The sequence below is a fragment of the Balaenoptera physalus genome (assembly GCF_965194825.1).
Source record: "Balaenoptera physalus genome assembly, chromosome: 5".
Taxonomy (NCBI): Eukaryota; Metazoa; Chordata; class Mammalia; order Artiodactyla; family Balaenopteridae; genus Balaenoptera; species Balaenoptera physalus.
The window spans coordinates 23,679,400-23,823,578 of record NC_138884.1 but is presented as its reverse complement, the minus strand read 5'-3'; the positions used below and the strand labels follow the sequence as shown (position 1 = coordinate 23,823,578).

General features: G+C 37.3%; 3 protein-coding genes and 1 long non-coding RNA gene across 13 annotated transcripts; 3 read left to right on the top strand and 1 right to left on the bottom strand.

The window, feature by feature from the left end:
- The first annotated feature begins 65,332 nt into the window (after nt 1-65,332).
- H2AZ1 (H2A.Z variant histone 1) lies at nt 65,333-67,583 on the top strand. 2 transcript variants are annotated; one of them, XM_082462372.1, is made up of 5 exons: nt 65,333-65,491; nt 65,935-66,012; nt 66,294-66,407; nt 66,757-66,886; nt 67,145-67,583. In XM_082462372.1, the coding sequence occupies exons 1-5, from the start codon at nt 65,489-65,491 to the stop codon at nt 67,204-67,206; spliced, it is 387 nt and encodes a 128-aa protein (XP_082318498.1). In that variant the 5' UTR covers nt 65,333-65,488; the 3' UTR covers nt 67,207-67,583. The 2 variants fall into 2 exon arrangements, with proteins under 2 accessions (XP_082318498.1, XP_082318499.1); XM_082462373.1 differs by lacking the exon at nt 65,935-66,012 and having other exon boundaries at nt 65,335-65,491.
- A 331-nt stretch (nt 67,584-67,914) lies between these two features.
- Nucleotides 67,915-117,151, top strand: DNAJB14 (DnaJ heat shock protein family (Hsp40) member B14). Of its 6 annotated transcripts, XM_082462344.1 has the most exons (8): nt 68,061-69,335; nt 85,294-85,465; nt 91,970-92,115; nt 104,515-104,700; nt 106,251-106,345; nt 107,166-107,275; nt 108,120-108,292; nt 112,115-117,151. In XM_082462344.1, the coding sequence occupies exons 1-8, from the start codon at nt 68,552-68,554 to the stop codon at nt 112,237-112,239; spliced, it is 1,791 nt and encodes a 596-aa protein (XP_082318470.1). In that variant the 5' UTR covers nt 68,061-68,551; the 3' UTR covers nt 112,240-117,151. The 6 variants fall into 6 exon arrangements, with proteins under 6 accessions (XP_082318473.1, XP_082318474.1, XP_082318471.1 ...); XM_082462345.1 differs by lacking the exon at nt 104,515-104,700 and having other exon boundaries at nt 67,943-69,335; XM_082462349.1 differs by lacking the exon at nt 85,294-85,465 and having other exon boundaries at nt 69,102-69,335.
- On the bottom strand, nt 111,524-121,992 carry LOC309661090. Of its 2 annotated transcripts, none has more exons than XR_014263853.1 (2): nt 121,880-121,992; nt 111,524-111,985 (listed from the first exon to the last, which is right to left on the bottom strand). It is a non-coding gene; the product is annotated as an uncharacterized lncRNA (long non-coding RNA). The 2 variants fall into 2 exon arrangements; XR_014263854.1 differs by having other exon boundaries at nt 121,876-121,990.
- A 78-nt stretch (nt 121,993-122,070) lies between these two features.
- Nucleotides 122,071-142,225, top strand: LAMTOR3 (late endosomal/lysosomal adaptor, MAPK and MTOR activator 3). 3 transcript variants are annotated; one of them, XM_082462374.1, is made up of 7 exons: nt 122,071-122,203; nt 122,522-122,567; nt 125,153-125,187; nt 133,780-133,838; nt 135,385-135,518; nt 136,656-136,719; nt 138,425-139,455. In XM_082462374.1, exons 2-7 carry the CDS (start codon nt 122,559-122,561, stop codon nt 138,496-138,498), a joined length of 375 nt encoding a protein of 124 aa, XP_082318500.1. In that variant the 5' UTR covers nt 122,071-122,203; nt 122,522-122,558; the 3' UTR covers nt 138,499-139,455. The 3 variants fall into 3 exon arrangements, with proteins under 3 accessions (XP_082318500.1, XP_082318501.1, XP_082318502.1); XM_082462375.1 differs by lacking the exon at nt 138,425-139,455 and adding an exon at nt 142,038-142,225 and having other exon boundaries at nt 122,073-122,203; XM_082462376.1 differs by lacking the exon at nt 138,425-139,455 and adding an exon at nt 137,455-138,399 and having other exon boundaries at nt 122,076-122,203.
- Nucleotides 142,226-144,179: the final 1,954 nt, after the last annotated feature.

Sequence of the window (144,179 nt, the reverse complement as noted above, 5' to 3'; positions counted from 1 at the left end):
AGCAGATACCACAATCCACGGATGCTCACGTTCCTTATATAAAATGGCCCAGTCGGCCCTCCTTATCAAAGGATGCAGAACCCATGGATACAGAACCCGTGGATGCAGAAGCCGCGGATACAGAGTGCTGACTATTATATTCAGGTTTCTCAGTTTCACGGCGCTTCAGGACTCACAGACAAGGAAAGCCACAAACTGAGGTGTGTTTATCAAGGTCCTTTTGGGCCATTGGGTAGACAATCACAAAGAGGGCCAGATTCAAGTAGTGTGCCCTAGAAGATTGTACAATTTGAGGCCTCCCTTTAGAAAAAGAATTACAAATTTGTGAATACAAAAACGAGTACAAATGTATCAGGGAATAAAAAAAGAAATCACAATGAATAACAAACTAAAAACTGACATATACTATAAACATCCAGAAAAAAATAACATAATGGTATTAACTTCCTGACGTACTTCTATCAGCCTTTTTCCCCTATTTTTTAGACTTCATGCTTTTGGAGCACCTTTTCATATGACAATTACTTCAAAATTTCTATAGCGAGAATAGAAGGACTTCAGTAACTCTGTAAGCAGGGTTTTCAAATTTTATTTTATTGATAATTTAGAAAAACTTTCAGCTTCACAACTCATTGTTGGTAACTTCCTATGAATTTTTAGGGTTATGGTCAATATTGGGAAGGCTTTTACCAAGTTTCTATAATGTGAGCTCTAGGGTTTAGAAGAATTTTCTACCAGTTGCATCTAGTTTAGTCCATATCAAACCATGTCCCCCTCTGCCACGCACATATTTCTGAGGCCAGATACTGTACACACACTCAACAGCTTGACCACACCTCTGGTCTTGCACCCGCACAAATCACAGTGGGCAGCTGAGGTTTTCTAGAAGCCATTCCAACACCAAGATGTCTAGCAGTAACTCAACTATACGTGGAAGTGTGAGTCACATATATCCCAAAAAACCCAAACTAAACATATTCCCAACTCAACTTTCCCACAACTGAAACCCAGAAATGCCTGCATCCCTCCAATGCCAGTTTATGCAAAGGCAAACGTGATAGAGAGGAAGTCAAAATGAGAAGAGAAAGTGACCCTAGCCAACAGCAGTTAAAATACCTTTTCTGAGTACATTTGTGAGGGGTTCCTGCTAGTGAGGCCCTGAGGCTTAGCTTCATTTGCTTCATTGTGAGAACACCTCTGACAGAAAATGACTACTCTCTCACTGTCTCACACCAGACAACTTTTATACCCATCTTCCATTCGACTTATTGCTTCATGCAAAGCATTGTGCTTTGTGGTTTTTAAACATTAGCTCATTTAATCCTCACAATGACACTATGGAGTAGTTATTACTGCACAGCTGAGGAAACATTGACTTTGAAAGGTAAAGCTACATGTTCAAGATTGCAAAACGAGTGCAGTTGTTTCCAAAGCCGGCACACAAACTTGTGTTTCCTTGAGAGAATGGAATGAATTTAGAGTGGAAAAAGAACAAGAGAAGAGCTTACTATGCATACTTCGGCACAAAAATAACATGCATAGATATCAAAGTCTTTTTAAGAATTTAAAATGCGTTAATAGGGACTTCCCTGGTGGTCCAGTGGGTAAGACTCCACGTTCCCAATACAGGGGGCCCAGGTTCGATCTCTGGTCGGGGACCTAGATCCCATATGCATGCCACAACGAAGAGTCCGCATGCCACAACTAAGACCCAGCACAGCCAAAATAAATAAGCAGACTTTCTCAATTCTCTCACCATGTAAATATTTTTAAAAAATAAAAAATAAATAAAATAAAATGCATCAATACCTCTTAGCAGTAAGTTGGATCCTAGCCTAAAATTTTATTCAGATATTAGTACTGCCTTTGCATTACTTGGATGAGCCTTCATCAACAGTTTAACTCAGTTTTTAAGATATGCCAAATAACATTTTCTAATAAAATTAAAAATATATTGTTTCCATTTTTAAATCAAGATTCAATGGACCTTGAAGGAGGAGATATGGGGATATGTGTATATGTATAGCTGATTCACTTTGTTATAAAGCAGAATCTAACACTCCATTGTAAAGCAATTATACTCCAATAAAGATGTCAAAAAAAAAGATTCAATGGACCTTACTAAATAACATATATGGGGCCTGATTTGATATTTCTTACTAGAATAGTATGTATAGATTGTACCCTAGAAGAGTCTGTGTAATAAAGCATAAGTATATTGAAATTATTCCATTTGAATCCAAGGAACTACTAATATAATTTTCTTTGGTTTCCTGGCTAAGTTTATATCCATTATTACCAGAAAAATTTGCAGGGTGACAACCTACCACCAAAACCCTAGCTCTGTTCAGATCATTGAAAGTCACCAATTTACTGTTTAGGTTTGTGCTATTTGTCTATCCTAAATCCCTCTGAGAATGTGGCCACATGGGGAAGTTCACCTCCAGGAAATCATAGACAGGCTCTTTTGGGGATCTTAAATGCATTACATGCTGCATTATGTACCCAACCCCCTTTCACAAACACTTCCAAACAGATGTGCTCCCCATTACTACTCATCAGAGAAATGCAAAGTAAAACTACAATAAGATACCACTCTAACAATGACTAGAAGAGCTTAAATTTTAAAACTGACAAAACCAAGTGTTGGCAAGGATGTGGAGAAACTGGAACTCTCAAAAACTGATGGTGAGAATGTAAAATGGCACAACTTTACAGAAGTATTTGGCAGAACTCACTAAAGCTAAATATATGTATTCTCTATAACCCAGCAATTCCATTCCTGGCTATATATCCAAAAGAAATGAGTGTTTATATCCATAAAAGACATGTACAAGAATGTTCATAGGCACTTTTTTCATAATAGCCAGAAACTGAAAAGAACCTAAATGCCCATCAAAAGTAGAAAGGGTATATTGTGGTATAATTACACAATAGAATACTATACAGAAATGAGAATGAACTAACTGCAGGCAAAACAGGGTAAATCTCACAAATAAGCATGATGAAAGAATGCAGACATAGCACACTGTGTAGTATAATATTTACAACTAAGTTTCCAAACAAATATGACAGCATTCACAAGTAGGCAAAACTAATCTGTAGTTGTAGTTAACAGGATAGTAGTTACCTAGAGGTATTGACTAGGAAGGAATATTGGAAAACTACATCTTCATCTGAGTGGTGGCTAAGCAGGTGATATACATGTAAAATTCATTGATTGTAGACTTAAGATTTGTGTACCATAAATATATACTTTAAAATATTTTTTATATTGACATCAAGGCAGACTGAAACAGCATGTAAAACACTGACCAGCTTAAACTGGTTTTGCCTCCTTAAAATAGGCTGATAGATTAATCAGACTCAATTATTTTACACAGACAGCACCATGCACGTGCAAGACAGGTACCCACGTCTCCAGGATGATCCTGGAACCAAGAATCTTCAGTCTACAGAACTTAAAAAAATGCGACCACTCTTTACAAAGTGAGAAGGCCTTCAGTAAGGAAAATCTGGCTGCCTGCAGCACGAGTAGCTTATATGGACTGATTCAAGACTAGCCAATCAGCTTTCAAGTTTGAAATTTCCCTAACACCTTAAATTTCACCCCAGCCCTGGATCAGGGAGACAGATTTGAGAGTTTTGCCTCCTGTCTCCTTGCCGGTCAATCTCACAAAAGCTCTTTCTTTTCTCCAAAGCTGGTGCCATAGTATTGGCTTCTATGCTCATTGGGCAACAAGCTCTTGCACTGTAACAAGACCTGCCTTGAAAAGAAAAAGGATCAAGATATCAAAACAACTAAACAGGAACCTGGGAACATCTAGAAGGCAGCAAAGAGTCTCAACCGCTGTGATTTGGAAGGAGCATAGAGGAAGAAGGAAGGAGGTCAGCAAAATCTGGGGTATCTCTGAGTAAACAAACAGGTAGAGGTTCTCTCTTTCTCTTCCTCTCTCCCTCTTTACCTCTTGCATTTCCCACTTGACTCTTTCTCCAACTACAGTAAGGAAAGGTAGAAGCATTGCTTTGGCTTCCAGGGATTCCTGATCCTTCTCACTCTCTGGTTTTGCATGAAGGGTTCAGCTTCAACCCTAATGGATTTGCAGGTCATGCCCTATTTAACACTCTAGAATAAAGGTCAAAGTTAAAGGGGTTTTATAGTGAGTCCTTATATAGTCTTTCTAATTGTAGTTACACCTTTTCAATTTGTTCATTACTTTATTTCAGCAGCAATGGACTGTAAAAAGACATTACCTGCACCCTAACGCAAACAAAATCAGTATCAGTTGGAGATGCTTATAGGAGTCACCTGAAAGAATTTTTTAATCATAAATAAATTTTAATAATAAACAAATAAATTTAACACCATTTAGTGATTATTTCTTCGGTATATCTTCACAGTGGCCAGTTTAATTGTCACGATAAGAAGGCTTTGAAATACTACTTTAAAAGTAGAGTGGGTATCATTGTGAAGGTAAAAAATGCACATTTACATGATGGTTGAAATTATTGTCCTAGTATTATCCAAATAGGTATTCATGGCTCAGGATAAAATTTTCAGAGTTATATCTCAAACAACATAGATTGAAATGAAGACTATGTCCTCTGGGAAAATGTAAGGAAAACTTGAAGTGGTTCTAGGGATGACAGAAATACTTACCAAAGGTTCAAGTGAAGAATTTAGTTTATGGATTTTGGATTTTCTACACTGAAGAGTTTTAAAGTGCTTCATAAAATAATGAATCCGGAAAAAAAAAAACCTTTGACCATTTTTACCTACATCCTTTAAAAGCTTATGTGTTCAAGTTTGGACAAAGAGATTGAATCTCAGGCAGTCATCTTGCAAGCGCATATAGTGTAAACTTGACACTTGAACTTAAAAGCGAAACAAGTATCTTATACACAGCTTAGTCATTTTATTGAATTCTAGTTTCACACTTTTGTCATCCTCACATCATGTTTCTGAATTTATAGTCCCAGGAGAAATTGTGCTTTAAGCTAAATGCAATAAATACAGGTAACTATATTTAAGATTAAAAATACCACTTTAAAAGAATAGGAATATATGGCTTGTGCTCAAATAATAATACAGTTAGAAAATGTGCCTGAGTTATTGGGTAAGGTAAGTTCTCACTGTGTACTAGTAATAAACCCGTGTACCTGCTCTCGGAGCGTCTTTGAATTTCTTAGGAAGGAGATAATAATTCGGGGGAGAAATGTTAGTCCAACTAGTTAAGAAGTTTAAACCTATTTTACCACTCATTCTATGACTGCACATATTACTTCTCTACATCTGTTTCCACATCTGTAAAATGGGAATCATAATACTACCCACCTCATAAGGCTTTTATCACAAGTGAATACTAACATACTTGTAAAGCAGTTAGGAAACTACCGTACACGTGGCAGGAGCTCAATAACTGTGAGCTCTTATACTTTAACCTTTTCCCTCCCGTTGACAATATTCACAGCCTTTTTATTTTTCCCCATAAAGGACTTTTTGTAATATAAAAAGTGGACACAATAAAATACCACAGAAACCTAATAGAGCAGAAAATTGAAATGTAGAGAGATGAAAACAAGTTTATTTTAAGCAGAATACCACATGTCATAGATTAGGCTGATGATGAGTTTAGCTCCATCACAGTGGATCTGTAGGTGCCAACTCACACATCCAAGAAACCAAATCGCTGTGTGACAGGTTGCTTCCTTCTTTCCCTCCCACCACTGCATACAATGCTCACTGACTTGAAACTTAGCTGAGGTGAGCAGTCATGCAATCCAAAGAAATTACTCGTCCATCCAGAAGAGATCAAACTCACATCCCAGGAAAACATAGAAGAAACACTTTGCTTTAAAGGACTTGGAACAGCAAATTGAAGCTGCAGCAGCATACAAAACTGTAACTAAAAGCCAACTCTACAGACAAAGCATTGCAAGGCTACAGTGAACGAGTGAGATTCACATGCCCTGTTCCAGAAAGAACATGCAGGACATGCATTAATGTTTATAAAAACTTCCCATTCGTTTAGTTGTCAGGGGCTTGCTTTTAGTCCAAATAACATTCTCCAGAAGTTCCTGGGTTTCTTGTGTCCCCTGTCTCACAGCAACATGAAGGAGCATCTCTATATCCCTAGGAGAGGCAGTTACTTAGCGTAAAGAAAGAGTAAACCGAAAGAACCTGCATGTCCAAGTATTTAGGCTAAGGGCCAGGTTAACACCTGTTTAGGCTCATTCTAAGAAACCGAGGGAAACACATGCCGTTTCATCTGGGTTTCATCATGAGTGTCTTCATAATAAAGTCAAAGCTACCCAAAGAAGCAGTCTTACAACATCAGAATCCAACTGGATACTTTTGCCCTATTTAGAAAAGTTTTTCTAGCCAAGACTCTTAGGTAATGTCTGAGACACCCCTCTCTTGCCAGCAAATTCTACATTTTGGTCTGGGAGTGGTAACTGGAGTGAGGCTCCGTTCAACCTGCTCATAAGTCAGTTGTAAAACTGCCAACCAGCAGTTGTAAAAGAGAACATATTGACTGCACCATTTTGACTCGGCTGCTTCCAACTGGTCATTTCAAAATTTCGTTACCAAGTAACGCATGCAACAAATATCCCTGAGCATTATACCAATTCCCAAGACTCACCCCATCCTTCAGCCTCTCACTGAGACTCCCCCTTTCTGAACCTTGTCTACTCCTCAGCCTGAGGTGGATTAAGGGCCAGAGTTGGGGGGAGAGGTTATACACATGACTTGATAATGGAATATATGTCAGTTACATTACTTAAAACAAGCTGAAAGTTTAACGGTTTATTTGGGGGGGCCCTATCAAAATGTCTCTGACTCCAAATCGCTGCATAAAAATGTCACAGACTATGAACTATTCAAAAACATTAAGAAGAACTTCTCCAGAGAAAATAGTAGTATTTCTCTTGATGACTGCGAGTAATCAAAAGAGGATTAGTCCAATAAACATAAGGAGAATTTGTGCCCCAAAAGAGCTTTCCACCTTATATTCATATATGTTCCATTCTGTTTATAAGAAAATGCTATGAGGCTGTAAAGATGGTACTCCAAGGAGCCTTAGAAATTCACAGGAGACTCTTAGGATCGTGAAATAACCTGGTCTTTCATCTTGGACTCATGGGCTACCTTAAGAACTTATTCCGTGGGCTCTATGCACGTGTATGAATCTTAGATTCCTTTACTTTGTGACTTTTATCATAACTCATAGCCATGTAAGTATAATAGATAAAAAGGCAAGAGTGGGAAGTGAACTATATATAAAATGCTTTTGTCTGTCAATTGCAGGTAATATATGGGGGCAGGTTTAGAAGGAATGACATCTCAGCTGGAAGAGAAAAGATAGCTAATTTCATTGCCCTACTGCCATGGACCCAGTCATGTTTTTCACTTTTCCTACTGCAAGGTTAAAGGAAGCCTGAGGATGGTCCTGCTGGGAGGCTCGTCTGAAAAAGAAAGGAAAAGAAAAGGGGAGTGGAGATGGGTTTGGGGAGGGGTATGCAACAAAAAACAAGGAAACAATCTGTGAAAATGCATCCCCTTAATCAAACCAAAGGCAGTGCCAACACATATATGTAACCATTACTGGAAACCATTACTTCCGTCTTATATATCTGGACAAATGTTAATAAGCCTCTTTCGTTTAAAAATCTTGTCTCTTATTTGAAACAAGTACAGCACTTTTTGAAACACAGATGTAAGAATATTTAAATCACTTATTTGTTCCAAACCCATTCATCAGCTTTTCCAAATATTAGAATAATTACAATCTTCTCTCCAAAATATATAGGAAATCAAAATATAGGAAGGGACTATCTGGGAATGTTAGGAATTCAGTAACATGTGACCTGATCCTTAAGCACTATTTCCAATTGCCGAAATATAAATGTAATATGCCAGTACTTTCCAGTAGAACTTTCTACAAAGATGGAAATGTTCTATGTCTGCACCATCGACTATAGTAGCCATTAGCCACATGTGGCTATTGAATACTTGAAATGTAGATAGTACAACTGAGGAACTGAATTTTTATTTTTAATTCATTTAAATTTAAATGACCACATGTGGCTAGTGGCCATCATATTGGACAGTATAAATTATATAATTGTCTTGTTACTTTGCAGTTCTTTTCATGTTAATTAAAATTAGGGAAAAAAAGTCCAAAATACAAGGGAAATGTACAAAAGTTTACTATCTTTAATGCATAAAAATTTTGAGAGATGAGCAGGAAAATAACAAAATCCAGTGGAAAGTGGGCAGACTACACGAATAGGCCTTTTGCAGGAAAAAAATATTAAAATTACAATAGACATTTAGAAAGGAAAGCTTCACTACTGACAAAAAAGAGAAAAATGTAATGATACACTTTATGTTGTTATTCAAGTTGGCACAGATTAACAAATGATTAAAAACAATATTCATAAGCCGATGAGCATTTATACTAGAGGGAACCCAGACGATTTTTCAGGATAGTTTGGTAATACATATCAAAAACTTTACAAATGAGGATTGTTTGACCTGATAATTCCATTTTTATTTCTTTACCAAAAAAAAAAGAAAAAAATCACTAGTCACATGCGCAAAAAGATGTACATGAAAGGCTCTTCCCAACAGCAGTTAATGGTAGTAAGAAAATAGAAAAAAAGGACTAAAAATAAAATAGTGAAATATTCAAGTAAATTAAGGTATATTATGTACATATTAATTGGAAAAAAGTTTAGAAGAATACTGACCAAAATGTCAAAAGTAGTTTTTACTGTGTTATGGGATACAGGTGATTTTTGGTTTTTTCAATGTTTTCCTCATTAGGCCTAAATTCTTTTGTAAGTCGTAAACCATAAAATATATTTTTTAAATATGCTGGGGGAAATCTTGCCTTTTTAATGCTTTTCCCATACCATTCCTGACAGTGGACTCCATCACTGAAAAATGGAAAGATTTTTCAAATTGGCTTTTAATTGTGTGGTCCCATGTAAGGAAGGTCTGGCTTACAAAATGTTGTTTAGGACAACACTTCTAAAACTTTAATGCACATACTAGTCACCCCAGAATCTTGTTATAATGAAGATTCTGCTTCAGTAGGGCTGGGTTATGACGTCAGATGCTGCATTTCTAACAAGTGCCCACCTAGTGATGCCAGTGGTGTGTGTGTGAGGTCTTAGTCTCAGTAGCAAGGCTTTCAGCCAAATACAGTTAAGCACCAACCACACTTAGCCACTCTAGAACCATGTCATTCCCTTCCTGATTCTCAAAGGTATTTCTTCCGTTGGCAGGTGAACTTGGTCAGAATATCCACTTCAAACTTCGTGTTGAAATGTGTTACTGAAATGGCTTCCTCTGCTGGTTCGTGTTTACTTTAAAAACCAATGCAGACTTCTAGAGTAGCGGTTTGACCTGGCTACACGTTACAGCTACCTGGGGAGCTTTTCTGCACAGTTCAGTCGATCTGGAGCTAGGCATTAGTATGTTTCAAAAGCTCCCCAGGGGACTTAAATATGTAGCCAAGTTTGTCACTCACTATTCTAGTGGGAAGAAAGAAAGCATCTGAGAAGGATGATCTCATCAATACACGGGCAACGGCAAATCCATAGCTGTGCTCACTTCTCTCTCAGATAACCAAACACTTCTCAGGATCATAAGAAACTCTGTACTTTAGCATTACCCTATAGAAATACAGTGCAAGCCATGTGTAATTTTAAATGTCCTGATAGCCACATTAAAAGTTTTCAAAGAAATAAGTAAAATTAACTTAAATAATATGCTTTATTTAACCCTATATATCCACCACATTATCATTCAATGTGTAATCAATATAAAGAATTGTTAGTGAGATATCTTACATTCCTTTCTTCATATGAAATCTTGGAAATCCAGTGTGTATTTTTCAAGTACAGCACACCTCCATTCAGACTAACCACATTTCAAGTGCTCAATGGCCTAGGTGGCTAGTCATTGCCATATTGGACAATATCCCTTTAAAGAGTACTATGGCAAAATTCTACTTTAGGGGGTTTCTACTTTTAAATAAATTGAGACTAGATGAACCCAAAGCCAGTTCTCTATATTAAGAGACTTCGGACCTAACTTGTCCTGATTTTCTCCCACCATCTCCATGTAGAATGGAGTTTCTAACATCTCAGAGCCTATTTATTTCCATCCTCTAACCTTTAGAGTGTCAGGTGGAGTGTTCAAGTGTATGTTTCCAAAGTTATTCTTACTTTCTCAAATTGTAAATATAATATGAAATATTTTTCTTTGAGAACTCATCAGGCCAATGTTATACAATCAGAATTATGAAAGCTGCCTGTGGAAAAATTTGCACACTGGATATGAACAAGTTGAATGAAATTTAGGCCAAAAATGGAATAAACAATAGGTAAGATGTATTTCTACTTTTAAATTTCAAATGAATGTGTCTCTTATGATCAAGAGCTCAAATTTTTAATAAATAGGTAATGCTAATACAGAGCACTGTTAATAAAATTATTGATGTTCTGAATCTTGACCTAGAATGGTACATAGTCTCCAATTTAGCTCCTTTAAAGCTAATCTATTGTTTGCTTACATTGTGTAGACTGTTTTTAAATGTATCAAACACATCACCTCCATCACTACTCTTACTTCACCACCAAGCTGAAAAAGAAGAGATGGTACCAAGACTTTAAGAGAGTTTACCTTATTTTTATTCTAGGGAAAAGGCACCCAAATCATAAGGTTTTGTATTTCCATACTTCCTGAAATGACAGCTCTAGAGTTTTGCTTTTGGTAGGTGTTGTCTTTCTTACCTAAACCAATGCATTGCCATCTCTTCATCCTTCACCACACCAGCTCCCAGGTAAAACCAAAAGGTACCATAGAAAAAAAGGGACTCAGTTAACTGCTTGATGCTAAAATCTTCTATGTACCTAGAGATACATAAATCTAACCAGCAAACCCCTCTCCAACCCTGTCCCCCAGTAGAATAAGCATCAGAGGAACAAAAACATTACCTTTCAGGTATCTCTGGCCAACAATATGCTGAGCACTGGGGTACCCAAAGTGAGCGTAAAGATATGCCACGTGGAAATGGAAGCTCTGGGAATACAGCCAGATGTAAAGCAGAGAGATCATGCTTGCCATTATGACCAGGAGCTAGAAAAAAAAAAAAAAAAGGAACAAGAAAAGAAGTGTGGGGATATATTTCAGATATGGTTCGTATGTGGGAGGAATGAGTATATTGTACGAGAAAGGCATTTCAGAATGAGATGTAATTTACTGTCACTAGTCTTTTGTTTTTAGTCATTCTGAAATGTACTTTTTCTGGGTGATGTAATATAACTGGATTAGGTAATTAACTAGGATTAGATGCTGACCAATAGGATCTTGCTGTTTATAAAAGGGAAAAAATGGAGGCAAAAACAAAAGAGGAAGTAGAAAAGAGAATTAGTATGTGTGCTATTTGGGCAGAAATATCGTGGAGGTGGCTAAGATGGGAGGGAGGTTCCTGCCCGGCTCTGCCACAGTCTGGAGAACCCGCAGCCCTGGTCTGTTTTTCTGACACTTTCGGCTGCTTCTATAGGAGTAAAAGACCTACGGATGGCACTTTCAGCTTCCCCTCTGAAGAGGTCCAGGGGAGCCGGTGGGCCTCCAGAAGATGAAGGAAGATGAGAACTCACAGTTTGCTAGGGCTGCCATAGCAAAATATGACAAACTGGATGGCTTACCCAACAGAAATTAATTTTCTCACAATCTACAGCTAGATTTTCCAGATCAAGGTGTCAGCAGGGTTGGTTTCTTCTAGGCCTTTCTCCTTGACTTATAAATAACTGTCTTCTCCCTGTAACTTCACATCATCTTTCCTTTGTACATCTCTGTGTCCAAATTTCCTCTTCTTATAAGGACACCAGTCATATTGGGTTGGGGCCCACCTTAAAGACCTTATTTTAACTTAATTACCTCTGTTAAGACCCTGACTCCAAATAGTCACATTCTGAGGTACTGGGGGTTAAGACTTTAACATATGAATTTGATGGGGGACAAAATCTAGCCCATACCAGTACCCTAGGCTGACAGTCGGAGGATACTTCCTAAAAAAGCTGGTGGATTAACCGGAGCTTTGACATCAATCTTTTTTTTTTTTTTTCCACCGCGCTTCTTGTGGGATCTCAGTAGTTCCCCAACCAGGGATTGAACCCAGGCCACGGTTCTCGTCAAGAAGCCCTTCTAAGTGAGGTCCTTTCCCATCAGAAGCTTGTACTTCAGCAATGCGTTGATGCCCAAACAAGTTTACGTTGTCCAACAACCGAATCAGAATGGCCATTCCTGTTTCCAGAAATATGGCAAACACCTTCTGAGATGTCAGTTCATGCAGGTGTCAGTGGCAGAGAGGGAACTCAGTCATGTGTGGCAGCCTTGAAATGCAGCAAGACCACAAAGTGCTCCACGAGCACGGACAGCTCAGGGGCCCCAGACCCTTCTCTTGGCTACACTCAGCTGGCTTCTAAGGAGGAGCTCAGACTCTGAAAAAAATACAGTGGGACTGACATCTTCCCCTTCAGGTGTGATTCTACTTCTAGGAGAAGATAAAAATGCAGCTTCAAACCTAAAAACCCAATTCTCAAGTACTGCCATGAAAGGTAAAGATCTATTACTTACCCCAAGACCAAGAACTGCCCTTAAAAATAGACTTTGAGGGTTTCCCTGGTGGCACAGTGGTTAAGAATCCATCTGCCGATGCAGGGGTACATAGGTTCGAGCCCTGGTCCGGGAAGATCCCACAAGCAGTAGAGCAACTAAGCCCATGTGCCACAACTACTGAGCCCATGCACCACAACTACTGAAGACCGCACGCCTAGAGCCTGTGTTTTGCAACAAGAGAAGCCACCGCAATGAGAAGCCCACACACCACAACGAATAGTAGCCCCCGCTCACTGCAACTAGAGAAAGCCCGCGCACAGCAGCAAAGACCCAACGCAGCCAAAAATAAATAAATAAAATAAATTTGTAAAAAAAAAAAATAGACTTTGAAATTCAAGTCTTTTAGACAAACAAATAAGTCGGGGATTGAAAACTTGGAGAACGAGAGAAGGGGTTTTGCAGACTTTCATTCAGAATCATTATAAGCACAAAATAAAGATCATTAAATATTTTTAATGGTCATATTGAAGATACAAGAGAGAAGAAAATAATTATCTTAGCATAATCCAATATAGACAAAACTGTAAGTTATAACTATACTTATAAACATACTTATAAGTCATACATTACTCTAAAAAATTTCCATAATCTGATTTCAGCTTTGACAACATATCTCTTCCCTCATTAGGGAGTTGTTGGTTATTCATAACAATGTATGGCAAAGTTTATGTTTCAATCTTTGGACAAGTGTGTGTGAGTGGGTATGTGTGTGTGATGGTAGTGGTGTTCTTTGTTACTGAAGATTTTGGGGGAGTTGGCGTATATGTTGGGAGATATTTTAATTATTTATCCTCTTTTTAGGGCATTCAAAATCATCTCTATTGATTCTGCTTTGTGAACAGATGATCTTTCACATATTTCTATATGTTACAAGGTTTCACAGAAGATGAATGCCTGTATTGAGACTCCTTCAATCCTTTTTGAAATTATTTCATTTATTCAGTATTTATTTGAATGTGTTTGACACTGCTCTAATCACTGTGGATAAAATAGTGAACAAAAGAAGCAAAATTCACTGGCCTATTGTAGCTTAAATTATAATTGGGGTGGAAAATGAGGGAACAGATAATAAACTAAATAAGTAAAACATGATGTATTGGAAGGTAGTAAGTGTGATAGAGAAAGAACAGAAGGAGGATAGGAAATGATGAGGCAAGAGGTACAAATTTCAAAAGGGTGGATGAAAATGGCGGGCAAAGAAAAGTAGAAAAGGAATGTGTGGTTGTGGCTCTGTTTAATGAAATGAAGCCCAGTGACCGTCACAGGATGCCTGGGAAGATCTGAGAGAGCTGTATCGCAAAAACACTCCCAGGGACAGAGATGGTACAAAATGAAAAGAGGTCATTGGACCTCCAATTTTCTACTTTCAGGAGCAGGCTAAGAAAACTACTCACCTGCAAATACATGCTACCTGTCATGAAGAAAGGAAGGATGAATCAGAGAGTGAAACCAAGAGCTAAGAGGGTGGAGCCAAAAGCCTCAGAGGGTGGAGCCAAAAGCCTCAGAGGGTGGTTCCAAGCAGACCTTGGAACCCAGTCAAGGAACTTCCCATTTTGCCTGGCTGCACCTCAGAACTGCTATGGACTGAGAACTCCTTTGTGACTCCCATTTTCCCCCCTTTTTGAACTAAAATGTCCATGGCAGTTTTCCTGTGTCGGTCCCCCCATTGCATGTTGGGTGTATGGAGTCAGCTGACTTGTCTCTGTAGTCTCACGGGGCACAGGTAGAGAGAAACTATATTCAGGGAGTTGTACTTGAGGAGCAGTATGTCGAGAGCCTCATTCACACCTAGGATTTCCAGAGCCACTGGAAGCTGGGAGAGAAGCATGGAATAGATTCTCCTTCAGAGCCTCCAGAAATAACCAAACCTGCCGATAACTTGATCTCCAGAGCTGTGACAGAATAAGTTTCTGTTGTTTTCAGTCACTCTGTTTGTGGTACTTTGTTACGTAGGAAATAAATACACCCTCCAAAGCAAAGGTTAGGCAGGCTTACTGTCTGTTATAAAAGATCTGAATTCCCCCAAATCTACATTCCCCCAAATCCTCGGCTGTAATGCAACCTGCTGCGTGTGCAGGTGTCACCTGACTCTCCTGACCTCACCTTCTGGGAATTGGGACTCTATAATACTGATACGCTGGCTACTGCTGTTTCTGTAATAAGCGGTCCTTTATCTCTGACCCAGCAGTCTCGTGGCTCTTGCCAGCATCCATGAAACAGTGGCAGACTGATTTGTTAGCTTGTATGCAGGTAAAATCTCAGACTCCATAGTTCTCAACAAGGCTGATAGAACTTACCAATGAATTGGACACGAAGAGTGAGATAAATAGAAGAATCAAGGATAACCTCAAGGCTCATGACCTGAGCAAAAGGGTGAATAGTAGTTCTATTTCCTGAGATGGGACAGACTGTGAAGGAAAGATGCATTTCATTCACTGTATTCTGTGTCCTGATTATACCCTGAACTTACTGAAAGCTCCATATAGTTAAATCAGCACCAGTGGGGCTTCCCTGGTGGCGCAGTGGTTGAGAATCTGCCTGCCAATGCAGGGGACACGGGTTCGAGCCCTGGTCTGGGAAGATCCCACATGCCGCGGAGCAACTAGGCCCGTGAGCCACAACTACTGAGCCTGTGCATCTGGAGCCCGTGCTCCGCAACAAGAGAGGCCACGATAGTGAGAGGCCCGCGCACTGCGATGAAGAGTGGCCCCCGCTTGCCGCAACTAGAGAAAAAGCCCTTGCACAGAAACGAAGACCCAACACAGCCAAAAATAAATAAATAAATAAACTCCAATCTCTTTAAAAAAAATCAGCACCAGTTAAATTAGTTCACTTAACTGTTCTAACACTCAGCTTACATTTCTTTATTTTGTCTTCCAAACATCATGTTTGGACATTTGTTTGTTAAAATTCAAAAACAACTTATCTACATTATACTGATTAATAGCTATATCAAAGCTATTAATTCCATTTAAAAAAACAAGGTTTGTCAGCTGTAATTTTGTTCCAGAGCATTGCTGGCTCATAATGATCACTAATTCCTTGTCCTAAGCATTTACAACTCATGTCTTAATACCCCTCTTTCTGATTACTCTGATCACTAAATATCACAATCAATAAATCAGAAATTCACTTAAACTTGCTGTGGGCAAGTGGCTTTGGCTTTTTTACCTTCTTCAGGGTTGTTAGCTGCCAATGAGTTGTGCTGGTTTGAGATCCAGTAAGGATAGATCATGTTACATTCAAAAACTGGGCTATTAAGACTCCAGCTGTAGGAATTCTGTGAATTATCAAATACCTTGTTGGGATCTCCCTTTCCCCTTCTCATCTTTCCTTCATCTTCCCACCTTTTCTTCCCTGCCCTCCCATCCTTTCCCACCATGGAGAAGTCAGTGAGTCCAGAGTGCAAGCAGGTCCAGGGGTAAGGGGGTAGATACAGAGGACGCTACTGAGTGGTTGGAAAATTGATTGCAATGAGAAAACACTGTAGCATTGAGCACATAGGGAAATATATTAAAGATAATGAAAACTACATTCCTTACTATCCAATAAGGAATTTACAACATATAAAGAGCCTGCTGGAAAGAATTCCAAGGCATAGGATTAAACGGAAAATTTCAACTTGAATTCAAGTTTAAAAACACACACACACACAGAGTTAGTTATAATTGTATGCATGTGTATACACACATGTGTATGTGTGTATACACATAAATTTCTAGCTCTCTTCACTGAAAAGACCTGGATGCAATGACACCTCAGTAGCAACGATCACACTGAGCACCCAAATTTTTATTTCTAGATATTATCGTCCAAAAGAAACCAGAGGTCCTTTAAGAAACGGCTAATTCCAGGGCTGAAATACGGAATGAACAAAATGTGCCTGGAGCATATTGTCACCCCTAAAAGTAATGTTCAGCAAATGATGGGGACATGTCAAAAGGATACAGAAGACAGCTTGAGGGAGCTTCCACTGGCCAAATCTGGGACAATTTCTGCACCATAATAAATAATGAGATTATCAGATTTGAAACAACTAAATAAAATTGGAATCCATGAGTCCATACTGAAACAAACAAACAAAAGGCAGAAAGAATGCTCTTCCTTACATTAGAAGGTCAACTAATAAATGTAAAAGGAATGATGCAAATAAGGAATCACCATTTGGCAGCCCTCAGTATGATGGTTGACTGAGGCAGGAGTTATGAATGAATACTAAGGCTGAGGTGGGAAACTTGATGAGGAACAGGGTATTAGTGTAAAATCTTAGAATCCCTGCATACAAGTGTTAATTGGTTATTAAAGGAAAACTGAGGACATTACAATGGAAATCTGGTAGACACAAACGTAAGATCCAAAGGTGGAACAGATCAATATTGTGTGGCCCTTGATACGAGGCACTAAGAAGAACACATCATCATTTCTGTGATATTCCTGACAAGAAACCATGTCTTGTGTCTGGTCATGAAGGAACATCAGACATACTCAGGTTTAGGGTCATCCTGTAGAATAAAAGTCACATATTCTTTACAACTCAGGGTCTTGAGAGATAGTGCAAGACTAAAACTGTCCCTAGATTGAAGGAATCTGAAGAGACCTGACCACTAAATGTAATGCAATTTCCAGGACAAAATACTGGACCAAAAAGGAAAAAGAAACATTGCTGGGATGGTTGGCAAAATGTGAATGAAGTCCGTGGACTCCCTGGTCATGTTCTATCAATGCTGATTTTCTCATTGGCTGAATTATCTGTTGTTACAGTAGCAGAATATTCCAGTTTGGGGGAGGTATAACTGGAGTATTTAGGGGGTGATGAATTTAGGGGGCATCAATTCAACGGGGGAGAAAGAAAGAGAACAAATGTAGTGAAAAGTTAACTGATCACCCACCCAGATGATGAGAATACAAGAGTTTTCAGTCTATCCTGATGACATTTCTGTAGATCTGAAACTAGTTCAAAAAATATTTTTAACATAAAAAACAGTATCATGACTCTTCATATATATATGGTTTATTAATCTCATCTGTAAGCTTTTTCTGTTCCTAGGTGTGTAATTCATTTGGACCCAAAAGATATATAGGCTAACCTATTAACATCTAGAGGGAGACGCAAGAGGGAAGAGATATGGGAACATATGTATATGTATAACTGATTCACTTTGTTATAAAGCAGAAACTAACACACCATTGTAAAGCAATTATACTCCAATAAAGATGTTTAAAAAAAAAAAAAAAAAAAAAAAGAACATCTAGGCCGGGCTTCCCTGGTGGCGCAGTGGTTGAGAATCTGCCTGCCAATGCAGGGGACACGGGTTCGAGCCCTGGTCTGGGAAGATCCCACATGCCGCGGAGCAACTAGGCCCGTGAGCCACAATTACTGAGCCTGTGAGTCTGGAGCCTGTGCTCCGCAACAAGAGAGGCCGCGATAGTGAGAGGCCCGCGCACCGCGATGAAGAGTGGCCCCCGACTGCCGCAACTAGAGAAAGCCCTCGCACAGAAATGAAGACCTAACACAGCCGAAATAAATTAATTAAAAAAAAAAAACAACATCTAGGCCGTTTCCCATAATCCGCATACCCAAATGACAATACTGATAAAGAAATAAAAGTCAAATTTATCACTGTCATCTGTAATGTTATGCCATCAGCTCAAAGCAGTGAGTCTATGCCTTTCCCCCAAATAAATCTACAACCACCTTTATTCCTTTCCAATTTTAAGGAGCCTCCATTTTCTTCCTGTAGGCACATTAATGTTATTTTCTTATATTTGCCCTTTATTGATTGATGCTTAAATTTTTCACATGCCCTTCTTTTATCTGTGTTCACACGCAGAGGCACTATGTAAATATCAATCTTCTGAGAGAACGCTTTATCTTCTTTCTCTTTTGGATCATTTGTTCGTTAAAAAAAAATGAGCCAGGCACTATGCTAGATATTAGGCAGTGATCAAAACAAAAACAAGAATGAAAACACATATGGCTTAAATGATATGGGAGATAAACACTAACAATAAAATAATAAAATATGCAAGTAAAATTACAACTGTGGTAAGTACTAGAATGCAACCGTATAGTAAGGAGGTTCCGTTCTTCGTTTCTTTGTATCAAAGAGCAAGGGTTAGTTTTGGGAAGATGAAGCTAGAGAAGGAGACAGGGCAAATCATGAAAACTTTTGATCAAAGGGCCATGTTAAGGATTTTGGTCTCCATTTTAAGAGCAATAGGACATCTCTGGAGTGTTCATGTATATGGGGTAAGGGGAGATAATGAGTTGGGGGGAACATGATCATTTTGAGTTTCAAAACTAGGTACTAAATACAGTATATATAAAACTGCAGTGTAGAACTGCAGCTGCCAAAGTGAAGTACACAAGATGTTCCACTGGGGAGCAAGGAAAATATTTGAGCTTATGTTAACATATTATATTAAAAATGTAAGCTCTACTGATATTTAGTCCAGGGATTCGCTTAGTCTATATGTCAGGTGATAATATGTCTTTTGGGGGAGTAGAGACAAGCCAAGGAAAGCAGGACTGTTCCACAGCGTTGCCTGTGGAGCCCTCATTCATTCACGTACTTCCACTCATTGGCTGTGTCTCAGTTCGTGTATGTATGAGTTTATGGACATAATGCTAGTTTAATTGAAATACCTTTCATAAAGTGGACACAATTTTAAAAAGACTCGTGTAAAGAAACCTGGGGTGAAGTGAATGCTAATTGCGAGGCTTAATGACCAAAAACTTGCCCTGGGTTTCTGACTTGCAGTGACTGCTGTCCCTGGAATAAGAGAACCAGGTTAGGATGTGCAGAGGGGAGAGGGGGCAGGGGTGCTTTACTTTTGTTTGGCAAAACAAAATAAAATTTATTTATTTATAAATATATTTATGTATTCATAAATATATTTATAAACACATTTATGTATTTATAAAGTTGGTAATTTAGGTTTTATAGGCTTTAATGAAATCTTACCTTTAAATATCAAAATTTCCATTTTTGAAATTCTCATATCCCTTGTGATCTGTCTTCCCCTGTTGTCAGTATTGAAATTCTATAGTTACTCTGATGTTTTTAAAGTTATCCTTTCTAAAGTTAAGGGCAGATGTTTTCAATCCGGGTTGTTAGAAGAGAATTTCACGGTACTTTTTTTTCACGAGTAAATGTATTAATGACTTTTTACATGGGTACTTGTTTAAAAGAGGCATTTGCAAAGAAAAAAATAAAAGGCATTTGAAATCAGCGGCTTCACTTTTTAAAGTATGAACTTTTTAAACACACAGAAAATAAATTAGATACCCATGCACCCACCAGCCATATTTGGTAAATTTATATTTTGCCATATTCACTCCGGATTTTTTTTAAAGAATTAAAGCATTGTAGAAATAAAAACGCACTCATCCTTATCTCTTCCTAGAGGTGACCACTAAGCCAGCATTAAGGGAGCAACATTCTACTGGATGTTTTCAAGCGAGAATGGGCTGACGTTAGCTACACCAATAGGCATAAATCCTAGAAATCCACATTAAGGAAAAAAAGGAAGTTCCAAGTTATTTCAGTATCTCATAATTGAATGAAAATACTATTTAACGACAATAGCATTGCTAAAACTAACCAAAACATCAGGTTGCTTTACTCTTGGTTGGAATTTTTTTAAGCGATAGGGTGTGTGTTTATATCAACAAGGATCAGAAGCCAGAGATTATTTTTATATTGCGGTTTGCTTGGTGGAAATCTATTAAAACACAAAATTCATTAAGGGAGAAACTAGTTTTAACTGGATCCTTAGTGATGAAAGACTGAAATCAATATTTCAGTCCTCAACTATGGTCATTTCTATAAATTTGAGGACGTAATTTGTGCTACACTCTGTGGTTACGAAGATAAATATATGACCTAGACCTTGCTTTCAAGCATTTCAAAGTTGTGGAGCAGAGATACAAGCGAGTTGCAAAAGAGAACGATAAGCTCTTTTATAAAGATGCAGAATGTACAAAGTTTCAGGGGAGAAGAGAGGATGGTATCTAATTCTGCCTAGTGGATTTCTTCCAAAGGTTGTGTCACTGATATGACCAACATTTTCTGGCCTGGAGAATAGTTAGCACATAAAATTGCAAAGTTCTTCTTTAACTGGTTTTGAGGCACAGAGAAGAGCCCTGTATCGGGTACAGGATGCTCTTGGAGTTCAAAGTAGGGCTTACACATCATCACCTCAGTTTTGTGTTATAGATACACAAGTAGATGAGCCCTCAGGCTTTATGTAAGGGAAGTGAATAATTTTTGTATAGAAATGAGCCCTATCAGGAATGACCACTAAGGCTTATTATTCCTTTATGACTAAAATATATATTTTAGTGTTAATTAAGTATACATCAATTTTATTCTCAAGCCTTAGCTTCAAAATAAATTAGAAACTTTGATATGTGCAGTTGGATATATTTCGTATTAATCACCTAAAACCCTTTTAACTCTCAATCATACAATCCCTACTTGGGTGTATCAGGGCACCCAAGCATCTGATGAACATTTTAAAGAGTATATACAAATTATTAGTGCCCCACACACTGTAGGCCTTGCAAAATAACAATTATTTATTATCTTTATCGTCATACAGCCCTGAAGTATGAGCAAGAAAAACAGGGTCAGGAAAGCCTTCCAGATGAAAGAAATTCACACATAGGATGGAACTGTCAACACACGTAACATGCAGCAGACAGACCTGGATTCTTGTTCTGCTTCTGCCGTTTATTAGATATGTGACTTCGATGAGTTATTTATGCCCTCTGAGCTGCCTTTACTACAGTGATTAAGTGCGGAGGATAGTGTTAGAAACTTAGAGTGTAGATTTGAAAATTAAATGAGATGCCACACAAACCCCTCAGCACAGCGCCTGCCACAGTAATCAACCGCTCCTCCTCGGGGAAACTGTAGAGGAGGAAAAAGGTTTTCTCAACCCTCTCAGAGTCCCTGGCTGGATCTAAAAATTAAACTGACAAAGACAGGTTAACAGGAGGAAAGCATACATATTTATTTAATATACGTTTAAACGCGTGGGAGCCTTCATAAGGAAATGAAGACCCCCAGAAAAAACGCTTAAGCCTGAGTGTTCTTTTTTTTTTTTCACACACACACACACTGTATTTTACTTTTACAAGAGATAAATAAACTGACACCAAGCATTGTAAATGGATGACCACAACAAAAGCAACAATGATTGCAATTACCAAAGCCTGAGTGTTCTTATTGCTAGGTTTGATGACGAGTGGACAGTTGTGGAGAAACATGGTAAGACAAAGGAGTAAGTGGTAGAAACTGAGCAAGGTTTACTGATTCAAATTCTTCTTGGTGTCTCTCCATCTTGGAGATAAGGTTGCTCCTTTCCTGTGGGTAAGGGGAGGCACCTCTCACGCGACGGTCTTATTACCTGCTTCAGGAGAGGAAAGAGAGGGAAGGTCAAAGAAACCTTCCTGCTTCTGCTGTTTCTCAAACTCTTTCAGCTTACAATACTCAATATGCGAAGGTGCCATATTTTAGGGTAGCCTATCCTGAACCCCATCAATGCTAAGTACTCGTTCCTTGAACCCTCTCTTCTCTTGATACATGTGCGATCGTCTTCTCTTGCTGCCCCTAAATGTCCACGCTCCCTCAGATTCCATCAGCAAACCTCCTCTGAAATCCCTTCAACTAGATACTTTCCTCCCATAACCTCAACTCCCACGGCTTCAACTCGTACCTACGTGTGAATGACACCCTAATGTCTATTTCCAGAGCAAACCTCCCTTCTGAGCTCCCGATTCAAGTCCCCACTTAAACATCCCACAGGCAAATAAAATACAACTTGTCCAAAATTGAATTCCCTATCTTCTCCCGCACAACTCACGCCTCGTCACTTCCCTTACATTCAGTCAGTTCCAGGTCCTGTGTGATGACTCCTCGTCTCTTGTATGTCCGCTCTTCTCTTTCCCCAGCTGTCACAGACTCACTTCAGCCACCGCCACCTCACCTGAACCAAGACTGCGCTCCTCTCCAGGCCGAGCCGTGAGCCCTCCAGCCCATTCCGCAGACCACAGCCAGGGGGTGAGAGGGTCCTCCTTTCCTTCCATAGCCACAGGTACCCACCTCTGTTGCAGTATCAGTGATACCTGCCCTCCCACACACAGAAACCCACATTTTATAGGCTCCACAAAGGAAAGGTTGTTTTGTTTATTTTCATTTTTATTTGCATTCCTGCCTCCCGGCTACCTGCCTCATACACTGTAGCTCCTTTAACAGCTGAATGAATGAGTTTGAGTGGAGCAGAACTTGAACTTAATTTATGAAATTTACTGGCTATTTCTAGCTTGTCCTTAGCTTCAACTAAGGAAAACCAGTTGAGGACATTCAAGTATTTATTGAGAAATATGAAAACATAAAATATATTGGTAATTTATGAAATGAAACTTTTTAAAAATACGCACACACACAAAAAGAACCTGAGATAACTGTTTGAATTTGCCTTTACAGTGCCGCAGTGGTTGCTATGTCCAGCTTGACAGTCAGGATCACAAGCCACAAATAGGATTTAGTCTAACAGTATGTTTGCTCCGTTTTATGGAGGGAGATGGGACAGGAAATACAGTAAGTATAGTCTCTGCGTCTCATCCGGGGGCCCAGAAGCCACCCCTCAGCCACAGCTCGTAGGGCTGCCACAGAGCAGGTGTGTGTGGTCACCGGGCCTCAGTGAAGCCGCCCTCAACTTCCCACCTATCTTTTAAACTGTTCCAGTCATGTCAGCCTAAGGTCTGCATCCCAACTCACAGAAGCCCCAACCCAGGGGCAGCTGCACAGACCAAGGGTAAATAAAGAAAAATAGACACAACATTCCACATTTTATCTTCACTCTGAAGTAGCCAAGGAAATAGTACTGTGAGAAGACATTCCTAGGCAGGCCTGGATCAGCCCTAGCTTGCTGTTAACCCTTTACTCATGGCCTACTGCCCTTTCACATCCTCAGCTTTAATAAATAACTGAGCAGCAGGTAAATTGGGAGGGAAAAGATACTCTTGAATTATAAGATAACAAAACCTATGGCTTCTCCAATTAAGTGTGTGTCTCCTTCTCTCATGGCTGCTATGTGTCTCCTACATTATCCAACATATTCATTCTTCCTGCGAGTATTTAACCCAGGAGTAATCGGAGGCGTTCTGCACGTGCTTCCTGAATGACAGATCTGGTGTTCATGTTGGAAGAGGAAAAGCTGGTAGCAGCGCCTGTAATCCACATGTGTGTCTGTGCAGCCAAAAAGACTGCTCCTGGTTCACATCAGAGGAGTGAAATCTTGGGGGAACACATAAGGAATATTGAAAGCCACTGTTAGCTAAAAGAGAACCACAATACAGGAGCATGCATTCTTGAATGCTCCTTGAATCATAATTATCGAGGAAGAAGGCTAAAAAAAAATGAAGTTCAAACTAGGATGAAATTTGGCATTTTCTTTTCTTATCTATAAATTAATTCTAGTGACTGTAGTATTTTTTAAATCAGATCAGTAGTAAAAAGACATGTTTGTATTTTTTCTGTTGGGTGCTTTTATGGCCAAGAGAGTGCCACTGATATTTGGGACCAGTTTAATGTTAGGGACAAGGTAGAAATTTCATTCAAGGGATTTATTTTGGGTTTTTTTCCTCTTCCTTGGGAATTGAAATCATTTCCCTATCCTAAATTTTGTGGATGCATTTCTAGACTATTTAATAGGTATTTAGTCAGGCAGCCTCATAGAAGTTTTCATGTAAGGTAATTTCATATTTGAATAATAAAAAGGATACTCCCATATCAATCACCTGCTTAATCACTGGCCACTAGGGTTCAGCCACTAGTTCTTAGAGAGTAGTTAGTTTCCTGCAAAACTTCAACCCCTTCATAAGCAGGAAACCAATGAGAGACAGAGAGACAGAACAGGAAAACAAAAAGATAGAAGAGAATTAGAGCATCTTTCCAGGAAATCTGACTTCCAAATAATCAGAGTACCACAAAGAAATCAGAAAAAATGAAAAGGAGAAAATTACCAAACAAATGATTCAAGAAAATTTCCCAGAACTGAAGGACAGGAGTTTCCAGACTGAAAGGTCACACCATGATGAAATATGTCCAGCACTATGGGAAGGAAAAAACACCACATAAATGCATACCACTGAGAAAATTCAGAGCACTGGCTATAGAAAAGAGATTCTAAAAGCTTCTGAGGGTGGGGGATGAGAAGAGAAGAGAAGAGAAGAGAAGAGAAGAGAAGAGATGGGAAGGAAGGGAAGACAAGGGAAGAGAAGGGATGGGAAGGGAAGGGAAGGGAAGAGGGAGAAGGAAAGGGGAGGGGAGGGAAGGGAAGGGGAGGGGAGGGAAGAGAAGGGAAAGGAAGGGAAGTCACATACCAAGAAGCATGAATCAGAATACTCCAAATGTCTCAGCCCCAAAGCTGTTATCTGGAAAATAGTAGAACAATCCCTTCCAATTTTAAGAATGAAGCATTTGAAATCTAGAATTCTACACCTAGTCAACCTGTAAAGTAAGTGTGATGGTAAGTAAGAATTAGGACATTTTCCTGTTCAGATACACAAAGGTCTTAAAGTCTACCTCTCATGCAATCTCATAGGCAGCTACTTGAGGATGTACTCCAACAGAACAGGAGAGTAAATCAAGAAGGAGGATGTCTCAGGATCCAAGAATAAGGGATCCAGTTCAGGAGCAAGGCGAAGGGGATTTCCAGCAAGATGTGCTGGGAAATCCCAGGAAGGCCCCTGAGGAGCAGGCGGAGAGAACAAATTTCCAGATTGGAGCAACAGGATGGAAGGTGTGTCTTCAAGACAAAGGGGAAACAGAGATTATCCAAAGTGTTAGAATATATTAAGAGGAAGGTAATACTTTGTAAGGCAACACAAGATGAATTAGAAGTGGGCATATGGAAAATTAAGCCAAAAAAAAAAAAAAGAAATGGAATTATAACTACCCAGAAAACAAAGTTATGGAAGAAAGTAATTATAATCATGGTATTGATGGAGTTCAGAACAGGAGACCCAAAATATGGCACCTTGGCATATTGAATATTTTAAGCTGAAAGAGTTTGAGAAAACAGAAGAAGCAAGAGGGTCTCTTTGACCTACCCCCGTCCTTCTCCCCTGAAGCAGGTCACGAGATCCTTATTCGAGAGATGCCCTCCCTATACCTGTAGGAAAGGAGCGCCCTCATCTCTAAGACCCAGAATCCAAATGAACAGGCCTTGCTAGGTTTTCCCCGGTCATTACACTGACCTCACACCTTTCGTCCTATTATGTTTCTCCATGGCTGTCCACTCTTTATCAGACCTAGCAAAAAAAATTCAGGTTTAACCACTTCTTCAGGTCTTCATTTCCTTATGAAGGTTCCCATGTCAAGTAAAACATGTTAAATAAATGTATATGCTTTTCTCCTATTAATCTGTCTTTGTCAGTTTAATTTTCAGACTCAATCAAAAGGGTCAAGGAAAACTATTTTCCTCCCCTACAATATACTACATGAGTCAGCTGTAAATAATATTTAAATGGTCATAATAATGAAAATTGAATATTGGTTAGCAAAAAGAAAGCTGTAGCTATACTAGAACGAAGAGAGGGTAACTTTGTGTTTGAAGGGCAGGAGGGCAGAGGTTAGAAATAGGAATTTATCAGTTGTATATAAATTGAACAAAATAGCATTACATGAATGTTATTTAGAAAGATGGCAGTAAACACCAGGAAAAAGATCTAAAAGTTGAAAGTGGTTTTTGAGGAGCAATAATCAGGAGAAGGAAGGGGGAGAAGACTGCTCTTTTTAAATGATACGTCTTGTGAAATACTTGACTTTTTAAATTACACCTGTTTATAGCTTTAAAAATAAAATTAATTTAAAAGGTAGAAAAAAATGACTGTTTTATCTTCAAAGACTCAAATTTAATTTATAAGTAATGACAATTGAACATTTCTTCAACCAAGGAAAATAAGCATTGAGCAGGTTCAGACACTTGTGACTTCCTGCTGGCACATACTAAGGGTGTAATGATTCATAACGAGCAATACCATTAGAATACTTTCTGAGATATGACATTCTCATCTTGAACACCATCACTATGTAACTGTTCCTTCAAATTTGAATGATGTTGCTACAGAGTCCTATTTGCACCCAGCGGCCCACCTGTTGTGCTGCTATGTGGACCAATTTAGGTGGAAGCAGGGAATAAAAGAAAGTGTTTCCATCATTTATTGTCATCATAGCTTGTTTGTCACAATCATTCTAATTTAATCTCACACTTATAGCAATGACAACTAACACCGTGCTGGCATTTCGTTAACTCTGCTATAAATAGCAAAACAAAACTTTGGTATTATAAGAACCATGGATATTTTGATGAGGACTTTCTGTTGTACCATCCTGGGAAGTTTTAAATGGTTGCAAATTATAGATATTTTGGTGACATCATCAATTTTGAAGAGCTTAGAACTCAAAAGAGCTATTGCTGAATTATTAATAATTGGTATTTTATACAGACAACATAGTCATATAAATTTATCAGCACTCTACAAAGAGGAAGATGTGTAGCTTCTCCTTGTCTTTTTTTATCAGTGTATTTTCAGGTGGCTGGTAATAACTCACCCAAAGCAGATAAAAAAGCTTGGACATAACAACAAAAAACAGAGTAATCTGTTTCTTTTCACAGTCCGGGCCACCCATATCATTCAACCTATACAAGTAAATCACATTCATTTTACATTTTCATTTGGATTCGGCTGTAATTTCTCAGCAATGAAATAATGAAATAGGGCCCATTAAGGGAGGACTGTTTCCTAAGAGTCACCTATTTATCTCACTGCCAGAGGAAAGAACTCTCTCCCGAGGCAGAATCAGGACTACCCCTGGCATATCCAGCAAGTTCTCAGTTATCTGGACTGATAACAGAATTCGTTTTCAGGTCAGGATCAAAGACTAGAGTTTTGTTGTTTCAAGTCAGTGAAAAACTCAGCTTCTTAAGTTTCAACTAAGGGACAGAAAAGAGAGTTTAAAATCTTCCACATAATGTCTCTGGACAATACACAAGATATTTTAACAGTGGTAGCCTCTAGGGAGGAGAATTTGGTGGGTGGAGGTTAGGAGTGATAGAGTAGGAACTTGTGATAATGGGTTAGGGGGCTTCTTCTTACTACATAATTCTTGAATTTTGCACCATATTTATATGGTGCAAAAGTTTTTTTAAGCTGATTTTTTAAAATGCTATATGTAAGGAGGTATCTATAGTTTTATAATATTCGTATAATTGCTCTAACTCAGACATCAGTATTGCCTAATAGCATAGCAATTACAATAGTTTCTGTTCAAGAATATTCTGTAAAACTGAGTTCTACATTAATATATTCCAACGCTTTTTTTCTTATGAATACATCACAGCTTCTCCCTAACTTCCTTTGGTTTCTGGGGTGTGTGTGTGTGTGTGTGTGTGTGTGTGTGTGTGTGTGTGTGTTTTCACAGCTCAGAGCTGAATTTTTATGCTCCCTAAAGGTCCTTCTAGTTTCATTTCTTTGGGAGAATATCAGGTGTGCAATGTCTATTAGCCATCAACTAAGAGAAAAGAAATGCAGAGAGATAGAGGGGTAGATTTAAATGGAGCTGTAAGGAGTAATACAAACCGAGACCGGCACATTAAAGGGCCTAAAGTTGGATTTCTAGCTGCAATAGATGTCTAAAAATTTGCACGTTTTCATCTATTCATAAATACATTTTCTTTAGTTTGCCATCACAAAACTGCTGGCATTTACCTCTTCCACCACCTCTGCAGCCCCCATCACCTTTATTTACCTGCATTTAAATAATCCACTTTCTAACACCTTAGGGTAAGAGTATGTTAAAATATGAATGGGCTGAGAACACCAATAGCAAGCAGGTTTCCTAGTAGATTTTTATTCTTCTTACACAGACTTTCAATTTTTTAAAAGCTCTAAATGTTTGATACCAAACAAATTTTTAAAAGATAAGATCATTAAATGAAATTGATACTAATCCTCCAATTTTCCAGCTAAGTTTGTATCAATTAAACTGTGTTTATATGATTTCTAGCAGCTGACTAAAAAATGGAAAAAAGCAAAGCTGGCTAGCCAGTATCAAATAATTGACTAAATTTTAATGAGCTTTTGTGTGTGTGTGTGTGTGAGTTCTTTATTTGTTTACTGGTTTTTAAATAAATTAACTGGTTAAGTCAGGAAGTCCAAATTTGTGTGTACATTTCAATTTTGAAATTGTTTTGATGCATGTAATCTTGAATAAATCTATCTTCAATATATTTTCCAAGAAAACAAGTATTCCCTCTATAAGCTCTTAACTCTAGAGCATTGTGGAAAAACACAGTGTGGTCCCTATTTGATGCAACTATGATTTACAATTAACAGCATTTCTCCCTTTTTTCCTGTTGGGTCTCATGTCCTGGAATTGAGCCCTTACCTCCCATGTATTCCATGAATCCAGAGTGTGTGCCTTGTACTTCCGGGGCAGATTGGCTCCCAAGGCATATATGTCACTTGCCTGGGATCTTCTTTTCTGCTTTTGAGGCATCAAAGACTTCATCTTTTTCTTCCCTAGTTGGCGCCTCTGTTCTGTCTGTGTTCACCGGAATGGTTGGTTAGAGGCCTTCGGTTTGTTGTGTTTGGCCCAGTGGACTCTCCAGGGGTCCTTTATTCTTCCCTCCTCCTCCTCTCGATGCCTTTTCCCTTTCATCCTCTCTCCGGCCCAGCTTCACTGGGTAGCTGGTTTTTCTCTTCTGATTTACGCCTGGGGTAAAGCAGCTGTCTTTTAAAGATAAGAAGCAGAGAACAGAGATATCAAACCGACATGAAGAATAACCTAGGAAAGACAAAAAGTCCCTTGCCCTAAAAATAGCTTTGTCATTAGCTCTTTTTTATGCTGAACAGCCAGATTTCTTTCCTCTTGTCACTCTGTTTGAACAAACCAAGTCAATCAAATTACCTCACCTGAAGAAAAATAAAACAGAGAAAAGGCTGTTTTTACCAAAGTAATACAATATAAAAGGTGACTAACTTGAATCTTCTTCATTTTTAGTAACTGTTAAAATTATAGCAGTATAGTAAAAAGCAAGTGGTTTTGCTCAAAAAGAAACTATAGGATGAAAAGACCAATCAGAAGAAAATGAGCTGTAGGAACACCAAGGAAAATGGAAAGCAAAGTAAGGTAAGTTAGAAATCATGAAGCAAATGTAATACATGGTTATATTATATTGATAAAGTTAATCTGTACATCCGGACCCACAAAATGGAGGCCACCCCAGTGGCCAGGCCAACATCACAAATCTAAACCTAAGCCAGATTGCACTTAACGGAAAACCTCTGTCAAGAAAACCTAACATACGCCAATCACCATCTCCCAACTCAGCTTAACTAGCCCACCTTAGAAAACAGGACCCACTGGCCTTACCAGGAAACCCCTGACCTCCTCTTTCCCAGTTGCTTCTTTTAATCTACACATGCCCCAGCTTCCTCATTTATAAAATGGGAATACTAGTACTTACTCCTACCACTGTGGACATACAATGAGGAATACATGCATAGGAATAGCAAATGTCCAATAACTATTAATAAAGACAAGTCATAAAATATGGTTCAGGATTCTGAAATTGAATTCTATGCTCTAGTGCGCACACAATTAAATGTAACTAAAGCTGGGTTTTAATTCTAAATGCTAACTGACTTTTATGACGATTTCCCCAAATGAAATAGTCATTTTAAAACGAGTAATTTCAAAAGGGCCATCCGTACTAATTGCCTAGCTAAGCAACTCACTTTAGTTTTCTGGAAATCGGTTTCCTTATCTGAGCCTAAGAGCCAGCCGTTCAGCTAAGTTCCTTTCTAATTCTAAATTTTTATTTTATGGTATTTACTGTGAAAACTGATACTCTTACTCACTGATTAATTTGGAATGTCACAAATTAGATGGCATGATGGCATAATTTTTAGCCTTTCTAATTTATGAGTATTTTAACTTAAAGGGAAGAGAGAAGAACAAAAAGGGAAGTATGACCAGATTAAGAGGCAAAACCTAAAGGAGGGACTGAGCGGAATCCTGTAGATCTCTGATTTCATTTCTATAAATACAAGATCTCTAAGGCTGCATGCAATTAAATATAAGTCAGAGATTCTAAAACATCATGGTGCATAAAAATCATGTGAGCCTCTGGTATAAAAATACTGATTTCTAGGACCCCATCTCTGGAGACTCTGATTCAGGAAGTCTGAAGGATGAAGCCCTAGAATTTGTATTTATAACAAACACCCCAGAAAATTACTCTGTGGGTAGATCACAATTTGAGAAACAGTGTGCTAGATGATTTTTCTTATGTCAAACACAGCTTGATTATTGCATATTCGATCATATAATATAAACTTATTTTTTACTCACTCACAAATAAATACTCATAAGCATTCCACACTGTTGTAATAGGTAGAACTACTGTCATCTGGGAAATATAAATATGAGTTTCAACTTTGATATAAGTTCTATGTTGGGCATGATAAGCAGCAGTTAAATACTTTAATGTTTATGCTTCTCTTTGTCCTTAATTACAAAATAGGACTGACCTGACACTCTTCTTGTAAGTACTACATGAAATAAGTATTTCAAAAACTCTAAAGTGACTTTAAACAACATGTTGAAGACCATATTTCTTCAGCTCTTGATTCTTTTCAAGTTTAGTTCTTGAGGGCAGGAACTGCATCTTTTATTTTCTTTTAATGGACAGCTATTGCTTCTGCCTGCCTAACATTCCTCCCCTTATTTTGGTAACAGAATCCTGATTTTCCTTTGGGAAACCTCTGTTCTTGCATTCTCAGTCCATGTTGTTAGTGGGGAGGAAAGTGGCTCAAGCCGGGGTCCGGCTGAGTACCTGTGACCCACCTAGCAAGTCACAGCACCCCATTCCTCCCTGCCACTGTGATTGGTTCAGGAATTTGTAAGTGATCCGCGCCCGGCCAATGGGACCCAGCCCCAGAACTTTTGCTGAAACCATTGGGAAAGACCATTCTCTTTTTGAAGCGGCTATACCTCCAGCTAAACACAACCTAGAGCAATGTTCATCATCACAAAAGAAAGCCTGGCTGAAAATGAAACCCATGCAAAAGAAAACAGAGTCAAGTTTGAAAGAGAAAGACACGTCTGATGACATTGTTAATCACACCCAGACTTTTTCCAATATAAGAGGCTCTCCCTCACTCTCTCTCTCATTCCCAGGCAATTATCATACAGTTGGAGGTTTTCGACAAATGTTGACCAATTTGTTTTCTAATGAAATAAAAATCCTTAGTCACAGATGACAAGGCAAGGAGGTTGTTCAAATTCATCATTACAATGTTTTGGCAATTCATTCAAAAACAAGTAGCACATAACATGTATATAATAACTGAGAGGTTTTTCAATTTAATCAGCAGAGCAACTCCAAACATCTTGTATAACTACTAGACAGTAAAATTAGGCACAATCTGTAAATTATCATTCTTCTTTGTACAATTCACCAAATAATTCCCTTACTTGTTACCAAAAACCATTCAGTTTGAAGAATGTCACAACCTGGTTGTCTGGTTCTAGTTTAAAATCTCAGAACTCAGAGCTCTCTGCTCTCTTGCACCTTGTTATTCTTGAGATCTGGAAACCGTCATTTACCCTCAGTTCCTGCAGCTGTAAAAATCAGCTAGAATAAGAGGTTCACTAAGTAGGTAGTTGAGATTTTCCTCTTTGTTCACACAGATTTTTTTAAATTAAAAGGATAGCGTCAAGTGAAGGACTCTTTATTCTTTTAACATGCTGCCATCATGTGGTTGCTTTGCTCATTTACATTCAAATGTTTCAAAGATAACAATGTTTATTGTTATTCAGCAGCATGCAAAGGAGGAAGCCCCAAGTGAGGAGAATACATTCTTCCCATGAGCTTATTGCAGAGAACGGCATAAAATAGGTATAATTTGCCAGAGTTGTGAAATACACATGTAGTTTGCCAAAATACAGGATAGAATATGGTAGGAACCTAAAAAGACAGACTGAGTGCAAAGGAGACTCAGGCGAGAGTCAACTGTCTTAGACTACAGTCTATTTTAAAAACCTTAAGCCTGTATTTTAATAAAGCTATTTAATAAAACTTGACAGTAATTGTTTATACTATTAGTTCCTTGCAACATCTCAGCAATCATCTCTATTTTAATTCTGAGGTGCTTGAGACCCACAAAGAATTTGCCATATGTCTCAGTAACCTAAAAGCAAAAGTTAGGCTGTGCTCATAGCTTGGTATAAAAATACCTTGGACTTGTAGAGCTTTATGCAGTTTATACTACAGTACTGTTTTTTAGTCCTGTGAGATAGATAAGACAGAAGGATTAGAGGAGTTTCCATTAAAATACTTTCTGACTCTAGTACATTTCTTTACTGCATTTTGCTTTAAATACAGGTGCTCAGAAAAAGTTGGTCTCATTTGATTGGATGAATCCATATGAAAATACTCGTGAGTTTTGAGATTTTGTATATGATATCCTATAATCAAAGAAAAATTTAGTAAAATTGGTAAGATTAAGTTCTATTGCAATGTTGTCAAATTGTTTCCAGAATAAGTTTTAGCACCTAAAGCGAATTAGAGAAGTTGTGCTTTTTTAAGTCACACACACAAAAAATGTTTCTAGTGCTGTATATTTAATTGCCTAGATCATGCCCGCGAATTATTCTTTTAAAATATCACTACAGTAGATTGTATACTGAGAGATCTCTCAGGCCTGTCCACATTTGGAAATGCCATTATCTCAGACTCATGACCCTTGGCACTACTTTCTTCCCAAATTAGAAGCCAATGCAGCCAAAAGAGTCTTTTACAGTCTCCTTTCCTCCTCTCCTAAACGCACATTTTTACTAAGATTAGCAACAAGATTGATGTTGGTTGTATCCCTCTCAAAATTCGTATGTTGCCGTCCTCATCTGTAGTACCTCTGAATGTGACCTTATTTGGAGATAGGATCTTTATCGACATAAATACGTTAAAACAAGATCATCTGGATGGGCCCTAATCCAATATGACTGTTGTCCTTGTAAAAATGATAAATTTGGATGCAGAGACACGTACAGAGGAAAGATGATGTGTAGACACCAGGAGATGACAGCCATTTACAAGCCAAGGAGAGAAGCCTGGAACAGATCCTTCCCTCATGGCCTGCAGAAGGAACCAACCCTGCTGACACCTTGGCCTTGGACTTCCAGTCTCCTGGAGTGTGAGACATTCAATTTCTGTTGTTTAAGCCACCTAGTTTGTGGTACTTGGTTACAGCAGCTCTAACAAACTAATGCAATTAGCCTGGGGGAAAGGAATTATATTAACTATTTTTAGGCCATGTGTATCTTCATGGCTAGCTCTAACTTGACTGTTGTAATTCTAGAAAATAGAAAAACAATAAATCGTTATTTTCATCAAGACAATGTTAGTGTGTTAAACCATTTTTGAGGAACTTCCCTGGTGACGCAGTGGTTAAGAATCTGCCTGTCAATGCAGGGCACACGGGTTCGATCTGTGGTCTGGGAAGATCCCATATGCCGCGGAGCAAGTAAGCCCTCGAGCCACAACTACTGAGCCCACTGCGCCACATCTATCGAAGCCTGCGCGCCTAGAGCCTGTGCTCCGCAACAATGAAGCCACCACAATGAGAAGCCCGTGCACCACAATGAAGAGTAGCCCCTGCTTGCTGCTACTAGAGAAAGTCCGCTCACAGCAATGAAGACACAACGTGGCCAAAAAATAAAAATTTTTAAAAAATCAATTTTGAGAAAAAGTAAGCAGATGGAAAGAGACTGTATAATTTTAAAATCAAAGTATTGTAAAGGATTAAAAATTGGTACTTTCAGGCATAAATTTTGGCTTTGCATAAATTTTGGCTTTGGCAGCTATTTCTTCACCTGTATCCTCCTATTTCCTGTCCCAGCCAAACTCTGATCAGGCTATGTGAAGAGAGGACCAATTATTTTCCTCTTTAGTCCTCAATATTTCAGGCCAAGAGAAGAAACAGAGTATTAGTCTGGATTCTCAAGTGGCAGTCTTTTAAAGACCTCTGCCCATGGGACTTCCCTGGCGGTCCAGTGGTTAAGACTCCGCGCTTCCACTGCAGGGGCGCCGGTACAATCCCTGGTCGGGGAACTAAGATCCCACAAGCTGCACGGCATGGCCAAAACAATAAAAAATAAAAAAATAAAGACCTCTGCCCAAAAAAGGAGAAAATTAGTTGAGAACTGCTGATGACAACTGTCAATTGTTTTGGCCATCCAAAATCTAAACACCCTTCCAATTACGGAGCCTCGCCATCTTATGAGCTTGCCTCTGACTACAGAGGATGAACATGCCTGATACTGGCTTCCGTAGCCTCCCTTCAGGTAAGGCATAGACACCACACCCGGGGCACAGACCACACAGAGCCTAGACTAACTAAATCAGATGCTATGGTTCCAAAGGTACAGGGATTGCTCTACATTCATGCTAGAGAAGCCAATATCAGCCACATCCGTTTTCTGGGGTAAAGGAGCAGCTGTAGTTGCAGCAGCCCACGGGGTCTATTATCAGTAGTGATCAAGCCACAAAGGATAACACTCAACAACTGTGATAGATTCATGATTCTATAACATGACTCTGACCACTATTCACAGATGAGTAGCCTAGTTAAATGCCTGCCACAGGTTCTAGAGCTACTCCATCTGTGTTTAAACCATCCATAGTTTCTGCTGCTTCCAACTAAAAACTGACACAAAGACCATTTGAATTTTTTAATTTTGACATTTGTATTTTTAAAATAATTAGAATCATCTAATTATTTTTCTTTTTACACAATAAGGAAAGGCATCACAAAACTGTACTCAGTAAATAGATATACTAAATGTATATTTAAATTCTTATGAATATTTAAGAGAGAGAAGGGACAGAGGTAAATAGGAAAAGGAAGATAGAGAATGAAATGCAGAAGGGAAGATGATCATTAAAAATTTCTTCAAATTTTTCTTTTTAATTATTTTAAGATTAAAAACCTTCTGTCTTGACTTCAGACCATTACTTGGTCTTTCATTTACATAATTCAAAAAAACCTGTGTCAGACTTGTCTTTATGATACCTATATAGAAATATTGATTGGCAACTGATATTAACAGACAATTAATAAAAATGGAAAGACAAATAGTCCTTAAACACATGAAAAGATAGCCAACCTCACTCACAGAGAATGCAGTTTAAAACAACAATGAGATACTGTCTTTCATCTGTCAAATTAGAAACACCCAAAAAGTTTGATAATTCACTGTGCTGGAATGAGTGTAGGGAAACGGGCCCTTTCGTATTGCCCGTGGGAATATAAATTGAGAAAACCGTTTTTTGCGGGGTGAAATTTAGAAGCATCCATCAAGATCACACATACACCTGCCCTTTGTCAAAGTCTCTAGAAATCAGTCCTGTGGATGGATGCATACATGCACAAAACAACAAAGGTAAAACGATATTACTTGCAACTGCAATAGAGAACTAATTAAGTCAATTCTGATACACCCAAACAATGACATACTATGAAGCTGGTTAAATAAACCAGGAAGCTCTCCAAATGCTGCTATGGCAATCAGAGCCAAGACTTATTGGTAAGTGGGGAAAAATGCTTTATTACATAGCATGTTGCCATTAGGGGAAAAGGCAATAATTATAACAATCTTTATATTTATGACTATATTTGTGTGTGTATGCTTGTGTATGGATAAAAGTATCTCTAGAAGTTCTCACTTTAAAAAACTGCTAATATAAATAGTGATTCCTTCTTAAAAGGGAAAATAAATATCCAGGATACAGGGTGGACAGTAGATGAGATGGTATGTATGCATTTTTGTACCTTTTGAATTTTATATTATGTTTCTGTGTTATCTATTTAAAACTATGTAAAAATACTAAAGCATACACATGAATATGTATATAAAAGTTAGTACATCATTTTTACTTAGCTATAAAGAAATGTAAGTATAAAAAGATCTATCAAAACCAAAAAAATACCAAAACTAAGTACTTTATCAAGAATTGGATTCATGCAATAAATATGCATGAGCATGTTTCTGGTTGAATAAAACCAAGTCAGTTGCTTTTTGCTGATACAATGTGGCAGGTAAAGTTCCCTCCATGCATCTTTCCCTCTGACCCTAGATTTCGCCTTAGGACTGGGAATATTTGTTAAAGCAGAAATGGACTCGTCCAAAGTCAAAGAACAAAGATGAAGAAGGCCTGTATGTGTTCAGTGAAGAAAAAGAGATTGGATACAGGTTAGAGAGCAAGAGGAAAGGTCTTGAATCCACGAACCATGGTTACACACTGTGACAGTCCTGGCTGCCTCCAGGACTTGGGGAGAAATGTCTTCCAAATACAGAAAGCAAAGCAAGGATAAAGAGGGCTGCTACAGGCAATGGCAAAGTGGTGCTGGGTGTGCACTGCCAGAGCTACACCGAGAACTGACATTTCAAGCTGAAAGAGACATTAGATATCATATATAATCCACATAACCATTTAATTTTTACACATGAAGAAACTGAAGCCTGAGAAGGCTGTGACTAGCCCAAAGTCACACACTCTGAATGCAGCAGAATTAGGATAATAATCAATGTCCCCTGACTCCAAGTCCAGTGGAATTGTTTCCCTGCCTCCCCGCCTTCATTCATTCCCTGCCTCCCCATAAATGATCCTTTTACACAGTTGCTTCTTCCATTTTCAGTACAAGAAAGAGAAAATATAGAGGAGTATTTTCTTCTATTCTGGCTGTTGTGTAGTCAAGCCTTCCACAATTCTTGATCTTTCAGTTTGAGACAGCTCCAGAGGCTGGCCTCTAGTCCTGCAGACTAAGGATGAGTAAAGTAAGCCCTAGTTGGGTTGATGATGTGTTCTAGCCAAAGGCTGTTTTGAGTGCAAAGACCAGAAACCCACTCACATTAGTTCAAGCACAAGAAAAGCCAATACAATACTGGGGGTACAGGAGCACTGTTCTTGGATTTTACATAGTCTGAGGACAGCAAAGAAGTTAGGACAGGTTTCATATGAAATGGAAGGTTGGGAAACAAAAATGTTTTCTATACTTTCACTTTTGCAACTGACAGGACAAAATCTACAAGGAATAGATTAAATTCCTGCAGTTGAAACTTAAAAAGCAATTATAGGAAAACAGAATGGGGAAACCAGCTATTGTAAAAAAAGGAAGAGAGTCAAGATTTTAACTAAAACTTTAATATGAACTAAGGACATATTAATAGAAGTACAGGGCCTAGAATAAGGAAAGTGATTTTTTTCTGTATTATTCATACCATATCTGGAATACTCTGTTCTGTTCTAGACACCATGAGAAAAATAAAAAAACTAAAAATATCCAGTGAGAAGTGGTCAAACTGGAAAAGATTTTGAAAACCTAGCAAGAGGAATTCACTGCTCTCTTCAGATATTTGAGGAGCAGTTAGTTAGGAATATTCTGTGAGGCTTTGACGGACTAGGATGGATTAGTGGAAACTGTGAAAATGGAAAAGTCTCTGGTGGGTGTCCTTCAGTGTCACAGAGGGGTCATGTGCAAGCTGGGGTGGATAACCATGTGCTTTATTGAGTCCTTTTAGCACATGGCCCAATACAAGGGAAAAAAATCATTGGGTATATTTTTATTTTAAATCTCAAAGTAGCTTTCTTGAATTCCACTGGGGAAATTTTTTACAACTTAGATTACATTCCTTAACAAACAGCAGAATGTTGGGAAATTTTGACACTTCCTTGTAGGCATTAAAATGTTAATAGATGGACATGTTTGCAAAATAGCAAATTTTTAACCCTGGACCCTGGTATAGTGCTTGAGTTCACAAAATGCCCTTACATGAATTATTTTATTTTGGAAACATCTCTGCAAGGTAAATATTACTATCACCAGGAAACAGGCTTAGAGAGACAAAATGACTTGTCAGACATCCTAGCAAATGAGGATAATGTTCAAGCAATACTTAGTTCTTTCCATTCAATGCAAACTTAAATGATCAAGATGAGTCATTAAATGAGACAGAGGTTCACTAAAAGACTCAAACCCAATCATAGGGCTATAGAACACACCCCCTACCCCAACACCTTGCCGCCATATTACTAAAGGTCTTTTTATAGCAATTCCTTTTGCCCAATATATCATGTCCAGCTAAAAAGAAAAGGCATACTAAATGACAAAAAACACTGTTTGAAGAGACAGAGCAAGCATCAGAACCAGACAAAGATATGGCATAGATATTGGAATTATCAGAATTAAAAACTATAATTAATATGCTAAGGACTCTAATAGATAAAATAGACAGTATGCAAGAACAGATGGGCAATGTAAGTAGAGAAATGGAAATTTAAAGAACTGAAAAGAAATGCTAAAGATAAAAAAACACTATAAAAGAAATGAAGAATGCCTCAAATAGGCTTATTAGTAGACTGGACCTGGCTGAGGAAAGAATCTCTGAGCTTGAAGATATCTCAACATAAATCTCCAAAACTGGAAAGCAAAGAGAAAAAAACACTGGGAAACAGAACAGGACACAACATTGTAAATCAATTATACTTCAATTAAAAAAAAAAAAAGAACAGGATATCCAAGAACAACTACAAAATGTGTAACATATATGTAATAAGAATACCAGACAGAGAAGGAAGAGAGAAAGGAACAGAAGAAACAGCAATGACTGAGAATTTCCCTAAGTTGATGTCAGATACCAAACCACAGATCCAGGAACCTCAGAGAACACTAAGAGGGATAAATCCACCGCCCAACCCCGAAAAAGGCATTTAGGCATATCACCTTCAAACTACAGAAAATCAAAGATAAAGGCAAAATCCTGAGAGAAGCCAGAGGGGAAAAAAAGCACTTACTGATAGGAGAGAAAAGATAAGAATTATATCTAACTTTCCCCAGCAACCATGCAAGCAAGAAGAGCGTGGAGTGAAACATTTAAAGGGAAGAGAAAAAAAAAAAATCCCACCAAACAAAAATTCTGTACCCTGCATAATTATTCTTCAAAGTGAAGAAGAAATAAAGATTTCTCAGACAAATAAAAATTGAGGGAATTTGTTGCCATTAAAATTGCTTTGCAAGAAATTTTAATAGAAGTTCTTTAGAGAAAAGGAAAATGATATAGGTTAGAAACTCTTATTTACATGAGGAAAAGAGGAGCATCACAGAAGGAATAAGTCAAGATAAAAACTTTTAGACTTCCCTGGCGGTCCAGTGGTTATGACTCGGTGCTTCCACTGCAGGGTGTGTGGGTTCGATCCCAGTTTGGGGAAATAAGATCCCACATGCTGCCCAGCGTGGCCAAAAAAGATGAAATAAAAACTTTTATTTTTCCTATTCTAACATGATCTAACGGATAAAAGTTTATTTAAAATAATAATAGCAACAACGTATTATATATATATATGCTTATATATGAGTGAAATGACAGCAATGACACAAGGGATGGGAGGGAGGAATTAGGATTATTCTGCTATTATAAGGTATTCACACACACAAAAAGCAGCATAGGGTTGTTCAAAAGTGAACCGAGATCAGTTGTAAATGTATACTGCAAACTCTAGGGTAACCATTCTAAAAAGTTAAAAAACAAGTACAACTGATATGCAAAAAAAGGAGAGAAAATAGAATCATAAAATGCTCAATTAAAACTACAAAAGACAGAAAAGATGGAAGACAAAATTTGTTGTTGCCATGACCCTAGCTTTCTCTGTCCAGCAGGTATCTTTGGTGGGTCCCTCCCAGCCTAAGCTTCCTGCTAGGGATTATCTTTTGCTACCTAACTCTCCCGCATTACCTTAGCCTCCTATTGTCATTATATTTCATAGTATTTATATAATATTATTTGGTTTTGGTGCTCTATCATTGTCGCAGCCCTAAAATATATTTATTATTTTCATTTTTTAACAGAATTTCTAAACTGTGTTTTAAGGATGTAGAAACAAAATGTACACTCAACATACTATTGTGATCTTAATGTTTACAGTTTTAAACTTACTGTAAATAATAATTTTAGGGAACAAAAGTGCTGTTTTTATCATGCCAGATCCAGGTTTTTCCATGGGTAAGTGAAATTTTTGCTATAGATAGGGGTTGTCAAAAGCATTCTATAAAGGGCCAGATAGTACCCTTTAGTACTAGATAAATAGTAAATAGGTAATGGATAGATAGTAAACATTTAAGGTGACATATAGTGTCTGTTGTAACTACTCAACTCTGCCTCTGTAGCCTGTCATAGGCTGAGCTCAAGTAAAACTTTAGTTACGTAAATAGAGAGTGGGTCACAGTTTGCTGAGCCCTGCTATAGACAATAGAACTAATAGAATTTGAAGAACAAAACCCATATATGTAGACTCTACCGAGAAGGGTAGGAAATGGATAAAGTGTATCCTAGGCAGGGAAAACTGAATGTGGGTAAGACACAGGCATAGAGCTGACCATTAGTAGAACCCCAAAGAGGTCTACATGGAGAAAGAATTCACTTAGCGTTGGGGATAATAAAGTTGGAGGATATTTACGTGAATGTTATAAGTTGTGGTGGACAGATTATTAATGGCCCTGATAGTCTGTTTGAAGAAGTTGGATATCACAGGTTATAAAATTCTCATTATGCACTTATTTTATTCTAAGCATTATCAAACAGGCTATGGCACCTGTTTGAAATGTCTCACTGGACAACCTTTAAATCATAACTACATCTCAAGAATTTCAACAGCTTCAGAGATGGGAAGTAGTATATGGAAGTAGAAGCATGCAGTAATTACATGCAACTGCTTTTGCATACATTCTTATTTGATTTTTACAGCATTTTTGTCAGAATTAAACTGTATGAAATCATAGATCATTGTCCCTTTATAAACTCTAAAACATGATAAGAAATAAAATATTTATTTATGGACTATTAAAACAACCCTATGAAGTAGGGCAAGGCTTGTGTTTTAACTCCACTTTACAGACCTGGAAACTGAGACTTGGAGAGATTAATTGACTTTTCCAAGGTCACAAGGCCAGTGGCAGAGCCAGTACTGTTAGAACAGTGTAGTAGAAAGAGAACCAGTTTAGAGGTCAAAAGAGTGAGGTTCCAAAATAACTGTATAGTAATTAGTCATGTGACCTTTGGAAATTAAGTCATTTACCCTTCTGAGTATTAGTCTTTTAATTTGTAAATTGCAGTTGGTAGTAAGAATATGACACTACCTCACAGGAGCTGTGAAAGTAACTTGAGATAATGAATGTGTCCTTGCTCTTCCATGCTCATTTCCTTTCTCCTCTCTCCTTAACCTTTTCAATTTATCTGTATCCAATAATCTGAGCAGACATGTGGGCTGTCACTTTCCAGCTCTACCTCTTGGGATGTCCTGGTTTAAGTCTTTCTTTTTCAATTCCCCTTGTATCTAAATCAGTATTGATATTTTCTAGATCAGCATCCCAAGTGAGGAAATGTGATTTGTCTAAGTCAGCAAAAAATACACCCAAACAAAGTCCTTAAAGCTATGTCCTTGAACAGCCAGACTGAGGAAGTGGACACTAAGAAAGAAGGAGAAATGGGAGTTAGAAGTACTTATAGTGGAAGCACCATACAAATCAAATATTAGTTATTGTTCTGATTTGTAGTCTAGGTGGCTTCTATTGGCCATACATTGGGAACAACAAGCCGCAGTGGGAAATTACCTTCTGGGAAATTCCAACAGCTGATCTCTAATGTAAGTCATGAATGGTAAATTAGTTACTTATGGATTGCATATGCCATTATTCAAATTTTCCACCAGTTGAGAGAAAACAAGATCTTATTCTTAGACTTGTGCGGGTGTTTTGTGAGTGAAGATTTCATTTCTAATCAGTCTCGTTTGCCCCATTGGGCAAGTCCCAACACAAAATAGTTTATCCTTTAATGACTTGTATATACTATAAGCACTTTTTAGGAGATAAAAACTCATTTATTATTCTGCCTTAAGATATAGAATTTTAGAGTTGGCAATTATCTTTGAGTTAATTTGGACCAACTTCCTATTTTATAGCTGAGGAAGCAGAAGGTCCTAAGAGATTCAATGAGTACTCCAAGACCCAGCAGTGGCTGAAGGCAACACGTGTAGGACCTTGAGTTTGGCTTGGCTCTAATACAAACAATAGTACTTTATTTTCCAATGATCCTTATAAATAAAATGGAGTTTTTTCCACACATAAATTTTCCATATAACTAAAACTTAAGCACTAAATAATTGTCAGCCATTTTTTGAAATGTCCTAATGTGTATAGTTTATACTTTCCTGCCTTTAAAGACAAAGTAAATGGAACTTCACTTTGCCTTTCATAGATGACTCATTCAGCATTATGAACATTAATTCCTGGATTCATGGAAATCTTGAGACTATTGAAATATGAAAAGCTTGGTCAATAGTGATTCTCTGTGTCTTAGTAGAAACTCTATAAATATTTGTTAGTGGATTGGTTCTGCACTTTGGCTATCATATTGTTTACTTGTTAGTAAACATTACTTTTCAATGGTTCAACTTTTCCTCATCCCCCCTCCCATCCCTATTTCTTCAGATGTGTAGTCTAGGGCTTCCTAGTCACTAAGCTTGATTGTGCATGAAAATGTTAGTTCCTGTGGCCTGAGGGTGACTTCAATCCTACTTTTTAGAGCAGGGAATTGAAGTTCATGGCAACTATTTTCTTCAGGGGCTTTAAAACAAGATTTGGAGTCTGGTTTAAATTGAAGGCTAATTCCAGATTGGCGTGAATGTTTGTGCCCTTCCAAAATTCTTATGGTGAAATCCTAATCTTCAAGATGATGTTATTAGGAGGTAGAGAATTTGGGAGATGATTAGGTCACAAAGACAGAGTCCTGATCAATGGGATTAGTGCCCTTATAAAAGAAACTCCAAAGAGACCCCCTCGCCCTTTTACCAGGTGGGGAGTACACAGCAAAAAGTCAACAGTCTGCAACCCGGAAGAGGGTCTTCACCAGAACCTGATCCATGGGCACCCTGACCTCAGATTTCTAGCCTCCACAACTGTAAGATAAGTGTTTGTTGTTTATGAGCTACCTAGTCTGTGGCATTTTGTTACAGTAGCCCGAATGGACTAAGCATGGTACCATGACATACATATATTATTTTGGTTTATTAAAAAAAATTGTTCAACTTTCTCTTCTCCATCCTCTTCCTTTTACTTGCCCTTTTCCTTCCAATCCTCTTCCTCTTTCTGAACAATTTAGTCTTAAAGACGCTAGGTGAGCAGATCGAGGCAGGGATCAACATAAAGGAGCCGACTTGCATGAGGTGTCAGAGTTCACGAGGAATAAGGGCATCCACCCAGGGAAAGGGGCCTGGAGGGAGAAGTCAGCTCCCAAGTGAAGTGAGGAAGGCCTCCACACAAGGACGGGTCTCTGGCATGGGGCTTTGGAGCCCAAAAGAGTAAGGATGCCACGCTTGAGTGAGAGTAATCTGGCATCAGGTGTCGAAGCCAGAAACTGGGTGAGGAGGGCTTCCAAATGGGGTGGGATGGAGGGAGGATGTTAGAGCCTGAGCAAGGTAAGGAAGGTATTACACAAGGGCAATATGTGGGGCGGAGCCTGAGTAGAGCAAGGCGGGCGTCAACCTTGGGAGGAGGCCCAGGCAAGGAGCCAGAGCCTGAGGAGGGCATCCATGCATGCGGACAGCTCGGTACAGGGTTTCAAGGCCTGAGGGTGTTGAGGAGGGAGTCCACAGAGGAAGAAGGCCCAGCATGAGGTGTCAGAGTTCAAGAAGGATAAAGAAGCCATCCATGCAGGAAAGGCCCAGTGCAGGGCGTCAGAGCCCAGGAGAGGTGAACAGATTGTCTGTGCAGGGAAAGTGACCCAGCCTGGTGTAGAAGAGCCTGAGTGAGAAAGGTGCATATGCAGTGGGGACGAAGACAGCCCAGTGCAGGGAATCAAAGCCTAAGCATGGGAGTGGGATGGGGGAGGTTCACATGGGTGAGGGGCTGCAGCAGACTGGTCAAATAAACATGAAAAGGGAGAAAACTAAAATGAGTTCTGTGTTGTTTGATAGGAATCAAAAGTATCAATTATACTCATAGATTTAGATACTTATAGATGGATGTGGAAAACTAATGCAGTTGTCAATGTAGGTGTGTTTATATACAAGTGCGTATGTAGGTGTGTGTACATATGTATGTGTACTCACATACATATGTATGTGTACACACACTATATTCCCTACCTATAACCACTGATAAGACCTTGGGGCAGAGACCACCCCACTCCCATCCCTACCCCCAATAGCAATGAGCACACCAAGCACCCAAACCATGGCTTATACGTCAGTCTCCAATGAAAGGAACAAGGGCTCCTTGAAGAAATGACTGATTTCAGGGATAGGACTGACAAAGTACAAGATGAGCCTGAGTATCTTGTGCCCCCCAAACAAGGAAATGCTCCAGAAAGATAGGGGCATGTCAAAAACACACTGGCATCAGCTAGAAAGGGCTCCTACCAGCCAAATGTGGGACCATTAGGCATGACAGTAAATAATGCTAGTAAAAATTATAATGCATTGAATAAAATAGGAAATCATGGATTCAATGAGAGAGATAGATCGATTGATAGATAAAAGTTTTGATGAGAAGTAGGATGAGGAACAACATTTCAAAGTACCTCTCCACTAAATACTTATTACGAAAAGAAAAGTGATAATTTCAGTGGAGAAACCTGGCCGACTATAACTTAATCATGTGATCCAAGTTAATGGCATCAATAATGGGACAGATTGAAATCATGAGCCACTGGAAAGAATGCAATGAGAAGAACAGAGCATCATTTCTATGATATTCCTATTAAAGATGCAAAATCTGAATGTAATCATGACGAAACAACTGACAAATTCAAACTGAGAGGCAATTTATAAAATAAGTGGTCTATAATCTTAAAAAGTGTTAAGGTCATGAAATTCAAAGAAAGGCTGATGGATTATTACAGACTGAGCATGAAAAACACAAGGCAACTAAATGCAATCCAACGTTCTGAACTGTATCCTTTTACAATAAAGGATATTTTTGAGGCAAATGAAGGAACATGAATGGGGTCTGTGGACTTGATATGGATTCGAGGGTAGTACTGTAGGAAGGGTAATGTCCTGATTTTCATGGTTATGCTTTGATTGTTATGTAGGAGAATGTCCTTGTTTGTAAAAAATACACCCCAAAGTATTCGGGAGTGATGGATATCAGGTCAGCTACTTACTGTCTAATGGCTTAGGGGAAAAAGAGTTCTTTGTATTGTACTTGTCATTTTTCTGTAAGTTTGAGATTATTTTTTTAAATGTGTGTGTATATTTTAATACTTACCTCCTCCTGACTCAGAAGTCACCTCAGTGAGGTCTTTCATGACAATCCCTTTAAAACTGCAACCTCTGCTCAGCACTCCCCTTATCCCTATGTTGACTTGTTTTCTTCACAGTACTTATCTTCAAACATTTTATATAATTTACTTATTTGTTCTCTATCTGTGTCGTTACCCCACTACATCCCATTACTAGAATGTATGTTCCTTGAAATCAGGACTCTTTTTGTTCACTGTTATAAACCAGTGTCTAGAACAATAGCTAGTATATAGTGTGTATTTAATAAATATTTATTAAGTTACTGAATATAGTTTGTTGTGCAGAAACAGATTCCATTTTTGCTCTATAAATTGATGACTTCTTTGGTCATCAAAAACCCAGTAGGCATTTCATTCCATTAACGAAATGGTCTGAGTATGTTAAATAAGGTGGGAGATTAAGGGTCCTTAGAACTCAAATAATTTCCTCATCCCAGCTTCTAATTAAAAATTAAATTCCAGGGCTTCCCTGGTGGCGCAGTGGTTGAGAATCTGCCTGCTAATGCAGGGGACACGGGTTCGATCCCTGGTCTGGGAAGATCCCACATGCCACGGAGCAGCTAGGCCCGTGAGCCACAATTACTGAGCCTGTGCGTCTGGAGCCTGTGCTCCGCAACAAGAGAGGCCGCAACAGTGAGAGGTCCGCGCACCGCGATGAAGAGTGGCCCCTGCTTGCCACAACTAGAGAAAGCCCTCACACAGAAACGAAGACCCAACACAGCCATAAATTTAAAAAAAAAAAAAAAAAAAAAGCCCGGAATTGTATTAAAAAAAAAAGAAAAAAGAAAAACAGTATGTACATTTTAAAAAAAATAATAAAATAAAATAAAATAAAATTCCAGAAGTAAACATATGAGTAGATATCAATAAAGCTATAAAATAGATCTCAAAAGTTTGTAATAAAATTCATTGCCCTATTTCACATATTAACCTGTGGTTCATTTAAAATCATTCATATCTTGTACATGGATGGATGAATGGATAAAGAAAATGTGGTATATACATAGAATGGAACATTAGCCTTGAAAAGGAAGGAAATTCTGTTATCTGCAACAACATGCATGAACCTGAAGGACGTTACGCTGAGTGAAATAAGCCAGTCACAGAGGACAAATATTGCACGATTCACTTACAGACAGTGTCTAACATAGTCAAACTCATAGATGCAGAGATCAGAGCACTGGTCACCAGGGGTAGGGGGCAGGGAGAAACGAGGAGTTGCTGATCAACAGGTTTCGAGTTTCAGTTATGCAAGATGAATAAAGTCTAGAGATCTGGTGTACGACATGTGCTTACAGTTAACAATATTGTATTGCACACTTAAAAATATGTTAAGAGGGTTTCCCTGGTGGCACAGTGGTTGGGAGTCTGCCTGCCAATGCAGGGCACACGGGTTCGAGCCCTGGTCTGGGAAGATCCCACATGCCGCGGAGCAACTGGGCCCGTGAGCCACAACGACTGAGCCTGCGCGTCTGGAGCCTGTGCTTTGTAACAAGAGAGGCCGCGATGGTGAGGGGCCCGCGCACCGCGATGAAGAGTGGCCTCCGCTTGCCGCAACTGGAGAAAGCCCTTGTGCAGAAACGAAGACCCAACACAGCCATAAATAAATTAATTAATTAAAAATCCCAGACTTAAAAAAAAAAAAAAAATGTTAAGAGAGTAGATCTCATGTTAAGAGTTCTTACAATAATAAAATAAAACTAAAAATGTTAAAAAAAAATAATACATACTTGCTTATATTCAGATTTTTGTCACACAGTTGTTGATATATACTACTTCCTGAATATTAATTATTTCTTAGTAGTCTACAGACCAGTCTTCATTAAATCAAAATTTTGTCTTTTTAATATTTATGGATTTCACTTGTATTGAAATAGCTGTTGTGTATTATATTGAGTCTCAGAAATTTAGCAGCATTATGCATATTTAAGCCTATTTTGAGTAAAGTTGTTCTAAAAATTGTCACTTAATGACAAATTAACATCAATAATTTATGGCAACTTTAAACCTTATTGGTAAGTAGATATGTATTTTTTTTTTTAGATATGTATTTTTAATTCACTTTTTCAAATATCGGTGACATTGTGAAACATCTGCAATCCCCCCCTATCATATAACTCTAACAAAATAGAGATTTGACTTTTTATGCCCTGGAAATAGACATCTTAGTTTAGAAATAGGGCTACTTGTTGACAACATCGCCTATCTACAAGGCAATTCTGAAATCAGGGCAATGCAATAGTTTCTTGTGTAACGAAATATTTTTTCCCAGTAGTACTTAGTGTCTACCTTTTCGCTTTTTTGGTGTTAAGTTCCATTTTTGGTTCCAGAAATGCTCATAAACTAGTATAATAATCACAACAATTGCACATGGTAGCTGAAGAACAATTTTCAATATTATGTAATTCATATTATAATTGAATATGTAAGACTAGATATAGCATCAGTCAAGTGTGCTGTCAATTCTTTACATTACTCTACAGTTTTAGATATTACCTTAAGAGATAGCACAAATTGCAATAAAGGTGATGGCAATAAAATTTAAAATATTTTGTAAAATCTTACAGGGCACAATAATTTATCACATGCAAACCCACTGCAACACTTGATATGTAAAATTCATGATTCATTACCAAATCTAAGTACTGCATTAAGAATTATATTAAAAATCCAAATGTTATCACCTCAGCAGTTTTGCCCAATTAAAATTATTATTTTTTAAATAAATTTATTTATTTATTTATTTATGGCTGCATTGGGTCTTTGTTGCTGCACGCGGGCTTTCTCTAGTTGCATTGATCGGGGGCTACTCTTCGTTGCGGTGCACAGGTTTCTTATTGCAGTGGCTTCTCTTGTTGCGGAGCACGGGCTCTAGGCGCGCGGGCTTCAGTAGTTGTGGCTCGCGGGCTCTAGAGCGCAGGCTCAGTAGTTGTGGCGCACGGGCTTAGGTACTCCGCGGCATGTGGGATCTTCCCGGACCAGGGCTCGAACCCGTGTCCCCTGCATTGGCAGGCAGATTCTTAACCGCCACGAGGGCAGTCCCAGCCCAATTAAAATTAATTTTATAAACTATCAAAAAGTTTTAATGAATCAAGAAACATTGTCTAATTTGACATACTGTCAACATATATTAAATGAAAATCTTGATCATAACATAATTAGTGACATTTCTAAAATGAAAGGAAGAATAACAATTATTATGGAATAAATATATAATAATTTATTAGTTCCATATTCCTTTACTATATACTATCCAAATATCACTGGTTCATCAACAAAAGGCCAGACATGCCAACCATAATTAAAATCAGTCATCCTTTACGTTTTCTAACTTGGAGTTATATAACAATAACACAGCTCTTCATTTAAAAATTTTTGTCATTATAAATGAAGTTTTTTCAATGTAGGGAGATAAAAGATATTTTATTTAACGATGTTAGCTTAATTTGTAACATGCAAACATTCAGGAATATAGTATATGAGTCCCCACAAATGCTAGGTCTGATTTATTAAAAGTCATTATATAAATGTATAAAGTATTGTTTCATTCCCAAGGAATTGAGGATTTATATCTTATTTACCTGCCTCATTTACAGTTTATCAGCTGTTCTAGTTTGTGATGCTGAAAAGAGATGACTCCCCATATTAAAGAACCCCACTGAAGATTACAAAACAAAGGCAAAATGCAATAATAGGATAATAATAGAAATTGGTTACTCATTAAGATTTTGACATCTGTATTGTTTTATTTCCTGTCCTACAGAGACAGTATACTTCTTGGTGCTTTATTATAAACTAATAAGTGTAACCTATAGATACTAATAGAATTATTCCATATATTATATCACGTCAGACCTTATTATTACGAGCTTAAAAGATTCTAACAGAACTATTAGAAAAAAGATTTATTATAAGTGTTCTATTAAAATCTTAGGGATGTAAATCTAATAATTAGAGTTATATATAGACAATGCTTAGTCCCATTAAATATTTAAATAAATTGGTGATGAAAATGACAGCTTTGATCTTGACCCAGGTGTTTTTGAGACTCCCTGTTTCTAAAGTGTACCAACATTCCTAAATGTGAATAATTCCAGACTCTTAGATAATAAAAACATATTTGAGACAGACTTTATTATTAAAATATATGTATATATTGTTTTATTGCCACATCTCTTTCTTCCCCAGAGTATCTCTTCTGTATCAAGTAAATTTTCTATGGCTTCCTGGCAATGTATATATTCCCTATTTTGAAGACTTCCCTGTTAGGTGAACCCTGCCTTCTGAATAATACAGGCAGTTTCAAATCAGTGTACAGAAGCTCCTCAACAAGATGTTTCCACTAGAGATGAATGAGGAAGAATGGAAAGGATGGCTGGAGGGAAGGTTAAAGAAAAAGGGAGACCTAGCAGTTGATGGAGGATTTTAGAAAATACAAAGGTAGCTGCGATCTGGAGAAATTTAGGGAAAGAGAAGAGGTGTGTAAAGGGTGTTTTATGAAGTGTGTCATGTGCCTTGCTATTTAAACTTACCTCCTTCACTTTATAGCCTTAAAGTGAGTTTGATTTGTAGGTTGTAGTTTTTCTAATATCATTGAAAAGAAATACTTATCTATTAAGGCAACATTTTTTTCAAATCATCTGCTATCTGCAATCATCTCTATGCACAAGTTGTGCATGGGAATGTGTGGAGAGGGCAGAGGGCTTAGGATGAAGCCCGGGGAAACTGCCTCCCTGCAGTCAGGTAGTGAAGAGGCAGTGAAAGGGGAAACGGAGGGAGAGGAGAAGGAGCGACCACGTGGATCCTGCAAATCAAGAAAGATGGTGTTTGGAGCACAGAGTGGTCATGCTGCTGAGAGCTGAGACGGAGGCCGAAAACTGACCCTTGGGTTTGGCAGCATGACAAGTAACACAGACAAGGACACTTCTGGACGGCCGATGGGAATGAAAGCCAGATATAAGTGGGCTGAAGAGAGAAATGGGGAGGGAAACGATGACAGCCATCTGCATAGCAAAGCCTTTCAAGAAGGTTTGCCAGGAAAGGGAGCCTAGACAACGTGTCTGCTGGAAGGAGGCTTGAGAGAGGAAGAGGAACTCTTTCCTACGAGCAAGCAGAGAAAAGCAGGAAAGATGGGTGTGGGTGAGGCAAGGGCTCACGCTCGACCTTGGTAGGAAGAGCGTGGTTTCCTGAAATGAGGTCAAGGATTGAGACAGAGGGCGAGCAGGTGGGTTAGGTTACTGATTTTTGTTTTTTTAATTTTTTTATTTATTTATGACTGTGTTGGGTCTTCGTTTCTGTGCAAGGGCTTTCTCTAGTTGCGGCAGCGGGGGCCACTCTTCATCGCGGTGCACGGGCCTCTCACTATCGCAGCCTCTGTTCTTGCAGGGCACAGGCTCCAGACGCGCAGGCTCAGTAATTGTGGCTCACGGGCCCAGTTGCTCCGCGGCATGTGGGATCTTCCCAGACCAGGGCTCGAACCCGTGTGCCCTGCATTGGCAGGCAGATTCTCAACCACTGCGCCACCAGGGAAGCCCAGGTTACTGATTCTTAAACTTAGCTGCACATGGATAATTAATAAGAACCTGCTGTATAAAAAAAGAAAATAAAATTCGAAAATTCAAAAAAAAAAAACCACTTAGCTGCATGTTGGAGTCACATGGCAAGTTTCAAATAGTCCTTTTGCGTAGAATCTACCCCCAGAGATTCTGATATAATCAGTATGGGGTGAAGCCAGGGGATTATGCATTTCCACATCTGCCCAGCTGATGCTAATAGCAGCAAATTTTGAGAACCACCAGGTAAGATTTTTGAGGATAGAGAAGGTATTAGGCATCAACCACTTGCTGAAGTCCAGACTACCTGCTAGGTGGAGAACAAAAGAGATAGGAATCATTTCTTACTTTCGAGGAACCTACAAATCCATAAGCTGTTCCGAAATCTTCTGCTCAGGAAATATGAAAATAATTTAGGAATATTAGCAATTTTAAACATATTAAAGAAAGCAAGGTACAAACCATATTCAATTAGGCAGAATAAGGGAAATAAGAGATCAGTTTTAGAGACAATGGTTCAGGGAAAGCTCGCTATAGGAGAGTAGTGACCTACATTCCAAAGAAGTGAAGGGCAAAAACCGAAAGATGTTTAAAGGATAAAAGAAGTAATTTCAGATAAAAGAAGTAATGTGAATAAAAGCAGGTGATCAAGGAAAGTATGGTGAAAACATACTTCTGGGTAACTGAGGGGACAGGGATGGGAGAGAGAATTTTCACTATGCACCTTTTTTTTTTAAGCCTTTTAAACTGTTGAAACATGTAAACATTTAACCTTTCAAAAATAGATAATTTCTATCTAAAAAGATCAATCTGGATTGAAAGACAAGAATAGTAAAAAGTGAGGGTCATGAAACATGGAAGAGCCAGTTGATAAAGGTATTAGAAGTGCTAACAGTATCCACAGGAATATGGTCTGTTTTCTCTATCATTTCTCTTGAAGAAACAGGGTAATCGTTTAACTACATAAGGTCTAACATCATTGTAGTGAAATGAGGCTTGGCAGGCACAAAGTAAAAAGCTAATGTGGAGCTCTGTGTCTGCTGAGCTGATCTAATCTTTCTACTGATAGAAGATGTAAAATCAGATGAAATGTTTCTTATTGCTGTTCATTAGGAAAAAGATATTTTTGTGTTTCTTTGTTTTAAAGTACTTTGTAGCCCTTAAGTCATTAATTACTTTAAAGAGATATTCATGTTCTTTCATGTGGCCTCTTTTGCTGAAGAGCCGATAGGGAAAAAGGTTTCGTTTTCTTCAATTCTCTTTTCATGATTCACAATTATATTGTAAAACAACTTTTCATTAATGCGTGATGTTTAAGTGCCTTAAACAATTTAGAGAAAAGCTGTGTTCAAGGGCGTAACAACACTGAGTATTGACAGCAAATTGAAATTATAAATTATTGAAAACAAGCTAAGTCACAGTTAATGTTGCCTGTTGCCTCTCAGTATGGTACTAAATTTACTTATGTTTTTGAATAGGTGCCGAAGTAAAGCAAACACACAAACTTGATATATTAAAGATAAGGCATGAAACAGTAAAATGGGTAATATTCTGTATTATGAAGTTATCATTTCTTTACTCAGGTATCTTTTAATGGAAAATTTTGGTGTATTTATTTGCTTTATTTTAAATAAGATAATTTAGAAAAATTTTCACTTTTGGAAAGTAAAAGTAAATATTCATATGAAATATTGCCAGTATTCATTCTTCATGCTAATAATGTTATGATGCTTTAGAGCTGAAAAAATACCTCACATAGCTCATGCAATCTTTATAATAACCACGTTACCATTCCCATTTTGCCCAAGAGAAGCGTAGTATTCACAGAGGTTGATTTGACCAATGTCTCTTGGCTGGGAAATATCAGTGTCAAATCCACATTGCCTGAATTCAATTTTCCTCTTTTTTTCTACTCCTGCCTCATTGCTCCTTATCTTTTGTGGTCCACATTGGTACGCTGTGAACTCTTGTACAAATTCCCCGCATGTTATTTTAGTATAGCCAAAGCAAAACAAAATTAACAACAAAAACATTTATATAGATAAACTTGTCTGTTAAAGACAGCTGAGCACAACATCAAACAATAAAGTATCCTTTACGTGGTGAAACCAGAATGGCTGAGAAGCCATCCTGCTCCGTTCAAATCAGATATTGGGGTTGCCCTTTATAAAATAACATTTTTAAGGGCAAACCATGATGCAAAACATAGTTTTAGCCCCTGAAAAAATGGGGGCCACAAATGCATTGGACTTGAACTTTTCATGACTACAAAGTTTACAATTTTTTTCCCTCCCTACATGAAGATACCGTTTGTAGCAGTTTCATCACCTTCAAAAAAAACATTGGGGGGACTCCCCTAGCGGTCCAGTGGTTAAGACTCCGCGCTTCTACTGCAGGGGGCGCTGGTTCCACCCCTGGTTCCGGAACTAAGATCCCACATGCCCTGCAGCAGGGCAAAAAAAAAAAAACATTGTTTTTTGAACTTCGCCTGAAATTTTCAGAACAAATACCCAGTTGCAACAATCATCAATGTTTTGCCATGTTTATCTCTCCTGCATTAAAAAAAAAAAATTCTTATTTTGGTTGGAACATTTTAAAGCAAATTCCAAACATTTTTTCATCTTTCCCCTAAATATTTCAGTGTGCACCTTTACAAATAATAAAATAAGGGACAAATAATAAAAATAAAGGACATTTCTTTACAAATAATAAAATAAGGGACATTTCTTTACATCACTAAATGCTATTATTTTATCTAATAACATTAACAATAATTCCTTAATATTACCTAATGCTAAGTTCATATTCAAATTTCCCCACTTATCTAAACTTAAAAAAAAAAATCCACAAAAAACTAAGGACAGAACATCAGCTTCCAAAGAAGGTTCACACACATTATTGGGTTATACTGTCTCTTAATTCTTTTTTAAAATCTTTCAATCTAAAACAGCGTTCTTCTCTTTCTCTCAGTCTCTCCCTCTCTCTTCCCCTTCCTCTCTTCTCAGTGCTATTTCCTTTTTGGGCAAACCAGGTCAATTTGCCCATTCTACATGTGGCTAATAATGCTCCCTTGCATTGTCTGTATGGTGTCCTTTAGATTTCCAGTGGCTAAGAAGTTAGTTCTAAAGACTTGAATAGATATGAAATGAACTACACAGCCCCATCTATAAAATATTCTTTTAAAAAGATTATTCCATGTAAACTTAGAAATATTATTACTTTCAATCTTCAGTGGAATATATTATAAAGAAAGAAAAATAGTTTTACCATAGAGTTATGACCTTTAAATGATTCATGTGAAGGTTGCATAATGGGATTTTTTCTAATTCTCTTATTTCTTCTATATTTATTAGCCAGAAATCTTTTGTTTAGAAGAATTTTTCCTCATCAATTAGTTCAGTATAAACTGAAATATAATTCGTTGCAGAGAGACAAGATGAATGTTCACTTCTTCCTCTTTAATTATCAATCTTCAGAGTAGTGAGTTGGTGTTGTGGACACTTCCAATGGCATCCAATGGATTTTCTTTTCTCTCTGTTTCTCTCTCTCCTTCCTCCTCCTACCCCTTCCTTTCTCCCTCCCCCTCTCCTCTCCCCTGTCCTCTTTCCTCCTCTCTTTTCTCTTCAATTTGAACTCATTGCTTTTTCTAAATTCAGTGTGTTGGACTTAAACTTAGAGGCATTATTTTGATGTTCAAATTACCCCATTTTGGCCACTGGGAGAATCTTCAAACTTTTTTCTGCGTCCTTTTTGCAAGACTCCACAACCTTTGATAGCGTCACTTTCTGGGACAGTATAATATCACAAGCTCATCATGAACATTTTCTGCCCCATCCCTGGAGTCAGCCATTTCTCCATAGATTCCATTTAGTAGGAAATGATATTTAGAGACCAGGATCTTGCCACTAGGAGTATTTACTGATAGTAGCTTGTCATTGCTTCTAAGGCTTTTCCTTGGACAGAGCTAAGAAACACGTTTGTTTAAGAGGAGGGGAAAATTCGTATGTTCTCACTGATATTTCTGTTCAAATATAAAATTACAGGGTCTTAACATTTTTTATTTTATATTCATATCTCTTTTTCTTATGCTAAATTATTGATACTTAAGGAAATTAACATACTTAATAATTTGCTTTATCCTATTATATACATGTAATAGTTAAGAAAATAACAATACTGATATTATTACCAACATTGACTATTGAATGAAGTATAAGACTTCTTGGTTTTTTGGTTTTTTTTTTTGTCCTTATAGTATATTCCACTGAAGATTGAGAGTAATACTATTTCTAAGTTTACTTGGAACAATTTCTTTCCTCTGTTAGAATAAATCTGGTTGCATTTATTCAATTTGCTTTTAATATTTACAGATTGCTTATTAAACTTTTGTTTTTTTAATTATATAAAAACACTTACAACACACCAAAGTGAAAACTATAAAACAAGAAGTTTTACTTCCATCCCTGTCCTCTCTACCCTTCCTCTGACTATAATAATTTTTATTAATTTTTGGTTTATCAATCCACTATTATTTCTTTCTGCAAATATGAGCAAATATACAACTTATACAAAACATAACATGTTAGAGAACCTATTCTGTACTTATTTCTTTCACTTAATAATATATTCTGAAGATCACCATCTATCAATGTATATATATCATTCCCTTTTACAGCTCCATCTTGCTTCATTATGTTGATGGCCATAGTTTATTTAATAAGTTCTCTATTAATGATTATCTGGGTTATTTCCAATCTTTTGCTATTACAAATACTGCCACAATAAGTAACCTGTGCATAAGTTCCTTTGTATTTTTGCAAAGCACAATCTTTTTAAAAGTAGGGAACAATGAAAACAAGGATTCTTTATTAGGGAATGTTTGCCGACACTTCTCCTTCTATTGTATAGTATTAGCAAATGAATCCAGCATCCTAATAATAATAGATTACACACATATAGGTCTCTCAAAAACACCTCCACCTTCACTGTTTTGTGTCTGTAAACTAGGTGATTAGTTAGGGAAGGCGAACTGCTGTAATAAACAAAAAAACTGTGGTGACTTAACACAGTAAAAGTATTGCTCTGGTGTTCCTGGTTGGTGGTGGCTTTTGTGTGATTGATCTTGAGGCTCTAACCTCCTATCTTACTTTGGAGTCTCCTGCTTTGTGTGCAACTCTCAAATAGAGAAAAAGAGGGTGGAGAAGACACAGTTACTTTTTAAAAGCCTTGATGTGAAAATGACACATGCCACTTCCACACACCTTGACAAGGACCCATCACGTGGCCACCCCTCCCTGCAACGTAGCAGGAGCTCTGGTGGAATGTTCAGGAAGAAAAAATGGTTTTGGTGAAGTGAGTCAATATCGGTCTTTCAGAGCTCTGGTTATCGGCTTCATATTCTTCAATATATTTGTTCTAATGTTTATATACAAATCTGTAGCCCAGATAAATAAAGATCATGTCAGTGAAAAGGCGCTGTGTCCCACTTGCAAAATAGCCTTTGGATGTGTGTGAAGCAAATGGAACGAAGGAGCCTATGACAGGTGTAATCTTATAAATGTCTGTATTTTTACATGAGCTATCATTCAAGGCAAAGTTTCAGCACCTAGGAGTGCCTTGAAGAGATTTGACCACCCCCAAAATATGCAGTCTGAATAAAAATGTGATGCTTTGTAAATGCAGTTTCAAGTCACATCCCCCAGTCTTTGAGGCAATCAGATTGCCACAGGCAACCAACAGTAGAGCCTCAATATTTCAGATCCTATTCGTTGAGAATTTGTCATTGGAAATGGAATTGAACTATAGTTTAAATCATCCATAAAGAATGTTTGTAAACCAACTTAATAGAGAACACAAAGTATAGAAATTTTCTAATATATATTTTTAAAGTTCTTGAGCTTTGATACATTTACAAATAAATAATGTTATTACAAATTCTTTTTTAAAGTAAATCTACTAGTATTTGTTCTTGGCAAAACTATTTCCTGGTCACTTGGAGTGTTATATATCCATATGTAAAAGTATTATAAATTTTCTATATGTTTATTTTTATACATATCATATGTGTATTTATCTTCAAGTGCTCTATAATTCATAATATTCATTAATTTGAAAAAATCCTTTCTGTAAAATTAGCAAAGTTTTACTACATTACAAAATCAGTGATGTGAAACAGGTTCTACGTTATAATAATATACAGTAACACTTTTTCCTCTCCTTACAGATTTTTGTAAAATTCCTGAATTGTCAGCTTAGTTGGGAGAAGAAAATGACTTGTTTCATTTTTGAGAATTAAAACGAGTACACTGTTTTAATTTTAAAACAGGAAATAAAAATCTAAACAAAGAGCCAGCACGTAAATTTCCATATACTGTGGTGAAATACGATAAATTACCTGGCCAGCTCTTGCCTAGACTTGTTGGACTAATCTGTTAATGGAGAAAGAGTTCGTCTCAGCCTGTTTCCTGCTGAGATTCTGAGCAGTAGAGAAGGCTTATTGAAGAAATTAATGACTATTTCACGAAACATCAGGACACTAGAAGGCAATGAAAACAGTATTCATCTACAAACACTGATGTCTTAAAAGTTGTTCAGTTAGAGATTGTATCTATTTCGTTTAAGACAGAGAAGATCACAGGTATGTATGGTCATGGGCACTAACCAAATCCTCTTCCGAGAAGGTTTTTAACTCGGAAGTACGAAGCTATAGAAAGAGCATAGGGAACTTACATCAGGTCCTTTTATCCCTGAATGTCCCCCTAAGTCTATTTCTTTATCTTTTAAAATGAAGATAAGCCATGATCATGTCTACCTCAGACATTTTTAGGTGGGAATTTGACCTCTAGGTCAAATTCCATAGAAAACTCATAAAGCGCCTTGTAAATGTACAGAATCATTAGGAAGCATTTTGAGCAATTGATCTTGCTTAATATCATGTCTCAAGTATCCTAAACCTAGTGACTCATTAATCATGTTCTGAAAGCCTTATCTACTCCTATAAGCAAAAGCATTGCTCTTTCTTTCTCTGCCTGGGTCCAGACGGTATGAAATCTCGATGAGAATAATTCTATAGCAAACTGGGAAAAACTCCTTAAAGCAGTTACAATAGTTAACAAGATGATTTTCAGATAGATTGTTAGCTGGATTAGTTAGCTTTCACCAGGTTATTCTGTGCTAAAACATAATTCCAAACAACCACTCCCACTCCTACATACACACACAAACATACATACCACACACACAAAATGAAGTTGGGAAAGTCTAAGGGTGTGGAAAAACCTTTAGATTCTTCTCTGAGCTATGTCCATCCAATTGAGAGGACTAGGGAGTCACATTTATCTGTACAAGGTTTTAACAATAGGTGTGATGACCACAACTTTTATATGGTTTTGGCCCTGGGGCCAAAGTCTGCAGAGGGGTGTGAAGTATAAATTGCATGGTTTTAGACTCTTGTCTTTTTTTTTTTGTGGTTCTCCCTTTCTTCCTCAGGATGAAGGTGGTATTTGGATTCCCACTAGTACTAAGGTAGGAATGTGGAATTTCAAACTTACAGAATTTAGCCAATGGGCTTTTCTCATTGCCTTATAACATTGGGCATAAATGATTTACTTAATAACCAAGCGTTTTGATAAAATGAGATTTAGTCTCAGAAGTTATGGCAACATCATCATCTTTGGTAAACAGAAGAGAGTAGTAGAGATCAAACAGATTATTCTTTACCCGGAGCAAACAATACACATGTGATGAACATCATCTTGCCAGATGTTGTAACTACAGGAGTTTTCTAGTTTAGTATGGAATCATTATGTCTACTGAGACACTACGTTTTACTTCTCTGGATCTTTTTCTTTGGCTGCTCTTCAGCTTTCAACTGTATTCACTCTTTTCCTTGGTATTGTCATCTGTGGTGTCAAATTAATTAAAGGACGAGGTTATTAGATTGAGGTGGCTCTAATGCTATGGCAGCCTAAAATCTAAGCCTGTAAATGCCTCGGGGTTATGAAATCAAAACCTAAAGACAACCAATTGCTTTAAGCTATAGCCAGTCAAATTATTTCCTTTCTTTGCTTCCAGACCTTCGCTACAGAAGTCTCCACCGCCGCCCCCCCGACCCGGCTCCTGTTGGCAGACAGCTCCTAACCACTTCCAACTTGGCACTGCCTGATTCCAACTGATTTTTGCTCAAATAAACCCTTAAAACTTTTAAATATGCCTCAGTTTATCTTTCAACAGTTCTGACATCATCGCCTAATGTTTTTGTTGGGAATCCTTCTTGGGATATATCTTTGAAACTTCTTCTTTCAGAAGCTCCTGCCCTTATTGCCAACGTACTTACTAGAAAATTCCACTTGAATTCCCCAAAGGTCAACTTAAATATTTCATAACTTTACTGACTTTCCTCTTTTTTCTCTCCTCTGCCCATCCATGTCTACCCTTTTGGCATCCCCATGTCTATAGATGCTACTTCATATCTTAGACCACCAATCTAAAAACCTGAGTATCTTCTTTCACGCCCTCTCTCATTTATCCACGTCCACTTCCTATACCTTCGTAAATGTCACATCTAGCTACTAAATCTTATTGAGTCTTCCTTCAAGATGTTTTACATCCTTGTCTTGGTTTCAGTGTTATACTGGTTTTAGGGTTTATACCTAAATGACATACATCAGCTTTACCAGCCTTCTAACAAAAATTTTCCCTTTTGTCATTTGCCTTGTACCCCATGCTAGATTAGTATCCTAAAATCAAGGAACCCCTTCTCAGAAATATTGATTGGTTTCTTAGTGCCTCAGGGTAAACTGTGCTATCTTTCCTTAAGATTTAGGGTGTTTACCTACTGTAATGGTTAAGATCAGGTTCAGCAAGTGATATACAATCCAAAATAAAAGTGGCTCAAACAAAATAGATGTAAAAATTCAAAGAGATCCAGGGCAGGTTTGAAACTCCATAGTATCAAAGACTCTTGCTCCTTCTATCTGATTTCCTTTATATGTGGCCTACATTCCCAAGTTTATTTCATGGTCCAAAATGGCTTTCCAACTTCATCTTTATTCCAGTCAGTGAGAAGAAGAAATGGAAAAGAAAAGGACTTGTCTCTTTTAAGGAAATTTCCAGATCTTTTTTGTGCCTACCATTGCTGCTTACACCCTTTGGTCAAAACTTATTTCCACGGCCAAATGTACTTATATTCTGATGACCAAGTGCCCCACTAAAAATTTGAAGTTCCAGTACTGAGGAAGATGGGAAAATAGACACAGGGTTATAACCAGGAATCATGGCCACATTTACCTGCTAACTGCTACTTCCTTACGTTAACCTGCCATTCTAGTCAATCTCTCCCCTTGTCCATTTAAACATAAATTCTTCAAAACACTTCAGCCCATGGTTTTTTCTGTCCTTCAATCTAGAGGAACTGTCGATTTGGCAGCCAATCAGGTACTTATTTTGTAACAGCCTTAGAAATGTGGTCTTAATGATTAGAGCATTGTTTAAATTTTCTTCCTTGTCTAATCCTCTCAGCTAGATGGAGGGAAGAACCTGAGCCTTATATATCCCATCTCCCAACTGCTATTGCTTGGCCTGTTGCCTGGCACATCGTACAATTTAATGGTTGTGTTCTAGTTTATCTAACAGGCTGACAGCACCAAACTGGAATATATCACATCTATTCCTTTATTAGGGAGGGATTATATATCATATGTTAAGATGTATGGTATTGTATTCCATTTCATTTGCATATATAAAGACAAAGAAGACAATACAATAATAAAAATGTGTTAAATGTCAATAACAATCTTCTTCAAATTATGTTAAAAACGTATGATAGGGACATTATTATGCAAGTGAATTTACCATTTAGCTGGAGGGATAAGCTATTAAATACTAATATAGGTGAAATATTATTTGGGAAAACAATATCAACACATAGACTCTCTCTCTCTACCCAGCAAATCCTAAAGATCAATAATAGACAATGAAAGGATAATATGAGAAGACCCTCAATTTTTTTAATTTTAAAATTAACAGCAAATTTCCAAAAATTTTGAGGACTGTTAACATACAGAAAAAATAACTTAGTGCATATTAAAAGAGATATTGGGTCCCATGATTTTTGAATTGTTTTTCCTGAAATGGCAATGGATCAGGTAGAGTAGATTCAGCTGATCCTCTTTATTTATGCCCTGTATTTGTGTGTGAAATTAAGTGTGTGAAATCTGTGGTCATGGGAAGTGTATAACTGGGAAATTTGGAATTTAAATCCATGGTCTTTGTTTCATCAACACTCAGTTAAACACATAGGTGTCTCTTAACATAATCACACTTACGTGAAGAATTCAGGGAGAACTACGGCCTTTGTGCCACAAATATTAGTACATCATATTAGAATATATGGAGTATATTCCTCACACTTCATGAAATCCTTTCACAATTCTATGAGGTTGGCTTATCTAGTGCTGTGAATCCCTCTATAAAAAATGAAGAAACTGTGGCTTAGAGTTCAGCCTACTCAGGGCCATATAGCTAGCATGGCTATATGGCTGGGCATATGGCTGCCCAGAATCATTCCCAGTTCTTTTACTCTAGCTCAATATTTTGTATTACACTGCAGTGGGACTCAGTTATTGACAACTGAGTGAGTCCTTGAAGGCACTTTCTTTCCCGGATGCCCTAGGTGGATGCCAAGATTCTAATGTGGATTATCTAACCAAAAGAATTCTGCCATTATCTATCTAGGCCAGTGGTCCCCAACCTTTTTGGCACCAGGGACCGGGTTCTGGGAAGACAATTTTTCCACAGACCGGGGGGTGGGGGGGTAGTTTGGGGATGATTCAAGCGCATTACATTTACTGTGCACTTTCTTTCTATTATTATTACATTCAAATATATAGTGAAATAATTATACAACTCTACATAATGTTGACAGGAGACGGAGCTCAGGCGGTAATGCGAGCGATGGGGAGCAGCTATAAATACAGATGAAGCTTTGCTCGCTCCCCCGCTGCTCACCTCCTGCTGTGCGGCCCAGTTCCTAACAGGCCAGGGACCACTACCAGTGGTAGGCTGATATCCTTTGAAATAACTGGGAAGTCTGTTTGCATTTGCTTAAAAACAGGTGTTCAAAGTAAGATGTACTTGAGAAATTTGAGATTCCCCAGTGTGAGACCATCTCTCAAATTCTCAACATAAAAAGTCAAGAATAGAAGTTAACATTCATACTAGTGTTTGAGAGGGGATAATAATTGATCATAGAAAGTGTGGCTGAGTTAGGAAAAGACTATTAAAGAGAAAGTCAATAACAGTGGAGCCATCTACCTCATATAAGTTTCCTATGACAAGAGAGCACTTACTAAGTAGCTGACTGGGTATGGCATTGAACAAAAAGAATTATATAGCTCTGGCTATATATATACGTGTATTACATGTATTAGTATAAACCCAAGTTGAGGAGACAGAAACCAAGAATATTAACACATTTTTACCATGCTGTTTCCAGGGCAGCAAAGCGAGTAGGAAATCTTCATAAAACTGCTGTGAAAAGTGTTGAAACTGATATTCTCCTATTCTCCAAAGGATGTGGAAAACTATTGAAAGTATTAAACCAATTTTGGACTTTAGTTTGGATGTTGGATGAGTTGGTTGCATATACTTCGGGTAGGTTTCAGGCTTGCTGCTTTCATGTCAAAGGACGACAATGCACTAGACAGGGAAAAAGACTTAGGAATCGAAGATACTTTATTTCATCCCTCCCCAACATCCAGTGTAGAAGATACCATAGTTATCGTCGAGGGCTTGCTGTGTGATAAACACATTAGCACGTATATCACATACCTTCTCCTTTCATCTTTCAACAACCATCTGAAAATAGGTGTTATCATACCCTTTTCATAGAAGAGGACATTGACGCTCCAAAAAGTAACTAAGATGACACACTGAGAAGGAAGCAGAGCAGAATTCTTGTCTACCTGCTCCTGAGCTCATTCTCTTAACCACTATTCAGTGAGGCAACAGTGAATTCCTTTAGCTGGGCCTCATAGCAAAGAGTACATATATAGTCTCCAAACTGGAGAAGGTATTAATGTCGGTTTGTGAGTTATGTATCAGGAAGCCTCAGTGGAGCTCAGGTTAAATATTACATCAGGTTTCATAGCTTTTAAGGTCATTATATCAATTCAGTGGGAGAGCTGATTAACTCTTGCTATTGATTAATTACATCCTAAGAAATCTCAGTTGCGCAAGGGGAAGAAAATAATAAGCCTTCGTGTCAAATTGTTGGGAATCTTGGAACTTAACTCTTAGAAATAGAGAGGTCCTCTAATTTGATAAAATCTTTCAAATTGAAACCCCAACTACAGTATTTAAAAGTATGTATTTCAAAATTTCTTGACGTCAGAAATACTGAAATATGTTTAAAATGTAATACACTATTAAACACTATAAATATTAAAGATTTAGATCACTGCTTTCTTCAAGCAGCTGGACATGTATACAGGTGTTATTAATCTATTAGTTGGAAGACTAAGTAGCTGGCATTAGGATCGTACTGTGTGTGTACAGTACTATTTTTTAAGCCCACCATTTGCAATTGATTACACGGACCATCTGTAACTGTCTGTGAATCATGTTGGGAGTTACCCCACTGACATTTACCGAACATTTGTCATGTAGCAAACTGTTTAGCATACAAGTTGACACATAATAGCTTTGAGGTTTCACTAAATCAACTTTAGACACCAGGCTATAGGTACAACCCATTGACATGTAATTTCCACAGAAACACGGCTTATGATTTAAGAAAAGATTACCGCCTCACCCCAAGCCCTCTATGGGTAGACCAAAACGTCTTTTGTGACCAACGAGGTGACTCTGCTTCACTGATTTTCCTGTGAAACTATCCCGTTGGGGTGGGGTAGGGGAGGTAGGGGAGTCAAAAGTCGTGAGGAAAGGAGAGTAGCGACATTCAGCTGAAAATGAAGTGGCAACAGTGGGTCGTGATCAGTCGGTGGCTCGGGACTCGCCTAGGGGGAAGGAACGCGGCGGCATCACTATCTAGGCTGTGGTTCGCGATGAACTCGGGGCTCCTCTCACTGGACGCGTTCGCGCTACCTGTCAGACCGGAGGATCCGCAGGGATGCAGAGGGGACCGGGGAGGAGGGTACCCCGGGACCCGGAAGAAGGATGAGGACTGGCGGGTCTCCGCCTGCGAGGTGCTCTTGCGGGGGGAGCAGGGCGGGAAGGAGGGCGCGCTAGACCCCGCGGAGACTTCACGTAGTCTCTGGAACCAGGCTAGGAGACGAAGGCGGAGCGGGCGACGGGGGCGGGGGGGTGGAGGGGGGCGGTGCTCGGTACTGCGTGCTCCTCCCCTAAGCCTCTCAGCCCCGCCTCCCAGGCACGTGACCACAGCCGGCGGGTCCCCTTGCTCCCGCAGCGTAGCTCGCTCTGTTTCTTCCCTCCCGCCGCCGTGCCCTTCTTCTCCCCAGTTCCCATCCCTCCGCCCTCCCCCACCACCTTCTCCACGCCCCAATAGCGACTCGAGCTGCGAAGCGCCCGCCCCTCCGCCCTTTTCTTCGCTTGCTCATTGGCTGAGGCTTCAAGGACGCGTCCCGAGGGCGGGTAGCAGCCATTGGTGGGATGAGCAATCCGAGTTCCCGGATGAGGGAACATTCTGCAGTATAAAGGGAGCGGGGAAGGCGGGAGACAGCGCAGTTTGAATCGCGGTGCGACGAAGGAGTAGGCGGCAGGTTCACGCTGGGTGTTTGACTAGTCCTCTCTTTGCCTTGCTTGTTTGAGCTTCAGCAGAATTTGAAATGGTAAACTTGGTGGAGGCGCTCGAAGACTCCGCGGGTTTTTGCCGGCGGGAGAAAAACCCGTTACAAACGGAGATGGGGTTGAAGCGGCAGCGGCTGGGAACGCGCGGAGACAGGATTTGGAAGAGCGGGGGGAGGTGTTTTGTCGGCGGCGAGCGGAGCAGCCTCCGATCTCGCGGCGGGCGGCGACGGTTGGGTGGCGCGCGCAGCGCCGCTGGGGGCCAGCGGGCGGCGAGCGGGTGGACGGCGGCGCGCGGCCGCGGCGGGCGCGCAACGCGGGTCGGGCGGGCGGGGTCGCCCTTGCGGCGCGCGACGGGCCGAAGACCCCGGCTGGGAACGGGGCCGCGCTCGCGCCCGGGCCGCGCCGCGGTGGGGGAGGGGCGCGCCGCCCTGGTAATCCTATATTCTGCGTTCCTTCTTCGCTCGCGGGCGTGTGCGCGCCGCAGGCTGGCGGTAAGGCTGGGAAGGACTCCGGAAAGGCCAAGACAAAGGCGGTTTCCCGCTCGCAGAGAGCCGGTTTGCAGGTCAGTGGTTCGTGCAGTCTGGGAATCGTGGCGTTTTTCTTTCCTTTTCCTCTCTTGTTTATCACCACTCTAGATGAGCGTTTCGTCTTTGCGTGGGTGATGGTGTCGCGACTTGGTTTACCGATACAATAAATATCAGGGAGGGGGGCGATCACGTGTGTGGGTGCTGGGGCGCGTTGCTGCACCAGCGTCCGTTCCCCTTGCTTTGGCGCGCGTATAATTTTACCATCTTTGGCCCGTCTATCTTTGTGCATTTATGTTTGTGTATTCTAAAAATAAAGTTCCCGGTGGGCCGTATTCATCGACACCTGAAATCTAGGACGACCAGCCATGGACGTGTGGGCGCGACTGCCGCTGTGTACAGCGCAGCCATCCTGGAGTATCTCACCGCAGAGGTAAATGGGTGTACGCCTATAATCTGGGAAAGATTGGGGGGGTGGGTGGGGGGAGGCGGCGGGAGGGAAGGAGGAAAGTGATGCAAGAAAACTCCCAGGCTCTAAACGCGGCGAGAAGCTTCTGACAACGCTAGAGGGGGCTGGTGTTCACGATGGGATCCTACTGGGCTTGAGTTTGCGGCTTTAGGAAATAAAATTGCGTGACCCCTTTATAGCTTTTGCGTATCTTGCCATTCAGGTAGTGGGGGAGATGACACTTGGTAGATACACGTTCATGAGGCTTTGATTCTTGTCAGGATCTTGAAGATTAGGAAAGCGGGAAGGAGATTGATTACATTTTGTCTTCTAGGTACTTGAATTGGCAGGAAATGCATCAAAAGACTTGAAGGTAAAACGTATTACCCCTCGTCACTTGCAACTTGCTATTCGTGGAGATGAAGAATTGGACTCTCTCATCAAGGCTACAATTGCTGGTGGTGGTATGTAAATACTAAAATTTTAATTTCTTTAGAGAAAAGAATTCTTTGCTTTAATTTCCACTAGTAATTTTCAGTCTAGAAGAGGACACAGTATAGTTTCAGTGATTTGTAGTATGGTTGCATCATGAAATTTGATATCTGTATGTATTTCTGAATTTTTACTCTGCACACTTCGGTCTCACATTTAAAGACGTCTTCCAAGTTGAACATTAAACTATCTTGGTTTTAAAGTACTATGTTATTTTATCCTTCTTCCAGGTGTCATTCCACACATCCACAAATCTCTGATTGGGAAGAAAGGACAACAGAAGACTGTCTAAAGGATGCCTGGATTCCTTATTATCTCAGGACTCTAAGTACTCTAACAGCTGTCCAGTGTTGGTGATTCCAGTGGACTGTATCTCTGTGAAAAACACAATTTTGCCTTTTTGTAATTCTATCTGAGCAAGTTGGAAGTTTAATTAGCTTTCCAACCAACCAAATTTCTGCATTCGAGTCTTAACCATATTTAAGTGTTACTGTGGCTTCAAAGAAGCTATTGATTCTGAAATAGTGGGTTTTGATTGAGTTGACTGTTTTTAAAAAACTGTTTGGATTTTAATTGTGATGCAGAAGTTATAGTAACAAACATTTGGTTTTGTACAGACATTATTTCCACTCCGGTGGATAAGCTCAATAAAGGTCATATCCCAAACTAGTTGTGTATAAAATCTGCTTGATTATAATAGGAACAGCTTTGTTTTGAATAGGTATCTTATCAAGCAATAACCTAAGCACATTTGTTTCCTTGAAATTAAACTGTTAATTCTGTAGATCAGCAGAGTCAGAAGGCACAAGTATAATTTTTTTTGACTACTATGTAATGAACTATTAAAGGTTTTAAAACTTCAGCAGGAGCTGGAACATGGGACAAGTTGCTGTTTTCTAGGTTAAGTTTGACCATCTCCGTTTGTTAGCTGTGTTTGCTGTTTGTGACAGCAGCACTACGCCAGAGCACTGTGGTGGAGTTTGGTGGGAGAGGTGGGGAGCAGGTAGGGAAGTCCTGTACGTAGCTACCTCCACGGAAGGAACTTCCAGTTTAGACTGAGAATAGTGTTTCCTGTGTGCTGCAGGCTGTTTTGAAGCCTACTTGAATTAAATTGTTCAGTGCCCGGTAACATCTTTGGGGGACGTGCTATTCCCATTTTACAGAGGGGAATCAGGATTTCTATGAAAGTCCTGAGTTCATATTTGCTGGCATGGCTAACAATATCTCTACTGAGCATTTTGTAGTACGGATCATTTCGACACTTGGTTTCTGGCCAGTTCTTAATTTTTGAAATTTGGAAGAGGGCGTTACCAAGCAAAAAGTGGGTCCTTTCCCTTCACCGAGGAGACCAACATGACATGGTACAGCATTTCACAAGGGGTGTTGTTAAAATGAGAGAAGGGAAAAAACCCAACAAGTTTACTTATGTGATGGTAATACGCTCCCAAAGAGCTGATTTCCGCCCTGTTTCGGTCATGAAGCCTTACTAGGGTTGTGGTTTTCACCAGAATAAGTGCAAGCTACAAATTATGTAAGTGTTTGCTTTGTACCTCTTGGATGTACTAAGTTTAATGGCATCTGGGTCGGAAAAATGGTGTATCGCTGAAATACGACAATGAAACAGGAGTGAGGGTCAAATGAAGCTCTCCTGGGCTTCCCGAACACCTGTGCCGGAAGCGCGGTCCTCACCTGACGGAATCCTCCCGAGGCTGGGGGCCCAGAGGCGGGGCCTTCGATCCCTGGGAATCTTCCTGAAAACTGACGTCCCCACCCCGACCCGTCGCCCGGCCGCTATAGGAAGGCGGGCTGCCGCCCGAGCGGGCCGCCCCGGGAGGTCAGGGGGCACGGCACTGCCGCTGCGGGCGGTCGGGTGCGGGCGGTCGGGTCCCCGCCTCGGCGGAACCCCCCGGCGGGCAGCCGGCCCGGTATCGCCCGCACCCCCGCCCCCCAGGTCGGTCGGCCCCGAGCCGGGCCGCGCCAGGCAGGGACCGCCGAGTCGGCTCGGGCGGTCGGGCCCGGGAGGTCCGTCCGGGGGCCGGGAGGGATGCGGCTCGAGCCGTAGCCGCCCGCGGGGGGCGGGGAGGCCGCCGAGAGGAGGCGGAGCCGCGATCCCGCCAGCGCGCCGGGGCCCCGCCGCTGCGGTCGCCTGCGCTCCGCCGCGGTCGCCTGCGCTCCTCCCCGCTCGCCTCCGCACGCCCCCCATCCCCGGCCGGCCTCGCCTCCTCGGCGACGGCGGCTTCCGCCTCTCGTCGCTGCGCTCCCGCAGGAAACGGAAGAAGGCGCAAGCCATGGAGGGGAACCGGGATGAGGCGGAGAAATGTGTCGAGATCGCCCGGGAGGCCCTGAACGCCGGCAACCGCGAGAAGGCCCAGCGCTTCCTGCAGAAGGCCGAGAAGCTCTACCCACTGCCCTCGGCCCGCGGTGAGGCCCTCGGTCCCCTTCTTCCCCGGCCGGTCCCCGGGCCGCCGCGCAGCCCGCCCCCGCCCCACCATCGCCCCTCTGGGAGCCGCGGGGCCCCCGGGCCCCACGACCCCGCCCGCCTGGCCCCCTGGACGCTCCTCCCCGACACACCCCCGCCCCGGCCCTGACCGACCCAGCCAGGCCCGCTGTGGACCGCCCGAGACTCCCTCCGCGCCAGCTTGCCTGCGAGATGCCGGCTCTCAGCCGGCAGGCGAGAGTTGCCGGTTCCCCGGTCGGTTTTCGTAAATGTCCAGCTGTCATTCTTCCAGGAGATTCGTCTGGTGCTGTCTTACCAGAGTGAGGCTTTATATCTGGGTGTGTGGGTGTGTGGCCCCCTCCCTCCTCATCTTCACCCCCAAATAAGGTCTAGGCCCCTAATGAAGTGAGAGGAACGGGGAAATCTTGGTGGTTAATGTACAGGTCCCTGGTTCCACCGCCTCTGGGGTAGGAAACACTGTTGCCAAAGCAGACGTTTTCGAACACCTGAGATGACATTGCTTTTCCGAGAGACAGTTCTTTAGAAGAGAGGAGCACAAGAATGATGGAGTCAGGAATGATTTGCTAAGTAGTATCCGATTCGATAGCACCATAATTATCGGCAAATGAGGCACATGTTTAGGAATAGAGTACTGGACTTCCTTTAGTCGAAGTCCTGTTCTTGTCCTGCTTTCTAGGCTGTAAAGTAATTATAGCCAGCATGTATTGAGCGCTTACAAAGTGTCTAGTGTTTTACATGAATTGTTTCATTTACTTCCCAGAACAATCCTAGGATTCATTTGACCAGGTTTACTCATATGGAAGCAGACTTTTTGATGAATGAATGAATGAAAATAACTTACCCAAGGTCAGACAGTAATTAGTAGCAAAGTCAGAATAATACTACTTGAGCTCTCTAGCTCCAAAAGGCCCTTCACCACTACACTCCATTGTCTGGCCGATAGGATACTGTTTCACTTGAGGTTCAAGATATTTCCAGGTTAAGAAGAAAATTATCAGTAAGTAAAAATGTGGGGCGACCTGTTTCATTTTGTTGTTGTTTTCTTAATTTTTTTCTACATTGTTGAAGCCCTTGCATACTGTACTTTTCTCTATCCTTTTCATTACACTGCTGTTAAGTACTGTACCAGGGAGGACAGGAGAGGGAAATGAAAGAAAAGTTAGTGATTTTTTTTTTTTTTTTTAATGTGGCAAAAACACAACAAAATTCACCAACTTAACCATTTTTAAGTGTATAGTTCAGTCGTGTTAACCATTTTCACACTGTGGTACAACAGATCTCCAAAATTTTGTCTTACAAAACTAAAACTCTATGCCAATTAAACAATTCCCCATTTACCTACCCACCCAGCCCCTGGCAACCACCACTGTAATTTCATTTAAAAATTTGGCTACTTTAGATAACTTATATAAGTGGAATTATATAGTACTTGCCTTTTTTGACTGGCTTATTTAACTTAGCATAGTGTCCATGAAGTTCATCCATGTTGTAGCATAAATATAACAGGAGTTCCTTTTTGAAGGCTGCATAATATTCCATTGCATATATATACACCACATTTTCGGTATCCATTCATCATCTATGAATAGATTGTAGTTTCCATATCTTAGCTACTGTGAATAATGCTGCTATGAACATGGGTGTGCAAATACCTCTTTGTGATCCTGCTTTCACTTCTTTTGGATATATACCCAGAAATGGGATTGCTGGATCATATTGGTAATTCTGTTTTCACTTTTTTTGAGGAACTGCCATACTGTTTTCCATAGCAGTTAACGCCATTTTACATTCCTACCAACAGTGCACAAGAGTTCCAGTTTCTCCACATCCTCACTAACACTTGTTATTTTCTGTTTGTTTGCATTTTGGTTTTTGATAGTAGCCATCCTGGCAAGTGTGTGGTGATATCTCATTGTGGTTTTGATTTGCATTTCTCTAACAATTAGTGATGTTGAGCATCTTTTTATTTGCTTGTTGGCCATTTTTATATCATTTTTTGAGAAATATCTATTCAAGTCCTTTGCCCATTTTTAAATTAGGTTATTTTTTTGTTGTCGAGTTGTAGGAGTTCTTTATATATTTTAGATATTAACTCCTTATCAGATATGTGATTTGCAGATTTTTTTCTCCCATTTTGTAGGTTGTCTTTCATTCTGTTGTTTCTTTTGATGTACAGGAGTTTTTTAAGTTTGATATAGGGCCATTTGTCTATTTTTGCTTTTATTGCCTGTGCTTTTGGTTTCATATCCAAGAAATCATTGCCCAGAGTTAAAATTTTTTGAAGTTCTCTACTGTATGAACACATGATTTCATTTAGTCATTGTCTAATCTTAGAGGGACAGTTTTAACATTGAGCGTGTAACCACTCGAGACAGAATACCCTTGCTTTTGAAACCTTGCCCCAAACTAGCTTGTAACCTTAATCTTGGGCAAGTTAGATAACCTTTCTAGCTTTTAGCACTTTTGTCTGCAAAATGGGACAATAAGGTACCGATTTCATAGGGCTATTATGAGAATTAAATGAGTTAATACATGGAAGGCATTTAACAGCACTCAGTTATTTTGGTATCATTTCCATTTAACAAGTGTGAGGCTTTGAGAATTTTTAAACTTGTAGTCTGTAATTCTATCATACAAGCAACTTGAATCAATCTGCTAATACTAAAGATACTGTAAGATATCAAAGCACAACACGTTGCTCTTAAAGACATGAACATAGGGAAAATTAAGAAAATAACAGTGAAAGTTAATAGTACAATGTATTGTAAGGCAATATGTGATTACCAAATAAAGTGGTTGATTACAGTTGTGGTGTAGTCTGAAGACCTTATTCAGGTGCAGACTTTGCCTCTGACAGCTTTATAACCAGGGATGAGTTGCTTAATGTTGCCAAGCCTTGTTTAGTTATGAGTAAAAGGAAGATTTCATCAAGGGCCCATGTGAACATTAGCTGAGATAAGTCAAGTGCAAATACTTAACGTGTATTTTACATAGAATGTTCTCAGAAGATGTTTATTGGAATAATTTAAGAATTCAGGGGAGGGAAAGATCTAGAACATTTGTATAAGTTCCTGATAAAATATTTAGTGTAGAAGGGAATTAAAGCTATTGTTTAAAATGGAATTTAAAATTTTTATACCTGAATTTCACCTATTCTAGACTACCCTCAAATCCTTATAACTCAGAGTTTGGATGAATGTGTTTTCATGCTAAGATAGGCAAAATAAAACATTGAATTTTGATTTCTCTTTATTTTTATATAGTGAATGAGAAGATGTGAGACTAAGTTCTAGCTAAATTGCAGAATTTTTGTCCTCTTTACATTTTATTCTTGCCAGGTGAGAAGTCTGATTGATAAACCACTTTAAAAAACTGGCAAGAGTTTCCCTTGAGGAAAAGCATCTTCAAATGAATCTAGGACATTGTTGCTTTCTAAGTATTTAGTTGAGAATATTATTTTACAGTTTATTTATTGCAGTGGACTTCTAAGCAAATTGAATTTTACAGCTTTCAAATATTTTCATACTGTGAGTTTGGTTTATGTTTGAAAGGATTGATATATGTATATGTCTACTACATAGGACATATAAATATTCTGGAAAAGTAATGTCAGCATGCAAAAGTAAATTGCATTTTAGTTTCTTGAACTGTATATTTATTGGATTATTGATATGTTTTGGATTTTTACAGAGATACAGTCTCACTGTTTTAATTCTTTACATTGGTACTTTAATACTTTAGTGTTTCATACTAATTGGCAGGCAGTTTGAAGTATAGATTTTTTTTTCAAAGAAAAGCATTTTAATTGTTTTCAAGAATTTCGTAGTAATTTGAACCAAATGGCAGCCTCCAGCTTCAAAAAAGGCCATCCTGTGTCTACTTTATTGAATGGATAACTCACGTATAATTTGCAGCATCTATCTGCACAATAGCAATTAAAATAGTCCTTTTTTTTTTTTTTTAAAGATTTATTTATTGATTGATTGATTACTATGTTGGGTCTTCGTTTCTGTGCTAGGGCTTCCTGTAGTTGCGGCAAGTGGGGGCCACTCTTCATCGCGGTGCGCAGGCCTCTCATTATCGCGGCCTCTCTTGTTGCGGAGCACAGGCTCCAGACGCGCAGGCTCAGTAGTTGTGGCTCACGGGCCTACTTGCTCCGTGGCATGTGGGATTTTCCCAGACCAGGGCGCGAACCCGTGTCCCCTGCATTGGCAGGCAGATTCCCAACCACTGCACCACCAGGGAAGCCCGATAGTCCTCTTTTTATTTTTCCCCTCAGATGAGACATGTGTGTAGATTTTTCTTCTTTTTTTTTTGCTGCATTATTTTTAAATTTAAATCTGATAAAAAATTCAAAGTTCTGTCCCCCTTTGTCGCACTTAAATTGGTAAAATAAAGCTTTTAAAACTGTCATTTCACATCTGGAGTATTATCCAGCCTATTCCTTTCAAGACAATTCCGTTTTCTTCTGTTTCTGACTTAATCAAAATTTAGTGACAGGTGTAAATTATACATTCAGAACAGTTATTTTGATAGCACCAAGTGTTACAAAATGATCTCCAAATTTCAGCTAATAACCAAACTATTTCAGACGTTATAGTTGAAGAAAGAATACTGAATTTGGTTTGAACCTTAATTTAATGGTTTTGTGCCCCTACATCCGTAACTGTCTTTCTGATCCTCGATTTCCTCATCTATAAAATGGGGATATATTTATTCAACAAATATTTACTGAATCCATACTTCTTCGTGGCAGGCACTGTTCTAGGAACTAGGGAGTCAGTGAACAGTAAGACAGAGTTCTTATCCTCTGGGAGCTTACATTCTAGAAGAATGAAATAGAAAGTATCTGCTGGACACAAAAATGGCTTAATTCCTGTCATTCCCCTTTCCTTTCCTGGATCGCAGTTTTATCTGTAGTCTTCACAGGATTATTATAAGGTTATTTTATTAAGAGCTATAAGAATTTCATGTATTACTATTGAATACTATGGCAAAAGTATTTGGATAGTGCCTTGGAATTAACAATATAGTATTCGTCTCTTTTCTGTCATTTTTTAGTTACCTATTTAAGCATAAAATAATTACCTTAAGTTGGGATTAATCTCCGTTTGGATTCAACTACTCATTCCCTTCTTAGTTAACATGTAGTTCTCCTTGCCTTGCATTTATTACTTGTATTATTTATGTATATAGTTGTTCCTTTCCTACATTAAAAATTCCTCTGCTGTCAGGAACTATTTTAATGTTAATCATCTTTTCTACTCTTAGGGTGTCTAACAGTGTTTTGCATATACTTGTGGCATCTGTAAAGCCTAGATTTTCTGAAATAATACTTGTTTATATAATTTTATTCCCTTATCAATGAAGACAATTTGTTAAATAAATAAATGAAAAAGTTATAGCTGTAAGCCTTTTCATGGTAATATATTCACAAATGAAGTTTTTCCATAATCGGACAAGTGTGCAAAAATGTATGTATAAGGGTTGTCACTGTAGCAAGAATTTGGAAAGAGTCCATCAGTGGGAATTGATTAAATAAATTGCATTGCATTCATATACTATGCACCTATTAAAAACGATGATGTGCCTCAGTAATTTTCCATCCACTGACCCACCTCACCCTGCTTATTGGCTACAAATTCCCAGCTGCCTTAATGAATTCAGAGTTCAGCCTGCTCTCTCTCCCCTATTGCAATAGTTCTGAATAAGGTCTTAAAAAATAAAGATGATGTGGACCTAGATTTATTGCTATAAAATGATATATACATTGAATTATGAATTTAATAAAGGTAGGCTACAGTCATATGTAGATTATTCTCGTTTTGTTTCAGAATATATAAAAAGCTAGACAGCTAGCCAACTAGAGTAACTAGAGTTAAATATACCAAAATGGTTGAGTGATTTTTTTTCTTGTTTTTCTTGGGATTTATAAGTGATCTTCACTTTGTTATGTCTTTTTTAATGAGCTGAACATTACTTTTATAATCACACAAAAGCTATTTCCAGTTTGCGAGGAAGAAGGAAAAAAATCCTTTTTTCAAATCATGTGTTCTTATTTTAGGTTTTGTTAGTGATGGACATTATAACAGGTGTGCAGCAGAACCTTATGAAATAAAAACAGATCTTGGTTTTTCACTTTTGGATTATCCACATAACCATTTTTAATACTATATTTACTTTTCCACTGGTCCTTAATATGGGGTATACTTAAAGTAAGTACAAATTACATTAAAACCACAAGCAAAGCTGTTTGTCTGGAAAGTGAACACATAAAATAAGGTTGCATAGTTTTAAAACCAAAAGTAAATGTAATCTGGTTTATAAGTACTGTATCTGCCCAACTAATGTTTGTAATACTGCACATTATTGTAGTAACTGAGATCTCATATGATAGCTAAGACATTTAATAAATCAGAAAAGGCCAATGTGTTCTAAATTCTGGCAGTATTTGAACTGAATCACATTACCTTCTCAGGCATTGGTTCCAGTGATTGTTAATCCAGAAAACCTTGCTGATTCCATTTTAAGATGATAAAACTGGATAGTGAGACCCAGAGGTAATGGAACTTGTCCAAATTTTCACTCTTCTGGAGCCAAAGAGTGCTTGGCGTGAGTGCATGTATACACACGGCCATTGTTAAGCACAGCTCCTACGCATGAAATTGTAGAAAGATTTTCAGTATCATAATAACTTGAAAATTTAAAGCAACTATATGATCCTGCTTTAGCAATATCTAGCATCTAGCTGTTAACATGGAAGATGTCCATGAGAGAATGTGTTTGTGCTAAGAATGAAAGGGAATGTACAGATAACTTCTAATTAGCATGCATAGGGACTTTGTGGCCACGTGCAAATATAAGCACATATAACCACTTTCACATCTGGCTTTAACAATTTTTAAAAAATACTTTTTTCTTTTATTGGATGAAACACTTCTATAAAGAGACACTTTCCCCTCATCTGTCTTAGGGTTACACAGTGGTGCAGTTCATATAGGAAAGGCAGGATATGATAAGTGCTTGACTGCTTTTATCAGTTTTCCAGAAAAGGAGTTGGCTCCCCTTTTCCAAAAGCAGATAATATTATTTTTTAGATTTGGCCAGTGAGAACCCCTTTAGGTTAGCTCCTGAGTCCTATAAACACATTCCCAATAGTTTTTAATAGTTTCCTTTCTCTGGTATAACAGAAAGTTTCAGGTTCCTCTTATATATCCCCTATACTAGACCTGGAATCAACCATATCTCCAATAAGCCCTGGTTTCTTTTAGTGGAAAATGGTGTTTCAGTATCACAATCTGGTACTAAGGATGCTGTGGCTAATAGATTGTTCATTGTTTCTGAGCCTTTTCAGTGTACAGACTAGGGAATTTTTTTTTTTTAAGCTAAAACAGCTTAATAAGTTTATACTAGTAAGTCCAATTCAAGTTAAGCACTTTGGGGTGTTTAAACTTTTCTCACTTCTATTTCTATTTTTTTCCTTCCACAGTAGTAATCCTGGTTTTCAAGGCCATGGCAAATGATAGACTATGTCATGATTATTTATTTGCTTTATGCCACATCATATACATAATAGTTTCAGTGTAATATTACCAATATTACCTCACTGATAAAAATTACTGAAAACAGTTATATTTTCTTTTCATATACTCTCTCTATTTTCCCTCCATATTTTAGCTTTTTTAAAATTCTGAAATACTTTCAAACTTATAGAAAAGTCTTAAAAATAGTGTAGACTTCCCTATGTACATTTCACTCAGGCTTCCTATTTGATAAAATTTTACTGCATTTGCTTTATCGTGCCTTCCCTCTCTCTCCCTGCTATCTCTCCCCCACCCACACACATACACAATTTGTTCTTATTATATTTTTTCCTGAACCAATTAAGAGTAAGTTGTAGACATGATGTCCTGTTACCCCTAAATAATTCAGTGTATGTTTTTTAAGACAAGGACACTCTTACATAACAACAGTATAACCATCAGATTCATGAAATTAATGCATGTACTTCATTCAAATTCTGCCGGTTCTCCCAGTTATGTTTTTGATAGCAAAAAGGACATATGTTGCATTTATTTGGCATATTTTGTTCTCTAGATATCATTTTTCTTTTTTTTTAATTTTTATTTTATATTGGAGTATAGTTGACTAACAATTGCTTGTTTAATCAAACAATTAACAATGTTATGTTAGTTTCAGGTGTAGAGCAAAGTGATTTAGTTATACATATACGTGTATCTATTCCTTTCTTGAATTCTTTTCCCATGTAGGTCATTACAGAGTATTGAGCAGAGTTCCCTGTGCTCTACAGTAGGTCCTTGTTAGTTATCTATTCTAAATATAGCAGTGTGTACATGTCAGTCCCAAACTCTCAATCCATCCCTCCCTAACCCCCGCCCCCCGTAACCAAACCATAAGTTCATTCTCTGTGAGTTTGTTTCTGTTTTGTAAATAAGCTCATTTGTATCATCTTTTTTTTTTTTTTTTTAAGAAATTCACGTTCTTTTATTTATTTATTTATTTATTTATTTATGACTGTGTTGAGTCTTCGTTTCTGTGCAAGGGCTTTCTCTAGTTGCGGCAAGTGGGGACCACTCTTCATCGCGGTGCGCGGGCCTCTCACCATCGCGGCCTCTCCTGTTGCGGAGCACAGGCTCCAGACGTGCAGGCTCAGTAATTGTGGCTCACGGGCCCAGTTGCTCCGTGGCATGTGGGATCTTCCCAGACCAGGGCTCAAACCCGTGTCCCCTGCATTGGCAGGCAGATTCTCAACCACTGCGCCACCAGGGAAGCCCTGTATCATCTTTTTTAGATTACGCATGTAAGCAATATCACATGATATTTGTCTTTCTCTGTCTGACTTCACTTAGTATGATAATCTCCAGGTCCATCCATGTTGCTGCAAATGACATTACTTCATTCTTTTTTAAAGGTTGAGTAATAGTCCATTGTATATATGTACCACATTTTCTTTATCCATTCATCTATCGATGTACATTTAGGTTGCTTCCTTGTCTTGGCTATTGTAAACAGTGCTGCAATGAACATTGGGGTGCATGTATCCTTTTGAACCATGTTTTTCTCTGGATATATGCCTAAGAGTGGGAATGGGATTGCTGGATCATACGATAGCTCTATTATTAGTTTCTTGAGGAACCTCCATACTGTTCTCCATAGCAGCTGTACCAATTTACATCCCCTCTATTTTCTTTCTTGATCTTGGCATTCTTCATGAGTGCAGACCAGATATTTTATAGAATTTCCCTCAGTTTGGGTTTGGCTGACATTTCCTCATATGAATCTTTGGCAGGCATACCATGTTCTTAGTGTAACTTATCAGGAGACATGTTATGTCGATTTGGTCCTTACTGGTGAAGTTAACTTTGATCACTTGGTGAAGTTGGTGATTACCAGGTTTCTCCACTCTAAACTTACTTTTTTTTTCCCCTCTTGTAATTAATAAATATTTTGTGGGAAAATACTTTGAAACTGTAAATGTCCTGTTCCACAGCAGACTTTGACCAACTCCTTTTAGCATCCATTGATGATTCTTTCCCGAATAAATTTCTGATGGTTGCCACATGTTGGTTTTTTATTCCATTATTTCTTCTGCAGTTTATTAGTTGGCACTCAACTTTATTCATTAGTATGGATTCATGGATTCCTATTTAATCCATTATTATCGTTATTCATTTTGATGCTCAGATTGCCTCAGATTTAGTCAGTAGGAGCCCCTTCAAGCTGGCTGCTATGTCTTTTTGACACGTCCTCATCATTCTTTGAACTTCCTTACTTTCTGGCACAAAAAAGTTTTCAGGCTTACTTTTTACTTTCTCTGCCCTGGGAATCAGTTCTCTCCCCAGGAGTCCTGATTCTTTTTAGTGGATAATGGTACTTAGAAACTAAGATATAGACACTTGATAAGCTCATTGCTACAGGTGTGTCATTGCCTCTAGGTCCTCTTGGTAGAGCTAAGAAATATATGTATGGGGACTTCCTGGTGGCACAGTGGTTAAGAATCCGCCTGCCAATGCAGGGGACACGGGTTTGATCCCTGGTCTGGGAAGATCCCACATGCCGTGGAGCAACTAAGCCCATGCGCCAAAACTACTGAGCCTGCACTCTAGAGCCTGTGAGCCACAACTACTGAGCCCACGTGCCTAGAACCTGTGCTCCGCAACAAGAGAAGCCACTGCAATGACAAGCCTGCGCACCACAACAAAGAGTAGCCCCCTCTCGCCACAACTAGAGAAAGCCGGCGTGCAGCAACGAAGACCCAATGCTGCCAAAAATAATAATAATAATAAATAAATAAATCTTTAAAAAAAGAGAAATATATGTATGTATGAATGCATGTATGTGTATGTATGAATGCATGTATGTGTGTGTATGTTGCATGTATGTATGTGTATGTATATCTGTGTGTTATATATGTTTGTGGGTATACACATGCCTGTAGTAATTTAATCTATATTAATTTTGCAATCTGTGCAAAGATTCACACACCCCCGTTTGAAGTCCACAGGGTTCATTCTAACCTTCTGCATTTTCATATTTGTAATTCCATTTTCTCTGTTTTTTAAAAATTTTATTTTATTTATTTATTTTTGGCTGTGTTGGGTCTTCGCTCCTGCATGTGGGCCCTCTCCAGCTGCGGCGAGCGAGGGCCACTGCTCACTGTGGCATGGGGGCTTCTCATTGCAGTGGCCTCTCCTGCTGCAGAGCATGGGCTACAGGCACACAGGCTTCAGCAGTTGTGGTGCACGGGCTCCGTAGTTGTGGCTCGCAGGCTTCAGAGTGCAGGCTCAGTAGTTGTGGCGCGTGGGCCTAGCAGCTCCGCGGCATGTGGGATCCTTGTGGACCAGGGCTCAAACCCACGTCCCCTGCATAGGCTGGTGGACTCCCAACCACTGTGCCACTAGGGAAGCCCCCTGTAATTCCATTTTCTGACAGTAAGAAATGTGGCTCCTGTTATTATCAATTTACTTATTTGTTCATTTTTCCCCTTGTATGTAATGAGTTGCATTTTTGATCCCATTGGTGCAGGCCTGTCAAGCTCAGCCATGCTTTTGGCTATGAGTGCTTCCTTGGTCCCAATAAGTTTCTTTGGTCCAGGCTTCAGCTGCCAAATGAAAATGAAAGGAAGAGAAGACAAATAATCTGTTTTTTTACAAGTAAAAGGAAAGACAGAGGAAGCCTACCATTTAAAAAATATTTGAACCTATCTACAGTGTCAGAGCATATTATTATTACATACTATGTGCTCTCTTTTAATTGTTGTTCAGTTTTAACTCAATAGGTCACTGTACATTTAATGTTCACCATCAGTCCTTATGTCATTGTATGTCTAATTTTGGATTCCTAAAGCCTGTTCTCTAGTAGATTTCTAGGAAGGCCTTGTGGGAACTATGCTCCCTAAGTTCTGGAATGTTGAAAACAGTTCAGCTGTGGGTCTTAATGCTTGAAGTTAGTGAGGGATACAAAATCCTTGGCTCAAATTTTCTTTCTGTGGGTATCTAAATATATATTTCTATTGTTTTATGCAAGTACTACTGATGAGCAAAGTCTGATGACAATCTTATTTTCTTTATAAGAGAATAAGCCATTTGATCTTTTTGACTAGATGCCCAATTAATTTTACTAGAGTATATCTTGATGTTGGTTTTTCTGGGTCAGTATTCTTAGGTACACGATTTGCCCTTTCATTATGTGGTTTCAGATGTTTTTATTTTTATATCAGAAAAGTTTTCTCCAATTGTTTTTATATTGGTTTAATTTCCTTTATTTTTCTTCTTCAGGACTCATTATATGTATGTTGGATCTTCTTTAACTATCTTCGATATTTGCCATTTTCTTTCTAATTCTTTGCCTTTTTCATTTGTTTTAATTAAAAAATTGTCCTTTTTATGTTCTCTTTCATTTACACAGCAGTTCTGTTGTGTTTATTAACTCTTTGTTTCTTCTAGTTTAATTCTTTTTTGAATTGATTTTTCCTTTTCTTTTTTATTGTCTCCTGAGTTTTATCACCTAAGCCATGGGTAGATAATTTTAGGGGTTTTAATTCTAATTTATGTTGTTCTTTTGTATTGTGAATAATTTTTAAAAGTCTTTTCAGCTTGTTTTGAAATAGTAGGTTATAGTGTTTACCTATTTTGTTGGCAAGTCTTTGTGGTGTGCTTTCATTGTGTTCAGAGATTTAGCCTGTTCTTTTTTTTTTTTTTAATGTAACTTTGTATCAGATTTCACGTCTATCATTTTCTTTTACTCATTTTTATGTGAAGTTAGTTAGCCTTTCTAAATACACAGAGATCTTCTCCAGTTTCTGTGTAATGTTTGAAAGTATGTCACCTTGCTATATAAGATCTCCTCACTGCTTTCTCCTTCCCCACTTTATCTGGACTTTCGCTTTTCTTTTTTTTCTGTTGCCTCTCGTCTCTTCAGTTTGGATCCTGTTCCCAGCAGTTTCTCCTTGGTGTGGCTTTGTTCTGGAGGAGAGCTTTGACTGATTAGTTTTGAGAATTGTAGTGACTGGATGCCCTTAAGGGTTTATTGTGAACCCTTTCAATCACATGCTATTGTAGTGAGCAAAACCCATTCCTTTTTATTCACTTTTCTCATTTTCGCCTGCTCTGCTTCATAGAGAGTCCCTGTTGGCTATTTTGCAGTTATTCTGTTCTGTGGACTGGTAAAACGCCCTGTTACTGTCCTCTGCTTTTTCCTGCACAGATGATACTACCCACATAGATCTTGCAACTATTGGTGGCTTGTCCCCACCTTGTATTTTGGGATTTTGTACATGAGGTTTTGATTTTGCTGTCTAATTGCTCTAATTTATGAGATTTAAAATGTAAGCTGCTGTCTTCCCAGAATTTCCACAAAATTTTTTGTATTAAAAAGTTGTGAACCACTACCCACTAGACCTTGGCTTCTGCTCTCAAGGTTAATGTGATTGCATTAAATGTGAACGAAACTATAGTTAAAAATTAACTATATGTTATTCTTATATTATTAATAACTACTAGATTGGTGTCTAATTAAGAGCCTTTCTGTACCATCTACAGCTAGATTGTTATAAAAACTGAATATCTTATGTCTTTGGTGACCTCTTGAATGCATTAGCTAGGAAAAAGATATGGAAGAAATTTCTCATATGTAAAATATTAAAAATAATTATCGGGAGTTCCCTGGTGGTCTAGTGGTTAGGATTCAGCAGTTTCACTGCTGTGGCCCAGGTTTAGTCCCTTGTCAGGGAACTGAGATCCCACAAGCCATGTGGCAATGACACTGCTGGATTTTTAAAAATATATATGTAACAGCTTTACTGAGATGTAACTTGCATACCTTACAATTCATTCAATTAAAGTATACCATTCAGTGGGTTCACAGAGTTGTGCAACCATTACAGCAATTAGTTTTAGAACATTTTCTTCATCACAGAAAGAAACCTTGTACTCACTAGCAATGACTCCTCATTTCTCCCCAATTCTATCCTTCCCTCCCCAGTAACCCTTGGCAACAATTGATCTTTCTGTCTCTGTAGATTTGCCTATTCTATACATTTCATATAAATGGAATCATACAATATGTGGTCTTTTGTGACTGGCTTTTTCCACTTAGCATGTTTTCAAGGTTGATCCATGTTGTAGCATATATCAATACTTCATTTTTTAAATTGTCAAATAATATTCCATTATATGGACATATCACATTTTATTTATCCATTCATCAGTTGATGGACATTTCAGTTGTTTCAACTTTTTTCTATTATGAGCAATACTCTTATGAACATTTGTGAACCAGTTTTTGTATACATGTATGTTTTCATTTCTCTTGGGTATACACCCAGGGATAGGATTGTTGGGTCAAATAGTAACTATATGTTTAATCTTTTAAAGAACTACCAGATGATTTTTCAAAGTGGACATATCATTTTACATTACCACCAGCAATGTATAAGGGTTCCCGTTGTTCAGTATCCTTGCCAACACCTGTGATTGTCCATCTTGTTGATGATAGTCATCCTAGTGGATGTAAAGTGGTATCTCATTGTAGTTTTAATTTTCATTTGCCTAGTGGCTACTGTTGTGCAACTTTTCATGTACTTATTAATCACTTGTATATTTTGGAGAATGTCTATTCAGATCCTTTACCCGTTTTTAATTGAGTTTTTGGTCCTTTTATTATTGAATTGTAAGAATCCTTTATATATTCTAGATATATGTCTCTTTCAGATATATGATTTTGTAAATATTTTTTCATATTCTGTGGATTGTCTTTTTACTTTATTGATGATATTCTTTGAGGGGCAGAAGTTTTCAATTTTGATAAGGTCCAGTTTCTCTGTATTTTCTTTTGCCACTTTACTTAATTTGTCAAATCTAAGAATTTTGGACTAAATCAAAGTCACAAAGATTTACTCCTATAGTTTCTTCTAAGAGTTTTATAGTTTTAGCTCTTACATATAGGTGTGTGATCTATTTTGAGCTAATTTTTGTGTATGGTGTGAAGAAGGGGTCCAGATTCATTGTTTTTCATATAGCTGTCCAGTTGTGCCAGCACCATTTGATGACCCACAAAATCTGATATGTAGTATGTTCATTTTTCTTCAATTCTGTTTTCTTGTTTCTATTATGATTGTTTCTTTGATACATGAGTTTTTCTAGACTCTTCTCCTTTCCAACCCATTTGTGATCTAGTTACATTTTTATAATTGATTTCTCACTTAAATGCATTTTGCTCAGAGATTGTAGTATATTGTAATACTAATTCTTTGAGATTTGAAGAGGATAATATTATATGGTCTAGTTATAATGTAGTCAATTTTCATTCCTTGTGTGCCTGTAAAGAATGAATATTCACATTTGTTGGATATAATTACTTTATGTTTCGTAGATCAAACTTGATAAATTAGAAGTTTATGTCATTTGTATCCTTAGTGATTATTTAATCGACCCAGTGTCAGTTGTGGATTAAAAATGTGTTAAAGTCTTTTACTGTCAAGGTGGGTTTCTCTGTTTTTTTCCTTTTAGTTCTGTTGATTTTTTTTTTCAATGTTTAGTTTTAACTCATTATGGGAAGTTTCAAGCATACCCGAAAGGAGAGGGAATAGTTTAGTCAATCCCTACCACCCTCCCATCTTTAATCATTATGAATACGTGGCCATTCTTATTTCATATATTCTCTCTACCCCTCTTCTGTGCCTCTCCAGTATTTTATAGGAGATCCTAGACATATACTGTTGCTTTATAGACTCAGTTTAGATTTACTCACACATTTCCACAGTGTTTGCTCCACAGTATTTGAACCTCATGATGTCCATTCCCTTTTACATCTCAGCCTGTCTGCAAGCATTTTCCTTTTGTTCAAAATATGTATTTTAAGTATCTTCTAGTGAAATCTTAGTGGTAAATATTCTCAGTTTTTGTTTGTTTGAAAATGTTTTTATTTTAATCTTATGTAATTTCCAGAAAATTAGTGCAGAACTCAAGTTGACAGTTATTCTCCCTAAGTATTTTGAAGATATTACTCACTTAGCTGCCATTGTTGCTGCTGAGAAATAAATAGGAAGTCTAATTTCTGTTTCTTTTTAGGTAATCTCATTGGCTACTTTAAGGACTATCTTTTTCTTTGGTATTCTGCAGTTTCACCATGATGTGACAAATAAAAGTATGTCATAAGTTATTGGATGATAGTAGTTTTGAGTTACTAACATTAAACTTCTTAATATTCTACTTCTAAATGGTGATCAGTAGTCTGTCAACAGCTAAGTACATAAGGGAATGCTTGCTATTTATTTTAAAAGACCCTATGGTGTATCTTTCTGAAGTACACAATTTGTCAGCTTTATAACTTTTTTCTCAAGACCATGTGTGTGTACCTTGATGTAAACAGAGATAGTATGCTTTCTGTATCTTTCCACAGCACTATTGGAAATAATTATGAAAAATGGAAGCACTGCTGGAAATAGCCCTCATTGCCGAAAACCATCAGGTAGTGGTGATCAAAGCAAGCCTAAGTGCACAAAGGACAGCTCCTCTGGTAGTGGTGAAAGCGGAAAAGGCTACACCAAAGACCAAGTAGATGGAGTTCTCAGGTAGGAATAAGTAACTTATATGTCAATTATAACTGATACTAATGTAAGTTTAGTGTCATAACACCTAAAAATTGGGTTTGAATTATAATTCAGTAGAAGAACAGACATTGAGAAATTGAACTCTGGGTGTCTTATGCTTTATAGTCTTTATAAAATCAGTCTGTAAATTACCAATTCTGTGGAAGTTTCCATCTTTTAAAGTAACTATAAGCCACAAAGCTACTTACAGAAAGAAATTTTTTGAGGCAAATTCTTTCGATTTTTGACACAATACAGTGTTTAGATAACAATATTGAAAGAGGATAAAGAATTGTTTTGTCACATATATATATATATATATATATATATATGAAAGCAGGAGAATTTCATATGAGAAGAAAATTGAGGGCAATTGCAACAGCATTTTTGATTTCCTACTTATATTAATGAAGGATAGGGTTTTTTTTCTATTTATATTCTTTCTTTAAGGCTATCTTTATATATATGCAAACACTATAACGTCCTCTCCTTTTAATATTTCTCTTACTCTGATCATTCTGTCTCAGTGTTTTAGTTTTACTTCATGATACACGTCTACTTAAGGCAGAAGAATTAGGTAGAATTGGAAAATTATGAACTGGGTTTTGGAGATTGACTTTATTAATTTTATAATTAAGAAAAGATTTTCTGGAAAGAAAATGAACTTCTGAGTATGAAACACTGGAGAAAATACTGTTATGGTTTCCTGCTATAGCTTAAGGAAACTGTATTGATGTTGTACTGAAATTGCTGTCTAGGGAAACTAAAGTATAAGGATGAAGGACTCTGAACAGAGATTAATCGGATAATTCAACATAGAGAGTGAATAGTACAGTGAACTAGCTTAAGTGAAAAGTAGGTAAAGCTAGTTTTCTTTCTCTTTTGCCCTTTCTTATCTATTTCTCTTTTAATCTTATTTTCTTTCTTTTTTCACCCTTTTTTTTCCCCATTCTTATTTTTAGTTAATTCTTTTTTACTCACCATAATTTGGAATTGGAGTTATTTTTAAATCAAGTATCAATGTATTTATATTTTGCTTTTCTTCATATATATTCAGATGCTAAAGCTTGAATGTAACATTTTATCTGTGTGACCACAATAAGAAACAAAGACTCCCTAATCATGGTAAAGGGTATTTGGTTAGCCTGAATGGTAGTGAAGTACTTTGAGAATTATAAATAATCTTGCTAACGACTTTTATAACTGTAGTATTGTGTCAGAGGTGGCTGAATAAGTGAGATAAGTGAATAAATGAGAGACTTGCTTTTGAATTTCTTTAAGAAAAACCTTTAATTAAACAGTGTGCTGAAATGTGTTTCAGGAAACCACATCTCTCCAAAAACAAATTTTATTTTCTTGTAGAAATTACTTTTTACTGGGAGAACTTGTTCTCAGTAAAAGACCTAAATAGAGAGAATTGTGTGAAAGATGAAAGATGACTGTGGGTGCAGATCCCCTTTGTATATGGCCAGAATTAGACAGATGGAAATAAAATGTTGAGGGAGTTCCTGTCTTTTGGGTCTGTATTCTCTATGAAACTGGAGATGAAGTTATCCTCTGAGAGTTAGAAGAAAAGAGATGAGATTGAAAGCCTGAGAAGAGTGGTAAAGGTATGGAATATTTGCAGAGGGGAAAGGCAGATGGAATGGCAGGATTGCTGGCTAGCACTGTGGACCCAGCCAAGTTTGAGACTGAATTTTTGTGGAGTACAAGTATTAGCTTAGTAGTGTACCTGTATTAGAGATTGTTTCTCTTATCAATAATTTCAGCATACCTTTTTTAAATTAAATAAATGAAGTTTTTTTCCTTTGGGGATAAATATGATCAGAACATTCTTTAATAGAACCCCTAAGTTATTCAAAGTATTTCACTTGGTACCTTATACTGTATAAGAGTTGCTTAGCTAATCATGTAACACTTAACTCGTTATATTAGCCTTCTGTAAGTGTCGCTTTAGTGAGGTAACGGATCACCAGCAAACACTTACATGCTGTATGTTTTTGTTTTTGTTTTACCTATACACAGGGGATTTTTCTGAAGAAAGCCATGTTATCTTGTTGGTTAGCACGATTATGCAAACAAGTTGCTCAGTGACAATTTGGCTCAATGGGAGAAGCCATGCAATAATACTGCATCCATTGCATAAGTAAGAGCTAGCTTACAGTAAGACTGAAGAAAAAGTGTGTAACTTTGTAAAAACTCATATTCTGTGAAACTAAGCACTATTTGTTGTCTTTGCGTTGAAATATATTGAAAAATTACAGAGCAAAAGGTGTCCTGGATCTAATTTAAAGAGACTTTTAATATCTCATGGAAAAAAAGCCCATCTTTTATTTTAAAAATTTACAAGATCAGTGAGAAATCATTAACTGGCCATCATTATATTTATCAATTAGGAACACTTCTGTATAACTGAATTATGGGGATTTCATTAGGATTGGATTTAGCTGTAGTTCTTTAAATGAAAACAAAATAAACCATTTTGCTAAATTTATAAAATAAATAAACCTTTGTCTCAGGAATAAGGAATTATTTTCCTAAACAGCAATTAAATTTGAAGTTTATTTAAAACTCATCTATAATATATGAAAAAAAGAATAGAAAGAGACCCCTCCTTCCACGGCCAGAAGGCTTTCTCACACATAAAGGAAGACATAAAAGTTGAGCCATGCATGCATCTCCCCTGTTGAGCTCCCAGACATATCTTTCTGGCCTTTTTGCACGATATTTTCTTCCAGGGCAGGTAATAGATTACCTCTTTTTTATTTTCTTTTTTCTTTCTTCCTTCCTTTCTTTCTTCCTTCCTTCCTTCCTTCCTTCCTTCCTTCCTTCCTTCCTTCCTTTCTTTCTTTCTTTCTTTCTTTCTTTCTTTCTTTCTTTCCTTCCTTCCTTCCTTCCTTCCTTCCTTCCTTCCTTCCTTCTTTCTTTCTTTCCTCCCTCTCTCCCTCCCTCCCTCCCTCCCTTCCTTCCTTCCTTTCTTCTTTTTTTAGTCTTTGGTGAGGATGGTGAAGAAGGTTTGAATCTTTCAGTAAGGAGCAAACTATAAAAAAATGTGACAAATGCAGTTAGTTGGTGAAAAGGAGTATAATGAACAATATATAAATTAAAATTAATTTGTGAATGGTAATTTCTCATTTAGGTGTGAAAAATTAAGTACATGAGTATATTTGTAGCGTTACTTGAGATATGTAGTCTACAGCTTGTCCATTGGTGATGTTGACTTTATACCTCTCTGCTAGCTTCTCAAAGAATTTCTTCTCTAATATATGATGAAAAATTCAGTGCAAGGAAGATATGGTAGAGCTAGATACGGCTAAGAGTTAGTAAAATAATTGTTTTTCCTACCTTTTTTCTCTTTGTGACAGTACTTCGCTTTATGACCCATCTCTAGAGGACTGTGAATTCCAACCTAATTTCCCTATACTATCCAGCAGCCGTCTTCTAGGCTGCCTTTTTCTATTGCCTAGCCTTTTGTGCTCAGGAAATAATCAACAACATAATTTTATAGGATTAATCTGGTCATAAGAAAACATCTTATGCATTCAAAGCAAGTAGTAATGACTTTAGGATTGTTCAGTGTTTTGTTTATCACTGCCTTTTGTCTTTTGCGTTCAGATAGTGTCTGTCATATTTTTAGCTCTGGTCCTTGTCCCACAGTCTTCTATTCCAAATTGATTTTTTGGTGCCAACTATATTTTTCTTACAGCACATTATCTTTGGTCCAAAAATGACTTTTAGATCTTCACCATTTCTGCCCTCAAATTGTACTAGTCATCCATCCATTCAACACATATGGTGAACAAGACACAATCCCTGCCTTCAGGGGGCCTAATAGTCTGGAAAAGTAGTCAAACATGTAAACTGATAGCTGTGGTACATTTAAGATAATTGCTGGGATAGGGCTAAGTTCAGAGAGCTTTAGGAGAATATAAGAGGGTCACCAAACTTAGTCTTGAGGAATCTGAGTTCTTGAGAAAAGGAAGAGCTCAACTGAGGTCTGAAGACATTGTAGAAACTAACTAAACAAGAAGAGAGGCAGAGAAGGCATGTTTGGGGCACCAAAACCAACAGAGAATCTGTTTAAACACTGATTAGAAGAGCAAATAGAAGGAAGTGGATGGTTGGTCTGGAGTCTGAATGGGCTCCTTTTCTTCTTTATTCTGATTCTGAGACAGCAGGATTTTCAAGTCAGACAAACTGAGGATTGAATCTTCACTTGTGAGGCCTTTCCTAATCGCCCTATTTAAAATAGCAGGCCTCTCTTTCCATTCACTATTTCCCTTTGCCACTTCATTTTTCTCTAAATATATATCACCATATGATGTCATATGATGTACTTCGTGTTTTACTTCTATATTTGTTAATTGCTTGTCTCTCTCCCAATTTTAAATTTAATGTGAGGAGGGATTTTTTGACTGCTTTATTTACCACTGTAGTGTCTGAAACAGCATCTAGCAGAAAGTGGATATTCAGTAAATTTTTGTTGAAGAAATAAATTTTGGTTTCCATCTGTTACTTTGTTATATGACTTTTGGCAATTTACATAACCACTCGAAGCCTTGATTTCCTCATTGGTTAAATAGGAATAATATCTACCTAATGAGGAGTAAATGAGATAATTTGTGTAAAATAATCAGCATAATAAGATTCTACAATTCTTTACGTGAAATTTTTGTGGACCAGATGTAGTTTGGAACTCGGGGTCTTCATATTTTCGAAAAGTACTAAGGAGCATATGTTATAGATTACATAATGTCTTAGCAGGGTCTGGTAAGCAGCCCTAACCTAATAGTGCCATTTCTGCAGCAAAAGGTACAAATATCACACTTGAATGTGATAAATGAAGACTCTGTAGCAGCTTCACATCAGTTCAGTTTTGCCTTTGAAATTTTCCCTCTGAAAGTTTCCAAGTCAGGTTTTTGCAGTCAAGTTAGTTATAGAATAACTTCCATTTTTCAGAACTTTATGGATGTTGGAACATGGATATGGGGTTGTGGATATGTGCCTGACACACAGTAGGTGTTCTGTACATGTTGTTCTTCCGTTTTTTTCTATCACATAGTTTCTTAACATATCTAGGAGAATGAGTCTCTACAAAGGCAGTGATAGTTCTCTGTTTTGTTCTGTAATAGATCTCAAGTGCCCTGGGACTTAGTTGGTGCTCAATAAATATTATTGACTAAATAAAGGAAATGTCATGTTTATGAAATAAAATTGACTTGTGTTCATATTTATTAAGTGTCTAAAGTAGAAAAATCTAATTTTAATTATTATTACTCTGAAGAAGACTGCCTAACAGATTTTTGTTGTGATTATTAAAAAATTCTATAATCTTTTCAGTGTGTTCTTTTTTTCCCCTTGTTCATATAACAAATGATGAATGCTTTCATTATGAAAGGAGAGCTAAGGTTCATTTATTCCATAAATATTTACTGAGAACCCATCATGTACCAAGCACTGTGATGGCTAATAGGTTTAGTAGCAAAATAAGATCAATCTTGTCTCTTTTCTCTGAAAATTTCAAGTCAGCCTTTGCAGTTCTTTAGCTGCCAGGGAACAGTTGTGCCTCAGATCCTTTTACTTCTTACTACTTCTGTCATATAGCTGCTCATACATGGAACACATTTAAAGTTATATAGTACTCAACAAAAAATATTTAAAATGTAGCTGTATTTTAGTGAAGGAAAATTTTTAGGTCATGGGAGAATGTTAGCATAAAAAAGGATTAGTATTCTCTGCTCCATTCAGAGTATTTCTTTTCCTAACATACTTCAAAGACTCTGGGCTTAAACACTGCATATTTAGGGTTATAAACATGTAAGTAATCTTTAAGAGTATGTTCATCATAATGAAAATCAGATGTAACAAATATTTTTGAGTCCCATGATGTATTTTATTATGAGATTTTATCTTTCATAGAGACTGACACAAATGAATTCTCTTTAGCATTGCCTAGCTGAATTAACTTGCCTGGACATTGAAGCCATAGGGTACTGTAATTGTCTACATGCACTAAACTGTTGCTTTGATATTTGGTTAGGTTTACATTATGCAACAATAAAACTCTTGGAATGCAATGCACATTAATCTTTAGCTGTGACATACTTGCGAGGAGTTTTGGAATTTATTTATGCACTTAAGAGTACTATAAAATTGTTCTTACTCTCTCGTTTTAGTTGCAGTGTGTGCTCTGTCCCTCATCCACATTTGTTGTGAGCTTTGCTTTACTTCTCTGTAGTTGTGATAAATTGCACCAAGGACATTCTTATGGTCAATTCTTCTTAGATTGGGAGAGGTTGGGAAAATGGTCTGTGATTGAAAAAGAGAATGGAGCAATAACCCTTAACGGATAAACTATAACTTGATATCGAGAAAACAGTCCACAGACAGTTCTGTATACTATTCTAATAAATAAAAAAATAGAGGTATTACTCGAAGCTCTTCCTTGAAGTTTACTTACAATGTAACACATTCTCTTGTTCACAGCATAAACAAATGTAAAAATTACTATGAAGTACTTGGAGTTACCAAAGATGCTGGTGATGAAGATTTGAAAAAAGCTTATAGAAAGCTTGCTTTGAAGTTTCATCCAGACAAAAACCATGCACCTGGAGCAACAGATGCTTTTAAAAGTAAAGTAAACCTTTTAAAGCAATTTTCTAAGCCCTTTTCAGAATCCACTTTACAGTGTTTTAGAATATTAAAATCTGCCTTTAGACTGGTGCATTTAGAAGCCAGCATAAGCAAGCCTCCTCAAAATCCTTTAAAACTTCACTATTAACTTGTTATACCAAGAGCCAAACAAATGCTGTTTGGCTTCACAAAAGCAACATGTCAGTTTTGGCAAAGTTCTAAGTAACTTTTCTAGATACCCATGCACGCCTTCTAGTTTACTACATACAAGTAGTGTGATGATTATGCATGAGCTTCTAGCATGTTACCAGCTGGTTCTAAAAGAACTAAAAGCAATATATTTTTTTATGAGTTTTTAAGATATTAGAGACTGTCTAGAATTGGGAAATTACTTGGAATCACTATTTGTCCAGTATTCTTCTATTTCTGTTAACTCTGGCCAATTTTTGCATTTTTCATATGTAGTTCTAACTACTGTGATTTTTTTTTCAAGAATGTTTCTTTTCTCTTGGCTAATATTTTCTTCATTTTCTTTCTTATTATTTCAGTTTTTTTGCCAGTTAAGTAAATAAGTGTGAGAGAACTGATTTTATAATTCATGTTTATTACAATTTATTCATAGTAGTTAACTTCTGATTCATAGGAAAATGCTTAAATTTGTGATTATTTGCTCTTGTGAATTTGGCATTCATAAAGCCAATGTATGATGTTTACAGTGAAATGCTGGGGTCTTGGAATAACAGGAAGGAGATAATCATTTTAAATTTTCCTAAAAGATAGACGACTCAATTGTCATTCATAAAAATACCGTTAAAATTGTTTGCAATACAGTTTTATTTCTTAAAAGAAGTTGGCAAGCAAAATACATTTGGGGATTATTAATATTTTCCAGTAAAAGCAGCTGCCAAAGTGGTGCTAGTGAAAGTAGACTATCTCTGTGACAGTGAGAGCCTTCTCTGTCTCCTTAGATTAAAAGTGGCGTGTTGAAAGCACAGGAAAAGCTGCTTTACTCAAAAACACTAACTTTAGCACATATTCCCCCCCAAAGTAAAATATCTCTGTGACAGTGAGAGCCTTCTCTGTCTTCTTAAATTAAAAGTGGTGTGTTGAAAGCATAGGAAAAGCTGCTTTACTCAAAACACTAACTTTAGCACATATTTCCCCCCAAAGTTAAAAACCTTTTTTTCACTTTCTGAATTAAAATCGTTTAATTTAAAATTTTTTGTGTTTTTAAGATGTCTAAACACATTGGCAGTGAGTTATTTGCATGTTTGTGATCTGTTAGGTGATTTCAGTATTAATTCTTCATTAATGTTAAGGACATTTAACTGCTTCTTTCTCCCATTTCTGTACTGAAGTCATGTTAGCATTATTGGTCTTAGAATAACAGTAAGTGGACCTACCAATATTTTTACAGCCTGTGTTGTGTTTTGAAGAGGTGAGCAACATATTTGTCACCCCACACAGACACTTAGAGGAGTTTAACAAAGGTGATTGTTCTTTGGTGTGGTACATTTCAGAGTCTAATACTACACTTTGCAAAACTAGAAACTTAATATTTATCAACATGCTGGGCGGTGATTCATCTCTAGAGGAAAGGCGCACATTATTCAATACATAGGGGGTTATTTGTAAATCAGAATGCCAATTTATTAACTCCAAAGAAGATCATAATAGGGTGGTGGTTGATGAACCCGTATTTCATTGAGTGGAAACTACATAGAAAACCAAGATTGTTAGGACTTCCCTGGCAGTCCAGTGGTTAAGACTCCACGCTTCCACTGCAGGGGGCACGGGTTCGATCCCTAGTCTGTGAATTCCACGTGCCACGTGGCATGGCTAAAAAAACTAAAGAAAAGAAAACCCAGATTGTAAGCCAGAGATGCTTGGTGAGCAAAGGTAGTTAATTAGAAGATATTACTGCTAGTGTGTCAGCACACAGAAATGGCAGGTTTCATTCATTCAACACATAGGACCTTTTCATTACCTTCTGAATCGTCTTATTTTATTTTTAACCATTTGATCTAAACTTCTGTGTTTGGGATACCAAGCTGTTTATTCTAAGTAAAGACTATAGTTTTTTGTTTATATGAGAGGTAAGTATAGATTTATTGCTCTGTAATTGCCAAAATACTTTTTACAGAGGATGGAAACCACTTGTTTTTTATATCTTTCAAGAATAGAAAAAGAGGAGATAATTGGTTAAGGAATTAAATTAGATAGAAGAGATATTTTCATTTGTGTGTTTTTTAAAACTTTAAAAATAAAAGATTACTATCAAAGAGAGTAGACTAAGTGAACTCTTAACTTCATGTAGCTCTTTGTTCTTTAGTTATGTTTGTGAGTTTCTCAAAGCAGGGAATATTTTATTTACATCTAGACAGTGACTTGCATAGTATATATAAACATAACTTAAAAAAATATTTGAATCAAATGGATCCCTTTTCTTCTGTCTGATGTGGATATCTTCAAAACATGCCCAGTCTACCTTGACCTTCAAAGACTCCCAAGTATTTCAGAGACTATTTGAATAGTACATGTGCCTGTTTACATATACGTGAATATAATGACAAGGGCATTGATTAGCTGTTTATATGTTTGCTTGATAAATAATAATGGATCAGATGCTACTGCCTATGTTAGGTTTGGTAGTTCAATATTCTTAACATCTAGAGTGAATCTATAAGAACAGAGAAATCAGTTCTACCCTGTGGGCTAATTCTGAGAGAAATACAGTAAGAAAATATGAGATATCCTCTTACTCAAAGAATTTGTAATTTATGAAGAGGAGACAAGACTCACACAGAACATTTGGAATAATAGTAATACCTAACATTTGACAAGCATTTTATAGTTTTTCATTCCTATTTTTAAAAATTTAATGCTTATTAACAATCTTCTGAAATAGATGGGAACCAGTGTCATTCTTTCACAAATAAGAAAACTGAGGCTCAGAGAGATTAACTGATTTACCCAGGATCTCCCAGAAGACTGAATGTAATTAAATTCAAAACATAGAATAAAGATGTCTGAAGAAAAGTCAGAAAGATAAAGTAGAATCATAATCAGAGTAATTGGAGAAGCCACCATATAATGGGTGAGAATTAAGAGTTTACTCAAGGTGTGTATGATTTCTATGGTTAGTGAAGAGAGAAGATGGCAGAAACTTGGATATGAGAATGAGGGAAGTGATTTAAAAGTCAGTGACGACTTCCACTTTCAGGAAGATGGAAGAGTTATACTTTTCCCTGTTCCTCACACTAAAGTGCAACTGGATATTAGTTATAAAGTAAAACAAACATAAAAAAAACTGAAACATAGAGGGAAGAAGGTAGACCAGCTAAGGACCTTGGGACCCAAAGAACAACATGGCAGTGTGTTGCTTGGGTTTTCTTTTGCCTTTTATGTCTTAGACTGGGTGCTGGAGAAGCAGATAACCCAGAAACACCAATGAGCACAGACAAACAATTCTCAAGAAAGGCCTGCTGTCTCTAGCCAAACAACCCAGAAAGGGGCGACATAGTAAGACAGAAAACTTTTAAGCAGTAGTCATTCTACTGCAACCAAATACCACAGAAAAAACTGTGGCCCCATCCACACCCACACCAGCAGAGGCTGAGAACCTATACTGTCACCCTTTCCAGGCTGTAATGAGATTCCCTACCCTCCCAACTGGGGTGGTAACAGAGAAGATTGAGTAGGGAGCTGTTACTTCCACTGCTACCGGCAGTAACAAGGTATCCCTTCCTCTCCCCCATCACCCGGGGTAGTGTTATAAGTGGCCTGGACTTTCACTGCCATCCAGAGGTAAGCAAAGCCATATCATTATGGTGTCATTAAAGCCACCTGGGGAGCAATAATGAGGCACCCCTCCTCTATCCAGCCAAAGAGATATCAGTGGAGGCTTGATTGGGGACTGGAAATCCCATCCCTGCCCATCAGTGATGAGGAGCCTCTTCTTTCAGACGTCATCAGAGGCCAAGGGGGAAACCTCAACTTCTACTCCCACCTTGGAGTAACAAGTTGGTATCCTCACTTCCTGTACCAAACAGGACAATTAAAACAGAAGCTTTAGATAAGGTCCAGAGCCTTATAAGACAATACCTCAAATGATCACAAATCAATTGAAAATCACTTACCATACTAAACATTAGGAACACTTCAAATCATATTTAAAAAGTCAATCAATAGAAATGCACATGAAGATGACAGAAGGGTTAGAATTGCCTAACAAAGACTTTAAAGCATCCATCATAAAAATGCTTCAATGAGCAATTACAAATATGCTTGAAACATTTAGAATAAAAGTCTCAGCAAAGAAATAGAAAGTAAACACAAGGTATAAAGAATCAAATAGAAATTCTATAAATTAAAAGTACAAAACCAAAATGAAACTAGCAATGAATAACATAAACAGCAGAATAACAGAGGAAAAAAAATCAGTGAACTGGAAAATAGAAAAATGGACATTATTCAATCTGAACAGTGGAGAAAATAGACTGAAAGAGAAAAAAGGAACATAACCTCACATACAAGTGAGACTATAACAAAAGATTTAACATTCTTATATGTTTCCTAGAAGAAGAGGAGAAAGAGGGCATAGCTGAAAAAGTACTAAAAAAAATAAAGGTTGAAAACTTCAAATACTTGACAAAAGATATAAACTTCCATAATTTAAGAAGTTGAGTGAACTCCAAAGAGATAAGCCCAGTGATATCCACACGAAGACACATCATAGTCAAACTTCTGAAAACTGAAGATAAAGAAAAAACCTTGAAAGCAGCAAAAGAGAAGTGACACCTTACCTATAGGGGAAAAGCAATTCACATGACAGTGAATTTCACATCCGAAATCATGCAGGCTGGGAAGAAGTGGCACATTTTTCAATACTGAAAGAAAAGAAACTATCAACCCAGAATTCTATACCCAGCAAAAATATCTTTCAGGAATGAAGGGGAAATCAAGATATTTTCAGATGAAGGAAAAGTAATAGAATTTGTCATTAGCAGACATACCCTAAAAGAATAGCTAAAGGAAATTTTCTAAACAAAAGAAAATAATAAAAAAAGGAATCTGAAATATCAAGAAGGAAGAAAGGACAGCATAAGCAAAAATATGGGTAAATGCAATATACTTTGCTTCTCTTGAACTTCTAAATTATGTTTGACATTTGAAGCAAAACTTTTAATATTACCTGATGTGGTTCTCAATGTGTGTAGAGAAAATACGTAAGGCAGTTACATTATAAATGGGGAAGAACAAAGGAAAATAAAGAGAAGTAGAAGTAAGGATTTCACAGTACACTTGAACTAGAAAAGTGATGATACCAGTGGGCTGTTGTAAGTTATGTATATATAATATCTAGAACAACCACTGAAAAACTGTACAAAGAGATAGAGTCAGAAAACACTAGATAAATCAAAATGGAATTCTAAAAAACATGTTCACATAACTCCCAGGAAGTCAGGAAAAAGAAAACAACAGAAAACAAAAAATAAAATGGTAGACATATGCTCTAACTAATCAGTAGTTACATATAAATGTAAATGATCTGAATATATCAATTAAAATACAGATTGGCCGAGTGAATTAAAAATATATGACTCAACTATATGTTACCTATAAGAAACTCACTGCATTTATAACAATATAGACAGGCTGAAAGTAAAGAAATGAAAAATGGTATATCATGTAAACATTAATCAAAAGAAAGTGGAATAGCTGTATTAATACTAGAAAAAGTAGAATTTAGACTAAAAAAATTACCAGAGAGAGATATTATGTTATGATAAAGAGACAATCCTTCAAGGGGATATAACAATATAAATGTGTATGCACCAAAAAACAGATGCAAAATATGTAAATCAAAAACTAATACAACTGGAAAGAGAAATAGGTAAATTCACAATTATAGTTGGAAACGTTAGCACCTCTCTCTCAACACTTGATAGAACAAAAAGAAAATCAGCAAGAATATAAAAGAATTAAACACCACTATTACCCAAGAAGATTTAATCAACATTTATAGAACACTCCACCCAACAGCAGACTATAAAATCTTTTCAAGTGCTCAGAACATACTCCAAGTTAGACCATGTCCTGGATCATAAAATAAATTTCTACCAAGTTAAAAAACTGAAATCATACGGAGTGTGTTCTTTGACCACAATGAAATCAAAATAGAGTCAATAACAGAAAGATAATTGGAAAATGTTCAATCGCTTGGAAACTGAACAACACACTTCCAAATAATCTATGGGTCAAAGAAATCTCAAAGAGAATTTTTTAAAAATACATTAAACTGAATAAAAATTCAACATATCAAAAATTCGAGGGAACCAGCTAAAGCAACACTAAGAGGAAACATAACACTTAGTGCACATATTAGAAGAGAGGAACAGCCTTAGTCATCTAGGCTTCTCCTCATGAAACTAGAAAAAGAAGAGCAAAGTAAACCTAAAGCAAGAAGAAGGAAGGAAATAAAGGTGAGAGTGGAAATCAGTAAAATTGAAAACAGAAAAACAATAGTGAAGATAAGTGAAACAAAAGAACTAGTTGTTTGAAAAGATCAATAAAATTGACAGACTGACAAAGGGAAAAAAGAAGACAATTTACTATTATCAAAAATAGTATCAGAAACAAGGATACAAACCCTGCAACCATCAAAAGGGTAAGAGAATACTATGAACAGCTCCACACACATAAATTTACAACCAATTTTTTGAAAATTGAAAATGATCAGAACTCACTCACTTTGAAGTAGGTAATATGAACAGCCCTATAACTGTTAAGTAAACTTGTAATTAGGAAACTCCCAAAAGGAAATCTCCAGGCTCAGATGTCTTTATTGGAGAATTCTATGAAACTTTTCAAGAAGAGTTAAAACCAATTCTACAGTCTCTTCCTGAAAACAGAAGAGAAGGAAATATTTCCCAATCCATTTCACAAAATAATTATTACCCTGCTATCAAAACCAGTCAAAGACACTACAAAAAAATAAAACTACAGACTAATATCCTTCATGGAATAAACCCAAATATCCTTAATAAAATATCAGAATTCAACAATCTTTTAAAAGAATTATACATCCTGACCAAGTAGAGTTTATTCCAAGGATGCAAAGCTGGTTCACTATTTGAATATCAGTCAGTGTGATCCACTATGTTAATAGGCTGAAGAAGAAAAATCTTATTTTATCAGTCAATGCAGTAAAAGCATTTGAAAAATTTCTCCACTCATTCATGGTAAAACTGACAGGAAATAAAACACTGATAGAAAAAAATAGTAATTCCAAAGGAAACTGCCTCAAATTGATAAAAGAGCAACTATAGAAAACCTACAGTTAACAGTATACTTAACGGTGAAAGACTTAATGCTTTCCCCCTAAGACTGGGAACAAGCAAGAATGTCCCCTTTCACCACTCTTACTCAAAATAGTGTTGGAAATTCTAGTCAGTGCATTAAGGTGAGAGAAGGAAATAAAAGGCACACAGATTGGAAAGGAAGAGATCAAACTGTCCCTATTTGCAAATAACATGATCATGTATAAAATCCCCACAGAATGTACCAAAAAAAAAAAAAATCCTAGAACTAGTAAGTGAATCCTGCAAGATTTCAGGGTACAAGATAAACATACAAAAATCAATTTCTATTTAGCATATTTCTATATACTAGTAGTGAACATGTAGACACTGAAATTAAAAATACATTACTGTTTACAATCACACACACACAAGAAATACTTAGCTATAAATTTAACAAAACTTGTATGAGATTTGTATGCTGAAAGCTATACAATACTAATGAAAGAAATCAGAGGATCTAAATAAATGGAACGATATATCATGTTCATGGATTGAAGGACATGGTAGTAAAGATGTCAAGACTTCCCAAGTTGATATACACATTTAATACAGTTCCTGTCAAAATCCTAACAAGACTTCTTTGTAGATAAGAGCAAGTTTATTCTAAAACTCATATGGAAATACAAAGAACCTGAATAAATAAAAATGATTCATTAAAGGAAAGGAGTAGGAGTAATTAGTGTACCTGATTTTAGGACTTACTTTATAGCTACAGTTAGCAAAACAGTGTAATATTGGTAGAGGGATAGACACATAGATCAGTGGAACAAGACAGGGAAGCCATACAGTATGATAAAGGTGCAAAATAATTCAGTGGAGAAGAGATAACCTTTTCAAATGGTTTTGGAGCAATTGGACATTCATAGGTAAAACAATAACAACAAAATTTAACCTTGACCTAAATCTCATGCTTTATGTAAGAATGAATTCGACATGAATCTTGAATATAAATATAAAACAACACTTTAACTTTTAGCAAAAAATCATGGAAGCAAATCTTTAGAATCTTAGGCTATGCAGTGACTTCTTAGACTTAACACTAGACAGTTTATAAAACAAAAAGTGGATAAATTGGACTTCATCAAAAAATTTTTTGTTTGCTCCGCAAAGATGCTATGAAGTAGCGGAAAAGACAAGCAACAAGATAGGAGAAAGTATTTGCCAAGCACATACCTGACAAAGGACTAGTATCTAGGATATATAAAGAACTCCCCAAACCCAAAATTTAAAAAGCAGACAACCCAATTAGAAGTTGGTTAAGAGACATGAAGAGACATCCCACAAAAGATTATATACACATGGCAAATAAGCATGTGAAAAGGTTTTTTAACATCATTCATTAGCCATTAGGGATAATGCAAAGTAAAACCAAAATGAGATATCACTACACACCTATCAGAATGGTTAAAGTGAAAAATAGTAAGAACACCAAATACTGGTATGGATGCAGAGTAACTGGATCACTTATACATTGCTGATGGTATATGAAATGACACAGTCACTCTGTAAAACAGTTTAGCAGTTTCTCACAAAACTAAGTATTCAACTAATAGACAGCCCAGCAATTGCATTTCTGGGAATTTATCCCAGAAATAAAAATTTATGTTTACACATACATGAACGTACATGAATGTACATAGCATTTTTTAAAAATTTTACTTATTTATATTTGGCTGTGTTGGGTCCTCGTTGTTGTGTGCAGGCATTCTCTAGTTGTGGCGAGCGGGGGCTACTCTTCATTGCGGTGGCTTCTTTTGTTGCGGAGCATGGGCTCTAGGTGTGTGGGCTTCAGTAGTTGCAGCACATGGGCTCAGTAGTTGTGGCTCATGGGCTCTAGAGCGCAGGCTCAGTAGCTGTGGCGCACGGGCTTAGTTGCTCCGCGGCATGTGGGATCTTCCCGGACCAGGGCTCAAACCCGTGTCCCCGGCATTGGCAGGCGGATTCTTAACCACTGCGCCACCAGGGAAGTCCCTACATAGCAGTTTTATTTGTAATAACCAAAAACTAGAAACAGCCCAGATGTTGTTCACTGGGTGATTAGTGAAACAAACATCCATACCATGGAAAACAATAAAAAAGGAATGAACGGCTTACATAACAGCTTGGATCCATCCCCAAAGAATTATGCTGATTGAAAAAAGCCAATCTGGGAGGTGTCATTCTATTTATATACTGTATTATTCCATTGATATAACATTCTTGAAATGCCAAGATTTTTGAAATAGAGAATAGAGTGGTTAGTGTTTGTGGGGATTTAAAGAGGGGATGGAGGGGAAGGAAGTGGGTGTGGTTATAAAAGGGCAACCTGAGACGGTAATGGAAATGTTCTGTATCCTGATTGTATCAGTCAGTATCCTATCTGTGATACTGTGCTATAACTTTATAAGATATTACCATTGGGGAAATTAGGTAACATATAGAAGGGATCTCTCTGTAATATTTTTTACAACTTCATGTGAATCTAAAGTTAACCTCAAAATAAAAGGTGTGGTTAAGGAAAAATGAATAAAGCAGAAGGTATCTCTTGGTGAAGTAAATAACACTGAGATGGAAATGTATTTTGTGAGGCTTTTGAATACCAAAATAAATTTTGGTTTTAATTCGTAAGATAATGAGGACCTGAAAATAAAATCTTGATTATAGGTATAGCACAAAGTAAGTGAATAGAAAATTAGTCACAGTAGATAGAATAAATTGTCTTACATATAGAATTATGAATTATGACAATCTTTCACAAATATTTTCTAAAACATCATAATGTTTGGAAATCACTTTTTTAAAAAGCAAAGCCTTAAAGATAGAATTGGGTTGCCAATATATTATTAGTATAAAAAGTAATAGCATTATGAACCTGAAATAGCCCTTTTAGTGCATAGAGGTTAAATCCTAAAACTGATATTATTACTGGAAGTACAACTTTGGCAGATATTGAAAGATATACTTCTTTTTAAGGTATGTGTTAATACCTTGATGGTGTTTGTAAGTACATTGCTGGGATCTCTGATTATGCTTCTCCATTGGAGCAACATTATAAATGATTGCTATATTTCTGAGTCACAGATCTATTTGAAAATCTGAAGAAAGTTTTGGACCATCTCCTCAGATAAGTGGACCATCCACCTAATTTTTCATACCATAGGGTTCACAGGCCACCTGAAAGCTATCTCTGATTCAGAAGAAAGGGTCCAGAGAATCTGTATATAATTATTTCAGTGTGATATGTAGTCATCCAAAAACAACTACCATACCATAGGGTTCACAGGCCACCTGAAAGCTATCTCTGATTCGGAAGAAAGGGTCCAGAGTATCTGTATATGATTAATTTCAGTGTGATATGTAGTCCTCCGGAAACAACTACCATACCATAGGGTTCACAGGCCACCTGAAAGCTATCTCTGATTCAGAAGAAAGGGTCCAGAGTATCTGTATATGATTAATTTCAGTGTGATATGTAGTCCTCCAGAAACAACTACCATACCATAGGGTTCACAGGCCACCTGAAAGCTATCTCTGATTCGGAAGAAAGGGTCCAGAGTATCTGTATATGATTAATTTCAGTGTGATATGTAGTCCTCCGGAAACAACTACCATACCATAGGGTTCACAGACCACCTGAAAGCTATCTCTGATTCGGAAGAAAGGGTCCAGAGTATCTGTATATGATTAATTTCAGCGTGATGTGTAGTCCTCCGGAAACAACTACCTAATGAGCACGTATTTGCTTGCACAGTGCCTATGGCAGCCACCACATGGGAGCTCAAAAGTATTTTTAAAATAATCCCATATGCAAGAGGCTTATGATCCAGTTTAAGAAGTAAGCTGTTCTTATAAAATGATTACTTATTAGATGTTTCAGAATGTGAATAGGGTGATTCTTGCATTTAGATTAAAGCGTTACAGCTTTTGTAAATCACCTCGAGAAGACATTTTGGTAATTAATGTGATCTTTTGGGCATGGGAGTATGAGGTAGGCAATAGAATTCTTTATGAATATCATGAAAGTAGCAAAGTGAGATAGGAGGACTAGACATATGGATATATGGATTCATTCAAAAACAACTTCAGTCTCTATGCTCTACCGTGGGGATATTGCAGTGAAAACTTAGATACAGTCCCTACCCTCATGGAGTTGACAGTTTAAGAGAAATAAATTGTTCAGGAATAAATGAAGAATAGCTTACTCTGGGCTGGAGTGTGCGAAAAAAGGTTTATGGTGTAGGTTGCATAGAGTTTACTTACTGTCCTAAAATAAATTTGACCTTGAACAAGTTTCCTAACCTTTTTGAACCTCAGGGGGCTCATCTGTAAAGTTCAGACACTAATGGATAAAGTAATAAGATACTGGGTTCAGAGCCTGGTAGTTGGTGGCTACTGCTATTGTTATTGGTTTGAACGGCAGTAATGAATGACTAGATTGGGATACTCAAGAAAAGAAGCAGGAAGTTAGGGGAGCACAGTGGTAAGAAAGCAAGATGAGCATTCCTTTATGTTCCAGGCAGTAGGGAGACTTGCCTGATTAATATAAAAAATAGTATTGGGAGGTAATATGTGTTATTGTAAGCAATGTATAATACCTTTAAAAGAAATTGTTACTGTCTTATTTTTTTGATTAACCTCAAGTCATTTTTTGTTGTTGTTTGACAAGTAGCCTTTATATGGGGCAGTCTTTTATAATATAAAAACGTTGCTTATTGGGGCTTCCCTGGTGGCGCAGTGGTTGAGAGTCTGCCTGCCAATGCCAGGGACACGGGTTCGAGCTCTGGTCTGGGAAGATCCCACATGCCACGGAGCAACTAGGCCCGTGAGCCACAATTACTGAGCCTGCGCGTCTGGAGCCTGTGCTCCGCAACAAGAGAGGCCGCGATAATGAGAGGCCTGCGCACCGCGATGAAGAGTGGCCCCCGCTTGCCGCAACTAGAGAAAGCCCTCGCACAGAAACGAAGACCCAACACAGCCAAAAATAAATAAATGAATAAACCCAAAAAGTTAAAAAAAAAAACTTTGCTTATCAACTTTTGCTCATTACTTTTGCAGAGATTGGAAACGCTTATGCGGTTTTAAGCAATCCAGAAAAACGAAAGCAGTATGACCTCACAGGCAATGAAGAACAAGCATGTAATCAGCAGAACAATGGTAGATTTAATTTCCATAGAGGTTGTGAAGCTGATATAACTCCAGAAGACTTGTTTAATATATTCTTTGGTGGTGGATTTCCTTCAGGTATTTTAATGTTAGTTATAAATATTTGTACTATATGAAGCTAGAGATCATCACCTCCAGTTAGGCTATTTAGAGATTTATGTACCTTCTCCCTGACATTTTCGTATAGTATTATGATCCTGTGATGGTTTTTCATGAAGATAGAAGAAAATTGTTAGACTTATTACCTTTATTGTAAGTCTGTCTTTTTCCTAGAACATACTTTATTTTTAAAAAGATGTTGTGTATTTTACATAGAGCTGAAGAAAGGACCTGTAAGTAGGAGATCCAGTGGCAATGCATTAGTTAAGTGCCAATACAATTATAGGAAGTAACCTGTACCTTGAAGGACTATTTGACATTGGTTCTTTGAAGATCTTTGTAGATTTCATTAATAATATTGTAGATTGTTAATATGGATGTATGTGGAGGTACTGTCCATTGAAATGCCTGAATCATGGGTTACATATAAAGTAAGTGGGTTTTAAAAAATTACATTAAGATAGAAATAATTTCTTGAACTAGGCTATCAAAGTAAAATACTGTAGAAGTACTACTAAATGAATAGATTTTTAGTACCAGCATAAGTAGTACTGTGTTTTACTTACATTTACTGTAAGTTGCTTGTGTGGAAATTAATTTTCTTTATGAGTAGCTCCTCTAAGGTGTTTAAAATTATAGCTCCAGTCTTGTTTACAGCAGTAATGAAAGGTGCTAAGTTAAACATCCCATTCAAAATTAGGATAGTCTTTATGAATGTAGCAATATACTTTGGCCTGGTAGTCCTGTCTGAATATTATTGAGAAAGATTGTGATCATTGATAAGGCATTTTGTAAAGCATCCTTGAAAGAAAGAGGATGTGTAAATACAAGTTAATGACTGAAAATATAACCTGCATTTTGACGTACTAGGATACATAATTACCTCTCACAAAAAAATTATTCAGACTAATAATTTTGACTAAAAATATGCTGGGAACAATTAGAAATCTTTCAGACAATAGTGAATTTTTCTGATAGTTGATTTGCAGTTCTTTTGCTTGTTATAACATAGTTTACTTTATCAGTGATAGCCATTTCTGGTTGGTCACCTTTTTTGAAAACAACTTGAATGTCCATCAACAAGAAAATGTTTGAAAATTGTGGTCCACCTGTACCATAGTATATTATACAGCTGTTTTTAAAAAATGAATTAGAGCACGAGCTTTTGATTTCTAGAAGTACTTGTGATTCATTGATAAATGCAGAAAGCAGAGTTTCAGATTAATGATCCAAGGTTTGTAAAATCAACCAACCACAGCAAAAGTCCTCCCTGTATGCAGTATTAGGGAGGAACTCTCATTCAAGTTTTCATCAAGAAAGAGCTTCTCCTTTACTTTAAGGGAAGCAAAGAAGAATCATTCCTGGTTTTGTCCACCCTTCACTCACAAGAGGAGAGGGCAGTAAGCATTCATTACTCAAACATGCATTGTTTTAGTAATTAAAAATAAATAAATAAAAATATAAAGGAAAATATGATTTTTCTGATGATAATTGTTCTCCCCAACTTAACCTTGCTTTTAATTTTCTAGGTAGTGTACATTCATTTTCAAATGGACGAGCTGGCTATAGCAATCAACATCAGCATCAACATAGTGGACATGAAAGAGAAGAAGAAAGAGGAGATGTATGTTTATGATATGATTAGAAATCAGAAAATGGCAAATTTCAGCTCAGGAAAAGCATAGAGTTGTCTGAAAATAGGGCAAGTTGGTTTAAAATGAAGTAATGAGTTTTCTTTTACCAGAGGTGTTCAATAGAGACTAGAGAATCCCTTAGGGATATTGGGGGAGCAGGGGTAGAAGTCAAGGTGACAGGTGGTTGGGCAATATGACACCTTCACATTTGATATTCTATGATTCTAATGAAGGTAAACTTGCAGTGTGCATGTTCTGAACGTAAATTCTTATTGTTGGTTCTAAAGAATTTAGAATTAATACTGAAAAAATTAAATTAGAAGTCACTTTCCTTATTCTAATGCAGTTATACCTAATTGCATATAGCAGTTAAATTACGTGAAGGAGAAATATAAATGGAAAGAGCACTGGACCAGAAATTAAAATGCCTGGTCCCCAGCTGTACCACTGTCATCAGTGTCCATGTTCCACCCTCAAATCCATGGTAAAAATAGTTTTGCAACCTGCTGCATATTGATAGAGTCTCTGTGTATGAAGATAAAGAGAGAGACAGAGAACTTCGTCATCTGTAAAATGAGATCAGGTTATACCAGTGTTTTCCAAATCAGGATCAGGATCTCTAGGTGAAGCACCTAAAAAGTTGTATTTTTAAGAATCACCCCAGGAAGTTGGTATGATCAGGCAGATTTGGAAGCACTGAACCGATGATCTCAAATGTCCTTTCTTCCTCTAAAAATGTTTGACAATTGTTGGATTATTGACAACTAAAGTTATATTACAATTTGTTATTCTTTGATGATTTTTTTGTAGGGAGGTTTTTCTGTGTTTATCCAGCTGATGCCCATTATTGTATTGATCCTCGTGTCATTATTAAGCCAATTGATGGTCTCTAATCCTCCTTATTCCTTATATCCCAGATCGTAAGTAGCTCAGTGAAGTTTTACAAAAAAAGAACTGTTGTTTCTTACCTAACTAACTTTAAAGGGCCTTGTGCTCTTTTAAACTTTTAAGTGCCAAATATTCTATTACTACATGTGTACCTGATTTTAAAATGTCTAATTTTAAAGGTAGTTTACTTAAGCAATAAGTTTGTATTATGTTAGTTTACATTTCTGTTCTATTGTGGATAAAGACAGAAGTGTTACGTTCGAACTTGATGGCAATTTAATGTAATAGGTAATGTGTTGACATCAAAGACAAAAAACTTTAGAAGACAAAAATACTTTAAAGACAAAAATAGAGTTGTGATTGCTCTCACATAGGATTTGTGTCGTTAGGGTATGACTTCACTCTTCTGTTTATAAAATATTGATTAAATAAAAGCAAATATTACTTTTTTGTTATGTGAGGTATTTTTCCACACTATACTTTATATATAAGTGATCAGGACATATAGCAAATTTAATGCAGCATACCTTCCAAAAAACTTCAGTGTAATACAATGAATATAATGGAAACTTTGTAAAATCATATTGCTAGTGATTATATAGTATTAAAAACAGATTGGTCTAAAAATAAGTAATTTATTTCTTCCAAATAAGATTTTTATTAACTGTAAGTTGAGAGAACTTATAGGAACATAATGTATTAAAATATGATTACTTTTTTATGACATGAACGGTGGTTTTAGGTAATTTGAGATAATATTAAATACTTGATTACCAATATTGACTTTTAAATTATTTTTATTAGCTTGATTTGTAGAAGCAGATCAGAATGTACAATTTTAATTAAAAAAATAATGATCAAGCATTTCTTTTACAGTGGATCAGGGCAAACGATTAAAATGCAGACAGAAAACTTGGGTGTCGTTTATTATGTCAACAAAGACTTTAAAAATGAATATAAAGGAATGTTATTACAAAAGGTAGAAAAGAGTGTGGAAGAAGATTATGTGACTAATATTCGAAATAATTGCTGGAAAGAAAGACAACAAAGTAAGTTTATCAAATATTTAACATTTAAAAACTTATTCAGAGTCTTTGGAATTGATTACTGTAGATTTCCCTACTCAAGGAATGTTCTAGAATTGCCTGGCACATACTCGGAGCCCAGTCCTTAAATGAGACAATATGTTTTAATGTACATGTGGTCTTATAACAATATTTGGCACATGGCAAGGACTTAATAAATGGTATTTGTGTTATTGTTCTTAATAAATATTTGATGGAATAAGTAGATAATATCAAATTTCATTGTATTTAAGATGTTGTCAGTTGTAACATGCAACATTATTTTATGCACCACTAAGAAAGAAAAAAATCCTGGTATAAACTATGTCATCAGTTTTAATATGTATCCTGTTTCAGAATTAAATTTGAAACTCTTCATTAATTTAGCTTCAACAGGTAACACTTAATGTACAATAAGTTTTGTTGACATTCCACTTTCCTTTACTTATTTTGTAGGTAGAGAAGTTCTTGTGAACACTTAATTTGTCTAGCCTCTTCCAGCCTCAACTTCCTTAATTTAAGCAGTTATATATATAAAAAGATTGACTATTGACCATAAGAATCTGCTGAGATGTTCCGTGTGAACTGTTATTATAGTTTTTTGTTTTTCTTACTGTTCCGAATAATAATATAGACCATATAGTGTAGACATTGGAATTAAACAGACTAAAGTTGAATCCTAGGTCTGAAATTTTTACCTGAGTGATTAAGGCCGAATATTCTAACCTCTATGAATTTATTTCCTCGTGTATAAAATGGATGATGATGATGATGGTGAGTGGGAACAGGAAGTAACTATAATTTATATAACGCCTATTTTTTCAGTCATTGTCCCAGGCCCTTTATATATATTAACTCATTTAAGCTCCACAATGACACTGTGAGGCGATTATACCCACTTTACATATGAGGAAACTGAGGCATAGAGAGACTAATTAGTAACTTGCCCAAGGTCATTGAGGTGATCTGTGATTCAAAACCAATTTGCTTTCATAATCTAGGCACTGTGCCTCACAGTCTTCTCTCTAATACCTAACTTTATGGGTTTGTTGTGAAAATTAAATCAGGCAATAGTTGAAGTGTTTCACATGTAGTAAATACTCAGAAAATGGGAGCAATTATCATCTCTTATCCACCGGGGAAAATTTGATAAAACAACCATTGTATACTTCTAAGAGAGTTCTTATCTCTGGCATTGGTTTCTTCATCTATATACTGATAGTTAGAGGAGAAACCTCCTTAGATTCTAAGTCTCTGAGTCTGTGAATCAGTATGTTCTCAAAGTGGAGAAGGTTACATAAGACCAGTGGTTTTTCAGCTGGGAATGATTTGCCCCTGCCTCCCAGGGGACATTTGGTAATGTCTGGAAACTGTGTGCGTCAACACGGGGTTGGGGTGGAAGGGATTGCTACTGGCATCTGATGGGTTAAGGCCAGGGACGCTGCCTAACATTCTAGGATGCAAAGGGCAACCTCCACACCAAGAATTATCTGGCCCCAAATGCTAGTATTGCTGAGGTTGAGAAACCGTGCATTAGCCAAAGGTCTTAAGGGAAGTATTTCCCAAATTTTACTTATTTAATTTTATTTCACCTAATTTTTTGATCTGTAGCACCTTGCACAGTTGTTGGTACAACATAGGCAGAATAAATTTTTGATGGATATATGAAGAGTTGGATGAATGATTAATGAATTCATATGAATGAATGTATGAAAGACCTGCTTATTTTGTGCTAAAAGAATGACGAGCACATTAGATATCTCATTTTCAAATACAAGTCCTAGTCCCCAGCCAAATACGGGTGATTTTGGGGTTATGCATACTTACGTTCTATTACCTTAAGTAAAAATTGGGAATTGACTGCATAAATAGAAAGAAAGAAGGAAAGGTATTCATGTTTATGAATGAGTGTAATGTTATGTTTAAAGTGCCGGCTCTGGGACTGCGTTGCAAGATCCTGGCTTCACCAACGCATTACCTACTTACTTAACCTCTCTAAATCTTAGTTATCTTATCATTAAAATATGGACCATAACAGATAATATATGGTAACACTTAGCGTAATGCCTTGTATCCATAAGTGTTCTATATTATTATTTATTTATTTATTTATTTTTACTCCATCCCTAGCATAAGCCAAGTAGTTTTTCTGGCATAATTTAATCTTTTAACAATCCGACAAGATCAATATCAGTAGGTTCACAAAATGTGAAGAATTGGTCAATCAAGGTAAAGGGTTTTAGAGTGTTTATTGTGTTACTCAACTTGTGTATGTTTGAAATTTTCAATATAAAATTCAACAAATTCAGCACATCTATAGGTTAGGGGCTTGAATACACTTTTGCCAGGATTTTTCTGTTTTGGAGTCACTTCTAACACTCTCTAATGTCTAGATTGGTAAAATAGGTGTTTTATAAAATACAAGCAGTAATTTGAGGTAATGGAAAGAATATTAGGCTAAGAGTTAGAGATTTGGATTGAAATCTAGATTCTGCCATTTACTAGCCCTGTGAACTTTGCTTTATCTATCACACTTGGAAAGAATCATCTGCAAATGGATTTTACAAGTGCCTCCTTTGTAAATAAAAGGAGGGGAGTGAGTTTAATTGATTTGTTAAATCCTAACCTGATTGATCATTTCTGAAAGTCTTTACAAATAGAATACACTCTTATCTATGAGTTTATTTTGAATGTGGTCCTGATTGATGTCCTCTAATTTGGTCACTGTTTTTGGTTACATTTTATCTAAGTGAGCCCACCCTTTAGAAGTGTTAATAAACAGTGAAATGGCTGAGAATAACAGGAAAGTAACAAGGAATAGTTCCCTGAAGAATGTTTGATTTCTAGTCCCTTTATTTTTCTTTACTAATTCTATCCACATTTTGAAGGAAGCGTCAGAAGTACTTATTTGCTGAATATCACTGCTGCGATTGTATAGCAAGCTGTTTTTCTCTTTTGTGTTCCTTTAGTAAGTTTATTATATATGTTTTTAATTCAAGCAAACTCAGAACAAGATTGCAAATTTTTCTACTCAGATCTTGGCATAATTAATTAATCTGGAACTTTAATAAAAGGTTACAGCAAAACAACCACTAGCAGTATTGAATAGCATATGGTATCTTTGGGATAAGAGGTCAAGATAATGCTTTAGAGCAGCAGTTTTTAAACCTTTGGGAACAGGAGTGGAGGAGGGAAAGGGTTGATAGGATACCATCCTTATTTTCTTTTCTAGAGCAGCTCTGTGATTTATTTATTCATTCATTCATTTATTCATTCATTCACTCATTTATGGCTGCGTTGGGTCTTCGTTGCTGCGGGCGGGCTTTCTCTAGTTGCGGAGAGCGGGGCTTACTCTTTGTTGCAGTGCGCGGGCTTCTTGTTGCGGAGCACCGGCTCCAGGCGTGCGGGCTTCAGTAGTTGCAGCACTTGGGCTTAGTAGTTGCAGCACGTGGGCCCTAGAGCACGAGGGCTTCAGTAGTTGTGGCACGCGGGCTTGGTAGTTGTGGCGCACAGGCTTAGTTGCTCTGCGGCACGTGGGATCTTCCCGGACCAGGGCTCAAACCTGTGAACCCTGCATTGGCAGGCGGATTCTTAACCACTGCACCACCAAGGAAGTCCCTCTGTGTTTGTTTCACATGGTAGGATTCCAAATGGCTTTTAGGTCTAGTACTTGGATTTCTTTAAAAACAAACAAGCAAACAGTTAATAGAAATATATTGAAGGACTTCTATGAAACATCTTTGAGTTTAAACAACTAGTTGATCTAAATTACTATTTACTTAGCAAAATATTTTTTTTGGTTAACAGAAACAGATATGCAGTATGCAGCAAAAGTATACCATGATGAACGACTCCGAAGGAAGGCAGATGCCTTGAGCATGGACAACTGTAAAGAATTGGAGCGGCTGACCAGTATTTATAAAGGAGGATGAACTGGAATTTTATTTATACCTTTTAGAGTACTCTCTATTTTTTCTGTAAGTAAGTTTAGTTTCATCATGAGAGCTAAAGAAGAAGATTTGATGTTGAAAACTAAACTGAATAGTTGGTCCCTGAAATCTTGGACTGTTTATGACCTACTGGCTCCTTTAAATAGTAAAGAACTGAAAACTAAAATTAATATTTTAGTTATGCTTCTGCAATTATTTTCACTTTAAAAGCTTATATGATTCCTAACTAAAAATGTCTTGAGAAAGGATTATCGCACCTGTAGCAATTTCTGGTTTTAGATTCTCAATTTTTTTCCCTTGTCATGTAAATATTTATGGAATGATCATTTTGTGTATATACAGGTTATTGCCTTTTTATTTAAATTCTTTTGGTGTTTAGCTCCATGAGACACTTTAGTTTAAAGTGACGGAATAAATGTTTTATGACAAAATTGCATTTTCCTTGTCAGATGTCCAATGTGTGGAGGTTACAATGAAACTTTATCAAAAAGAAAAGAAAAAATAAAAGTTGTTTAACTTTGTGTAAAATCTTGTAGCATTATCAGCGTAGAGGGAATTGATATTTTTAATATTGCCATTATATTCTAAATTATATATTGAGATAAATGAACTGGTGTAAAGTATAAGTTTGCTATTTATTTAGTTTTATGAATTGCTAAGCCATGCATAGAAATGAAATGCTATACTGATAGATTTTAAAGAAAATATGAGGAAATCGCTATATAAACATTAACCAAAAAGGGTCTTCAACAGTAAATTGCAGTTATGTCATTTGCAATTCCAGTAACTAAAAGGCCCCCAAATGTTCATATGTATACATCTTTGAAGGCTGCTAAAATTTATGAAGGACAGGACCTACCTGTTTTACCCCCCATGGAAATTTGCAGTTTCTTCTTAATGATCAGGAGCCTTAGTAAACAGGATCCGAAACTAAATGAGTTCTTAATATTGTCTAATAGGAAAAATTACTACTGAAATGAAGCTTTGTGCCTTTTAACCTGATTGCCAGCTCGTAAACATATAGGTAGATTACAGCAGACTTACTTGATCAGAGCATGATCTGTTTGGCCATATACAGCAGTGAGCAGAAACATAGCAGCAGGTAGAATAGTGATTTATAACAAGTTATCCTTACAAAAATTTGAGCTAAAATCTATTCTCCATTGAGTAATTCAATTAATCCTATAGGAATAAGCTCCTTATAATTAAATCCATAATATAAATTGGAAAAATCAGCTGGAAATTGAAGTTTTGGTGCCTGTATGTTGGATATGAAACTATTTGATTTCTAGTCTTCTGTTTTTTTTTTTTCTTCTGTGTTTAACAGTTGTAGTATTTTAATGATTTTGCTTTCATACTCATTTAACAGAACATGAACACGTCTTTGGTAGTTATTTTTGTATGTGAGAGAATGCTAGTTGGAGTGCAGTGTTCTTTTATTTAAAGAGTTTTTTCTGAATATAATTTATATAGCATCTGTTGAATAGAACTTCTGAAATGACCATTCTTTTTTAAATGTTCTCTTGTATCCCCTTTTCCAGGTAAATCAATAGAAATGCTTGATTGAATTAGTTAACTAAACAGCATACTATCCTAGGAAAACTGGACAGCTTAACCAACTTTCTTTTAGAAATGCAACCTTAAAAAAAAAATAGCGTGCTTAAAAGAAAATACAATTTAAAATATTTTCTTCAGCCTATAGAATTAGTTTCTGAAAAACAAGGTCATAGCATTCTAATTAACTTTGAAAGTTTATATGCATCAGAAAACTTATACAAATATAAATGAAAAAAATTTCATCCATTATTTTTCCAGTTTTAATGGGAAATTTACACTATCGTGATTGATGCTTATGTGAATTGAACTCTTGTTGACTGATTCTTTTTCCCTTAATCCTGACTTTAAGGAGATAGATGAAGTTATCAAGTTAAGTGAAGTTATATATTATGAAGTCATACATGGCTTTTGGACAGTATTATATTTCAGTTGCATTACATTTCATTTCATAAAATGCATTTGATAAAATTTTCAAACAGCTGTGGGAAATGACTGATCGAGTGCCTGACAATTTAAGCCACATGTAAAATATGCAAATAAAGAGTAAGCCCTTAATGTCACCTATATCATGGTGTAAAGGCCCGTCCAAGTGTCTTAGAATTTTGGGTTAATTCTACAAAGTAAAAAGACTTCTACTATCTTTTTTTTTTTAAATCAAAGTGTATGATTTACAGTGTCAGCTATCTTGAGATGTAAGATTTTCACATTTGCTGCTCTTCTAACAAAATTCCATTTTGCCATCTTATTTTTAGCTACCTGAGCTTTCCAATTTAATTTGATAACTTGTCCTCTTCATTTTAATCATTGCCTAAAAGCCCTCAATCTTTGAGTATTGATTTACTAGCTTTTCTAACTGGTATTTTAGAAGTTTGGCAGCAATTATATTTATTAGTGCTTTACATTTTTATCCCTTTTTAAACACATACACAAACATCATTGTCTTTGCGAGGATTTGGGGGAAAGTAAATAGTACCTTTTCTCCTCCTCTTTTAATTCCTTTGTTTCCACATAGGTGCTAGTCATTTGTAAGTTTTGGAATTTATTGTGATCAAATCTGAGAATTTAACTCTCAACAGTGAGAAATAATAAGTGAAAACAGTATGTTTTGGGAACAGACTACATTTGAATGCTTAAATAAGTATTTTTTCATAATCATTACATTCTTATTTATTATAATTACAAAGATTTGGTAGAGAAGAGTAAGCCCTTAAGGTATATATATGCCAGTGCATTAAACCACTTTGCTTTTATGTCAGCTCAGGTGTTATTAGGAACAGAAAGATAGAATTCCAGCCCTTTGCTTTAATTGCACTTTCATGCTTAAGTGTTCTTCCTGTTAAATCTTTAGTTATACTAGTATGTAAAATTGTTACTGAGAGAAATGGTTAACCGCTTGATTTCCCTTTGTTGATTTGTAATATTTTTAAATGCAGCTGTTATTTAACAGATGTGACATGTTAATATTACTTAATAATGCATTCTAACGTATTTCAATTAAAAAATTTCCCACCTGTGTTAAGGCAGTGAAATATTTCTAGATGTTGGCCTGAGGACCAAATGAGCCGTCTTTTTAGTTAAGTAAGAATTATGTCAAAAGACCAAATAATTCAAAAGGAGAATTTGTGCACTTATTTAGCTTTCCCATATGAAGCTTGTGTTCAGTATTACTCTTACTATTGTCTGTCTTCATACTGAGTGAACCAACTGAAAAGGCATTCATAATCTTTTTTCTTAACTGAACAGAAAACCTTCTGAAAATGAACAATAAATCTTAATCTGTACTAGATAGCTGAAAAACCTTGTCTCTTGGCCATATTGGACTAGTGCCTAAAGTCCATAAAATTCTCTATAAACCCATCAAAAAGAAAAGAGAGTAGTCTCACAATAACTTCAGTTTTTTTAATTCTAATTTTTAAGTTCAAAGAAGTGGGTAGAATGAGGATCTTCAAGCATTGTTGCACATTCCTGTAATAATCTGGCAGGCGATACAGTCCTCGAATTCAGGCTTCCTCTTTGTTTCATTACTATTAAATAGACAGTTTCATATAAATGGAAACATTTTCCCTCAAAACACTAGTTCAAAACATATTCCTTATATTAAGGATTATGTAACCGCATTTTTTGTAAATTCCTTGTGTGTAACTTTCCTGTTGGTATGTGATTCCTTTTCATTTATTTAATTTTATTATCTGCTGGTCTTGGGGCCAATAGATTTGTGAATATTCTGTGGATGTGTCCATGTATACGTGTGTGTGTGTGTGTGTGTGTGTGTGTGTGTGTGTGTATATATATATATATATATATATATATATATATACACACATATATATATATATTTTCCAGCTAATACCTCAAATATGTGATTGTTTAATATATACCACATTATATTTGCACAGAGCAGGGCTTCCATTAGCAGTGGATTTTCTTATTTCTAACTTTGAAAATCAGTCCACAGAATTTCATTGGTGTGGATTCTTTCTGTTGATCTTTTCCATATTTTAACAGAGATTCCTATTATAAGGCCCATACTTCAAATATAATTGTATCTTTCTACAGCAATCTGGAAGTATGTAGGGGTAAGAAGTGTTTCTTGGAATGTTTTAGTAAGTTACCATAAAAAATTGGAATTACTCGTTGCCAAGCTGTCTGGTAACTGCATAACAGATGACATCTGGCATGAATGTGAATGTCTCATTCACTTCAGCCCAGGAGTTGGGACATTCTAATCTGATATTCTACTTTGCCATTTAAGAGCACCACTAAAATAACAGAGATTTTTCGATGACATCGGAGTATTTTAAGCATCAATTTAAAAATGAACTGCTTTGGACTCTGGATGGATGGATGACTATATCAATGAGAAGAAAGAAACTCACACATAAATAATATTTTTGTAATTTATTTGTATTAAGAAATGCTTCTTACCTTTTTTGTTTTTTCAATTTTTGGGTTGCTACATAAGACTTTCTTTCCATGTGACGTTTAGATCATGTTTTTTAAAAGCTGCAGGTAATTTTAAAGGTGTGATGGAATTTTAATGGAAGCCTTGTATAAGTTAAATGAAGTGAAATTGGTAAAGGAGATCTTACTTTATTTGTCTATAGTGCATTCAAGATTATACAATTAGATTTCAAAATGAAATGTCTGATTTGTAAAATATTTAATGTTATATCAGACTTATATAAAATAAAATTTTCTGTGTGAGAACTCTGTTAAAGAAAATGCATTTGATTTTTAATGAATGTTCTGCTGAATGATTTATGATGAATTTTTGTCTTTCAGTCTCTGCAGTTTATCTCAATATATGAATAAAAAGAAGGTCTGTTCTCACTGTAAAGGGTTTGTTTTTATCATGTTTTACATTCTTAATATGCCCTTTCCTTCATTCATTCAACCATTCAACAAATGTATGAATGTTTGCTATAACCCAGGAAGTAATATGGGAATTCATCACTGAAGAAGGCAAAAATCCTTATGAAGTTTACATCTAGCAAGGGAAATAAATGTCAAGTAAATAACTAATTATAATTATGATGAATGCTGCAAAGAAAATTACAAGGTACAACAAAAGCATATATCTAGAAGACTTAACCTACTCTGGGAGGATTAGGGAAGGTTTCTCTGAGGAAGTGAGCTTAAGCTGAAACCCAAAAGATGAGATAAGTAGGAGTGAGGTGAATGCTAGATAAATATTTCAGGCAGAGTGTGCTAAGTTGATAAAGTCATAGAAACTTTACAGAAGTGAAAACAAACTTGTATGATTATGACATAGGAAGCCAGGCTAAGTTAGAGAATTAAAATAAGATAAGGGCCAGATCCCATGAGGCTATATATAAACCATGAGGATTTATGTTCAAAGAAAAACTTTGAGATTTTTAATGAAGGAGTTAACATGATGAGACTTGAGTTTTTAAAATAACATTTTAGTTGTTGTGCAAAGAAGACTGGAGGGCAAAAATGAATGTAGGAAATGATAGGAAGTATTGTCAAAGGAGAGATGATCATGGCTTGGACCAGAGTAGGAATATAGATAGTGATTGACTTTGAGATACAGTCAGGATGTAGAATCAAGAGAATTATTTGATTGATTGGATTTGGGATAAATGGAGGCAGCAATTAAAAACTTTCCAAAAATTTGGCTATGAAAAGAAGTAGAGAAAAGGGGTGGTAGCTGGAAGATGTGGTTTCTAAGAAGGCTTTTGTTTTTTCAATTATTATTTATTACATGAAACCTTACTACTTATTACGAAAGACCTTACTAATTCTTTTTATTCTGGTGGAAAGGGGCAAGTAGAAAGTGAAAAATAGAGAAAAAGAAGGATAATAGCATTAAGTACCTGATATTCTAGAGGATGTTGGAGCCACTGCAAAGATGGAATAATTACTTTAGCTAAGAGACACCACCAGCATTCTTTCAGAAAGGAATATATGGGTTATGGCTTGTATTTTCTTAATGAGATAAGCAGTTTATGGAAAATTAGGGGGTGGAGAGGATGATAAGCAGACACTTCAAAAAGAATGAAGACAATTTGAAGGAATCATTTTCACTGAGTCATCTGACTAGTGAAAAGTAGGATTTCTTTGGGTCCCACATTGGTGACAGAATTTACAATCTGTTAAATTTTGTGTATTTTTTCCAACTTAATCCAGCAGCCTTGGCATAGACATGTAGAATACAACTCATTTAACTCTTCCAAATTTGAGGTTCTGTCAAGCAGGAAAGATGGTAGGGGCATTTAAGATGTTGACAAGTGAGTGGTTTCACTGACTATTAGATGTAAGCCAGAGATTGAGGGAATTAGTGATTTCTGAGGTGACCACCTAAGTCCAGGGTGTGGTGACCATGGGTGATAGTACAGAAGAGAAAGTTATTGTATAGACCTTATTGTATTTTCAGTGGGCCAAATCCCAAACCAGAGCCAAAATCAAAATTTGTAAGACATTTTCCAACTTGGCCAGTGTAAGTGATAAAATTTTCATTTTTGTATGTTGGAGAATCAGCAAGACTCTCCTCCCCATATGAGTTTGAATACCAATAGAATTTTCACACAGACAGCAGAGCCAGCCTAAATCCAGATGATTGATTGTTGATTTTTTGATAGGAAACCAGAATCTAAAAAAAAAACAAAAAAATTGAGAGCTCTGCTGTATACAACAGCTAAGAGAAATTTAAGCTAAAGAGAAGCAGAAACAAAGGCTCTGATATAATAAACTCAGAACTTTAACATGTGTATGTTTGTTGACTATATAATGTACTAGTATACTGTGTACATAGTAGGACAAAATAGAAAATTTGTATAATGAGATAAAAATTTTGTGTGCATATGCATGTATGTGTATGCTCTCTGTTTCTTTCTGAACCTCAGAGATCATCTGTTAAATCCCACTTTGGAGAACTGGCACACGGTGCTAATAATCTTTTAGGTCAGTAAATATTTCCCTTAGTCCTGTACCAACAGCAGTGTTATTGATGGGTAAATGCAAACAGATCAATCTGAGTACATAAGGAACTCTCCTATTGACATGCCATAGTTTGGAAACCACCACACTTGGAAATTAGAAGTCTTACTAGATTTTTCAATTTGTAGACATCGTAGTATTTGGAGATCTTGGAAAGCTGTGCTCTCCCTTTTTGCCACTCAAGAGGAAGAAAAAAATCAGCAATATTTTCCAGGTCAACTACCATATAATAATGTCATTCAAATGGATAATTATGTTAAAATGAAAAGTAGTGCTTCCAGAAATTAGAATTTCGCTAGAGTTCATATTTTTATTTGCCTCCAAACTTGGGGGTAAATTGTGGGGAGGTACAGGGGGAAATAAGGAGTTTTAGTTTTAGTCAGGGCCAGGACTAATGGTTTCTTGTAATCACTTTCATTCTACAAATGTTGAAATGAGTACCTACAGAATGCAAGAAACAGAGGCATTGTAGGAAACTGGAAAAAATCTAAACCATGACCCTTCTTTCTAGACCTTACCGTCTCACTGGGTAAACAAACTAAAACTATGACACATAATTATGCACAAATAAATATCAATCATTCTTGGTAGTATATAGGAGCATTCAAGAGAATGTGATGGATGAGAAGGTGTTATAAGGAAACAAGATTTAAATAACTAAGGCAGAAAATGAAGGGGTTTAGAACATGCCACCCTGAAATATGCCACTTTAGCATATTGATTATTTTGATCTGAAGGCACTAGGAAACAGCAAATGCAGGAAGGGCTCTCTGACCTCCTACTTCTACTTAAAGGCTTGTTATAAAACTTCCCATGAGAAAGGTTCCCTCCCTCTACCAGGAAAAGAAGAACATTCTTACCACCAGAGATGGAACTGACACTGAAATGGACCTGTGCAAACAAACCTACTAAAATAACCCTTATCTTCCATTAGTTTATCCCATACGTTTAATAGTCACTGTTGTACAATCTACTGCCCCTAGCCCAAGCCCCCTTGTCTGTCTCATCCCCACAATTTATTGTTTTTTGTGTAAAAAGGTATATAAACTTTGGGCCTAATGGCTTTGGGTCTTCATTTTCCTTCTGAAGACTCCCATGTACATGTAAAAATATTCAATTAATTTGTATGATTTTCCTCCTGTTAATCTGTCTGTTAATTTCATTGTTAGACCCAGCCACAAAATCAAAGAAGGTAGAAGGAAGTTTTGCCTCTCCTACGAGAGAAATAAGCATTTCAGATTCGGGAACCTCCACAACTAGCATGGGAAAATAAGAGTCATTTGGATGGAAGGGTGAGGTAATCAATTCGGCTGGGAGTATAGGATTCACAGTAGAGTGCATTTAGAAGTAAAATAAAATGACATGTTAGTGCCAGATTAAAAACTACATCAACTATTGTCTGCAATGGTTATATCACTAAAGATTTTTTGATCAGCAATAATGTACATTATTTTAGAAAGGTTTAACTGGCCATTGTTAAGTGGCTATCGATACAGTCTTGCTGAATGGAATAATGGTTTGAATGAAGAACTGAAAAAATCTAGATGTAAAAAAACATTGTTAAGGAAGAAAAGAACATGAGGAAGGAAAGAGAGCAAACATGATACCTGATGGAATCTTGGAACCAACATGGACATAGATCAGGAAACACAGGTTTACTGGAGTTTTTAGAGCTTTTGAGTTAGAACTGACAGACATATGTGTAGAAATATTCAACATCCAACAAGCAGCTGAAAATGTGAACCTAGAACTCAGATGAAAGGTGCAGATTTAAGACTCACATTCTCAGGACACTGGACAGGGAAAAACAGCAGAGGAATCAAAGACAAGCTTTAAATGCCTTCATTTAAGAGGAGGCTAGAGTGGGTGAGGAGCTAAAATAAGTGCAGTGTCCTAGAAGCTAAGAAATGAAAGGAAGGAAAAGGAAGTGATCTTCAATGACGTCAGTTGCTATGGAACTGTCAAGTTCACTTGTAATGACAAGGAGGTAATTTGTAACAGCTGGGAGCTTTGTAGTTTACCATTTCATCCTCCTAAGGATAACTAGGAAATAAGTATCTTTTCACCACGTCTTGGGCTATGGTTCCTTTTGCACTTCTACTTTTTGGGATTGGAGTTGACAATCAGTCGAAAACAAGTTCCCCTAGACCTCATTTTCCTACCACCTACTGTAGGTTTTCCTTAAATGTGCACACAAGCAATGCACCAAACGAAAAGTAATGTAGGCAGTCCTTAAAGGTATAGCCTTCTAAGTCAAGAGGCAATGAAAGAAGGTTGTTCAATGTCTGCATATGTAGAGGCTTGAGGTACACACATAACTCAGATCTCCAGAAAGCTCATGGATCCTCGATTCAATCTAGACAGGGCCTTGAGTCACAGTACGTGGGTAGTACCCATGGGAAAGCCAAAAGAGACTAGTAAATTGGGGTCAGAAACCTATTGACCTGGGACTTCTAATCACGGGCAATCTGGTGTTTGCTGTTCAGCGTGTAACACCACCCTTTCAAATTTCTCCATCTACAAGAAGAGGTTTTAAGATAACGGGCCCTAAAAAAACTGATGAGATTTTTCCACCCTCTCCAAACAAAAACGTCTTCTTGCTTGCGTTTTCCGGGGGTCTTCACGGCTCGGCGATCTCTTACGAATCTCGATCCGACAGCAGAGGTCGCGACGTCCGGGTCTCTGCGCAGGCGCAGGAAGCAGCCCCCAGGTTGGGGGTTAGGGGTCGGGCTGGGCGCGTCGCGCGGCTGCGCGCTCCCATTTGCCGAAGCACCTCCCCGGAACTCTGGCGTCACAGGGGTCGAAGGGAAGTGCTTCCTGGAGCACGGAGGCGGTTACAAATCACGTGACAGCGGCTTTTAGAGGAACCTGTGTCAGAAGCTGTCCTCTGAAGTGACAGCTTAGGGAACCGGGCAGCCCAGAAACCCAGGTAACTGGAGCCAGTTTGCCCGGTGTTAGGCTTGGGCCCGCAGGTGGCGCGGGCGGTGAGACGGAAGAGAGGACGCCCCTTTCGCCTCCCCTTTAGGCCTGAGTTTTGGGGGTGAGAGGGTGGAGTGGGCTGAGGTCAGGCATCTCGGTTACCCGTCTGGGTATGTGGAAACTCCGAGTGCCTTCAGCCTCCCTGTCACGAGCCCTGGAGCCGCGGATCCTTGTCTGACCCTGAGGAAAGCTGACCCCGCGTATTGGGTTGGAGGTGGGGAGGGCGAGGAAGTGGTGAGAGGAGAGTCACCAGGAGTTTCTTTTTCAGGCGTGGAGACTGATCCTGCGAGAGGAAGGGGTTCATCATGGCGGATGTGAGTTAACACAAGAGGAAGGAGAGAGTGGACGGGGAGAGGTAGCGCTTCCCAAGTACAAATTTGTTTCGTTTTAGCGCTTCCCTCCACTTCATTATTTTCGCTAGGATCTGAAGTGAGAGATTAATTTGAGTAGTTTGCGGGGTCCAGAGTTTCTGCCCGGAATGGGCGTGGAGGACTCTAAGGTGCCTGAGGTTGAGAAGCTTTTATTTTTCCCACGCCCCAGTCCTGCGGGCATGAGAGAAGCTCTGCATATCTACCATTTCGATTTCTAAATGATGGTTTGTTGCTCTGAATCTTTTTCCAGTAAGTGTTATGTCTCTCTGAGCTCATTGTAACAATTGCAGATGATTTATAACCAACACCTCTTTAGCACAGCAATACAACCAAAATTCTAAATTTAGAGAACTTCACTCCTAGAAACAGCAGGTAATTAATACTATTAACGTCTGTGTTTGTTTATAGTTTACGTACTGTTATTTTGCTGACATACATGCTAAACATTCTTTGGAACATTGAACATACACTCATTTAATTCTTACAGTAACTTTTATGAGGTAGGCACTATTATTATTATCCCTGTGTTATAGATGAGAGTGCTAAGGCACAGAAAGATCAAGTGACTTCCTCAGGTTACACAACTAGGAAGTTGTGGAGTCAAGATAGCAACCCAGGCAGACTGGCTCCAGAGCCCGTGCTCTTAACCAGTACACTAAGTGGTTATTCAACATCAATATGAATCGGATTTTTCTGTTTAGGTTGCAAGATTATGTTTTTCAACAGTTAGCAACTTTTTATGCCTTTCTCACTCCATTTTTGGGTGCCTTCCATTATATTTTTGAGGCCTTATTCTCCAGGCATCATCAAATCACTAAATTCTTTTGAGCATCTCCCTTGAAAAGATTGCTGTAGTAAGGGCTGTGAGAGAAATAAAAATGACTAAGGTATGATTTCTTTCCTTAAGGGTTTCTAAAGTTAAAAAAAAAGTATAGTAAGCAAGTGATCATAGATGTGCATACATTATTGTGTAAAAATTCAAAGGAGAGAGGGATTGCCTCGGTTTGTCGTTATCAGGAAAGCTGGTTTGGAGTATTTGGTGGTTGAGATTAGCTCTAAGAGATGAGTAGCAATTTTTTTTTTTAAAGGTCGAGGAGGTATTACTAGTAGAACGAATAGCATAAGCAAAGTTAGAGATAGGAAAGGAAAAGATGTATGTGGAGGAGCTGTGAATAGACCAGTTCAGCTGGGGCTGAGGAAATGTATGAGGGAGTGGTAGGAAGCAGGACTGTAAAATTAGTTGTAGACCATATTGTAGAGAGCCTCAAATGTCTACAGAATTTGTACATAATTTGGTAAACAATGGAGAGCCATTCAGACATTGATTCTTGATCTTGGCTGCACAGGGCATCATGTGGGGAGCACCTCCAAACCAGGCATCAGAGTTCCTTTTATGCTCTCCAGGTGTTTTCCATAGCCAGGGTTGAGAATCACTGCAACTATAGATTTAGAGAAGGAGAATAATATGATTATTGGCATTGTGCAGAAGTGTGTGGGGTAGAAATGGTAGACCGTCATACCAATTGGGAGGCTAGTGTAAGTCATAAACAATAAACTGGACCTAAACTGTAACATCATTTGGAAAGGAGAGAAGAACATCAGTTTAAAAACATTTGGCTTCACAAGTGATTTTTAAAGTGACACATGTGAGTTTGGGGTTAAATATTACTTTATGTTTCAAAGCTGAGTAAGTAACAGGGATTGGTAGTGCCATTAGTGGAAACAAGAAGAGATTGGGGAAATCTGGATTTCGGATGAAAAGTGATGAGTTGAGCTTTGTGATAGTGTGTGCAAAGGTAAGCTGGTGGTGATAACATGAAATAAAGTGAACGTCCAGATTTGGAGAATAGTAGGGATTAAAGGGCCAAAACAGCAGGTGTCTGATTTACGTATGTAGAGCTCATAATTGATGCCGGGATTGTCAATGAAACTCCCCAGATGAGAGAGTGTAATGAGACAATGTAGTCTTCTGTTTCTTTAGTCGTAATTATGTTCCATGCTAAACACTTGACACACATTGTGGTTTGTCTTTAGTCATGCAGGAAACTGAGTTTCAGAGAAGCTCATCAACTTACCCAAGACTGTTAAAGTGTTGTTAGAAAGTCTGTGGATATGGAAAGATGTTCATAATATATTCTCAAGTGAACACAAAGTTAGCAACAAGAAGATGTACAATAGTATGAAAAGTATGATCTAATATTACTGCTAATATGTATTTGTGTTTCCACTTCTGGATATGCTAATCACTTTACATGCATCGTATCAATAAACTTCAATAACAATCTTATGATGTAGGTTCTATAATTATCCCTACTCAACAAATAATGAAACAGGCTTAGAGAAAAAGGTTAGTTAACTTGCTGGAAATCACACAGCTAGTTAAAGCATCAAAATCAGAAAGAGAAAGAACACAAGCAAGAATGGTTATGAATGAATACTTAAGTTACATGAGATGTGGATAGGACAGTGTCTAGAGAACCAGTACAAGGCATTATTATTATAATACGATTTTTTATATTTTCTTTCAGGACCTAAAACGATTCCTGTACAAAAAATTACCAAGGTAAAAAATTACTAATTTGTTAGTAAATAAATTCTGCTTAACATATGTTAATTTTATGTAGTATTTTGTTTCTGTTTATCTTAGACTAATATGTGTGTATTATGCTATTATTTAGCACTTGCAAATATCTAACAATCTTATGTAGCACAAGTGATGTGCTTTGAGTTTGCAGATAAACAACATGAGCCCTAGAGAAGTTACATGACTTGTCTGAGGTTAAACAGCTAGTGAATGCCCGAGGGCTAGAACCCAGATTTCTTGCCACTTTAGAGTTCTTTCATAGCGATTTACTGGATTATACTTTGAAGTAGTTGGAGTAATTTCAAGGGGAAAAAAACCTAAGAATTTGCCTTTATTTTTAACATTGCTTGTAAGACCTAATTGCTGAGTCTACATAACCGGAAAATGCTAGACTTAGCAGCTCATACTTGGAAAAATCACAAGGCTTTCACCTACCTGCCCACAGTCCATTTGATGCACCATTTTGTAAATTAGGCTCTTGTGTTGAGGACAGTGACTTCCTTTTAGGTATTTTACTGATTCAAAGGACTTTGTCACTTTAGTTGAATTAAAATTCACATTTAGTTTAATGTAAAATGATACCTTAGAGTTAAGGGCATGAAAGAGAGGAATATATTGAGACATCCATTTTCACATTCCAGAAGAATTGATTAACCTTTGAATTAGTATAGCAGAATATGTAGTGAGATCCTTTGTTTTTTTTTTAAATTTCTTATTCTCCGAATCTATTTGATGTTAAAAAGGTTTTAGATGTCAATTTACATAGGTGGGGGGAAAAAAAAACAAACCCTTGTTTGGATTTTTGCCTAAATTGGTTTGTGCGGTTTGCCTAGGCTTGTGCCTTTACTCTGATTACAGAGCAGTTGAAATTAGTATTATCTTCTAGTTTTGATTTATCTTTATTCTTCTCTGCTCAGGAAGAAATCACTACTGAAGTGTTATTTGTTACCATTGACTTTATGTTAGTGTGATACTTAGATTCATTTTTACTGCCTCCCTCCTAGTACTGACAGCTGTAAAGACGAGCTGCCGACGCTGTTCTCAGCCTAATGATCGGCAGTAGCAGCAGCCTCAGCTTTGCACAGCAGGGCAGGGCCATAAAAATGACCGTACAAGCTGAAACTGTCCAAAGCAATTTTAATAATCAATGGGAAAAGTTACTTTGGTTTTGTGACCTTTAAAAAATGTTGCCAACACGTTAAAACTTCTCTTGTTGTTGGTTATATTTAGGGAAAGGGAAACAAGTGCTAAAACTAATATTTGTTTAATACACTATAATTTAAAACATTAGAAACATTGAGAATTAAGATGTTTATTTCTTTGAAAAAAACGTATCAAAAGTAGTTTGAACAGTGTTTTTCCATTTCTTTTCATATATTGTACCTTCAGATATTTGAAAGGGATATCCTTAAGATAAGGAACAGGCATCGTTTCTGTGCCTGGCAAATTGGCATATTTCTTTCTAACTTTGGATTAGCTTCCAAAAGTTTGTTCTTTGTACTTTCTTTTTTTTTAAATACATTTATTTATTTTATTTTATTCATTTTTGGCTGCGTTGGGTCTTCGTTGCTGCACGCGGGCTTTCTCTAGTAGTGGCAAGTGGCGGCTACTCTTTGTTACGGTCCGCGGGCTTCTCACTGCGGTGGCTTCTCCTGTTGTGGAGCACAGGCTCTAGGCACACGGGCTTCAGTAGTTGTGGCTCGCGGACTCTAGAGTGCAGGCTCAGTAGTTGTGGCGCACGGGCTTAGTTGCTCTGTGGCATGTGGGATCTTCCAGGACCAGGGCTCGAACCTGTGTCCCCAGTATATTGGCAGGCGGATTCTTAACCACTGCGCCACCAGGGAAGTCCCTGTCCTTTGTACTTTCAGTGATGTGAAATGTCTCTGAGAGTTCCTTTAATGTGAGATTCTTGCCAGTGTCACTTCCTCTGGGACATCTTTATCCTGTTCATCACAACCACTTTTCTTAATTTACATCAGTGCATTTGCTCTCACTGAGTTGTTCTGGCTGCACATCTAGTGCACAGCAGCAAGCATCAGCATTCCTCAGCCACCTCTTTCTTCCATAACTCCGTTTACTCTCTATTCCAGCATTATCACTTTTCATTTCTTTGCTGCATTTCATCTTTATTGGCTGTTCCCTATTTCAGTTATCCTTTTTTTTTTTTTTTTTTTGGTCACATGGTTTGTCACTGGAAGACAAGAAAGTAACAAAACTACAACATGCTTTGCTATCTCTTCAAAAACTGCATAACGTGCTCCATGAACAGTCACCAACACACTCTGAAAGAAGCGGTGTGACTGGTTACTGGTCACAATTTGCATCTGTTATTTACAGAGTTACTTACATAGTGATTTGTGAACTGAAGAGTTAGCTAAGCTTGTACTTTATGCAGTTGTTCAGCTAATATACCGGCTAACTGAGACTTTACCCAAGCTGCTGGGGCAGAGTGGTATTATTTAACTAAATTGTGGTAACTAAAAAAATGTGTCCATATTGGAACGATACAAAACAAGGGCTTTCTGTGCTTACCTGTATTTACCTTATTGGAGGCTTAGCATATTAAAATGATGATAAAATTGACCTGGGGAGAGGGAGGGATACCACACTGGAGACAAAATATAGGAACAGAAGCATAGTTGATATATGTGAAAAGGATATTTGTAAAAACATAATGAAAATCTTTCCACAGTGGAAGGAAAGGGATTAGTACTGTGTTTTTATCCCGTAATGACTGAGGCCACTTTGGTTCATTTTCATGATCGTTTCTTGAAACTGGGCTTATTGCACCCAAGAGCTAAAAGGATGGATAAGTAATAACACGTAAAGAAAAGTCATAGAATATACACTTTGATTTGTTGCTAGATGTATGTAAAGTTAAGGGGTTTGGACACAGGTAGCCTGGCTCCAGAGCTGTGGATCCATGCTTTTTCTTTCTTCCTTTTTTTTAAATTTATTTATTTATTTATTTATTTTTGGGTGTGTTGGGTCTTCGTTTCTGTGCGAGGGCTTTCTCTAGTTGCGGCAAGCGGGGGCCACTCTTCATCGCGGTGCGCGGGCCTCTCACTATCGCGGCCTCTCTTGTTGCAGAGCACAGGCTCCAGACGCGCAGGCTCAGTAGTTGTGGCTCACGGGCCCAGCTGCTCCGCGGCATGTGGGATCTTCCCAGACCAGGGCTCGAACCTGTGTCCCCTGCATTGGCAGGCAGATTCTCAACCACTGCGCCACCAGGGAAGCCCCAATGTACAATATTATATAAGTTACAGTTATATGATATAGTGATTCACACTTTTTAAAGGTTATAGTCCATTTATAGTTATTATAGAATATTGGCTCTACTCCCTGTGTTGTACAGTATATCCTTGTAGCTTATTTTATACATAATAGTTTGTACCTCTTAATCCCCTACCCCTATCTTGTGGGTTCACGCTTTTAATTCTTGCCGTTATGACTTTCAACAACCAAGTCAGAGATCCATGTGAGTGGAATGTGCTTTTGTTCATTTGAATTCTCTGTTAAATATAGTTCTTGGATTTGTATTTTCAAATCTAATTGTTACTCAAAACAGTCTCAGGCTTTAATATTCACAGCTTCTTGTGTTAAAACCAAATGTTTCATCATTATATGAATAGAACTAAGTATGATATCTTTGATTACTAATGTAACATTTGCTGTTTTAGGATAAAAATATTTGTTTCACTTAGCTTAAAGTTTAGATTTCTGCAGGATATTTCATAAAATTCAATTTATCCCCCCTAAAAGTGTAGCGTACCTATTAATACATCATAGTTATTTTCAATTATTAGTAAGATGTATTCATGTTTTTCTTGGTTCACTGTGTATAGAATTGGAAACACGTTTTATATTTGTGACCTGATTTCTTTAAATGGGTCCTTTAAATATATGAGTCCTTTTTCTACTTTGTTGGGCTTTTATATCTGTGGATTTGAAATCCATTAAAAAGAATGTCCTTTTATTTCTTCCTCCTCTTTTGGTGCATTAATTGGCCTTTAAATTAATTACCATGAAAATAAGAAAAAAGAAGTCACCTATGGTGATACAAATATTTCTAAACATTTTTTAGTACTCTTTACCTGTTTTTCAATTGGCTTATTTTTTGAGTAGACAATACATTTATAAAGTTCAAAATTCGAAAGTTAACTGAAGGACATAGAGTGAAGAGCCTCCCATCCCTGTCCTTCAGCTGCACAACTCCTGTCTCAGAGGCACCCATTGTTACCTTCAGAGAGATTTTATGCACCTGCAAGCAAATGTATATTAGCACATGTATTTGCACATATACTCATATGTCTTAGTTCAGGCTGCTATAACAAAGTACCATAGACTGGATTTCTTATAGACAACCGAAATTTATTTCTTACAGTTCTGGAGGCTAGAAGTCTGAGATCAGGGTGCCAGCATGGTCTGGTTACAGTGAGGGCTCTCTTCTGGGTTATAGGTTGCTGACTTCTCATATCCTCATGTGGTGGAAAGAGGGCTAGCTAGCTCTTTGGCCTCTGATAAGGCTGCTAATCCTATTCTTGAGAGCTCCAGCCTTATGATCAGTTACCTCCCAAAGGCCCCACCTTCAAATAACAGCACACTGGGATTAGGGTTTCAGGATACGAATTTTGTGGGTGATGGCAAACATTTAGTCCATTGCAACATACACCCTCACATGCCTACACATGGTATTACATAAGTTGTTGGTTCTTGTACATGCTATTCAAAATGTGTGTTTTTTCACTTAATGTAACTTTGAGGTCAATCACTCAGTACATAAAGAGCTCTTTTTTGTGGTTGCAGAATATTCCATGGTTTATGCGTGTCATAACATATTTAATTTGTCCTTCTTGATGGACAGTTAAGTTTCCAGTCCTTTCCTCTTTCAAGTAGTGTTGCTATTGACAGTTGCACAAAGTTAATTTGCATGTGTACAAGTATCTGTAGGATATGTTTTCATATAACCTAGTTTTTAACTTTGACAAATATTTGTTTTTATGTATTAATTTTATAGAGTATGTTTTAATCCATAGATAGTTTCAAGATTGAATGATAATAGAAAATAATGCCAGTAAATATTGAGACACAGTTGTTTTCATCATTTTTATTTTAAATGTGAGGGAGATAAGTATTTTTGTTTGTAACATTTTCTACTTGAATTTTAATCACACTTCCCTGACTTGAAAATTTTTGACAATGAGATTTTTAGAAAGTTTAATTTCAGTATCTGCACATTAAGTTAATATTAATATTCCTCATTCCTAAGTTAAAATATTAAGGTTAACACCATAAGGAGGGGGTAATTCGGGGATATAGTAGGGACAGTAAACATATTTCTGAGGAGACCACCACGGTAAAGTGAATATCGAAATAAAGTGAGTCACACAATTTTTTTGGTTTCCCATTGCATATAAAAGTTATGTTTATACTAATACTGTAGTCTGTTAAGCGTGTAATAACATTATGTCTAAAAAAACGATGTACATGCCTTAGGTAAGAAACACTTTCTTGAAAAAACACTTTTTTGCCAAAGAATGCTAACCGTCATCTGAGCCGTTAGTGAGCTGTAATGTTTCTGCTTGTGGAGGGTCTTGCCTCAGCGCTGATGCAGCTGACTGATCGGGGTGGTGGGTGCTGAAGGCTGGGGTGCCGTGGCACTTTCTTAACGTAAGACCACAGTGAAGTTTGCCGTGTCGATTGACTCTTCCTTTCACAGTTTCTTTGACGGATGCAAGGCTGTTTGATAGCATTTTACAGCTACAGTAGAACTTCTTTCAAAATTGGAGTCAGTCCTCTCATACCCTGCTGCTGCTTTATCAACTAAGTTTTTTGTAATATTTAAATCCTTTGTTGTCATTTCAACAATCTTTACAGAATCTTCACCAGGAATAGATTCCATCTCAAGAAACCACTTTCTTTGTTCGTCCATAAAGAGCAACTGCTCATTCATTAAAGTCTTATCCTGAGATGGCAGCAATTCAGTCACATCTTCAGGCTCCACTTCTAATCCTAGTTCTCTTGCTGTTTCACCATATCTGAGTTACCTCCTCCACTGAAGTCTTAAACCCCTCAGAGTCATCCATGAGGGTTGGAGTCTACTTCTTCCAGACTCCTGTACATGTTGTTATTTTGACCTCTTCCCATGAAGCATGAATGTTCTTAATGGCATCTAAAGTGGTGACTCCTTTCCTGAAGGGTTTCAATTTACTTTGCCCGGATCCATCGGAGGAATCACTGTCCATGGCAGCTGTGGCCTTATGAAATGTATTTCTTAAATAATAAGGCTCAAAAGTCCAAAGTACTCCTTGATCCATGGGCTGTAGAATGGAGGTTGTGTTAGCAAGCATGAAAACAACCTTAATCTCATCGAACATCTCCATGGAGCTCTTGGGTGACCAGATGCGTTGTCAATGAGCAGTAATATTTTGAAAGGAATCTTTTTTTCTGAGCAGTAGGTCTCAACAGTGGGCTTAACATATTCAGTAAAGCATGTTGTACATAGATGTGCTGTCACCCAGGCTTTGTTGTTCCATTTATAGAGCACAGACAGAGTAGATGTAACATTGATTCTTAAGCACCCTAGGATTTTCAGAATGGTAAATGAGCATTTTGCTTCAACTTAAGGTCACCAGGTGTGTTAGCCCCTAACAAGAGAGTCAGCCTGTCCTGTGAAGTTCTGAAGCCAGGCATTGACTTCTTCTCTCTAGCTATGAAAGTCCTAGATGGTATCTTCTTCCAGTAGAAGGCTGTTGCATCTGTATTGAAAATCTGCTGTTTAGTGTAGCCATCTTCATTAATTATCTTAGCTAGATCTTCTGGATAACTTGCTGCAGCTTCTGTATCAGCACTTGCCTTGTGCTTTGATGTTACGGAGACAGCTTCTTTACTTAAACCAACCTCCTAGCTTCAAACTTTTCTTCTTCAGCTTCCTCGCCTCTCTTAGCCTTCATAGAGTTGAAGAGAGTTAGGGTTTTACTCTGGATTAGGTTTTGGCTTAAGGGAATGTTGTGGCTGGTTTGATCATCTATCCAGACCACTAACACATTCTCCATATCAGTAATAAGGCTGTTTTGCTTTCTTACCATTCGTGTATTCACTGGAGTAACACTTTTGATTCCCTTCAAGAACTTTTCCTTTGTGTTCACAACTTGGCTGTTTGGTGCAAGAGGCCTAGCTTTTGGCCTGTTTCAGCTTTCGACATGCCTTCCTCACTAAGCTTAATAATTTCTAGATTTTGACTTAAATGAGAGATGTGTGACTCTTCTTTTCACTAGAACACTTAGAAGCTATTGTAGGGTTACTAACTGGCCTAATTTCGATACTGTTATGTCACAGGGAATAGGGAGAGAGGTGGGGAAACTGCCCGTCAGTGGAGCAGTCACAACACACAACATTCATCAGTTAAGTTCACCATCTTGTATGGACATGGTTTGTGGTACCCCAAAATAATTACAAGAGTAACATCAAAGATCATTTATCACAGATCACCATAGCAAATATGGTAATAATGAAAAAGTTTGAAATACTGTGAGAATTATCGAAATGTGACACAGAAGCACAAAGCACATGCTGTTGGAAAACTGGTGCCAATAGACTTGCTCCATGCAGGGTTATAAAAAGCTCGATAAAGTGAAGCACAGTAAAATGAGGTGTACCTGTAGTTACAAGGCTATAGGTTTTGTGTTATAGTTAAAGGGCTATAGGTCCTTTGTAAATGATGAAAGTTTGCGGATGTTTCCCCATTATAATTTTTAACATTTTTGCACTCCAGGGATTCTCACTAATAATTTAGTATTTAAACTGCATGGATAAATTATGTCATTCTCAGTGTGCACAGATGACAACATTGATGTTAATTAATATTTTTGAATGTTAATTATGTACCAACCACCCTCTGCTTTACATGCATTATTTTATTAAATTTCACAGTAGCCAAATAAGTACAATTATCCCCATTTTCAGATTAACTGAGACTTAGAGAGAGGTTTTGTAACTGACGCAAGGTAGCTTAAACAGTAAGCACCAGACTCTGAACTGGAAACCAGGTCTTTCTAACTTCACAGCTGTAGACTTAACCATTCTGCTTACTTCTTGTGTAGGCATGGCTGAAAGGATTGCTGTATGACCTCCATTCTTTCTGTCCTGTTCCCTCAGCTTACAGTGATCTTTCTGCCCCTCTTTTCTTAGTACCATAGCATCTCAGCTGAGATACCACTTCCTCAGGGAAGCCTTCCCTGACCCACCTGTCTGAATCAACCCCCCTTTTATAGGCTCACGTATCCCCACATATCTCTTAATGGCACTTCCCAAGTTGTAGTTTTATATTTGCGTGAGGTGATCTGAATGATAGCTGCTCTCCTTTTAGATTATAAGTTGTGTGAAGGCAACTGTGTCTGTTTTTGCTTGTTATGGTGGAAGAGTTTTGGCAAACATGTTATAGGAACTTATATCAATAACTGAGTTCCCATGGTTTTTCAGAAGTATACATGAAAATTACCATTATGACTTTGAAGGTACATATTTTGAGAAGATGTTTCATAATATTTTAACTTTATGTTTTCTTTCTAGTGTTGAGGGGCTCCATGCTATTGTTGTGTCAGATAGAGATGGCGTGCCTGTCATTAAAGGTAAAATGGAGCAATTACATGCCAGTGTCATGTTTGCTTTTGAATAAAAATGTATTTATATCTGAGTAATATAGAAGGCAAGCATAAAATAACCCATTTCAATACATTCAGGAGATGGTCTTAGTTTGGGAGGAAATGTTTGCTTTTGTGTGTTGAAGGCTGGGTTGGAATCTTAAGTAACTTATTATATATCAAATGTATCACGATATCATCCAGAGTTTATAAGCATGGATTTATCACAAGCCCAGTTTCCCATTAAAGACATTTTATGTATAACGTAAACGATTAGTAAATCTGAGTGATGAGAGTGGGCATATATGCAGCTAGATATATTATACACACAGACTCCCCCAATATATGTTTTTTATCAATATTGCTAGTAGTTTTAGGATAAACATCCATACATTTGAATTAACATAAATTTATTATTTTGTTTACTCTTTCTTGTTCTGCTTCCTTACTGGAAATAAGATTTTGAAAAACTTTTAACTTCACAATTACTTTAGTTAACGAGAATCTAACAATAATTTTTGCCTAAAGAAGAACTGGTTAACCTAAGGAAAAAAAAAAAAGAAAAAGAAAGAAATTTCTTTTTGCCTGAGTTTTACCTTTTTTTTTTAAAGTATATATGTCACAGAAAGATTAAATAATGTTCTGCATATTTTATTTATTATTATATTTATTATCCACCTGGGGTTATCATATATGTCAGATAATTTCAGACTTTAGAATTGAAAGAAAGTTTAGAAATTAGCTAATTTAGTTCTTTCATTTTATAAATGGAAATGGTCAAGCACAAGGAATACATTGTCAGTCCAAAGCTGCACATTCGTCAGTGACAAGATAGGCAAAGGACCCATCATCTCCTGATGTGTGATCCAGTGTGCTTTCTAACCCAGCATAGAACATAGGTAGCCATGGGCAAGTCACTTACCTTTTCTCAGTTCTGCAATGAGGGCTTTGAAGAAAGTAATCTCAGAGATTTTCCAGTTCTAATGTTCTTTCTGAGGATCGCTGTGTTAAAAGCCCTAATTAAGCTCAGCACTTACTGGTACAGCTAACTCCACTTAGACCTTTTAATGAGTGAAAGAAACTTAAAACACATGGCCAGTTGTAGAATTATTATCATCTACAAAAGGTACTTCTGTGGGTTTTGTAAGAGCAAAGGTTTTTGAAGCTTTTTTTTACTATTCTAGCTTTGCTCTCAGTTAACCAAAACATTCAATTTATTAATTGTACTGATAATCATAATCTGTGTTTTAAGTTAGATATTAAGAAAATGGAAACAATTAGTATTCATTTGAAAATTTTAAAAAATTGTGAGAAGCAGCATTTCTTCCCTTAGTTATGATCACTCAACTTCTGGCTGAGTGGTTTTTCCCACCTAAATTGATGAGACCCAGTTAGTAGTATGATTTTCAGTATTGTGAAGCATAACCGTTGTGCTCATTTTTTTACAGGTTTATGTTAAAAAAAAAAAGTGCTCTAGATCTTTTCCCTACCATATTTCCTGCATAATTTTTACTTAAATCATTTATATTTCCAGTGGCCAATGATAATGCTCCAGAGCACGCTTTGAGACCTGGCTTCTTGTCTACTTTTGCCCTTGCAACAGACCAAGGGAGCAAACTTGGACTTTCAAAAAATAAAAGTATTATCTGTTACTATAACACCTATCAGGTAAGTTCATAATTATCAAATGGTTTGCTGATGATTTCAACTATTATTATGTTTTCTGTATAAAATAGTTTGTTTTATAATTCTAAATTTTAGTTTCGAAGGGGATGGAATTATAAAATCTTAACCTTCAAATTGGTTATGTTAAACTAGTAATTTTTTTCACATTTCAGGAATTAATTAATATAGAAAATTAGATTAAAAGATTTAGTAGTAAAGTATATGTTATCCTAAAAAGGGTACGTCAGGTCACTAGTACCTCCAGTAGATGGTGCCCTTAGCTTATTTAACAACTGTGATTTCTCAAATGACACACTTTTTTAATTGTTGTTGTGGTGACAGATACAGAATTTTCCTTGAAAGTCAAATGATAAGTTATTTAAATTTGTTATCGCTACTAATTCCTTCATTTGGTTTGAAATATATAAAATAAGTGAGGTTATTATTTGTGGGAAAGAAATTAGTTGCTACATATCTCTTGACCTCCAGCTGGATTTTCTTCTTTAGAATAAATTAATCACTTCTACTTTAGAACAATGTTTCCCAGAGTATGTCATGTAGTACTGGTGCTACGTAAGTGACATTTTTTATTTTAAAAGTTACATATTTTACTGTCTATTAGGCAAGAGATAACCAGCCCATCTGACCTTTAATTTAGCCAGTAAGGGTTAGGTTGAAGCTAAATTTTTTAAAAAGATAGTTGATTCAAAGTTAATTTAAATTTAAATTAATTTAAATTATAGTGGTTCAGAGGAGGCAGAAGATCATGAAGTTATAACCACTTGAATGACTGAGAAATACTGCCTTGACCTATTTGCTTATCAGATATTTATTGATCCCCTATTATGTAATTGACACTCTGCAGGGCTTTAGAAGATAAAAAAAGAAGAAGACACAGCCCCACCTTAAAAACTTTCCAGGCTAAGTGGTATTAATGTCTCTAAGAGATAATCAGTAAGCCTGTTTTATGGAAATACTTATTTTTAGCTGTTGCATGTTTTCATGATGTAATACCATGATGTTGGGCTAGTATCTTACACATTGACCATTTAAAGTTTTTTGGAAGATTAAGATATTTCATCTGAATTACACTACCTTTTCACTATGTAACATATTATTTAGATCTTGTTGTCTTTTTAGGTGGTTCAATTCAATCGTTTACCTTTGGTGGTGAGTTTCATAGCCAGCAGCAATGCTAATACAGGTGTGTTTTAATACAGCTTTTAATTCTTTATAATACCATATCTGAGCAGTCTAATATGATAGGAATAGCAGATTTAGAGTAAGAAAACCTAAATTCATGGCCCAGTCTACCATCTGTTCCTTGATCTCTGGAAGTGTAACTTCTCTGAATTGTGTTTTTCATATCTGTGTAATGGAACTAATATCTGGTTTCTCGATCTTGTGCGGTTATTTTTTAGTTCAAATGAGACAGTGTATACGTAAGTGATCGTTCAAGACAGAAAGGAAAATTAAATGTTATCTTCACCTCTTGAATGCTATATCTTGCTCACGTTACAACAGTTTAAGAAAACAAAGAAGAGTAGAGAAGATAACCAAACAGAACACATAAAAACAATCAAGGATGAGTTCAGTTCCGTATAGACCAATCTATAAAATCTTGAACCATAGTGGGCAAGGTGAATGTGACTGAGAACTTAAAGAGTGTGACGAGGATGCATATACTCATTCTTCTTTAGGGTGGGAGAATGTGAGGACAAACACTGGGAAGCTGTACTTCCTAAAGAGGATAGTAAGATCTCATTATATCCACTAGCCTTCACTGTCTACTTTCACGTAAAATAATGACAGTATTCAGTTGAATTGTAATTTTTTTCCTCTTTTGGTTAAAGTGGAATGTTGTTAAGGTCTGTCTCCTTCAGATTTCACCACTGTTAGAACTGTTATACATTCCTTTTCTGTTTTTTTTCTTTCCAAGCTCTTTGAGCCCGTTTTGTTTCCAGCCATGTCACTGAAGCCTGTATTTAGATTCCTCATCTTTAAAATGAGGGGTTTAGATTTGATGATCTATTGGGTCTCTCTCATTTCTAAATGTTTTGAAGCTATAAAATATTGTATGTGAAAACACTTTATAAATTGTATAGGATAGTAGTGGTGTCAATATTTTAAGTATATTAAACCTCAGTTCTGATAAATCACTGTCATGTTATAAAATCATCAGTTGTTATAAATTATGATAATGTGCAGAATTGTATTTTAGTATTGATACTTAGAACATTTCCTTGAGAATCCCAGATGCTTTTAATGCTCTGTGAGACAGAGGAAGATCTTTATTTGAGCATAAAACAAGCAGTATTTAAGATATATATAGCCTTCTACTCTGGTAAACTAAGGAGAAGCTAATTTCTAGACTAGTTTGTTTCTTTCAGTGTGTGTTTTATACTCCTGCCAAGCATCTTTAAAATTATTGTTTTCATTTGAAATACCCATTTATATCTTAGCTTTATTGAATTTATATAATAAATATTTGATTATTCCTTTGCTATCTACCTATCTTTTGATAAAGTTCATTAAAATTGGCTCAGGAAAAAAGTATACCTTTTTTTAGTAAAAATCATGTGTATTATTCCTGAATCAGTGCAGATTTTGAAATAATAAGGTATAAATTAAAGTTTTCCTTTCAAAACTAACAAAATTATAGCACATAATATAATTCATTTTACATCTTCTAATACATATAAATATTTTCATTTATTTATGTTAATAGGTGATAAAAATAAACTTCATAATGAATATGGGTTTTTGGTTACTTTATTTAGAATTACAATATTTTGTTTTAAGTATGTTTTAGTAATGGAGAATGAACTATGTCTCATTTACTTTTTTAGTATTATACATTTTGATAAACATTTTTCTAATGTTCAATTTTCTTAATCTCTTTGTTTTAGGACTAATTGTCAGCCTAGAAAAGGAACTTGCTCCATTATTTGAAGAATTGAGACAAGTTGTGGAAGTTTCTTAATCTGGCAGTGGTTTCTATGTATACCTTATCTTCATTATATCAGACAGTATCAATCCAGCAATCTTTAGACCACAACAACACTTGTATCCATGTACTCAAGAAAGGGCCCCTTTTTCCACCTTACACTAGAGAAAGAGCCTATAGATGGAATTTACGGACAGATTGATTGTTATCTTTTCTTGTGTAGGGCCTTTTCCTATTTGTGAGATCTGGGGATTGCACAGAAATGGTTCAATCTATCACAGCTCCTATGGAGTTAGTCCAGTCACCATATATGCATGAGATTCTATTCGGTGGCTCAGAATCAAAATGATACTTTGACCCACTTGAGCCATGGAGTGCTCCCTATTGTACAGTGTGCCAGGCCTGCAGAATGAAGCAGACTCTTTTTATTGTGAATAGTGGGGACATATTTTTCTTCGTATTATTTTATTTGCATTGAGAGGAAGATAAAATGGCTTAGTAAGAGTAATAAATCAGTGCAGTCGCTAACTTTCCTTTGTATGTCTTGTTTTGCAGTACAGGTGAGTGTTACTAACTGATCTGATTCTTCTCAGAGGGCGCTGCTCTTTACTGGAAATGAAAATGATAGCTAATGGGTTTTTCCTCCACTCTGCTGTCTGTAACCAATCAGTGTTTTTTAATGTTTGTGTATTCTTTATAAAATTTAGATGTGATTCATTATTGAATTGTTCCCAATATTGGTATGTATGTAAACATGGTAGTATAGCCCTTTTTTTTCATACATGAGTATAAATAAAATAGTATTTTTAGAAGTACAGTTTGAGCACTATGTAGGTTTTTTCCCCCAGACTGTTTTCAAACGTTTAAAGACTATAATTAACTTAATTCACTCTTTCAACCACACGAATAAGTGACTGTTTCACGTCTGGTTTGGAGACCGTTTTACCTAACATAAACTGTCAGTTGGAAAATAAACCTCATCCATGAGCCTAATTTAATCTCTGAAATTGGTATCACAGTTCTAGCATGTGCTTTTCATTTTCAGGAATGCAGTCCATCATTCAAGGTTGTTAATTTCCTCCTAGGATCTTTGACAATCAGAGTTTGTCACTGGTACCTGGCATTGAGCACCTACTGTGCACCATTCACTAGCCACACTGCAGAATTCTAAGGAGCGCAGTGTACGTCATATTTCTGTGCTCCAGGAGTGCGTTTTACACGACATGTGTACGAATGCAGTCCCTCAAGTTGTGCAGTGAGATCAGCCGGGCACTGTGCCTGCCTCCTTCCTTCTTCTTGCCTTCCTTTCTTCCTCCCTCCTTCCCTCTCTTCTCCCATCCTCTACAAATATGAGACTAAATTGTGGTACTATCTTTAAAGAATGTACAGCTCAGTAAACGGAACAGGTATAGGAAGTGCTGTGATGAAGCTGTGCACAGGGTGCTATAGAAAACACAGAATGGGGCATTTAAATTGGGCAAGAACAACAGCCTTTACAAATAGAGGCAGGAGCTATGTTTTACCTGCAGCATGCTATAAATAGTTAATTGTTATAACCTAATGAAGCATTAGACACATCCATTAAAATCTAGAATTCCCATCATCCAGATTATTATTTAATAGTGTCCAGGAAGTTTTTGCCAATGCAGTGATGCATGAAGCAAGAAAGTCTTTTATAAATGAGGTGACCAAAATTGTAATTACTGGTAATTTTATATGTATACCTACATACATTCATACCCACCACCCAGGAAAGAGAACTAATAAATGGAGATATTTAACCTTTGCATGGTGAACACTGCTACTATTAAAATTTCTATTTTAAGGGGTATAATAGTTAAATTATTCTTTAGTTCTTCCAGAAAAATAAGGTGAAACTTTCTAAGGAATTTTTGAAAAGGTAATATAAAACTAGATTATTTTTAAAGGATAGTGTAAAACTACATCAGGTGCGCAACTAGACAGATGAGTAGAGCAGAATAACCCAGAAACAGACTTTAGTACATACATATGAGGAGTTAAAACATTGTAAAGATGACATCATAAGTCAATTGGGAAAAATTTATCAAAAAATTAGCACAGACATTCTTTATGCCCTACTGATGGAAGTGTGAATTGTTATATCCTTCTAAATAGGACAACTTGGCTATTTCTACCAAACTCAAGTGCACATAGCCTTTCACCCAATGTATTAGGATTCTCCAGAGAAAGAGAACCCACAGACACAAAATATTTAATTTGGGCACCCCATGTTGAGTCAAATTGACACAAAAGCCCACAATTCCACTTCTAGATATTTATGTTACCGATGCATATGGACGTGTGAAAAGTATATACTTATATTCATTGCAATTTAGTAACATTAAAGGATTGGGAACAAGTATCCATCATAGATGAGGTGACCTGTTTTTTTTGTTTTTTGTTTTGTAACAAGGCCAGTTTATACCTGCTGTTCTCGGTGTAATTATTAGTGCTCCTTTCAACTCTGAAGGGTCCCACTTTAGATAGATTATATGTTCACCCTAATCACAGAGGGTTGGTTAAAGAAATTTCTACATTTGCCCAATGGAAAAAAGAATGAAGAAGACTTTAGGTACTGAGATGGAATGATCTCCAAAACATAATGTTCAGAAGAAAAAGCATAGTGTGAAACTGTGTGCTATGCTACAACTTATGTATAGGAAGAAAAAATATAGATGTATGTTCATATTTGCTTGTATATGCTAGGTATCTCTGAAGATGCACAGGACGTGGTAACATGGGTAGCCTCCATGGCGTGGAACTAGGTACCTGGGGGACAGGGTTCCCAGGAGTGACCCTTTTCACTGTAAACTTTACTTATTGAATTGTTAACTATCCAAAAATGATAAAATTAACTAAATAAAATATTTCAGCAAACAACAAAATTTATAATAGAATGGTGATGAGGTATTTGGGAAAGAAAGTTGTATCACTTGGGGTTCACCAAAAAACAACCAGTAGGATATATATGAATTAGACTTATTTCCAGGGACTGGTTACCTGATTTTGGAAATTGGCAAGCCCCAAATCTGCAGGGCAGGCCGGAAGCCTGGAAAATCTCGGGCAGGAGCTGAGGCTGCAGTCTACAGGGAGAATTTCTTCCCCGTGGAAACCCCAGTTTTGCTCTTGAGGCCTTTCAACTGCTTGAATGAGCCCCACCCATGTTATGGAGCGTAACCTCTTTTATATAAATTCAGGGGATTGTAGATGTGATTAAGCACATCTATGAAATACCTTCATAGCAACATCAAGGTGAATTCTTTCTCAAGAAGGCTCTTGCTTTATTTTACATGGCTGTCCACTAGCCAGACCTACTTGAAATGTCCACAGACTGGGCTGTTCTGTTTGTTAGTACAAAATAAGTTACAGAAGTTGAGGGTTAAGGGTTTAAAAAACAGCAGACATACTAACTTTATTGGATTTGATTTAAAAAATGGGATTGTGATAGTTGTATTTTTACTGCAGTGTTCTAATAACTTATTGGATTTTACAAATTCCCAGTCTGTGATAGAAAATAAATTTAAAAAGAAAAAAAATCTGGCCCTTTTCCACAGATAATTTAAGAAGCTCTGCTGGACGTCATGCCCAGACTGAATCGTGGTGAGCAGAGTGTAGGCTCAACGTGGCTGGGAAGACTTCGGCAAAACGACAAGTTTGCTGCAGTTGACCTGAAGTAGCAGTAGAGGAGGGAGGTAGAATTTATATTCACCCTGTAATAATACTCTTGCTCTCTGCCTGAAACAGCGACTCTGTGTAACTCCCTGACCTGCACTCCGAGCGTGAGTGAGAGGGAGGAACCAAAGAGCCCAGTCTCCCGAGTGCCACGTGGCTGGAGGAGAGGGCTCTGGCCTGCTGAGTGTTCCCCTGTCTGGTGGCCCAGGAATAGGGGCGGGTCTCCCTCTGAGGCAGTTACAGCCACCTCACTGTTGAGCGGGGCGCTCCCCTGGTCCAGAGGCAATGGTGCTTCTGTGGGGCAAGATTTTCCCGGGGTTGGTGGGATTCTGAGAATAACTGCTAATCCTTTGGCTGTGTCTTGAGGTACTTTATGATGAGCACATACTGTTAGCGACAGAGCTTGACACAGACAGCTGTTCTCCCAAACAGCTCCACTCCGATTCGGCACGAACCATCCTCCCTCGTCCTGGGGCCCTTCCCTGAGCTCTCTCAGGAGGTGAAATCGTGATCACTTCTCAGGGCTGCCGAGAGCAGGTAAAGCATCTGGGGTAGTACTAATTGCATAGTGTACGTTAGATCGCCCTTTTCATGTCTAAACCCTCCAAAAGCTGAAGCCCACTCCATCATATAACTTTGTGTGCCTCACTTGCAGTATTTATCGTATTCTATACGTCATCATGGATGTATTTCGTATCTTATCCATATTCAACTGAAAACTCCTTGAGAACGGGGACTATTTCTTCAACTCTGAATCCTTTAATCCTTTGTAGCTCATAGTCTAACCAGAATGGATTCTTCATTGCTATTTATGATATTAATTGGTTATATTTCTTTTAAATTACAGTTATTAAAAACACTTTAATAGCAAAATATTACAGGCGCAGCAAAACCATGCTGTTTTTAATAAACATAACCAAAGAGTGTAAATAAACATGACATATTTTACAAAAAATAAAAATATTACCTACCCAACACCCTTGGATCTAAGAAAACAAAACTGTACATCTCAGTGAAGATTTATGTCTAAGTCCTTACTTTGCAAACTTGACACAATACATTTTAACTTGACATTTGCTTTATCCCGTGTGATACAAACATTACAAAAAATACATTAAAAACCTTGTTGAAACATACAAAAATTTAATGTAATTTCTGAGTCCTAGATGTTTAAATAACAGAAGAAACATATTCAACAAGGTAGCCCTTTGGACTGCAAGAGCAGCGTCATATCATAGCTTTGCTCCACAACCTTTTTGTTTGGGTTCTTCCTCCACTTTTGTCTCCTTTCAAACTTCAGTATAAAAAAGCAGTATTAATAAAGATAATAGAAGGGGTTAAAATCTATTTAGGAGCTCTGGATGCCAGTATCTCATCCCCCTATTTCAATCCCCTTGTTCTAGCTTGAAAACGCTGTGTAACAAACACATCATTACCCTTTGCATGTGGATTTAGTGTTACTCCCTCAATAGACAAAAGAAGTTGCTCTTGAATAAGGCATACAGTGCAAGGTACATCTTTCTTCTCTTGGGCCAGTACCTCCCTCTCACTCTGGGGAAGCGATTGTTATAACACACTCTACTTGAAAAGTTTCTTTCAGTCTGTTTGAGAAGTGTTGGATGAAGATAACTTAGTGCTTACAAGTGCTCTACTATTGTTATAATATTATCGTGATGATAATTATTATTACACTACAAGTTACTACTTTATCACTCTTCCTCAATTTATGTTTTCTCACTCTTTAAAGCATTTCCCCCAAAATGACTAAAAGAGATGCTTTTTTAAGATTGTACCTTCCATTATCCTTATCATCTTGCCCAATAACCCATAGGAGATTTAGTTCTCACAGGTTTATCATTAGAGGGGAAGAAAGGACCCATTAGATATCTGAGCCTTTTACAAAGAAAGAGAAAATAAATACTACAAACATTTTCCATTTTAGTTTTGGAAATTGTTTTGTTTTTTGTATAAAGGGGAAAAAAAAGTAAAAACAACACTGCTTCCCCACCCCAATCTTGGACATT

Bases quoted from the DNA above. Each gene is read 5' to 3' on its own strand.
- LAMTOR3 (XM_082462374.1), top strand. The intron at 135,519-136,655 runs GTAAGTTCATAA...TTGTCTTTTTAG, and splicing joins GTTACTATAACACCTATCAG to GTGGTTCAATTCAATCGTTT. The intron at 136,720-138,424 runs GTGTGTTTTAAT...TCTTTGTTTTAG, and splicing joins CAGCAGCAATGCTAATACAG to GACTAATTGTCAGCCTAGAA.
- DNAJB14 (XM_082462344.1), top strand. From the start codon at position 68,552: ATGAAGCTCTCCTGGGCTTCCCGAACACCTGTGCCGGAAGCGCGGTCC. The intron at 107,276-108,119 runs GTAAGTAGCTCA...TTTCTTTTACAG, and splicing joins TATTCCTTATATCCCAGATC to TGGATCAGGGCAAACGATTA. The intron at 108,293-112,114 runs GTAAGTTTATCA...TTTGGTTAACAG, and splicing joins CTGGAAAGAAAGACAACAAA to AAACAGATATGCAGTATGCA.
- H2AZ1 (XM_082462372.1), top strand. The intron at 66,408-66,756 runs GTAAATGGGTGT...TTTGTCTTCTAG, and splicing joins TGGAGTATCTCACCGCAGAG to GTACTTGAATTGGCAGGAAA. The intron at 66,887-67,144 runs GTATGTAAATAC...TCCTTCTTCCAG, and splicing joins GGCTACAATTGCTGGTGGTG to GTGTCATTCCACACATCCAC.